We start from the raw sequence: 144,179 nt of genomic DNA, 5'->3' as shown, positions 1-144,179 counted from the left end.
TACACACACTTCCCTTACCTTTCCATACCAGCTTTTTGGAGTCACTGAGATAACCACAGAAAACCTTACCAAAAAGAAAAAAACTGTATGAACTAGAAATGACCAAAGGACAAGATGATCTGTAAAGTGGCTTTTATTTCCCCAAATTCTATGAATCTTGTCTGATGATAGCATTTTTTTTTAAGATGGTAAGATTTTTAACTTTTCATTTTTTTATGTTGGAGTATAGCTAATGAACAAAGTTGTGACGGTTTCAGGCCAACAGGGATGGGGACTCAGCCATACATAAAAGTGTATGCATCCATTCTTTCCCAAACTCCTTTGTCATCCAGGCTGCCACATAACACTGAGCAGAGTTCCCTGTGCTATACAGTAGGTCCTTGTTGGTTATCCATCGTAAATATAGCAGTGTGTACATGTCGATCCCAAACTCTAACTATTGATGATAGCGTTTTGACCATGTAAAAAAGTATTCCTAATTTTTAGTGGTACAAATTAATTAGGAAGTAGAGATGAAATGATATGAATTCTGGAGTTGCCTCAGACACTTTCAGTATTTTATTATACATACACACACACACACACACACACACACACACACACACACACACGTAAAATTCTAAGGCCTATAGGATTGTAAAGTTTGATGAGAATATGTGATCCCAAGATTCTATAACTCGTTTTTCCTTGCCATTTATTATGCACTTAAAAAAGAATGATGTCCCTGCCAAAGAAATGAGTGGATCACCTTTTAAAAATGCACAAGTCATTTCATAATATAGTCAATTCATCCAATTAGAAAAATAAAACATGGAGAAAAAGTAGGGAAAATAGCATCCCCGATTTCGTCTTCCTATCACGACTAATATTAGCTCTTACAGTTAGCCTTCTGGCGTTGTTTCCCCTGTTGTACATACAGGCTGGGTTTCCGCTTTATTTACTGATGATATTGTCAAGCGTGGACTGTGAACTGGGTCTTGCATTGTGGTCATGTCATTTTTCTAGGTGCTTTGAGTTTACCATCATCAATAAGCTCTCAAGAGGGAAATCAAAATGACAGCACTTTGCCCAAATGCAGTCATTCAATGGATTTGTCATTGGAGTGAATTTCTTTTTCTTGCTTGTGCATCTTATAATGCTAAGTGTATTTCTGGTAACACGGTAATACAAGTGTTGGGGAGAAGGAATAGGCAGAGGCTTAGAGAGGTAAACAGAGCCTGAAATGGGGATTATGTAAAGCATTGCTTCTGATATTCCTTGCATACCAATGCATCAGAAAGCCCTCTATTCCAAGAATTCACACTTCCAGGCAAACTGTTATCCTGATGACTCTAGGGTACCACATGGCCACACTGACTGTATTTTTTTTTTTTTAAGCATAAGCAATTTTTTTTTTAATTTTTATTTTTACTTTATTTTACTTTACAATACTGTATTGGTTTTGCCATACATTGACATGAATCCACCACGGGTGTACATGCGTTCCCAAACATGGAAGCAACCTAGATGTCCATCAGCAGATGAATGGATAAGAAAGCTGTGGTACATATACACAATGGAGTATTACTCAGCCATTAAAAAGAATGCATTTGACTGTATATTTTAAAGTCCATCTCAGGTCACTGCATTCTAGACCTGCTGAATCTTAATCCCTAGGAGTGGAACTTGGGAGTCTGCAATTTTGGCAGGATCCCAGGGAATCTGTAGTGGCCTGTCCAGCACCCATCTGACATAGCATTCGGTGACTAGTGGAAAGACCCTGAATCTCCCAGAAACAATTCTGTTTAATTGCAGCAATAATTAATAAACAATCGTGTACATGGGCTTCCCTGGCGGCTCAGATGGTAAAGAATCTCCCTGCAATGTAGGATACCCAGGTTTGATCCCCGGGTCGGGAAGATCCCCTGGAGAAGGAATGGCAACCCACGCCACTATTCTCGCCTGGAGAATTCCATGGACAGAGGAGTCTAGCTGAATACAGTCAATGGGGTCGCAAAGACATGACTGAGCAACTAACACACAGACAGTTACAATGAGATGGGAGTCTTAGCTTTGATATGCAGATCCTTGAAAATTACGCATTAGTATATAATAATTCATTTAACATGTTACTGTCATCAGATAAACATTTCCCAGTCGTGGTAAGCAGTTCTCTCTCTCTTAACCCCCCACCTTTCTCCCTCCCTCTCTCTTCCAGAATTCATCCCTCCTCTTTCTTCCTGTCTCTTCTTGTTTTGTGTCTGTCTGTGTACATATGTGTGTGCACAAATAAGGCCCAGATATTTATTTCAGATTTTTATGGGTTTCGCATGCAGCATAAGGTTCCAAAATTTACCGAAAACAGCAAAGACCAAAAATAATCCTGTTTCACCTACTAATGAGCTGTCATAGGATGGGGAGAGCATACTTGCGGCTGCTGCTGCTAAGTTGCGTCAGTCATGTCCGACTCTGTGCAACCCCATAGACAGCAGCCCAACAGGCTTCCCTGTCCCTGGGATTCTCCAGGCAAGAACACTGGAGTGGGCTGCCATTTCCTTCTCCAATGCATGAAAGTGAAAAGTCAAAGTGATGTCGCTCAGTCGTGTCCGACTCTTAGCGACCCCATGGACTGTAGCCTACCAGGCTCCTCCGTCCATGGGGTTCTCCAGGCAAGAGTACTGGAGTGGGGTGCCATTAAGATATCTTATGTACTCGTTTAGATTTCTGAGTTATCGCCATCTGCAAGCATCCTTGCTTCTGGAACTGACAACATGCTGATGCAGAGCCAGTGCAGACCTGGAGAGGGAGAAATAAAACAAGCTGGACTGAAACCCCAGCTCTGCCACTTACCACATGAGCCCGGGCGAGTGATACATCTTTTCTAAGATTTATCATCTTCTAAGTTGAGAAATCATCATCACTATACAGGATTTTGAGAGAATTTAATGAGACAACATATAAAAAGGACCCAAAATAGTAGATGCTCAAGAAATATTATTTCATCAATCACTGCTCACTTTCTTAACTCACATTTCCCTAGATTTAATTTAAGTTTACTTTTTTGTTTTTTTTTTTCTGGCAGGGGGGCGATTATCACATTTCCTCAGATTCTTTTTGTGGTGACATTGATTTGTATTACAATCAATACTACCTATCTAAGTTAAGTGAAATGTTTCAAGGTGAAGCAATATAATGATTTTTTTACATAAAATAAATATTTGGGGCATAGAAAGATTTTGGTTAAATCTAAGTGTTATAGTTACTGTGTTTTATTTGTTTCTGATATATGTTTGCTCTCTCATCTGCAAAATGGGCATAGTAGCCCTCCCCTATTCTAGTTCATAACTGCTGCTGCGACTAATGATCACGTGACGCAACAAAAATTCAACATCTTACAGTTCTGAAGGGCAGAAGTCCAAAATTCATCTCTGTGGGCTAAAATGAAGGTGTTGGCAGGCTGCTTTTCTTTCTTGCAGCTGTCGGGGGGATCCATACCTTGACGTGTTTCTTCAGCTGTGTCGAGCCTCTGTTGTGGCACTCCGGACCTTTGTTCCCTTCTTCTGAATCTTTTGTTCTGGCACAAGGACTCAGTAGTTGCTGCGCTCAGGCTTAGCTGCCCCATGGCATGTGGGATCTTACTTCCCCGACCAGGGATCACACCCACATCCCCTGCATTGCAGGGTGGATTCTTAACCCCTGGACCACGGGAAGTCCCCATATTCTGGTCGTTTCCAACTTTTAGAGGATGCCTGAAGCCCTGGGCTCGTGGCTCCCCCTCATCTTCAAAGGACCAAATCAGTTTTTCTCAATTGCATCACTATGACACTATTCTACTTCCCTTTTCTCTTCAGAGACCCTTAAGAGTACAGCAAGACCACCTGATAACCCAGAATAACCCCCCCACACACACATACACACACACTATTTCAAGGTCAGCTAACTGGCAACCGTAGTTCCATCTGCTACCCGATTCCCTCTTTGACATCTTCACAGGCTCTGAGGATTGTGACATGGACATCCTGGGGCTGGGACATTATTCCACCTCCCACAGCCACCTCATAGACTGATTTTGGACTTAGTAAGAATATGTAGGCAAAGCTCTTAGCATCATGGCTGGTACATAGTGTCCTGAAGACGGAGATGTTGATGTTGAAGATGATTTTTGAAAAAAAAATAATAAAAGCATTTCCTTCTTTTAAAAAGCAACTTTGCTAACTACTTTAGCTCAGGGTTCCCCAGCTCCCAGGGCATGGACTGGTACAGGTCCATGGCCTGTTAGGAACCGGGTCACACAGCAGGAAGTGAGCAGTGGTGAGTGCGCGAATGAAGCTTCATCTGTATTTCCATCTGCTCCCCATCACTCACACTCCTTACCACCCAAACTGGCCTCCTGTGAGATCATTTGGTGGCGTTAGATTCTCATAGGAGTGCACACCCTGTTGAGAACTGTGCAGGTGAGGGATCTAGGTTGTGAGCATCTTATGAGAATCAGCCTGAAACCATCCCCACACCCCCATCCATGGAAAAATAGGTCACTGGTACCCAAAAGGTTGGGGACCGCAGCCTTAGCTGGATTGTCTGGGTCTGTCTATCCTAGCACGAATTTCCCCAGTTCAGAGATTCATTGATTTGGTGAAGTGGTCCTTTTCTTCATGGACAATCCCCTGTGTAACACCAATGATGATGATGAAGGGGAAAAGGCCAGATAGAAACAAAGGAGAAATGGAGATAGATGGGGTTTGATGTGAGTTTCCTGTTGACTCAAAGTCTGGAGCTCACTGGGCTGCATGAGGCTAAATGATAATTCCCAAGAGGCCATATCAATATTTAACTTTCCAGTGTTCATTTTAATGTGGTTGAGATCTTATTCAGGGCTTCCTGGTGGCTCAGATGGTGAAGAATCTGCCTACAATGTGAGAGATACAGGCTCGATCCCTGGGTCAGGAAGATCACCTGGAGAAGGGCATGGCAACCCACTCCAGTATCCTTGCCTGGAGAATCCCATGGACAGAGGAGCCTGGTGGGCTGCAGTCTATGGGGTTGCAAAGAGTTGGACACGACTGAGTGATCAACACACTAACGAGATTTTATTCATTAAGACCTCAACTTTTTAAAGAAACCACTGAGAAGCAATTTCACTCAAAGATAAATTTTAACCAGTTAGGCTTTACATTTATGGCACAAAAGTCATTCCTAATGATGTACTTGTATGGGAGAGATTCATCGGGACAAGTGAAATATTGACATTATAGTTTTTATAGATTCATCCAGACAAGTTTCATGTATGTGAAGACATGTTAATAAATCAAACTGCCAAGAGGTCACATCAGTCAGCATTTTACCTCCTAACGATCACAATAGCAACATCATCAGTGTCTATGGCTTTCTGTCTTCTGCTTTGAGGAATAGGAAAAAAAAAATGTCCTGGGCATACACTCGGCTTATGAATTACTGCCAAGTGGTTCTTTTAGAAATAGGTTATTAAATATACTCGTTCCATTCATAATTTATCATAATACATGGTACACCATAATATATGGTCTTCATTTGCACTGAAGCTACTTTCTTCTTAGCTGGTGCATAGATGTCCTTAATGCCAAATTATAACAGAGTGTAGGTTGTTACAGAATAAGATTTTCCTATTAATTCGTCAGAAGCAAAAAAGGGGAGGTTGGAACGGGCTTTGTTAGTTTTCATCTGCCCGAGTATGAGCCCCGTCCATCTTCGACCCCTTAGGAGTGTGTGTCAGAGCTCCTTGCCCACTCTTGGTTCTAGTCCTCACCCATCACATCCTGTTTCATGACACAGGACCACAAGGAGCACGTGTGTGTGTGTGTTAGTCACTCAGTCATATCTGACTCTTCGCAAGCCCGTGGACTGTAGCCTGCCAGGCCCCTCTCTCCATGGAATTCACCAGGCAAGAATACTGGAGTGGGTTGCCATGCCCTCCTCCAGGGGATCTGCCCGACCCAGGGATCAAAGCAGGCAGATTCTTTAGCGTGTGAGCCGCAAAGTAGGTGGCTTTGCATAAGCATGCCCCGCTGTTGCAGGAAACCGCCGAGGGCCTTCAGGGCTGTCTGCTCTCCTCTTCTGCTCTGGCTGCTCTCTCTGAGAAGGGTGTGTGTTGGAGCACCTTGCCTTTGGCTTTTGTGTGCATTTACCCAGCGGGAGACATATGTGGAAGACTCGAGTCTAGGAGAAGTCAGGGTTTATTTTTGCCTCTCTCTGCTTCTTGGGGCATCTCCAGATCCTCCTTTAGCATCCTTTGCCATAGTCTCAGCTCCCCTATGCAGGGTCCCCCATGGCAGGTGGCCCCGGTTTCTGAACTCTTAAAACACCCCCTTTCCCATAGCCTTCAATTTCAAAGGTTGTGGTTGCTTTGAAGGCTTCCGGTTCTGGGTTCTTTCACCATCCCTTCTTTGGCTTCTCGACTCTTTTTAATCCCCTGAGTTAAATTCCTTATGTTTAGAAAGCCTAGAATGGGACTTCCCTGGTAGTCTGGTGGTTAAGACTCTTTGCTTCCAATGCAGGGGGAACTGATTCGATCCCTGGTCAGGAAACTAAGATCCCACATGCCGTGGCAGAGCCGGAAAGCAAACAAACAAAAAACACTTAGAATACTTTCTGCTTCCTGGGTTGCCTTAATAGCTCCCTCTGAGAAAGCACTTGCCCCTTGTATACAAAGGACTTCCCAGGTGGCTTAGTGGTAAAGAATCTGTCTGCCAGCACAGGAGACACAAGTTTGATCCCCGGCCTGGGAAGAGCCCCTGGAGAAGGAAATGGAAACCCACTCCAGTATTCTTACCTGGAAAATCTCGTGGACAGAGGAGCCTGGTGGCCTACAGTCCTTGGAGTCACAAAGAGTCGGACACAACCGAGTGACTAAGCACAAGACACAGCATACCATTATCACTGGCAGGAATATGCTCACATTTTTAAAATTTAATAGACCTTTATTTTGGATTAATTTTATACTTACAGCATTTGGATTTATACAAAAGATGAAATCTTAGTCACTCAGTCTTGCAATTAATGTCCTAGATGTTTAAAACATGTCTTCGTTCCAGAGGCATGTGTCCTTAAAAACAAAAGGTCCAGATTGCCAAACTCAGTTTGACAAACCCAGCCGGCATGTGGTCCGTGAGCACAGAGATCGGAGGCGGGTGCAGGCCCCAACATCTGCGCGTGTTTAGGAATTCACAGGAGAGATACCCCGACACAGGAGTTGTCAGGCCTGATTAATACTCCACTTTCACGGGGCGTGTGCGTTAACCCACAGGCATCACACTTGCTGCTGGGGTCCCCCACGAGGCTGCCATCAGCATCGGCTTCCCAGGAGCTCCCCCGCTGAGTGTGTCTCCTCTGTGTGTCATATGTTTGTTGTCATCTTTGCTAAAGGATTTTTTCAGCGTGAAATCATCTCTTTCAAGCATCCACTTGGGAAAGACAGAGAATGATTTCGCTGGAATGTCCACAGTGGGGGCCAGTTCATAACACACACGCTCAGTCTGTGGAGTAATGCATGGCGCAAAAGAGAGTAGCTTCTTCGTGAAGTGAGGTGGTTGGTAGGTTAAACCAGTCTCTAAGAGACATAAGCAGTAATATCATTTCTATGTAAGAATGGTTGGTCATGCAATGACAGCTGTGTTACACAATTCCGGTGGTTGCTAGGTAAAATGTGGCTTCCCAGGGGGCGCTCATGGTGAAGAACCAGTGCCAAGGCAAGAGAGAGATACAAGAGACTTGTGTTCGATCCCTGGGTCAGGGAGATCCCCTGGAGCAGGACATGGAAACCCACTCCAGTCTCTTGCCTGGAAAACCCCATGGACAGGGGAGCCTGGCGGGCTATAACCCACAAGGTCGAACAGAGTCAGACACGCCTCAAGTACTTAGCACGCATGCACATCCAATACTATAAAAAGCTAGACCATTTTTAAGCACATGGGGTAGACATCTAATTCCACCATGTGAAGGTAAGTGGGTATCTTAAGATACTCCGAAAATATGGAAAAAATGTACATCAATTACTAACCAGAGATTTCCGTTGGGAAATGGGTTTAGAAATAACTTTCACTTTCTACCCTGTAAATGTCTTTATTTTTGAGGATTTTATGATGAACATGTAATATTTGGATGATTCCCTGAAAAATATCTAACACCCTACCATAATATTTTCTACAAACAGTGTCATTCAGAAAATGTTCATTCTAGATAATGAAAGAAGTACCATTTCTGATGCCTTTCAAATCACCTGCTATATATATAAGGATATTCTGCCTGGATACTAATAACACACAAGATATGAAGAATACTTTCTCTTTAAGTGCTATGTTTCACAAAGAGTTGGACACAGCTGAGTGACTGAGGATACACACACACACACACACACACACACACACACACACACAGTGTTGTGTAGAGTGTGCTTCCTGCCTTCCAACCGACTTTAAATATCAGGCCGAGTGTCAAGAATTCACCGTACTGGGGAGGGGATTTTTTGTGAAGAATGCAGACATCGACCCGGAAAGCAGACGGTGATTGTAAAGAAGAGAAGCAGCCCTGTTCTTTGGATCTGGTTTGTTTTAACCAGGGCTACATAAACCAACTGCTTGTGACACGCTGTGTTCGTGTCCTGGTCCTAGAGCTGCTCAACAGTAGAAGTTTGTTCCCCAACAATTCTAGAGGCCAGAAGTCCAAAATCAAGGTGTTGGCAGGTTGGGTCCCTTTTGGAGGCTCTCTGAAGGAGAATCTGTCCTTTCTCTTAGCTTCTGGTGGTTGAAGTTCCTATGGCCCTCCAACCACCTCATCCTCTGTCATCCCCTTCTCCTCCTGCCTTCAGTCTTTCCCAGCATCAGGGTCTTTTCCAATGAGTCGGTTCTTCACATTAGGTGGCCAAAGTATTGGAGTTTCAGCTTCACCATCAGTCCTTCCACTGAATATTCAAGACTGATTTCCTTTAGGATTGACTTGTTGTATCTCCTTGCAGCTCAAGGGACTCTCAAGAGTCTTCTCCAGCACCATAGTTCAAAAGCATCAATTCTTTGGTGCTCAGCTTTCTTTATAGTCCAACTCTCACATCCATACATGACTACTAGAAAAACTATAGCTTAGACCAAACTGTGGACCTTTGTTGGTAAAGTAATGTCTCTGCTTTTTAATATGCTGTCTAGGTGGGTCTTTACTTTTCTTCCAAGGAGTCTCTTAATTTCATGGCTGCAGTCACCATCTGCAGTGATTTTGGAGCCCCTCAAAATAAAGTCTGTCACTGTTTCCATTGTTTCCCCATCTATTTGCCATGAAACGGATGGGTCATGGCAGAGTTCTGACTATACACACATACGCATACATATATATTTGTTTATATCCTTTCCATCTCTCCCTCTGTCATCATGTGATTCTTTTCATGTCTCCCAAATGACCTAGTGTCTTCACAGGGTCATTTTCTCAGGACACCAGTACTCCAGTCTGACTGGATTGGGGACCTACCCTACTCTAGTATGACCTAATGATAATGATAATATGATAATACATATTGACTAATGATAATACATCTGTAGTGATGCTGTTTCAAATAAATTCACATTCTGAGGTCCTGGGGATCAGGACTTCAAAATAAATCTTTTTGCTATTAACAGTTATAAGATATAGATTCCTAGATCTCAACTGGAAACAAAAATGAAAATAAACTAATGGGACTTAATTAAACTTAAAAGTTGCTGCACAACAAAGGAAACAACAGGATGGAAGAAGATATTTGCACAGCCTTTGGAATGAAAAGACAGCCTATGAAATGGGAGAACACGCTTGCTCATGATGCAAATGACATGGGATTGATTTCCAAAATATACAAATAACTTCTGTGTCTCAATATTAAATAAACCCATAACCCAATCCTAAAAATGGGCAGAATACCTAAATAGACAGTTTTCCAAAGAAAACACACAGATGGCCAATAGGCACATAGCAAGATGCTCAACATCACTAATTATTAGAGATATGCAAATCAAACTATGATGCGGTATCACCTCACACCATTCAGAATGGCCACCATCAAAAAAGTCTACAGGATTTGCATAGCAGTTCAGTGGTTAGGAGTTTGCCTTCCAATGAAAGCAGTGTGGGTTCAATCCCTGGTCAAGGATATGGGACCCCATGTGCCTCCAGGCCAAAAAGCCAAAACATGAAACAGAAACAATATTGGAGCAAATGCAATAAAGACTTTGACATTGGCCCATATCAAAACAATCTTTTTGGAAAAGTCTACAAAGAATAAATGCTGCAGAGAGTGTGGAGAAATGGGAACCCTTCTCCACGGTTGGTGGGAATGTAAATCAGCGTAGCCACTGTGGAGAACAGTATGAAAGTTCTTTAAAAAACTAAAAATAGACTTACCATAGGATACAGCAACCCCACCCCTGGGCATATATCTGGAAAGATGAAAACTCTAATTCAACAAGATACATGTACCCCAATGTTTGTAGCAGTACTGTCTATAATAGCCAAGACATGGAAGCACACTAAGTGTTCATCAGCAAATGAATGGATAAAGAAGAGATTATATATACACACACACACACACACACACATATAAACTGAATCACTTTGTGGTATGCTTGAAACACTGTAAATCAACTATACTTTTTTAAAAAAAAAGATATAGATGCAGATATCTGGATCCCAACTGCTCAATCCAATTATTTTGGGATAAGACCCAGACACAAACACTCCAAGGAATTACCATGTGACGCACAGCAAGTTGTGCTAGCCCTCTGCTGCAGACTAAGGGCCATTTGGATGGTATCCTAAAGATAACTGCTCCTTTGCTTAATGCAGACTCATTATATGAAACTCAGTTTACATTGACAGCATAGGTATTTTGTTAGTGACTCTTTTTTCCTTCTGCAAATAGCACTTTCTACTCCATTAAAGATTAAGAACTTTTTTGATTCAGAGAGTTCCCCAGTGCGTTTCAACTAGAACTTCATTCATCCAAGCTAAGAATTCAGAAGCCTCCTCAACGGAGGTCCTCCTTTCTAATAAGCATGGCCACGAGACAGGCCATCATTCCCTCAAGACAAAGAACTCCGTCTCCATGAAATGCCTGTGCTTTCCATAACCCTCTTTGGGTCCAGGAGGGTACCAGGGCAAGTGCCCATTTCCCCTTCTTGGAAGGTCTCTACTTATAGCTTCGGTCTGTTGGCGTGCACGTGAGGAATCAGCAGTGCCATTCACAGCAGATGGGTCTAGCTCAAACACATTCCTCTTCTCACAGGCATGGTCTGCTTGGCGTGAGGAACTGCATTCCCTTGTTCGCTAATCCTCAGTGATGCGAGACTCCCTCCTTCTCCCTCTCCCCACCCATTAACCCCCCTTAGTTCCAGGAACTCTCTGTGCGTCAGTTTTCCCAATCCCCTGACGTGATAGCCCTACTGCTGAGTCCTGATTTTTCAATCCCACTATAGAGACGAGGACACTGCCCAGTTCCTCTGTGAGGAATGTTGTGGGGTGTGAGGCTGCTGTCCACATGGAAGGCTAAACAGCAGTTCAAGGCAGAGCCCCAGTCCCTGACTAGAGGCTCTTTTGTGGGAATTGTCAAGCTTTTTTGCAGAAGCAAAATTTGCATCATTTTATCTGTATTTAACTTTTCTTTCTCCTCTTTGGGCACCTGGTTAGTCAATGACTAAAGCATACTTGTGTCCCTATTTCACATTCTTTTAAAAAGTTTATTAGAGAATTAAGTGATTAGTCCAGTGATTAGGACTCCATGCTCTTATTGCTGAGAGCCTGGGTTCAGTTTCTGGTCAAGGAACAAAACTTCCACAAGCCATATGACACAGCTAAATAAATAAATATGAAGGTTTTACATTTATTTTTTACTCATCATCCATAGAGCCCCATCCCCACACATGCTAATAACTCAAAGGCAGTAGAAGTGTTTTATTTTTTCCTTTTCAATTTCCTCCTAGTCCAAGTTGGCTAGGGAGTTGGCTGCCTTTCCTGGAGTGATTTGAGGGTCTGTCCATCTTGGGGTTCAGCCTTTCCCAAGGGTCTCTTTGTCAACAGCATCATTATCAGCATCACATCATGTTTATCAGCACTGTCACCATCATTACCATCACCATTGTCGTTATCAACATCGTCACCGCTATCATCTCCATCATGTTTATCGGCACCGTCACGGTCATTACCATCACCGTCGTCGTTATCAACATCATCGTCACCACTATCATCTCCGTCATGTTTATCAGCACCGTCACCATCATTACCATCACCATCGTTGGCACCGTCACGGTCATTACCATCACCATCGTCGTTATCAACATCGTCACCGCTATCATCTCCGTCATTATCAGCATCATCTTCCTCATCGCCATCACGCTCATCGCCATCATCACTGTCATCATCAACAGCAGCATCTGTGTGTGTCCAGCAGATGCAAGGGGGTTAAAAAAGCATGGAGATCACAAGTGACAGCCCGAACCTAGAACTGACATGTTGACCTCATCTCTCTATCGGGCCCTTCCACCAGGAAAAGTCAAGTTTGGAATTGATTTATGTGAAACCTTTAATGTCCAGAATGTGGAGGTGGATCCGATCTTCTCCCTTCGAGGTCTGGAAAGCCTCAGAAACTCACCTTTCCCTGGATCTGTCGGCCGGTCTGAAGGCATGAACCTCCAGTTAGGAGTCACAACAGTCTTGCACTCATTCATTCAAAAGCATTTGTTCAAGGCCCCACAGGCATTCCAGGTGCCCCGGATAAGTATGCATCTTGGACGAGGTTTGACTTTCAGGGAACCTACAATCTGAAGGAGGGAAGGCAGTCACTGCATAAACAGACACCGCTCGGAAATGTTACGTAATCTCAGCTGGAGGATATAAGCCGTGGCCGTGGATAGTGGGTGACAGAGTCCTCTTTTACTTAGAAAGGTCAGGGAATGTCTCCTGAGGAGGTGACCTGGATTCAGATAGGGGCGGAAAGTCACATGGAGACGTGGAAGGTGTCAGAGCAGCTGTAAGGGAAAAAACAAAGCTTTCTAAACGTTCATGTGGCTTTTCAAGCATCCCTCCAAGCCACTTTGCAACCTTGCAGAACTGTCTACCCTTCGTGTCCTGTGCTGTGCTTTGTGCCCATCAGTGCCTTGCATGAGCATCTGCAAGCCTTGCTTGCCTTGTTTTTCCTGTCCACCTGGAAAACTTCCTCATTGTCATGCAAGACTGGGCTCAAATGCAGCAACTTTTGTGATGTTTTCTCCTGCCTGAGGCAGAATTTCCGCTCACTCCTTTTCTTCCACTGTATCTTGAACGTTTGTGATCCCAGTGTTATATTTATGTGTTTCCATGGACATAAGAAGAGAGATAATTTGGGTCCAGCTGTCTGTCTTCTCTCCAGGCATCCTGCATTGAGACCTGCCCATTGTGGGGCTTAATGATCACTGAATGCGATTAGGTGTATTCCTGAGTAAAATAAAATGAGAAAAACAAAGCCACTGATGGTAATTGATGCCATTTACCGAACATCTACTTAGAACATTGTTCCGAAGTCTTAACAGGTGCAAGCTCATTCCGTGTGCACGATAATTGTATGAGTTAGAGACTGTTATTGTTTATGGAGAAAGACCCTGAGACAGAGGAAGGTTAGAGTCCTCTGTTCAGAGTCCCACGTTTGTAATAGTGACCATACACAAGCATAGTAACCAGTGTTTATTATGTTACCGCTAAGCATTTAATGTGGATTGTTTTCTTACAACCCTCTGGAGGAAGTAGTGTGGAGATACTCATTTCTTAGAGAAGGGAATCAGAATACAGAGATTAAATAACTTGCCCAAGAACACACGGCTAGTGCCTGGCAGAGATGGGCTTCAAATTCATGTGCACTTCCTTCTGGAAAACCTCATCTTCCCTGCCAGCCCTTGAATGCGACGTGCTGGCACCAGAGAAGGGGAAAGAAACAGCATCAACTTGTGACAAAGCTTGCTGCTCAAGGAAAACATTCACCAGAAGCCACCAAGGCTATGTGCTTGGACCCTCTTTGTGTGTTGGGTGCGGCTGAATCTGGCTTCTCTTGCTGAAGAATTCACTGCCTGGAACGCTGTGTTTACTTCGCTGTTGTCCTCCCATTAGATAAGGAATGAGCCTAGCCGGCCACAAAAGCAGAGTCACAGGGTGAGAACACAGCCCAGAGAAGGCGAGAGGGTTATTTATAGGCCAGAGTCCCAGGCTGAAAAGAAAGCGTGGGAGGAGCTTAATCATCTCTCGGGGAATCACAGAGAACAGAGGAAGGTGGTGATAAAGAGCTCGCCAAGGGTCAGGGTTGCATACCAATTACAGTGACTTCCAGACTCTTAACATGCACAGCCCTTAACAGGAGACCAAAGACATGTTCTGGCTTGGAAGGAAAAACAACTTCTGATGTCTTCTCCCTGAGCAGAGAGGCAGCCCGTCTGACACTGTTGTTGCAACGCAACTCTAATTTAAATTCCAGGTTCTGTGATAATGAGTCAGCATCCCCATCACTCTGGCTGGCATATCTTGATACAGGGAAAATGTCCAGTCTAGTCTGACTCTTTAAATAGCTGTCCATGCCGAGCTTCGCATGAAAGCTGGGAGGGCTTGGTGGTGTCCCCTCTTCTTGCAGGCCAGTGTGTGAAACCACAACAGTTACTGTTCAGTCAGTTCCCCAATTACCTCGTTTCATTAAATATATGACTTTCTGCTTCTCTAGAATTCTTTAGGTTGCAGTAGACAGAATTCTAACTAAACTCAACTTGAGCAAAAGTTGAGGGAAGTTTCCTTCCAGGGAAACAGGAAGGATTTACTCATGTTCTTGAAAGCAAAGAGTGGAAGGGCGGCACTGGCTTTTTGCCTCTGCCTCGACCTCAGGTGCCATATGCAGCCCCGCTTCCCCATTTCTCGCCACTGCTTGCAGCTTTGTTGGTTCTCTTCTCCAGGCTTTCCATTTATGTCCTGGAAACTCCAGACCCCACACCCACCCACTGTATGAATTTCCCGGAGGCGCTCTAACAGACTATCACAGACCCACGGCTAATGCAAGAGCAATTTATCCTCTCACAATTCCAGAAGCCAGAAGTCCGAAAGCAAGGTGTCTGTAGGGTTGGCTTGTGTGGGAGGCCCTGATGAAGAATTCCTTCCGTGCAGCTTTCCAAGCCACCAAAAGCTCAGCTCTCCTTGGCTTGTGTCCACCCACTCTGGTCTCTGCCTTTGGTGTCATGCGGCTTATTCTGTGTGCTTGGCCTCCAGTCTTCCTCTCTTTCCTCTTATCAGACCACTAGCTTTTGGATTGAGGGCTCAGAGTAAATGCAGGATGATTTTATTATAATCATATAATACATATTTGTAAGGACTTCCCTGGTGGCTCAGACAGTAAAGCGTCTGCCTACAATGCGGGAGACCCGGGTTCAATCCCTGGGTCGGGAAGATCCCCTGGAGAAGGCAATGGCAACCCACTCCAGTACTCTTGCCTGGAGAATCCCGTGGATGGAGGAGCCTGGTGGGCTACAGTCCCTGGGGTCACAAAGACTCGGACACGACTGAGCAACCAAACAGCAGCAACAACGTGCAAGTGAACACAGCTTGCACAGGGGTAGGGGAGGGAGGAGACAGGGGCCATAGCTGGTTGATGTGGTTAATACTCTCCTACAGAGGAAGCCAGGGACTACCCTTGGGTTAGTGAAATACAGCATCCCTTCCTTTGTGACTCAGCTGGTCGAGAATCCGCCTGCAATGCAGGAGACCTGGGTTCAATTCCTAGTTTGGGAAGATCCCCTGGAGAAGGGAAAGGCTACCCACACCAGTATTCTGGCCTGGAGAACTCCATGGACTATACAGTCCATGGGGTCACAAAGAGTCGGATACGACTAAGCAACATTCCCTTTCTTTTTCTAAGTGATGATTTTATACTATGTCTTCACAGTTCTTAGAGCAAAGGAAATAGCCTGCCCTCCTTGGAGTTCTTGGCTGTTTGTCTGGTTTTGGTGAGACTGGGTTTCTTGAAGGGCTGTACCCTTGATCACGTCTGTCGGGGGTCTCAGAAGTGAGTGATGATGGCGAATAAACTGTGAATCTTCTGAAGTTCTTACAAAGCCATCAACAGAACTGAACATCTTGCCTTCCACTCACTTTCGTTCTGCTCAGAGTGATGTCCTGTCCCTTGACAGTTAGGATGTCGGTGTTTAGACTGATTTTTCCAAGACCATATCTTATTTCCAGAGTAGCCACGGGGAAGCTGGTTTTCAAAGGAAAGTGAACGGAAATGGGTTTTGGATCCCGGTTAATAAGTTTTGTGATATTTTCCCTGAGGTTACTGAAAACTTCTCCAGGTAATTGTGAAATCATGTCAGGAGAAGAAGGATGCTAGAGCTCCCCTTCCCACCATTCTAATGTCAAGCCTGGGAGGGTAACTTTAAACTGATTCTTTTATTTACTCAGTAAACACCAAGGAACATGTACCATGTAAACCACCATAAAAGACCCTCCCCTACTACCACTCCTGCTAGGGACCAGCCTTGTCTTCTAAGAAATTACCTTCCGAGTGGGTAGTGAGAGAGAGAAAGAAGCATTACAAAAACAGTTTCAAAATCAATTATTTAATTGCAATTGGATTAAGTATGAAAGTGAGAAGTACAGAAAGCCAAGTCACTAGAGAGGCTTCCAAAACAGCTTTTTTTTTTTTCACCCCTGTAGCCCCATAATTTTAGACATAGTAGGTACTTGCCAACAAAAGTAATAATTTGAATGAATGAATGAATACGTGGAGGGTGTGTGCCCAATAAGAATTGTGCCCCGTAAGAATTCCTGGAGCCAAATTGCCAGTTATAAAAAGGGACACAATGAACGCTGGAGTGCATGTGTCTCTTTGAGTTATGGTTTTCTCAGGGTATATGCCCAGGAGGGGCATTGTTGTGCCATGTGGTAGGTTTAGGGTTTCCACGCTGGTGCTTGTAGTGAAGAACTCACCAGCCAATGCAGGAGACACAAGAGATATGAGTTCAGTCTCTGGGTTGGGAAGATCCCCTAGAGAAGGGCATGGCAACCCACTCCAGTATTTGTGTCTGGAGAATCCCATGGACAGAGGAGCCTGGCAGGCTACAGTCCATAGGACCACAAAGAGCTGGACATGACTGAAGTGACTTGGCACACACTCACATGTAGCTGATTCACAGCAGAAACTAACATAAGGTCGTAAAGCAGTTATGTTCCATTTAGAAGAACAGACACAAAGTCAAGACCTCTTTCCTTTTCCAGATGTTTCTGGAGTGAACTCATTTTGTTAGAACTTTAAGAAAACGTTCTGGCCTTTCCTTCTTACTCCGATGCTCCCTAAGTTCTTTCCAACTAGGGTGAAAACCAGCCTTGTCATGGTTTTCAGAACTCTGTGGTTTTCCAAGAAAGAAAAAAAAAAAGTTTTAAAAATGCAGAGCAATCTGCCTTATCGGTATCTCTTCCAATTAATGTAATCTTGTTTCTGTTATTTCCACCATATTTTTCAATCCAGCGAGCCTCATTACATTTGCAAGTACACTAAATTAGAGCCTCTATAGAAGGAGAGTGATGAGTATCAGCTAATTTAATTATGTTTCTACATTTTTGGCATTTAATGATGTCTGCCATTGTTGTGGGGATTCCTCCACGGGCTCCAGGTAGTATTAGCACTGATCCCATGTAAAGTTTATGTTATCAGATGAGACTTGACAGCTCATTGAGGTGCGTGTTCAGTAATTTTTGAATCTAATCAAAATTGATTTATGTGCAATCAAATTGCAGGAATAAAGAAACAGCTTCACATAATTTAGTTGCTGATTATAGTGTTGCCTGCCTTTGAAGTCACACCGATGTGTGTCTCTTAGTTTTGTATCAACAGTTCATCAAGATCTAACATTCTGTGTGGCGCTTTTTTTTTCTTCCTACTTCTTTTAAACATTCACATTGCATAGTGGTTGGGTCCTGAGCATCTGTTATAGATTAGATGGACCATTTGTGTCTCCTGAGTTTTGTGTCCTATTCAGCAAACCTTATCTGAGTGAAGTGTCTGGCACAGGAACCTTGTACTGAATGCCTAGATGGGTCCTCAGAGTTGGAGGGAAGGTCCCCAGGAAGGGAGCTGTGAGCGTTCAGGAGGTGGGCTGGTCCTGATGTTGGAGGGAGCTGAGGCATGCTTCTTCCTCCTTCCCTAAGGATGCTCAACCAGGTCTAAAATAAATACACAAACCCAGTGGGGATTAGAGGACAGAATTCTGTTTGTTTGACAGACACTTATTTATAGTTATTGTGTACCAGATACAATTTAAAAGACTTGGCAGAGACCCACTTCATTATTATAATAGCTTTAAAAACTATTACTCTTCCCCTTACCCCCATTTTAAAGATGAAGCAACTGAGGGGCTGAAAGCTGGACTGTTTTTCCTAGAGCTGCCCAACTGACACATGAAAGAACCAGGATGCTTTTTAAATTGTATATTTTTAACTGGAAGATCATTGCTTTACAGTATTGGTTTCATTTCTGGGTTGATCATTTCTGGGTTGCTCATTTCAATCCCAGGGTTGATCTCTTTCAGAATGGACTGGTTGAATCAACAAGAATTAGCCATAGGTGTACATATGTCCCTCCCTCTTGCACCTCCCTCCCACCTTCCACCTAGCTTGGTACATATATGCAATGGAATATTACTCAGCCATAAAGAGGAACACATTTAAATCCATTCTAATGAGGTGGATAAACATAGAGTCTATTATATAGAGTGAAGTAAGTCAGAAAGAGAAAAAAACAAATATTGTATTTTAACACATATAGTTGGAATCTAGAAAGATGGTAGTGATGAACCTATTTTCAGGGCAGCAACAGAGACACAGACAAAGAGAACAGACTTATGGACATGGGTGGGGTGGGGGTGGGGAGGAAGGAGAGAATGAGACGAGTGGGGAAGGCAGCATGGAAGCATATACACTCAGTTCAGTTCAGTTCAGCTCAGTTCAGTCGCTCAGTCGTGTCTGACTCTTTGCGACCCCATGAATCTCAGCACTCCAGGCCTCCCTGTCCATCACCAACTCCCGGAGTTCACTCAGACTCACGTCCATCGAGTTGGTGATGCCATCCAGCCGTCTCATCCTTGGTCGTCCCCTTCTCCTCCTGCCCCCAATCCCCCCCAGCATCAGGGTCTTTTCCAATGAGTCAACTCTTCTCATGAGGTGGCCAAAGTACTGGAGTTTCAGCTTTGGCATCACTCCTTCCAAAGAAATCCCAGGGTTGATCTCCTTTAGAATGGACTGGTTGGCTCTCCTTGCAGTCCAAGGGACTCTCGAGAGTCACTGCCGAATGTAAAATAGAGAGCCAGTGAGCCTTCGCTGCACGTTGCAGGACCTCACACCGGGCTCTGTAAGAACCAGGATTTAATCCAGGTGGTCTGGATCCAGAGTTTAGAATCCTGTACACCATGCCCTGTTGCTCTGCCCAAGCTGAAATTGGCTGTCACTCAACCCACTTTATCCTTAAAGTCATATGTAGACCTAGGAAGCGATTGAATAGTTTGGAGGGCCTTGACCCACCTCTTCCCACAGGGTAATGAGCTCCAACGAGAAGGAGTTTGAAGCTGGCCTCTACCAGGTGGAATCCTGGCTACTGTCCTAGGCACTACTTACCTGCCCTAGGTGAGCTTAGAAAAGAGAGGTCAGCATGAAAGCAGGTATTGTTTGGAGGTAGCAAGCGGGAGGAGGAGAAAGAGAGAAGAGTCCCTTCTGTCCCCATGAGGTAGACTGGATGGGGGGCAAGATTGGAGACAGGTTTTCCCAAACACTCATAACCCAGTGGAGAATTGGGGTAAGTCCCTAGTGTTTTGGTTATGGGAGAATGCACGGATGGATAAGAAGACAAGGCTCGTTAACCCCTAGACTGAGTGTGAGGAATCCATGCCATGTGATGGATAAACTAAATGTTCAGACAAATAAGCAACAGCTTCTGATATGAAGGCATGGTAGTGGGAAGGGTCGACCATCCCGTGAGGCTGGAGGGAGGGTGGGGACTGGGAGGAAGATGATGCTAGAGCCAAACTGAATGGATAGTTGTTGACATCTTGTTGTCATTTTAGGTATTTATTTTTTCAACATCATTTAGCATGTCAATGTATGGCAAAACCAATACAGTATTGTAAAGTAAAATAAAGTAAAAATAAAATTAAAAAAATAATAAACTGCAAAAAAAAAGGCGAAAGCGTCATAAACAAACATCACTGAGATACTACAACTTAGATTTTATCATCTTTGTTTTATCATATATCTATTCATCTACTCATGCCAGCATCTGTCCCCCTTATTTTAGTTTTCAAGCATTTCAGAGTGAGACATCAATACCTTAAACACTTAAAGATGCTGGCTTTTTTGAAGTGTACTTGTTTACGTTGAGTTACACAGATCTTGCACCTTGGAAAGAAAATTATGACAAACCTAGACAGCATATTAAAAAGCAGAGACATAACTTTGCCGACAAAGGTCCATAGAGTCAATGCCATGGTTTTTCTGGAAGTCAGGTACGGAGGTGGCAGCTGGACCGTAAAGAAGGCTGAGCAGCAAAGAGCTGAGGCTTTCAAATTGTGGTGCAGTCCCTTGGACTGCAAGGAGATCAAACCAGTCAATACTAGAGGAAATCAACCCTGATGTTCATTGGAAAGACTGCAACTGAAGCTGAAGCTACAGTGCCTCGGCTACCTGATGCAAAGAGCTGACTCACTGGAAAAGACCCTGATGCTGTGAAAGATTGAGGGCAGGAGAAGGGGACAACAGATGATGAGATGGTTGGATGGCATCACTGGCTCAATGGATATAACTCTGAGCAAACTCCAGGAGATAGTGGAGGTCAGAGGAGCCTGGTGTGCTACAGATAGAGCATGAGGTTGCAAAGAGTCAGATGTGACTTAGCAACTGAACAGATCTTAAGTTCACCCTTTGAGGAGGTTTGACAAATGAGTTCACTTGTATAAAATGAACTATGAAGCTATTAAACTGTCACCCCCAAAAGTTTAGCTGTGAGTTGTACGTATATTCGAAAAACAATTCACATATGAAACCTGTGATTATGTAAATTGTTTCAACTGTATGTTTGTGTATTGGAGAAGGAAATGGCAACCCATTCCAGGATTCTTGCCTGGAAAATCCCATGGACATAGAAGCCTGGCAGGCTACAGCCCATGGGGTCGCAAAGAGTGGGCCACAACTTAGTGAGTAAACAAGAGCGGCATGTGTGTGTGTGTATGCATATATACACATGTATGTATATACACATGTATATGCATGTATGCATGTGCTATAGATATATATATATGTCATTTTCACTGGATAAATAGTACAGGCAGTGTGCAGATGTCACAGAAATTCTAAGCATGCTACAAGGATCCCTGTATTTGGTAATTGCAAGCCTAGGGAAGAGGTAACCTTTTCCATTTATCACTGTCTTCAGAAAGAACATGAGCACACAGAAGGTGCAAGACTACACGGATGTAACGCCCAGGGTGAATGGAAAGAAACAGTGTTACTCATCTGACTGAGGATGTTGAACATTGTTTGCTCTGAGAGAACCAACAGCTGCAATTTTTCAGGCAGCCTTGCTTTACATTGTATTTTTCTGTTCATTACCGTCACAAATACTTAAATTGGGATTCGCTGTCTTAGTTTTACAAAAAAAAAAAAAAAGGTTATGCTTTCATCTTTTGACCCCAAAACAAGTAGAGGAACGTCAACATTAATTGGCAGGATGAATGAGAGTGGGGAGGGTGGGTGTCTGGCTGCAATATTCTTAGAAAGAGTGCTGAGAGAGATGCTTACAGCCCCTGAACTGGGGATGACAACTAGATTTTAATTAACAGCAGGTGAGTCTTGTGGTCAGCCATCTGACATTTCGGTGGATCACACAAAAGCTTTTCCATTTGAACCACATTTATTTCCAGCTTAATTAGCCCTTCTGAGATAGCCTGGCTATTAGCAACTGCCTCTCCATTTAAGATCCTTTTAACTAGACCTTTTATTTTTTCCTTATTTTTTATTCTTCTCATTTTGTACTGGCTTAATGTTATAAAGGGCCTGGGCTAACTCATTTTAATGACCTCTGCTACATAAATGCTAATTTTACATTTGGCCTTATTTCAGGAGATTTTTTTTTAAAGACCACTGCTTCCAGAAGGACAAAAAAATATGGGAAGATTAAACCCCTTACTGTCATCTGCCTGAAAAATCCTGTGGTTTCTTGTGACAGGAAGAGGGTTTTCAAATCCCTCCTTGGGCTAAGCTTCTGTGCTTGACGTCTCATTATTTAACTCAGCTGTTTCAGCCTCACCCTTCACCCAGTTAATTAAGTAACTCATTGAATGGATTATTCAGTTTTGATGACCCTGTCCGTGACGGAGAGAGACGGTGAGGGGTGGGGGGTGGTGCTCCTTCACTCTTGCCCTCTTGCGACTTTCTCTTGCCTCTTCTTTCTTGTCTTTCCATCCAAAGAAGGAGAAAAGGGCAGAAGAGGAAATTGTGTTGCAGGAAAAGAGGTGAGGATATTACCAGCTTAATCACCCTTTAGCTTCTGAAGCGGGTTTCTTATTCTGTGTTAATAGAGCTATACATGGGCGGTGAGGCTGATCACGGTGATGACCCGCTATTTGTTGTTCTTTAGTTGCTAAGTCGTGGCTGACTCTTTGTGAACCCATGGACTCTAGCCCACCGGGCTCCTCTGTCCATGGGATTTCCCAGGCAAGAATATTGGAGTGGGTTGCCATTTCCTTCTCCAGGAGCATCTTCTCGACCCAGGGATTGAACCCACATCCCCTCCATTGCAGGCATATTCTTTCCACTGAGCCTCCAGGGAAACCTCAATGATATGATATGTCTTGATGATAATCACAGCCTCACTATATTCAAGCTACTTTTAAGTACCTCTTTTTAAAAGATTTTAAAAATTAATTCATTTGTTTACTTATTTGACTGCATTAGGTCTTAGTTTAAACAATTTAGTGAGTCTAGAAATTCTTTTTACTTGTAGTGGTATCTTGCCTACCTCATCTTTTTCTTGACTGACTTTCTCAGGATTCTCAATAAAGAGGCAAATGAGGAAAGACTCCAGGCACCGATCTTTTCTGCTGGTGCAGATGGGTGACTTAGTGCATCAACCCAGGTGTTCTGGACTTTCTTGGTATGTGGATGTTACATATTGACAAGAATGTTAGGCCTTGGAAGACTTCTATAATCTACAGTAAACCTTGGTTTAAGGATAGAGTAAACAAACAAGTGGGCTTCCCTATTGGCCCAGTGGTAAAGAACCTGCCTGCCAATGCAAGAGATATGGGGTTCCATCTCTGGGTCGGGAAGATCCCCTGGAGAACGAAATGGCAACCCACTCTAGTGTTCTTGCCTGGGAAATCCCACAGACAGAGGAGCCTGGCAGGCTACAGTCCATGGGGTTGCAAAGAGTCGCCCCAACTTAGCGACTAAAACAACAAATGTCTTCGTTGCAGCTTGTGGGACATAGTTCCCCAACCAGAGATCAAATCTGGGCCCCTTGCACTGAGAGCATGGAGTCTTAGCCACCAGATGACCAGGGAAGTCCCTTAGTCTTTCTTTCATTATGTTATTTAATATTTGTAGCTGTCCATGGAGTGAAGCATGAGAAATGGCCCCACCTTACACACAGGAAAGCTAAGATTGAATTGAGTTAACATATTCTTGCCCGGAGAATCCCATGGACAGAGGAGCTGTAGGGCTACAGTCTGTGGGGTCACAAAGAGTCGGACATGACTGAAGCGACTTGGCACACAGTTTACTTCTATCTCATAGCTAGTAGGCATCCAAAATTTAATCTGAACCCAGAACTAGCTGATTCTCAACAATACACATGGTATCTAGGACATCTTGGTTATATATCCATGTATTTGAGATCGAGTTTATATTCCTAAACTTGATGGGTTGGGATTTATGTTGAAAATATCATGAGAAAGATGTCCAAATGGTAAGTTACCTAAAATTCTTGATTTATTAGTGATAGAGAAAGTTGACTTTCCTTTAGGGCAGTGGTCCCCAACCAGGGGCAGTTTTATTCTCCTAGAGGCATTTGGCCAAACAGCTCTTATATATAACCCTTTATGTGTGTACTTTAAATCCAGCGAAAGTTGTTTAAAAGTATCCTGTTGAATATATACGGATTTGGTGGGGAGGAGGGGGCTGTATTTGGACTTAACTAGTTGGTCGTCCACCTGGCTGGAAATAAATAAGAGAAGACATTTAACACAGATGAAAGTCAAAGAAGGGGGTAGTGGAGGGTGGGGGGTACATGCAGGATGAAAGAGAAAGAAACACTAACAGGAAGAGGCAGATAGAAATTTAGAGGCTCAAAGCCAGAGTAATTGAAACAGACTTTGGAAATTGTGGATCTGAGAAAAAATTAGAGGTTAAGGGGTGGGTAAATAGGAAGATAAGGAAAAGTAAAGAGACAAATAGAATAAAACCAAAATAGATGTGTGCATGAAAAAGGAGAGAGAGAGAAGTGGTAAGAGAAGAAAATGCATCCTTAATGCTTATTTAAGAATGGAGAAGGTAGAACCTTATTAGAAGGTGAAGTAGAAATAATTAAAAAAAATAACACCTCATTTCCCCAATAGTTCAATGGGTAAAGAAACCCCTGCAATGCAGGGGATGCAGGTTCAATTTCTGGGTCGGGAAGATCCCCTGGAGGAGGAAATGGCGACCCACTCCAGTATTCTTGGCTGAAAAATCCCAGGGACAGAGGAACCTGGTGGGCTGCAGTCCATGGGGTTGCAAAGAGTCGGACACAACTGACGTGACTTAGCACACACTCACATTGCATATTTGAATGTTGTAAGAGACTAGATCTCGAAAGTTTTCATCATGAGAATAACAATTTGTAACTATGGGAAATAATGATTGTTAACTCAACCTAGTGTAATAATTTCACATTATACACATCTATCATTATATTGCACACTGTCAATGTACAATGCTATACATTTACTCTATCTCAATAAAACTGGGAAGAGGGATGGGAGATCTGAAATCTGTGGAGAAAGAAAAGGACCTCACAACCAGGAGGGAGATCACATGTCTGTTTTTATCCAGTCTTGCTGTGATGATCTGCCTGTGGTTATAAGAACAGTGTTACGAGAGTGCCTTGCATATGAGTCAGAGGCTGCTGTCCACGGGTGCAAAGTCCATCTGGAGGGAGACAGAGACACGTGGCTCTCAACAACGTTGATGGATTTCAGTGGAACAGAAATGAGCTTTCCAAAGCGAGAAGGCAGTCTGGCGGGGTGTTTTGCTTGAGATACTCTTGTGATGATGCTGTGCCCATGTGATACCCAGAAAAAGCATGTCTTTTGCTAAGTGCCTGCCAGGCCACCCAGCCTGGAAATCAGTGATAAAGCTTAAGCGTCCCTCAGGGTCTGTGACCTCAGAGGGTTACTTAGTCTGACTTTATCGGTGGCACCTCTTCTTTGCCATTATTTTGCTTATTAGTGGAGCTGATTTTTTTTTTCTTAAACTCTGTTAACGTTATACAAGGGGAAGGGACCATTTGAGCTGTCAGACAGGAAGCTGATGAGTGTCTCCCCAAAGCATGCCCTTTTCTCTGAGTTTGTGGGGGATGGTTGAAATGGCTGTATCTGTCTTACAGATGAAGATGGTAAGCACCTCAGTGTCAATGTGGGTGCGTTAGCAGGGCAGGTCAAAGTTTAGAACTCAGTCTATGGAAGATCCGCTGGAGAAGGGATAGGCTACCCACTCCAGTATTCTTGGGCTTCCCTTATGGCTCAGCTGGTAAAGAATCCGCCCGCAATGCGGGAGACCTGGGTTCGATCCCTGGGTTGGGAAGATCCCCTGGAGAAGGAAAAGGCTACCCACTCCAGTATTCTGGCCTGGAGAACTTCATGGGGTTGCAAAGAGTCGGTCATGACTTAGCGATTTTCACTTTCACTTTCTATGGCTATTGACCAAGAAACAATCTTCCTCCATATGTAGGCAGAAAGGGCTCTTGAATTTCTAAATCCACAGACTTTTTTAGTCTGGAAGGCATGTGATCACTTGGTTTCAAGCCAGTGTCTGTAGCTGACCATGTGTATTAGCGGCTTTAAAATCCAGGCTCTGTATCAAACCCTTTGCATTCATTTCTCATAAACATAAACCGCACACATATAAATAATGTTCATTCTGGTATAGCAGTTATGCTAGTAATTGATGGAAGCTCAAAATGGTTAGAAAAGCTAATAAATGGCAGAACTGCCTTCTGTTCTGTGTTCATTCAAAACAATTCCCCCCTGTCAACTGTACTACTGTTTTAAGAAAATGATGAGTTCAACAGGAAAGCACACTCAGCTAAGAAGCTGAGATTTCCAGTTGTGGGGTAGAGCAGACCAGATCTGAATCCCAGAGCCTACATCCGTCAGATCTGAGACCTTGGGCAAGAAACCTAACCTCTCTCTGAGTTTATTTCCTTTAAAATGTGGCTAATCATTGTGTCTACTTCATGCGATTAAGTGAAGGGTTTTTTTTTTTTTTTTTTAAAGTAGTGTAGTATAGTACTGTCTATGTATGGGCTTCCCAGGTGATTCAGTGGTAAAGAATCTACCTCCCAGTGCAGGAGACAGAGGTTCAATCCCTGAGTCGGGAAGATCCCCTGGAGTAGGAAATGGCAACTCACTTCAGTATTCTTGCCTGGGAAACCCCTGGACAGAGGAGCCTGATGGGCTTCACAGTCCACAGGGGTCACAAAGAGCTGGCCATGACTGAGCGATTGACCACCAGCAGCATAGTATATGTATACACATTTATGTATAATATAATCTTATATTTATATGAATGTTTATCTCTAAGAATGATTTTTTAGAAGATGTTTGTCACCTTTGAGAAGCTGATGTTCTCCTGGAAAAGACGGGCACATATAAATAAAATGCACTGGAATTACACACCCAGTTGAAATCAACCCTGCAATACGAGTGCCAGGAAAGGGCATGGTGCCAGGAGAGAGGGAGCAGTCAGTTCTGTGTGGCACAGCCGAAGAGGAGATGAGATGAGCTTTGATAGGAACATAATTTGATGCGGAGGGAGGGTGCTTCCGAGGAAGGGAACATGGTGAGCCCAGATTTTGAAACATAAAATGCATTTATGGACAAGTAGATTCAGACAGAGCATAGGGTCCGGGACCAACATCATAGAATGTGAGTAAAGTAGATGGGATTAGTCAGAGCATGAGTCATGAAATGTATTAATTTTCATTTTTTTAAAATATATTGTACCCAACAAATTTTTTAATACACTTGGCAAATCAAACTTTCATCCATTTAGGTCCATATTTGATGCATCTCACCAACTTGATGGACGTGAGTTTGAGTGAACTCCAGAAATTGGTGATGGACAGGGAGGGCTGGCATGCTGCAATTCATGGAGCTGCAAAGAGTTGGACACGACTGAGCGACTGAACTGAACTGACACAGAAAAATAAGTAAATATAAATGGTACTAACCCTCTCATTAACCAACCAGAAATTGTATTGAGTTCTGTTATATTTGATCCTCTGAAACTCATAAGGTCATAAGATAAACAGGCAAACAAAAAATGGCCAGGGCCAACATCAAACTGTAAAGACTAAAACTCTAAAGTACTCTGAAGAAAACTGGCTGTGAATCCAGAACCGAATGAAATGAAGTCACAGAAGGAAGTTAAGCTGAGCGCGAAGGCAGGGACTAGAAGGACGTGGGAATACGTTCACATAGCTTCAGAACATGGCAACCCACTCCAGTATTCTCGCCTGGAGAATCCCATGGACAGAGGAGCCTGGAGGGCTATAGTCCATAGGGTCACAAAGAGTCAGACACAACTGAAGTGACTTAGCACATACACACACATCTCCAAGAACACAACAATCTGGGGCTGTTTAGCAGGAGAGCAAGACACTCTTAAGTTTATCAGCTTTTTAGAGGTGATATTGTACTGAGTTCCAGTGCCAAAGCCAGCCATCCACCTTTTAGGAAGTGGAGGGAGGGGAATACTTTCTACTGGAATTTCCCCCAGAATGATTAACATGACAGAGTTTCTATTATATTTAAAGACACTAGCCTTCGTGATTTGAAATTGTTGCGTTTATTTCTTACCTTGTTCCCAGGACACTATTGGATAATTGGTAATTAAATTTCTGTTACTCTCTCCCAATACAACGTCTATATCCGATAAATTGAATAGGCCTGCCAACACAAAAGAAAAAGTAATCAAAACTTTCAAAGGAGTCCTCTTCATTCCCTTTTTGTATCTAAAAACCAAATGACAGGTTCTGCAAGTAAACGTGGCAGATGGGAGAGAGGGTGAAGAGACAGAGAGAAGTGCAATTATCCTAAACTGTCTCTTTTAAGGTATTTCCCCCTGCACTTATGTAAGAATTGACATGAGAGTTTTGTAGAATGAGTAACTAATAAATTACAGGGCATGAAAAAGAACATATATATTCATTTTTTTCTGGGAAAAAAAAAAAAGCTTTTAAATGATTATTTCCTTGGTGACTTTTTCAATTTACTCTTGGGGATCAGAAGTTCATCATCTACATATTTAGATTTATATATTCATTACAACTTTAAAAACATTTTCTGGCACTTTAACGTCATCCCATATTGTCAGATTTAGGAGTAGTATACTGGAAGCTAAACCAAAAAAATGGTTAAATGCACGTTCTTCAGTTCAGTTCAGTTCAGTCGCTCAGTCGTGTCCGAGTCATGTACGACTCTTTGCGACCCCATGGACTGCAGCATGCCAGGCTTCCCTGTCCATTGCCATCTCCCAGACCCTGCTCAGACTCATGTCCATTGAGTCGGTGATGCCATCCAACCATCTCATCCGCTGCCGTCCCCTTCTCCTCCTGCTTTCAATCTTTCCCAGCATCAGGGTCTTCTCCAATGAGTCATGTTCTTGGATGAGGGAACAGGTGTATACGCAGATTGAGTAACTTTCCCATTACATTAGCTATATAATGTTTAGCCCTCCAATAGCAAAGATTCTGCATTCTGTTGTTTAGGTCATAACACTGATTCCCAAATATAGAAAGTTGACAGAAAAAAAAAAAAAGAGGCATCTATTGGAATGTATCTATTTCAACTCCATGCTGGCTTGGTTTGAGCAGAGGTGGGAGTATTGATTGCTTAAGGCTGTAGACAATCAAATTTGCATTTCTGAAACCAAGAGTTGGTTACTTAATTTTGGGGCAAGGGCTACTATCCATTTTCTGCCAGAAAGCAAAATGCCAGACCAAGGTCACAGGGATGGAAAATATTGCCACCCAAGAAACTGTGGTTGACAGGATGGCTATAGTCCAAATAAATGCTATAAATATCAATTTTCCAGGAGAGTTAGGGCACCACCTAGCAATCAACTAAGCTCAGCCAGTGTCTTAGAGCAGTGGAAGTTCATCTCTGAATACTCAACAAGTAGCATAAGAATGCTAATTTTTTTTTCAAATAGTTTGCACCAGCCCTATTGAACTTCAGCTGTATAATTGGCGTACATCTTGCTTTGACCATTGGATGTCTTTGTGAAATGTCTGATACCTAGGAGGAAATTAAATATTCAATTAAGTATTTCTGTTGAGTCATAGTAGTGTTAGGATCCTTACAAGACTGGTTTAGTGTCTGTTGAAGTAGAATATTTTTAAGTATCAATTACCTGGAGGCTTGTCCTTATAGGGATGCATGTTTTGCTGCCACCAGGGGTCCCTGTAATGGACTGGAATAACAGTTAATTCAGTTCCATTCAGTCGCTCAACCGTGTCCAGCTCTTTGTGACCCCATGGACTGCAGCACACCAGGCCTCCCTGTCCATCACCAACTCCCAGAGCTTTCTCAAACTCATGTCCATCAAGTGGTAATGCCATCCAGCCATCTCATCCTCTCTCGTCCCCTTCTGCTCCTGCTTTCAGTCTTTCCCAGCATCAGGGCCTTTTACAACGAGTCAGTTCTTCGCATGATGTAGCCAAAGGAATAACAGTGACCAGGAAGAATTCAGGCAGTGTGTAGAATCATCTTCTATCAAGAAGGAAGAATCTTAATTACAATAAAATAATTGTAGGGGAGGAAAACTTTTCCCATCTTTCCTTCTAGGATCTTTGGCTAGGCTAATAATTAAATTGACATAGTTAGCACATTATTGACCAGATGGTTTTGGCAGAAACTAACACCTATGGTGTTAGCATGTCTCCAGTCAATGGTATGTTAACAGGAGATAAATTTAATTCGTACATAGATAAAAATGTGACTGAAAGAAATGACCCAAGTAGGTAGTTTTATACCTTCTTAAACAAAGAAACAACAAATTTGTGACTAATTAATAAGACAAATAAGTTTGGACTTGTAGTAGTAAATTACTGAGGAAGTGCCAAGTTTCGTTCCTGTAGCCTTTTTTTGGTCCTGAATTCTCTATATCTGGTGACGAGCATCTCTAACTTGGTGGAGAGTGGGTACTTTTCCTGAGGGAGATTTATTTCCTGCTTTCAGGTGGACATAAGAAGGTCAGGGTGTCCTTTTTGGACTGACTATTTCTTAAATAACTTTAATTCAAAATAATCAGTACACCGGGGTGCTGTATTTTGGGGTGACACACTCTGTCTCCTTCAATCCTGCCATTGAAACTTCCAAAAAGTTTCATTATGTATCAACGGAATTCATAGGTTGCTCCATCTAATTGAGCCAATCTCGTATTCTTGAAAATAGGTCAGTGTAGTTAAAATTCATTTCAGGAGGCATTGATGCAGGTGGATGCCCGAATTTAGCCTATGTTGCTCAAGTAATCACGTGTTTAATAAGAAGCATTTCTATGGAAACAAAAGAAAGATAATGGTGAATAACTGGAGCGTGTTTAATTGTAGTTTTTGAGTGCTGAGGGCAGCCAGTGGGGATTTCTAGATGACAGGCTTGAAGTCATTTCAGAGGAGTGAGGGCAGGCGGCAGTCCCCTGAGAGATTTGCCTGGTTTGCCACCTGAATGTCTCTGGTGATATTTCTGAGTGGCCTGCACAGTAGCAAGCCCAAACATTATCTGTACGTAAGCTGTTGTGGTGACTTCTCTGAAGTTTATATCAAGTTGTCCAACTTTACCTTACAGGGTTTGGCGGGGAGGAGAGTTTTAGTTCTAAGTGATTTCAAATCAGAAAGGTGGGAGAAAATTGGAAACATTAGCTTGGAGGGTTGTAGCCAGATTTTGGAGGAAAGAGAAGACTTCAGGATCCAGTTAATTTACAAATAGAAAAGCACAACCACAGAGATAATTAGCAGCACTAGAATCTAATGTCTGTAAAGATATAATATTGAATCATAATCCCCCCACAATCATCACAATTTTTTTATCAATGATAACCTCAGTAAGATGAGTTTGTTTGCAAATTTAGTCGCTTTCAGTACGCTTGGCTTAGTTATTTACCTAGGTGCAGCAAGAATAACGGTTGATCAGATAAATTTTAAAATATACTTTGCCTGAACTTGCCATAAGGAATCTCAGATTAGACTCTTAAAAACCTCCTGAGGCTAGGGAACCAAGCCAACAGCTTTCCAGCAGATCTGCCCTAGGATTTTTGTGTACAATACCTTTACATTTGGGTTAATTGGTCCTCAGCATTTCCTGAGGTTCTTGAGTCAGCTAGGAAGTGACCTTTCTTACTCACCTGATAAGATTTTTTGGAATCCTATAAACAAGGTACAAAGCCATTTTTCCAAAGAGACTTTCTTGTTGCCGTAAAATCAAGCTTAGATCCTTAAAGCTGTCTGGTCACACCTGAGTCTGTGTATTGCTCTCAAATATGGCATCCTAGTCAAGTCTGTGGTAATGTAACCAGGGTTCCAATTGTGTCCTATTAGGAGGAGAACAGTGTATTTTTTTTTTTAAAGAAGACTTAATTTGAATTTTTTTTAAAAAATATCCAATTTTAAAGGTTTCTTTCCATTTACAGTTATTACAAAATGTTAGCTGTATTCCTCATATTGTACAGTACATCCTTGAGCTGATCTCATAGCTAATAGTTGTCCCTTCCTCTCTTCCACTCTATATAACCCCTCCCTCATCCCTCCACTGGTGATCACGTGTGTTCTCTACATCTGTGAATCGGCTTCTTTTTTGTTATGTTCACTAGTTTTTTTTTTTTTTTTTGATTCCACAAATAAACGACACCATCCCGTGTTTGGCTTTCTCAGTGTGACTCATTTCGATTAGCATAATGCTTGAGAACAGACTCTTACTGGGTTTATGCAAGTAGCTCTATTGCCGTGAAAAAAGCAACACTAAGAGCTTTTGAGTTCTAGGGGGATCAGGTAGGTTGAAAAAGATAAATACTTCATCTTTATTCTCAAAAATAAATTTTGCTAAATTGCTGATAGCCTAAGAAAAATGAAAAAAGATACATTTTTCTTACATCTGAAAAAGTAAGACATCAAAGACATAATAATGTTCCAAATAAAGAGTCATGAAAATTACAGTCACCTCATCAGTTAACATAATCCCATGCAATTAATTCTTGTTGATCTTCTGGACTGTTTTTTAGCAGTTACATAAAGCCATCAATTTGCTTTTTTTTTTTTTTTTCAATAGAGTTCTATAATCTTTTACCAAGTTCAGTGGTATGATCTGAAAGTTCCAAAAAGCATGTACTTGATAGAGTCCTTTCCTCAAAGCTCCTTGAAGATGAAGCCATTTTGTAAAAACATCAGAGTAAAACAGTAACTGTCCGTAAATGACAAGAGGCTTAAAGATGTCAGTTAGAGGTCTGATAAGAGTTTATTACAAGAAAACTTGATTAATTCTGTGATACACAACATTTCAATATCATAGCTATTATTTGGTGATGACATTTACTAGGATGACTGATCTCTAGTAATTTCATATAATTTCTGTACTTACATATACCCTTAGGAATGCAGTATTAAAAGCTTAATATTACTTTTTATTTCACAAAGCTTCCCATATAATTTAACATCAAATATGCCTCAGTTAGTTCAGTCACTCAGTTGTGTCTGACTCTTTGTGACCCCATGTACTGCAGCACGCCAGGCTTCCCTGTTCAATACAACTCCTGGAGTTTACTCAAACTCATGTCCATCAAGTGAGTGATGCCATCTAACCATCTCATTCTCTGTCATCCCCTTCTCCTCCTGCCTTCAATCTTTCCCAGCATCAATCAGGGTCTTTGTTAGTGAGTTAGTTCTTGTGGCCAATGTATTGACATTTCAGCTTCAGCATCAGTCCTTATAATGAATATTCAGGACTGATTTCATTTAGGATAGACTGGTTGGATCTCCTTGCAGTCCAAGGGACTCTCAAGAGTCTTTTCCAACACCACAGCTCAAAGGCATTGATTCTTTAGCGCTCAGATTTATTTATAGTCCAACTCTCACATCTATACATGACTACCTGAAAAACTATAGCTTTGAATAGATGGACCTTTGTTGGCAATGTAATGTCTCTGCTTTTTAATATGCACCTAGGTTGATCATAGCTTTTCTTCCAAGGAGCAAGTGTCTTTTAATTTCATGGCTGCAGTCACCATCTGCAGTGATTTTGGAGCCCCCCAAAATAAAGTCTCTCACTGTTTCCATTGTTTCCCCAGATGCCATGATCTTAGTTTTCTGAATGTTGAGTTTTAAGCCAAATTTTTCACTCTCCTCTTTCACTTTCATGAAGAGGCTCTTTAGTTCTTCTTCACTTTCTGCCATAAGGGTGGTATTATCTGCATATCTGAGGTTATTGATATTTCTCCCGGCAATCATGATTCCAGCTTGTGCTTCATCTAGCCTGGCATTTCTCATGATGTACTCTGCATATAAGTTAAATGAGCAGGGTGACAATATACAGCCTTGACGTTTTCCTTTCCCTATTTGGAACCAGTCTGTTGTTCCATGTCCAGTTCTAAATGTTGCTTCTTGACTTGCATACAGATATCTCAGGAGGCAGGTCAGGTGGTCTGGTATTCCCATCTCTTTTAGAATTTTCCATAGTTTGTTGTGATCCACACAGACAAAGGCTTTGGTGTAGTCAATAAAGCATAAGTAGATGGTTTTCTGGATCTCTCTTGCCTTTTTGATGATCCAATGGATGCTGGCAGTTTGATCTCTGGTTCCTCTGCCTTTTCTAAATCCAGCTTTAACATATAGAAGTTCATGGTTCATGTACTTCAATACATGAAGTGGTAGTTTGAGCATTCTTTGGCATTGCCTTTCTTTGGGATTGAAATTTTGAAAACTGACCTTCCAGTCCTGTGGCCACTGCTGAGTTTTCCAAATTTGCTGGCATATTGAGTGCAGCACTTTCACAGCATCATCTTTTAGGGTTTGAAAGAGCTCAACTGGAATTCCATCATATCTACTAGTTTTGTTCATAGTGATGCTTCCTAAAGCCCACTTGACTTTGTATTCCAGGATGTCTGGCTCTAGTGAGTGATCACACCATCGTGATTATCTGGGTCATGAAGATCTTTTTTCTATAGTTCTTCTGTGTATTCTTGCCACCTCTTCTTAATATCTTTTGCTTCGATTAGGTCCATACCATTTCTGTCCTTTATCAAGTCCATCTTTGCATGAAATGTTCCCTTGGTATCTCTAATTTTCTTGAGATTTCTAGTCTTTCCCATTTTATTGTTTTCCTCTATTTCTTTACATTGATCACTGAGGAAGGCTTTCTTATCTTTCATTGCTCTTCTTTGGAACTCTGCATTCAGATGGGCATATCTTTCCTTTTCTCCTTTGCCATTAGTGTCTCTTCTTTTCTGGGCTATTTGTAAGGCCTCCTCAGACAACCATTTTGCCTTCTTTCATTTCCTTTTCTTGGGGATGGTCTTGATCCCTGCCTCCTGTACAGTGTCACGAACCTCCATCCATGGATCTTCAGGCACTCTGTCTATCAGATCTAATCCCTTGAATCTATTTGTCACTTCCACAATATAATTGTAAGGGATTTGACTTAAGTCATACCTGAATGGTCTGGTGGTTTTCCCTTTCTTCAATTTAAGTCTGAATTTGTCAATAAGGAGTTCAGGATCTGAGCCACAGTCAGTTCCTGGTCTTGATTTTGCTGACTGTATAGAGCTTCTCCATCTTTGGCTGCAAAGAATATAATCAATCTGATTTCAGTATTGACCATCTGGTGATGTCCATGTGAAGAGTCTTCTCTTGTTTAATTGGAAGAGGGTGTTTGCTATGACCAGTGCATTTTCTTGGCAAAACTCTGTTAGCATTTGCCCTGCTTCATTTTGTACTCCAAGGCCACATTTGCCTGTTATTCCAGGTATCTCGATTTCCTACTTTTGCATTCCAGTCCCTTATGATGAAAAGGACATCTTTCTTGGGTGTTAATTCAAGGAGGTCTTGAAGGTCTTCATAGAACAGTTCAACTTCAGCTTCTTCAGCATTACTGGTCAGGGCATAGGCTTAGATTACTGTGATATTGAATGGTTTGCCTTGGAAACAATCCGAGATCATTTTGTCATTTTTGAGACTGCCTCCAAGTACTGTATTTCGGACTCTTGTTTATTATGATTGCTACTCTGTTTCTTCTAATGGATTTTTGCCCAATGGTCATCTGTGTTAAATTCACCCATTCCAGTCCATTTTAGTTCACTGATTCCTAAAATGTCGATGTTCACTCTTGCCATCTCCTGTTTGACCACTTTCAATTTACCCTGGTTAATGGACCTAACATTCCAGGTTCCTATGCAATATTGCTCTTCACAGCATCGGACTTTACTTCCATCACCAGTCACATCCACAACTGGGTGTTGTTTTTGCTTTGGCTCTGTCTCTTCATTCTTTCTGGAATTATTTCTCCACCAATCTCCAGTAGCACATTGGGAACCTCCCGACCTGGGGAGTTCCTCTTTCAGTGTCCTATCTTTTTGCCTTTTCATACTGTTCATGGGGTTCTCAAGGCAAGAATACTGAAGTGGTTTGCCAGTCCTTTCTCCAATGGACCATGCTTTGTCAGAACTCTCCACCATGACCTGCTCATCTTGGGTGGCCCTACTCGGCATGGCTCATAGTTTCATTGAGTTAGAAAGGCTGTGGCCCATGTGGTCAGATTGCTTTGTTTTCTGTGATTGTGGTTTTCAGTCTGTCTGCCCTCTGGTGGAGAAGGATAAGAGGCTTATGGAAGCTTCCTATGGGAGAGACTGACTAAGAGGGAAACTGGGTCTTGTTCTAATGGGTGGGGCCATGCTCAGTAAATCTTTAATCCAGTTTTCTGTTGATGGCTGGGGCTGTGTTTGACCTGAGGCCAAACTATGGTGGAGATAATGAAGATGATGGAGACCTCCTTCCAAAGGGTCCTGTGCAGGCACTTCCACACTCAGTGCCCCCAACCCTGAAGCAGGCCAACAGCGACCCGTGCCTCCACCGGAGACTCCTGGACAGTCACGGGCGAGTCTCGGTCAGTCTCTTGTGGGGTCGCGGCTCCTTTCTCCTGGGTTCTGGTGTGCACGAGGTCTTGTTTGTGCCCTCCAAGAGTCTGTTTCCCCAGTCCTGGGTGAGTTCTGGTGTAGGTCTCTGGGTTCTGGTGCACACAAGGCATGTCTGAACCCTCAGAGTGTCTCTGGCAGGTATGGGGTTTGACTCGAAACATGATTGCACCCCTCCTACCATCTTGCTGGGGCTTCTCCTTTGCCCTTGGATGTGGGTTATCTTTTTTTGGTGGGATCCAACATTCTCCTGTTTACGGTTGTTCAGCAGCAAGTTGTAGTTTTGGAGTTCTTGTAGGAGAAGATGAGTGCACATCCTTCTACTCTGCCAGCTAATATACCTAGTTAGTCTAACATTCCCCTGTTTATAAGGAGAGAAAACAAAAATTTTAAAGTTGTTCCAGGAAAATTCCAGAGTTACTTCCATAGCAAAGGATTAGAATCTGATTTGAGAAGCTTGCAAAAATATCAAGTTTTTAAAATTTTGATTGGATGGAATCAGAGATAATTATAAAACATAATTATCCATTTAGCAAGTTTAAGACAAGAAGACTTCAAAGGAAAATATGAAAAGTTACATAGTTCTGAGCAAAATTCAACTCTTAACATTGAAGTTTATTTAACTACTCAAAAGCCTGATCATAAAAATAACATGAAGCACAGGAAATTATTTTGGTAAGACACAGAGTCATTGCTGTCTAGGGAGAGTACTTTAAAAGAAAACAAACAGCAAAAAAACTCTCATAATATCTTATCAAGAGAAGACCAGTAATTTGAGAAAATTTCCTTTCAACAGAGAGAAAACCAAATTCTAATTTTTCACTAGTGTATTTTTTATATTAAAATTCATTCCTTCATCTTTAACTTAGTTACAGCTATCCCAATCTTAGTCAGCTTCACCACACAGAAAATTCATTTCCCAAGAGTCCTTTTTTCATAAGCCTACTATGACTTTCTTTTCTACATTCAGATTTTCCTCTTTCCCATTCTGAAATAACCAGCCTCCCTTTAGGGAAAATTTACTTTCTTTTCCCTCAACAAAAAAATGCATCTTTATTTCTCATAACCTCTCTTACTAAAAACATGCATTCTACTTTCCTTACATACAGAGATGTTTCCCTTATAATTTCTGGTAATTTTAATTACATATAATTATATTTTTAACCCTAAAAACCTTAACTTCTAAAGAAAAGAGTTGTGAACTATCTGTTGTACCAGCATCCTTTCAATTGTCCGGTTTACAAATATATTGAATAATTTTTAGAAACATATGCTTCCTCATAGTACACTTTTCAAAAGATGTAGCTCCAGACATGTTCTCTGACAGATCCAAGTATCTTTAGGTACTCAGTAATGAGAGACCCAAAGTGGATAACCATGTTTAATAATTAATGTTTCTGTATTTCACATCACTTGTAAATGATCTAGATACTCAATGAATTCCCATCATTTCACTTAACTTGGGAAAATTTTAAGGTTTTCAATTACCAACAGATTTCGGGAAACTATTTATATCGTGCACATATCATGAAGCATAATCATCACTGAGAAGTCCACCTGAAATCTCCTATCTTACTTACATCAATCTAAACTATTTCCTCCCAACAATCAGGTTTGGATGGCCCACAAATGTTTCATGAGACACTAGACAAAGCCAGCATCATCTCAAGCTATTTTTCTTGCTGATAAATTTTGTAACAGAGATACCATGGGCTTATAAGACTTTTTAGGAAACCTAGTTAGAATAAAAGTATTATACTTAATGCTGATAAAACTAGAGACATGCCTGCACTCATTAGTCCAACAGACTTAAACTAGCTTTTATTTACTTAATATTCTACACCATGCAAACTTGAAAAGCATTTGGGTTAGTTTCTGATATTTGTTGACGTTTAGAGTATTTACTTTGATAAACACCTATTTGTGTTTAAACCAGTTATATAGAGCTCTTTACACATTAATTTTGGCAGTGCTGTCTACAAGTAGAAACATATATATTATATTATTCATTTACAGACATATGTAAACACAGACACAGAGATCTTAAAGTTTTTGTTCTAAAAGTTTAGACAGGAGATGGCTATCATCTTGCAGAATTCACTAGCTTATAAATGAACAGTTCAATAAGTTAACTGATATCTGTAGAGAAAACACTTATAATTTGTATTTGTCCTTCACAAGTGATTTTATAGAAGCTGTGGGCAACAGAGTCTTTGTAACAACTTGTATTAAAAACAAAGCAAAACAAAATTCTTTTCCCTTTTATCTCTCTTCAGTCTTAGGTGAAGGTGGCTATAGTTTTAGATACTTCCTGGAGGGTTTCCATTGAAAAGACCTGAAAAGATTTGCAACTTCAAGGGACAGAGGGGGAAAAAAATGGCAAGTTTCCTTCTAGGCATTTTGGAGTATATTTGTATATTATCAAAAATCTGGAATAATTACTATTTAAATTCTCCCTTCTTAAGTGCAGGACAATTGTAATTTCGGTGTCCTGGTTTCTTTCTTTTTTTTTTTTTTTCCAATATCTGCAAATGTCTGAAGGTGAATAAGAAAGGATTTGAGCACTTTCTTGATGGTACAGTGGTTAAGACTCCATGCTTCCAAGGTAGGGGGTGTGGGTTCGATCCCTGGTTGGGGAAGTTTCACATACCAGGCGATGCAGCCAAGGGGAAAGAAAAAAAAAAAAAGAAAGATTTCAGCGGACTCTGAGTTGTTTTCAGAGTTATGCTTTTGTTGCAAATCAAGAATTGCTCATTTCTACTCTTTTCCTCTTGCATTCCTGTGAGCTCTCTTCAAAGAATCCTGTAGCTGCTTTCATTATAATGCTTGGCGTTAGACTAGCCCACTCAACCCCACTGTTTTGAATTCTGCCTTTCATATCAGGGAGGAAATTTTCTCTAAGGCAGAAATTAAAAGATTTCTATGTTCCAGAGCTTCGGGGTTTAGTGCAGTGGGCCTTTGAAAGGCCCGTATGACGCGTTCAACAAAGGTGTTCATGTGTTCCTTTCTCTGAGTGCACAATTTAACTTGAGACCAGTCTGCCGCAGAGGGGAACGCCTGTGCTGATGTTCCTATCAGCGCCCCAGAGCCAGCCTCCATCTGCGCCATTTCCTGGTCATTTGCTGGAGGGCCTGGGAGAATTTCTGGCCATCTATTTCTTCTGTGAGGGAGGCTGTGAACGGCTCTTAAGCTTTCTTTTTCCTCTCTTAAATTCACAGGATCCTCTAAAAGTGGAAGGAAAAGGGCTTTGTAATTGACAAGGTCTGCTGCTCTCCAGGGAATGTGCCTTCTTTGGGTGGGGCTCTATGATCCATCCATGACGGACGCTGTAGAGAAGGGCCTGGAGCTAGCAGAGCCCGGTGGAAAAGCCCAGTAATGGAGCCCCCTGTCCCTCCTGGGTGCGTCTGCCCAACCCACTCCCTGTGTTTCAGCATTTACATGATGACTTGTATAGCCTGGATTTGGAGATCTGGCTGGTGTGTCTTCTGCAAAATCTCATAAGGAAAGGGAAGTTGCAACAGGCAGCTGAGTGCACGCAGGCTTTCTCTAGTTGCGATGAGTGGGGGCTACTCTTCGTTGCAGGCGGGGGTTTCTCACTGCAGTGGCTTCCCTTGCCGCAGAGTGCAGGCTTTAGGGCGTTTGGGCTCAACAGTTGGCGGTGCATGGGCTTAGTTGCTCCGCAACATGTGGGGTCTTCCCAGACCAGGGATCAAAACCATACTCCCCTGCATTTACAGGTGGACACTTAACCCCTGGACCACCAGGGAAGTCCCCTCGTCTGATTTTAGATTGAGGACTGCTGGCCCAGGGAGGACCTGTGCATACAGCAGGCTACGCTTGTGTTCTCCTGGGTGATTTTTTCCCCATGTGACAATTGATAACATAGGTGGAGACCAGGGAAAACACTGACTGTCTCTGGGAGGAAAGTGATGGACACAAGAGTATTCATGACATTCCTGACCAGCGTCACTGCAACCCAGGAATCCGTTCACTCAGACATTCTCTCCACTAGTTTCAATTTAGAAAAAGGACAGGGCCTGTGCCATGCTTGCTTCCACTGGGCCCTGTAGGCAGAGATCCAGGAGACGGAGCTGGTCAGAATTCTTACCTTCTGCACAGACTTGTCGAGGGGCTCAGGGCTCTCAGATGCAGTGTCCTTAGAGGGAACAGGGTCTTGGCCGTGAGGAGCCCTGTCTTGATGCCCATACTGTAGGAGAGGAAAGCCTTTCCTTTCTTCCCTTCTCGGATCTTGAATATCCTAACAATTCTCCAGGAGATCTTCTCCAGGGGATCTTCCTGACCCAGAGATCGAACCCAGGTCTCCCACATTGCAGGCAGACTCTCTACCATTTGAGCCATTGAGAAAGCCCATCCTAATAATTAATTGACCCTTAAAACAGATTAATTGGAGAAAAAAATAGTTTCAGACCTATGGGTGCTCCTAGGGGCTTCCCTGGTGACTCAGATGGTAAAGAATCTGCCCGTAATGCAGGAGACTCAGGTTCGATCCCTGGGTTGGGAAGATCCCCTGGAGAAGGGCGTGGCAACCCACCCCAGTATTCTTGCCCGGAGCATCCCCATGGACAGAGGAGCCTGGCGAGCTACAGTCCATGGGGTCATGAAGAATCGGACATGATTGAGTGACCAATGTGGGTGCTCATAAATATGTGAGTTTCAAAGACCTTACCAAAGCAGGCAGCTTTCATAACTTTTAGGCAAAAAAGCACCACGTTTGTGAAGAACGGACAAGTTGAAGAAGTCTGGGCTTGGGGTGGTAAGTTCCTGAGGTCGTGAGGAGGTTTATTGACACAGCTTTCTTGACCCTGAATTCTGTGTCTCTGGTAACAAGGATGCTGTCTACCCTCCTGGTCCAGGGAGGGTGCCTTTTACATGGGAGACTTATTTCCTGCTTTCAGGGGACAAAGGAAGATCGCTGGCTGCTTCTTAAGGATCTTTTAATTCAAGTATTCAGTATGCTAAAGCGGCACGCTTTGGGGTGGCTGATTCTGCTCCTCTTCGGTATATAATGTGCAGGATAATAGGCAATGAATACAGATAAAGATAATGAAATTTTAAATTGCAACTCTAATAAGCATTTTTCACCCCTAACTAAGTGACAGCTCTTTACATATTTTTATCTCACTTAATGCTAACACTGGGGCTTCCCCAGTGACTCAGAAGTAAAGAAGCCGCCTGCCAATGCAGGAGACATAGGTTCGATCCCTGGAAGATTCTGGAAGATCTGCAGAAGGAAATGGCAACCCACTCCAGTGGGTTGGAGAATTCCATGGTCAGAGGAGTCCATGGGGTCTCAAAGAGTCGGACACAACTTAACAACCAAACAACAAAAATAAGAGAAAAACATGGTGGCTCCATAGAAGGAAATAAAAACTCCCCATGGGACATGCAGGTTCTAGCTCGGGCTCCTCTCTTAGTTGACCTTGAAGCGGAGGAGTTCTCTGAGTATCTTATCAGACCAGCGTAGTTCCTCCTGTCGCGCCCTCTAGGGGCCATTTTAAGGCAAAGCATAAAAGCAAGCATCAGTAACAACTCGGCAGCAGGAACCCAAAGGAGGCTATAGACGGGAAGATAATCGCCACAGCAGACACGCTATTCAAGCAGAAGACCGAGTGTCTTTTTGAAAGGGACCTGACCGGCTACCAAGCTGCTGGCTGACGGGAGGGGTGTAAACTCGCCTGTCTGCATCCTGACTTCCTCGTCTTCTGTACAGTTGCCTCACTGGAGTGCTCTAAACTTCAATTTGATGATTGCATCCTCAGATTCCTTAATGAAGGTGCCTATCAAAATATAAATAATTACCTGGTAATTTTGTATTTGCAAACTCTATGCTAGCTGTTTATGCTTCACAGCGGTTCAGATCGGAAGTTCGCTGCGTGCAAGCGTGCGTGCTAAGTCGCTTCAGTCGTGTCTGACTCTTTCGACCCCATGGACTGCAGCCCACCAGGCTCCTCTGTCCATTGGGTTCTCCAAGGAAGAATACTGGAGTGGGTTGCCATGCCCTTCTCCAGGAAATCTTCCTGACCCAGGGATCGAACCCACGTCTCCTGCATTGGCAGGTGGGTTCTTTAACACTAGTGCCACCTGGGAAACCCAGGGACCCTCTCTTTTCTAAGTCAGGGGATTCCAGAGCCCACAGAGTGGTTGATGTCCGCAGCACAGTTCTCCAGCCAAGGCATCCGGTTTCACCTTCAGTCACACTCAACACTGACCTCTGTCGTTTTCTCACGCTATTTATAACTACCAGGGAGGCTGACTTCTTGTTTTGGTGCTGGTGATGCAGACATCTGTTCTCATCAGAAGTTCATTCCTGGAACTTTCAAGTCCAGTGGCGATCCGTGAACAGCCCTGGGATTGCTGTAAACACTTCCTCCTCAGTAATCTATTGTGTTTTTTGGACAGCATCCACTTTAGTTCATGGAAGGCGCCCCCCACCAGCAGGTTACCTCTCTTCATCTTCCCCTAGCTCCTGTTTTGGCTGCATCCATTCATTATTCACAGAAGCCCAGCCCCAGAAGTGCAGGGGATCATGTGGGTTTAGTCACTCAGTCATGTCTAACTCCTGCGACCCCATGGACGGTAGCCCGCCAGGCTCCTCTGTCTGTGATATTTCCCAGGCAAGCATACTGGAGTGCGTTGCCATTTCCTTCTCCAGAGGATCTTCCTGATAGAGGGGTCGAACGGGGGTCTCCTGCATTGCAGGTGGATTCTGTACCACTGAACCACCAAGGAAGCCCCAGGGAAGCTGGGGATTATCCAGTGGGCCAAAAGTAAAAAGTGAACTCCACCAAAAAACCCTTTTGCTGGGATGCTTCTCTGACTGTACAGCTATAGAGAGGATGTGTTTGGATACTGGGTCTTGATATGAATGTAAAGGGAAGCAACAGAGCCGACAGAAGCCAGGTGACAAATCCTGGGGTTCCGGGGATGGTATTTTTCTTTTCGATCCTGTTTTTAAGCAGACTTGTTAAGAGTTTGCAGCTGACAGCTCCTCCAGAAGTATTATTCTTAAAAGCTGCACTGAAATTATTCACCTCATGTAAAAACAAGTGCGATTTACATCTAATATGGGTAATTACTTTTACAGTTAATTAAAAGCGCTCTCATTAAACTCCTGCTGTGATGCCAATGCATAACTGTTATTTGCAAACAGACCCTGGGTTTGAGCTCACCTCTGTGACATATTGCTCCTACCTGAGAGGGGGCTGCCTTCCACGGTATCAAATTTAATTGTGCTGAGCCAGCAGCCCTGTGTTGCCGAGCTTCTGCCAACTCGCTCTCCTCCCCTGATAACCGAGCTGGAAAAAGCATAGAATGAAGAGAACAAAGTAGTTTGTGGGGCTGAAGTTGTAATTCTCAAAGCAGTTGAGTTCCAAGATGAATTCCCTCCTATCTTTATTTGCATAAGAGCTAGGTTTGCAAATATTTCTGGGGTCTTTGCTGCTGCCCCCCAAAAGAAATCCTCCCCCCCTTAAAATTCCTCCAAATCTTTATGAATTTAGTACCATTGATTTCTGACCTAGCTACTGTCTTGGTTCAATGGATTTATGTTGAGATCTTAGTTTACATGCACTCCTGCCATTTGTATTATTTCAGGAGAAATAGCTCTTAAATTCTCAGTCTTCTTCAAGCTTAAATGGAAGTCTTAGTGCTTTCAGAATATTCTGTACCTCGAAACACAGAACCTTAATACATATTAATAAACGCCTCCTCAAATTATCACATTCCTGGCAAGTAATTAAGGCTTATTAATTAAAGCACATAGTCATTTGAGGCTTAAGGTTTGAGGGAGCAGAAAGATTGTGATATTTCAAGACGTTTACAGACCCAATGAATTTGATGTTCTGGTATAGTGCTTGGCGCTTTTGATATTTTTGTATGGTTATTTGCTGCCATCTGCTGGCCGTAGCTGACATTGCAAGGGGCTGAGTAAATTTGTGAATGGAGATGTTAAGTGGGTGCAAAATGTCAGTGTGAATGTTGTGTACTGCTCTTCTTGTGAACGTTGTGTACTGATCTTCATGTATTCCAGTGGCCTTGTCTGAGCCTTAGTCCTTGGAGTTGAGTAAATACAGACTGAGGAGTTTGACCGAAAGAAACACATGATATCTTACTTGCACCAACTCCGGTTGCAAGACACTCAATTTTTTTTCTTCCTTTTTTTTTAAAGTAGGGCAGAATCTTCTTTAAATAAGGCAATTAAATTTAGAACATTGATTTAAATATTTGGATTCCAGGACAGTATATGTTATTGAGACAAGTCTAAAATACATAGCTGGTAGACCAGATGGATTTCAACCCCTCTTATCTCAAATCATCAAAGCCAATTCCCCACCCTCTCTCTCTTTGATACTGGTTGTTCTTTTTTTTTGTCTCTTCTGCAAAATGGAAACATTGAGCCAGTGGTCCTTATCGCTTATAGTTATTTTCGAAGTCTGAGTCTTTGTGGAGGTCAAAACAATTAGACTCAGGTTGCAATAAATCACCAATAATGTTCTAAATGCTAGATGCTAAACTCATAACTGGTTGACTTCTTTTAAACTAGAAATAATTGTAATGTTCAGAACAGCAAGTGTCCAAGCTCTTGGGAAAATAATGCTATTTGGAAGGAAACCATTTATAATTAAAAGGGAATAGAATACACCATGCCCAAATTTGCTTCCTTGCCAGAAGGATTATTGCTGTTCAGTTGCTAAGTCATGTACAACTATTTGCGACCCTATGGACTGCAGCACACCAAGCTTCCCTGTTCTTCACTATCTCCCAGAGTTTGCTCAAATTCGTGTCCACTGAGTTGGTGATGCCATCCAACCATCTCATCCTCTGGTGCCCTCTTGTCCCCCTGCCTTCAATCTTTCCCAGCATCAGGGTCTTTTCCAGTGAGTCAGCTCTTCACATTAGGTGGCCAAAGTGTTGGAGGATTATTGGGGGCTGGTTATTTTTGAGAGACTGCAGATACTGGAGTATCTCTGAAAACAGTAGAAGCTGGCTTTTTGAGAGGGAGATTTGTATTTCGAAAGAAAAAGAAAAATCTCCATTTGTAAAGATATCTCCATCTCCATAGAGAGGGAGGACTCTAAGTCTCTAGAAACCCTTGCCTGGGAGAAGGCAAGAGCTCAGGTCTCCATCACAGCCACACCCTTGTTTACTGTGCTTCCCTGATAACCAGCATCCCAACCCTAAGACCTTTTTATCTTTGGCTGAAGACGGTCCTTCAGGGGGTGTATGGGCCATTTCTGGCAGTTACTTTTCCTGGGTCTCTCCCCCGTGTACAGGAGGCAAACAGGAAAAGAACCTTCTAGTAAATCCTCCACATGCAAACAAGCTCCATTCCCAGAGTGAGTTCATAAGTCCAATTTGTCTGGAAGTCCAAGTTAGCCTAGGTGCCCAGCTGACAGCCAGCTTTGTAGAACCATAATAATTTAGAGTGGTATATAGCTGTCATGTAAATGCTACGTTTAAAAAAATAATAATGAAGAAGACCATATAGGATCTTGAGAAGCACCATAGGCCAGTACAGCAGCTGGCATACAGGGGCTGGCGTGGAGTGAACAGGCCAGAAGGAGGGGGGAGGAGAGGGGCTGGGAGACGGTGGGGCTGAGGGACCGGCAGCAACACGGGACGGAGGGCGAGCTGTGGCTTCACTCGTGCTTTTTAATGTGGGTGGCGTGGCTTCTCGTTCCTTGCTGGGTTCCACTCCATCTACCCCTTGAAGAAAACAATTCGGTGAGGTCTGGGCAGGAGGTCTGTTTTCCTCCCCGTAGATGACACGGTAGCCGTGGGCTGCATTCTGGATGGGTGCGCAGCCTTCGTGCACCCTTCTAACCTTGAGGTCCTGAGCCGCAAACCCTAACAGTGCCCGCTCAAATACAGGAAAAGCCCGTGCCGTTTCCTGCACCCTGACCCTCTTCCAGGTCTGCAGTTCGTCCTCCTTCTTGCTGCTCTCAGTCATTTCTCTGGGCCTCCGATTCTTGGTGCTTGTTCGCAGTACCAGCCCCATCTCTGCTGCTTTTACAACTGCTTCTGGACATCCTGGGTGGGAAACAAAATCATATACTACTGTGCTCTATCCAGTACAAGGCACTAAGGTGCACAAAGACACACTGCTTGCGGACGATGCACGCACGTGACAGTGTACCCCGAACACGCGAACTACCTCACGTGACCAGTAATGAGCACACATGTTCCCTTCTGTTCGCTCGTCTATAGGGGAAGGCTCATCTGTAGGGGACTCACTGAGCTTCTTTTCCTCTTGTCATCTGTCTTTGTTACCGGGAGTTTCAGCCAAGATCCTAGGAAGGTAGGAGGAAAAATTATTGCCCCTCCTCCTCCCGTAAGGTTGATTCAGAATTTTAAATGCATTTTTGAATTCTGTTTTTGGAATATGATGATGTAATGCATTGCTTCTCGGTGTTCTAAACTGTCTGGCCATAGCATTTATTTTCTGTTTGAGAAGAAAGAACAAAACACTTGGCTTTCTTCCATTCGTAAGAGCAGTTGATCATAAGCCCTGTTTGGACTTGTCAGCTGAGTCTTTGGCTGTTTCCCCTGGCTCCCAAGAGATGACTTGAGCCACAGGTATTTCCCTTAAAAACTCTGGGACTTTGTATCCAAGTCCAGGAGAACAATGGTGTGTCAAAGATATACTAGCCTTACTTAACCCTTACGTGGGCTTCGCAGGTGGCTCACTGGCAAAGAAACCGCCTGCCAATGCGGGAAGTGTAAGAGATGTGGATTTGATCCCTGGGTCAGGATCCACTGGAGAAGGAAAGGGCAAACTGCTCCAGTGCTCTTGCCCGGAGAGTCCCATGGACAGAGGAGCCTGGCGGGGCTGCAGTCTGCGGGGTCTCTAAGAGAGTCAGTCACGGCCTAGCGACTAGACAACAACAGCTCTTACATAAGATACAAGGGCCCTGATCTTTTCTTTCCATTACCCTTCCAGTATTAGTAACTGAGGTCATCCATTTTTAGGACAGTTCCAGGGGCTGGACTCTGAAAACACAGGGTACCCTGGGCAGTAACAGCTCTTGAGAGTGAGCGTGATCCCCAGGATTGTTGCTGTTTAGACTCCTCTCCCCGTGGGATTCTCCAGGCAAGGATACTGGAGTGAGTGGCCATGCCCCTATCTTCCTGACCTAGGGATCGAACCCTCATCTCATGTCCCCTGCATTGGCAGGAGTATTTTACCACTAACGCCACCTGGGGCGCCCCCTACAGGCTCCTAGCTTCTAAGTCTCCCGAGGCCTCCAGAATCTCACCAGCCGGGGTGTCTCTCTCCACCTGCTTGCGGAGACCTTTGCCTTCCAGGCTCTTCGGAGCCCTGCATGACGCTGTTCCGCGATGCAGCACGATGGTGCTCCTGCACGGTGGACAGAAATAACCCTGACCTACAAAAATCGTCAGAAAGAACTGGCACGAGAAGCTCAGAAGAAAAGAAATCTCTCTCGGGAGACGAAACAGCTTCTGAAAAGAATATATACGCACACGCTTTGATGTCTGAAAGCCAGAGGAACTCAGAAGCCTCTGGAGAGAAAACTTTAAAAATAGAACCGCTTTTGAAGTTCTCAGGGACTCCACTCAGAACCGGGTCTCCCAAAGACGTTTGGTGAAGGCCACTGATGATAGCTAACAGGTCTTAATGGCCTGCCATCAGCTGAGACCATGGCCGATATGCCTCACAGCAAGGGATGCAACTGTTATTGTTATTATTACCTTTATTTTACAGGTGGAGAAACTGAGGCGCTGCTGGGGGAGCCCAGTGATATGGATCCAAGCTTCATGATTCCATAGCACATGTGGGTTTCCATCTACTTTGGCAGTTCTTCACTGTTCAGGGTTTCCCAGGTACCTCAAGAAGCATGGCTGACTCCTCTAGGGAAATTGATTGTAGGTGATGAGTCTAGGGCTACAGATTCACACTTAACACTTGAGCACTTGATCTGTTCCCCCAAGCGAAGCCATCCAACAAAGTACTTCCTCGACTCCTCCGGCTTGGAAAAGGTCAGGTCGAAGCCCATAGTCTGCAGACACCCACTCTCCACCGAGCGATGCAAACCATAATTTGTTCCTGCCAAAGTGACATTTTTCCAATTTGAGTCCAACATTGTTCAGAAGCAAGTGCATGTCCCCTGGGGGCGCCTCCCGTGTTGTTCTGCAGCAGATGACAAACCAACAGTATCATCTAAATAAAAATTCCAGCGTGGGCTTAAGTAAATTAATCCTGACAAGAATAAATTGAATAATCTTTGGGAAATGGCAAGAGCTTGGATCTTGCCAGATGGCTTTTATCTGTCCCTGGCGTGGGTCCTTGGTGGCAGATTAAAAAAAAAAGAAAAAAAAAACCTGCCTTGCGTTTATTGATTTTGTTCCTTAGTTGATTAACACCTGCCATTTCTGTGTGAGTAAATCAACATCGTATATGGATTCATCCTTGCAAACTCATCATATTTTCATTTGAGGAAGAAAGGAAACGCATGCTCCCCCTGGTCAGAATGGCATCAAACAGGCAGGGAACTGCGTTTGCCTGCCTGTTCTCTAGATGATATCTCCGAGGTTTAAACAATCTACACTTTCATCTCTCCCATACCAAAGTAATCTCTACTTTCTCTTCATGTTCCTTAGAGTAGGGTCCTAACCTCCAGTATCTAATGCCTGCTGATCTGAGTTGCAGCTGATGTCATAATAACAGAAATAAATGCAATACCCTTGAATCATCCTGAAACCATTCTTCCTCACCCCCCCATCCTTGGAAACATTGTCTTCCATGAAAGCTGTTCCTGGTGCAAAAATGGCTGGGGCCACTGCCTTAGAGGATGACTTCAAAGAGAATTTTCCGTGGGAAGCAGGGCACTCCTCTGCCTGCAAGGTCAGTCGGAGACCTCAGCTGTTAAATTAGGAGTCTGAGTGGGGAAAGCGTGGCTCCATGTCCTCTGACTGTGCTTCTCAGGTCGTCCGGGGTATCTCACTGTCTTAATCTGACTGGCGGTTAAACAGCTGAAATTTATTTGGCTGAAGGTCTGGAGGCTGAAGGTCTCAGAGCAGGGTGTCAGTATAGTCAGGTTCTGGTGGGTGCTCTCTTCCTGACAAGCAGATGACATCTTCTCGCTGTGTCCATGTGTGGCCTCTTCCCGGTTCATGAGTGCAGGGAGATACGAGAAGCTCTCTCACGTCCTCCCTCCGGTGCCTCTTCCTGTCGGTGTTCAGTCAGTAAGTCGTGTCTGACTCTTTGTGACCCCACGGACTGCAACAGGCCAGGCTTCCCTGTCCTTCACTATCTCCCGGAGTTTCCTCAAACTCATGTCCATTGAATCGGTGATGCCATCCAACCATCTCATCCTCTGCCACCCCCTTCTCCTCCTACTCTCAATCTTTCCCAGCCTCAGGGTCTTTTCCAGTGAGTCAGCTCTTCACATCCGGTGGCCAAAGTATTGAAGCTTGAGTGTCTTTTCTTATAAAGGCACTAATCCTATTAAATTGGGATTCCATCCTTACAACTTCATTGAACCTTAATTATATTTTTAGAGGCCCATCTCTAAAGTCAGCCAATATGGGGTTCAAGGGCTTCAAACTATGCATTCGGGAGATACAACCATTCTGTCCACAATACTTTTTAAAATGTGGGTTCTGATTCAGGATCTCTTTGTAAGTATATGTGTGTGTGTGTGTGTGTGTGTGTGTGTGTGTGTGTATATAATACAACGGATATAATGCAATATGCAATGTATATAATATAATGTGTATATTATATAATATAATGTATATAATACAATGGAATACTACTCAGCCATAAAAAGAAAAAGATAATGTCATTTGCAGCAATAAAGGACAGAAATGGTATGGACATAACAGAAGCAGAAGATATGAAGAAGAGGTAGTAAGAATACACAGAAGAACTGTACAAACAAGACCTTCATGACCCAGATAACTGCGATGGTGTGATCACTCACCTAGAGCCAGACATCCTGGAATGCGAAGTCAAGTGGGCCTTAGGAAGCATCACTACAAACAAAGCTAGTGGAGGTGATGGAATTCCAGCTGAGCTATTTCAAACCCTAAAAGATGATGCTGTGAAAGTGCTGCACTCAATATGCCAGCAACTTTGGAAAACTCAGCACTGGCCACAGGACTGGAAAAGGTCACTTTTCATTTCAATCCCAAAGAAAGGCAATGCCAAAGTATTCAAACTACTGCACAATTGCACTCATCTCACATGCTAGCAAAGTTATTCTCAAAATTCTCCAATCCGGGCATCAACCGTACGTGAAACACGAACTTCCAGATGTTCAAGCTAGATTTAGAAAAGGCAGAGGAACCAGAGATCAAATTGTCAGCATCCACTAGATCATCAAAAAAGCAAGAAAGTTCCAGAAAAACATCTCCTTCTGCTTTACTGACTATCCCAATTTCTTTGACTGTGTGAGTCACCAGAATTTTCCAGCATCACTGGAAAATTCTTCAAGAGACGGGACTAGCAGACCACCTGACCTACCTCCTGAGAAATCTGTATGCAGGTCAGGAAGGTCAGGAAGCAACAGTTAGAACTGGACATGGAACAACAGACTGGTTCCAAATTGGGAAAGGAGTACGTCAAGGCTATGTATTGTCACCCTGCTTATTTAACTTATATGAAGGGTACATTTCACATTTCATGTGAAATGCTGGACTGGATGAAGCACAAGCTGGAATCAAGATTGCTGGGAGAAATATCAATAACCTCAGATATGCAGATAACACCACCCTTACGGCAGAAAGTGAAGAACTTAAGAGCCTATTGATGAAAGTGAAACAGGAGAATGAAAAAGTTGGCTTACAGCTCAGCCTTAAAAAAACTAAGATCATGGCATCTGGTCCCATCACTTCATGGCAAATAGATGGGGGAAACAATGGAAACAGTGAGAGACTTTATTTGGGGGGGCTCCAAAATCACTGCAGATGGTGATTGCAGCCATGAAATTAAAAGACACATGCTCCTTGGAAGAAAAATTATGACCAACCTAAACAGTATATTAAAAAGCAGAGACATTACTTTGCCAACAAAGGTCCGTCTAGTCAAAGCTATGGTTTTTCCAGTAGTCATGTATGGATGTGAGAGTTGGACTATAAAGAAAGCTGAGCACCAAAGAATTGATGCTTTTGAACTGTGGTGTTGGAGAAGACTCTTGGGAGTCCCTTGGACTGCAAGGAGATTCAACCAGTCCATCCTAAAGGAAATCAGTCCTGAATATTCATTGGAAGGACTGATGCTCAAGCTGAAACTCCAATACTTTGGCCACCTGATTCGAAGAACTGACTCATTTGAAAAGACCCTGATGCTGGGAAAGATTGAAGGAGGGAGGAGAAGGGGACGACAGAGGGTGAGATGGTTGGGTGGCATCACTGAGTCAGTGGACATGAGTTTCAGAAAACTCCAGGAGTTGGTGAAGGAAATGGAAGCCTGGCGTGCTGCAGTCCTTGGGGTCTCAAAGAGTTGGACATGACTGAGTGACTGAACAACAACAAGAAAAACAATACAAATGAATGTGTGTGCCAAACAGAAGCAGACTCACAGATATAGAAAGCAAGCCAGGGATTACCAAAGGGAAGCAGGAAAGCAGAGGGACAGATTAGACACACGAGATTAAGAAGTACATGTATACAATACGTAGGCACCAAGGATATATTGTATAGCCCAGGGAAGTGCAGCCATCATCTTATTATAGTTTTTAATGGAGTACGATCTTGAAAAAAAAAGAATCACTGAATCACCATGTTGTGCATCTAAAACTAATATAATATTATACATCAACTATAGTTAAAAAAAAAAAACATGAAGTAATTCTAACCTTGTTTCGTTTGGGGAAATTTAGAGGCAGGTGTGAAAAACACCTCACACAGTTCCTGGCACCAAAGGGACATGCCTTCACTGCTCACAGGTTCTAGCCCACTTTGCTAGAAGCAAAACAGTCTGTTACAAAGAAAACAAAGTCTCTCCCTGAGACACTGTCTGCTCTGGTTGCACTCTTGATTCACGTGGACCTAGCGTTTGCTGTGCTGGAGCCATCACTACGGTGATAGCCTTGCACTTGCATCCACAGTGTCCTCGTGACACATCAGCAGAACATCCCAACCCAAGAGGGAGAGAGTAAACAGGGGTGTAGACGTCACTGGTATCCAGCAGAGGCGCTGTTGTTTGCAGATGCCTCCGCAGCCCTGCCCTGCCCGTAGTGTCCCTCCCGCGCCTCCCTTGCTAGCATCCTCAGGCCAGAAACCTTGGAATAGTCCTTGAGCCCATCTTCTCCTCGCCTCCCACAGCCAGTCTTTGAGGACGCCTGTTGATCTGTCCACACTCTGACCGTGACTCCCTGCCTCCCCTGCCCACCACTCCCCTTGCCATCACCATCATCTTCCACCTGAATTCCCGCACTTGTCTCTCCACTTGCATTTTTGGCCCCCAGCTGTCTCTTCTATTTAAACAGAAGTCAGCTAAAGGCTTCTCTGCTGCTCCAGTGGTTGGGAGTCTGCCTTGCACTGCAGGGGACACTGGTTCAATCCCTGGTCTTGGAAGGTCCCACATAATGCAGAGCACCTAAGCCCGTGAGCCACGACTGCTGAAGCCTGTGCATCTGGAGCTTTGGCTCTGCAACAAGGGAAGCCACCGCGGGGAGAAGGCCACACACAGCACCGAGGGAGCAGCCCCTTCTGGCCACAACCAGAGAAGAGCTTGCCTGCAGCGATGAAGACCCAGCATAGTCAACAATAAAAATAAATTAAAAGGCAGCTAATACCTGTTCTCTCTTCACAGCCTCTGAGTGGAAATGATGAGCTGTGGGCAAGGATGTGGAGAGACCGGAAACTTGCTCATTGCCTGTGGGAGAGTACAATGTTGCAGCCACTGGGGAGTACCATATGGCGGCTCCTCAAAGGCTTACGCCTGAAATTAGCTTGTAATTCAGCAGTTCAGCTTTTGGACGTGCACACAAAAGGACTGAAAGCAGGGACTTGAACAGATGTGTGTACACCCATGTTCATGCTATGCTATGCTAAATCACTTCAGTTGTGTCCGACTCTGTGCGACCCCATAGACGGCAGCCCACCAGGCTCCCCTGTCCCTGGGATTCTCCAGGCAAGAACACTGGAGTGGGTTGCCATTTCCTTCTCCAATGCATGAAAGTGAAAAGTGAAAGTGAAGTCGCTCAGTCTTGTCTGACTCTTCGCGACCCCATGGACTGCAGCCTACCAGGCTCCTCCATCTATAGGATTTTCCAGGCAAGAGTACTGGAGTGGGGTGCCATTGATAGCAGCACTATTAATGATAACCAGAATGTGAAAATGACCCAGTGACTACCCGGGGATGAGTGGATAGACAAAATGTGGTCTCTCCTTACAGTGGAATATAATCCAGCCTCAAAGAGGAAAGAAGTCCTGAGACATACTGCTGCATGGGTGAAGGCATGATGCTGAGCGAAATAAGACACTCGTGGGTCAGTCGCTCAGTCGTATCCAACTCTTTGCCACCCTACGGACTGTAGGCCGCCAGGCTCCTCTGTCCGTGGGATGCTCCAGGCAAGAATACTGGAGTGGGTGGCTGTGCCCTCCTCCAGGGGATCTTCCCAACCCAGGGATCAGACCATCTCCTCTATCTGCTGCATTGGCAGGTTGGGTGCTTACCACTAGCACCATCTGGGAAGCCCTCACGCTAAGAACAAAAGTAATTCTTGGTGGTTGCTCACTGATGTCACCTCCCACTATTTCCCTAACAGGCTTCCCTCCAGCCACAGAGACCTCCCACCGCTTGCTTGACCTTCTCCGCCCCATTGCCCCCTCAGGGCCTTTGCACCTGTTCTCTCCTCTTCTGAGATACTCTTTCCCGGATGGCCACACGCGTAGCTCATCTGCCAGCTCTCTTCAGATTTAAAGTCTTCCTCAGCATTTCCCACTCCCTACACGTTCAGTTCCTAAGTCGTGTCTGACTCTTTGTGGCCTCAAAGAGTAGCCCACCAGGCTCCTCTGTCCATGGGATTTTCCAGGCAAGAGTACTGGAGTGGGTTGCCATTTCCTCTTGCAGTGATCTTCCCGACTGAGGGATCGAGCTCTGTCCCCTTCTCCCTGCTTTACTTCTCTTCATGGAATGTTTCCTCTTCTAAACATCAAACATTATTGATGTTTCCTTTTTGTTTTCTGTCTTTTCCAGCAAAATGTGAGCAGCGCCAGGGCAGGGCCTTCCTGTGTTTTATATGTTAGGTCTCCCATACCTAGAGCAAGACTTGGCAAGAAAAAGGGGCTGAATGTATATCTTTTGAATGAGAAATTAATATCACAATTGCTTGTGTGCGTATGTGCCATTTTGTGAAACTTGGGAGTTCCTTGAGGGTTTTTTCTTTTCATCTTTACATTCCAAAGCAACAATAAAAATGCGTAAGAAGTAGGTATGTGGCAAATATGGATGAAGAGAAGGATGATATTTAGATGGATGGATGGATGGTGGATTGTGGATGGATGCATGACGGATGGATGAATGGATGGTGGATGGATGGATGGATGACAGATGATGGACCAGTTGGATGGATGGATGACTGGACAGAGGGATGGATGGATGCATGGATGGATGGATGGATGGAAGGAGGGCTAAAAACAGACAGTGATGACTTTGAGTTGAAGAAAGCTAGATTTGACAGTCCCAAATCTAGAATGGGCAAGAGACTTCCATTCCCAGTAAGGGCCATCTCTGCTGATATACGGAAAGGTGTCTGAGGTGGGCGCATCTTTTCATGAGCCATCCATTACTCTTTGCTGTGACTTCTGATCCGTAGCTTTGCCTTCACCCCACATCTGCACGCAATAAAGCTTAGCTATGGCATCCATATGTCTCTAATGCAAACAGCAGGGCATATACTTCTAAAAAGTGCTATAAAGGGCAATGGCTCGAGAAACAACCGTCAGGAGCATGAGCTTTTTATTATTTTAAAGGGCATTTCAACGACACTGCTGAACGTTTTCTGACCATAAGTCTGACTCCTGTCCTCTCTCTCTTTCTTTTCTCCTCCTCTCAGGATATCAAAGCAGACTGCAATACTTGTGTGGAAATAGAGGACAGAAAGGTAAGTCTATATTTTTCATCTTTTTGGTTTCAAACAAAACAAGATTTCTGTGATTTAAACCTAAGTGTTGAAGGTATGCCTTGCTGGAAGATGGCTTGCAAAGGTGATTCACATGCTGGTTTTAGACACATAAAGCCAATCGCGTTTTTAAAATGTCTGTTTTTTTTTTTTTTCCTTTGCAATCTCAGTTAGATCTGACAACTTCACTGAAGATTGCTTAGTGTAATTACATGTTAAAAAAATTGTGCTGATTTTTGTTTTAGTCATCTGCTTCTTTTCAGAAAAATAGCTCATTTATCCTTAACTCATGTCACATTTTAGTGGAATATTTTGGTTGATTATTATGTGTAATATGCCATATATGATATAGAATTATAGGGCATTGCATATATAACAGAAGAATGTATACTCTTAGGCTTTTTAGGGTGTGCCCCTGAAAATAAATATAACTGATTTATAGGTAAATATATATATATATCTGCTCTATACATTTTGGCTTGAAAAAGATCCTGTACTGATTCCTGCCACGACATAGTCACATGAGCAGTGACTTTCTACGGTATAAACTTATTCTCGTGATGTTTTGTGGTGGCGTACAGGAAAGGGAGGTCATTTGCTTTGTATCTTAAGATTTCCCCCCATTTATCTTCTTGTTACACTGTGTGGACCTGCTCAGGACAGGCGACCACTAGACAATTGTTCTTTCCTTTAATATTTTCGGTCCCCCTTTATTGACAAGAGTTCACAGAAGTTTCCGTGGAGGAGTGTGTCCAAGCAGACCAAATTTTACCTTTAATGCCTTGGATTAAAACAAACAAACAAAAGGTCAAATAACTGGATTGAGGGTCCATATCTCCTGGCTACTTTTGACACCGTTCTACAATTTTGAAGGATGTTTCTCTCTGCGGCTGTACCATTATTGTTAAAGGCAGTTATTATTTCAAGCAGAGGTTTTCAGCCCTGATTTTGTGCTAGCTCAGTCATCTGCTGATTAATAGGGCAGTGAGGACTTCTCAAAACAAAATTTGCTTTTAAATAGAAGGCAGGCGCCGTGCGTCATCTTAAGGAGGGTTAATCTCCATAGTTTGAAGGCAGAGATGACACCGTAGCTTAAATTTGAGCCTGATGGTCCGAGCTGAGTCCCAGTTGCGTCTTGTCTAGTTTGCAGGCAAAGGTGTTGCGATTCATATTGGCGTTTGCTACATGTTGACAAATCGGTGTGTCTGCTGTGTGCCTGTTGTGAGTTGGGCAAATGGAATTGAGGTGGAAGAGGTGTTCCCCGTTTTTTTTTTTTTTTTTTTAGATCTGTTCCCAGGGACTCTGCTCACTGCATGAGAGCGTGTTCCCTGCCTGCTTCCGAAGTTCAGGATCGCTTCCTTGGGATTTATTTATTTCGTTGTTTATTTCAACGGGGCTGGGTCTTCATTGCTGCGCCTGGGCTCTCTCTGGTTGTGGCCGGTGGGGGCGACCGTCCCGTGCGCTGCGGAGGGTTCTCACTGCAGGACCTTCTCTCGTTGTGGAGCAGGGGCTCTAGACTGCAGGCTCCGTAGCTGTGGGGCACGGGCTTCGTTGCTCGGAAGCACATGGAATCTTCTTGGACCAGGAATTGAACCTGTGTCCCTTGCGTTGGCGGGTGGATTCTTAAACCACTGGACCACCAGGGAAGTCCTTCCCTTGGATGTTCGTGGAATTCATAAACGTGTTTCTGTCTAGTTTTTTTGGTTTGTTTGTTTTGTTTTACTTTCTTTGCCAGTCGTGTTGGATTCCAGATTCCAGAAGGACTGATGCTGTTGAAACAACATCACCTCCGTCACCAGCAAGATAAATGAACAAGGAAGATATTCTCTGGGCAGTGTAAGCTGGTCGCACACTCCACTCTTCCACCCAGACCCCCTTTGGCTCGTGTTTCATGACGATAGTGGTCTCCCCCATCTATGGGTGCTCTCTAGTGATGACTGGTGGGGAGAAGTCAGAGGCGGTCATTCTGTACATAACTTCAGCTGTTTTACAGACTCAGCTGTTTTCAAAGAAGAGTAACAGACTCATACACACACATTTAAGTTTCTGTGCTTTGTCACGGACAGTTGGGTTGAGTCGGGCACTTCAAATGAAGCCTCGTGTCTGGAGGGCTCGCCTATTGTTTTCCAGCCCTGACTGCACGTGACTGACTGCTGCTGAAAGAGAGGGGTCCGGCTGCTGGGCATTCTAAAGCCAATAAAGAGGCAAGGTTGGTGGGAAGAAAGGTTTGCTTTATTTCGGAGCACGTCAGCTGGAGCAGTGGGGGGTGAGGGTGGACGCGTGCCCAGAGGCCAGCTCCTCCGAGTGGGCAGGAGCTTTTAAAGGGAAGTTCGGGGGTCCATATGCGGGGGAGATGGGGGAGATAAAGTCAGAGACAGCACAGTCGGCTCTGACAGTCCTCTTGAAGTGGGCCTGGCGGTGGTTGTGTCGCTTCCATTGTTTCAAGCCCACTTAGTCTTCAGTTCCAGCATCAGCTTGCTCCCACGTCCTGGAGGCTAGTTCTCAAAATTGCGGCAGCTCCCATCACGGCTACACTCTGTTCATCATGCAGTTAATGTTCTCCACCAGGTGTGGGTTTCAGTATCTGCAAAACAGCTCCCAGCTTATGCCTCAGTGTTATCTTCTGCCCTTGAGAAGGAACCAAAGGTCTTTGACTCCGCTTCAGGACTAAACTCGTACTGTTTGGTCCTGTTTGACTGTTTTCCATCGCTTCTGCCTTTTCTCACTTCTCTGATTAAACTTATCCTTTGACTGAAGTTGTTCTGCAGACAAAAAGTGGGTGGAGGACATGGGAGGGAGGGGCCATAATGCCCTGCTGTGTTTCGTGATGACACATGAATTCTCTGAACCTTTGACTGTATGCAACTGGTGGTGACTCCTAGCAACACACCCACTGCCGTGCCTGCTTCCACTTTTTGCCGTCTTACACGCTCATGGCATTTTATTCTCTTTGTTCAAGAGAAGGACTTTTCTTTTTTCTTCCTCTGAGTTCTGTTCTGATTATTTTTTTTTATTTTTTTAATGTTCGTGAGTCTCACATCAGGGCTGTCCTTTCTCTAGATGCCCTAATATGGTTGGAAGTGGGGTGAGATGCAGGATGTAATTCTGCCACTCAGGGTCCTGTCTCTCAGTGGGAAAGTCCTAATGAAATCTAGTTCCCCTGGAGGAGGGGTAGTGTCCCCAACCTCCAGAGAGAAGTGCCAGTCCCATCCCTCCGGCCAAAGATGGGGCATGAGGTCACGGAGGCAGACGGCCACCCCGGCGTCTAGGCTACTGTGTCTAGGATGCCGTTTGGGTACGCTGTCACCCCGACATGTAATTATGAAATTGCACCGTTGAAGTGATGACAGTCTCTCCTGTATGAGCGTGTGTGTGTGTGTGTGTGTGCATGCACATCCCCCTCTATCCATTCTGAGTGCTTCTGGCAAAATCAGTAATTTGATAAAGTGGAGTTGAAGTGACAGGAGATGACAGAGTGCCAAAATAATAAGTCAGCTGGCCTCTGAAGAGGCAGCCCCTTGGCCCCGGGTGGAGTTTTACGAAATGCTGAGAGCTCTGGAGGAGACCTAGCAGTGTTTTCCTTAAAGCTCGATTGCCTTTAGTTAAGAAAGCTTAACGTGATACCCACTGGGCTAGATGGCTTCCAGGAATTGCTTCCCTTTCTCTCGTTTCTCCTTTCTCTTTCACCTCCCTTCCTCCTTGGCTGCCTCTCCTCCCTATATTCTGTATACAGGGATGTATTTGTGTGGTTCCATCTGTGTTTTCATCTGACATATTGTTGAGGATCTTCTCGACAGAAGAATTTTAGAAAACAGAAGATCTCAAGCTTTCAGTAGGGTCTAGTAGGGTCCTGGGGGCTTTCCAGGTGGCTCAGGGGTAACGAATCTACCTGGTGATACAGGAGACGTGGGTTCGATTCCTGGGTCAGGAAGATCCCTTGGAGGAGAACATGGCAACCCACTCCAGTGTTCTTGCCTGGAGACTTCCAGGGACAGAGGAGACTGGCGGGCTGCAGTCCGTGGGGTCACAGAGAGTCAGGCATGACTGAGCAACTGAGCATGCACGCACACAATAGGGTCCCTCCCCATCGAGCTCCTCCAGTTTCAGGCCCCTTCCCACTCTCCTCCACTCAGTAGGGCCATTTCCCTTGAGATGAGTCATTTTCCCATCAAATCCTAGACCAGATAGAATGATGGGAGATAAACGGTGAGTTTGAAGAGGTGGAGAGAGCCCTCATCTTAATGAAGAGCCATAAAACCACTCTTCCTGGTCTGCACGGTCTGGTCTGAGTCTGTTGACAGAAGGAGAGAATATATATATATATATATTTTTTGCTCTCCATTTCTGTTTCTCTGTATCCTAGCTGCCTCTTTTCCATCGGCAGACGGTGAGCTAATTGTCTCTTGAGGAAGCCTGCCTGCTTGTTTATGGAGGGATTCATGGTGTGTACCGGAGTGTGATTTCATTTTCTGCTTCCCATTCACTTTCAAGCCCAGCCATGAGCAGCGCCCCTGACTCTGGGCCCCACACTTGGATGGTTTCCTGGATGTTTCCTAAAAATCACCCAGAGGATGTCACAGGCAGATCTGAAAGGCCAGTAGCTTTTTTTTTTTTTTTTTCCTCTAAGTGGGAAGCAGAACTCAAAAGGTCTCCTCCCACAGGTCAGGGCCACGGAGCTAATGCAGGTTTAGCCAAGGCAATGCCAGGTAACCCATTCCTCCGAGTGGCTGCCCAGCCTTGCAAAGCCTTCTGCGTTTGACTTTACATGACCTGTGTTGCTTGTGGGAAATGGAGGCATTTAAGTTCATTTTTATTTGTGGTGTAAAATCCATCTGAATTTCAATACTATTATGAGGACTGAGGTCCAGGTGATGAGAACAGAAGCTGATGGATCAGTCAGGAGGAGAAACTGTCAGGAGAAGATGAGAGCCCATTTGTCAAAGGCTATAAACACCGACAAGGCTTTCTCTCCTCACTTACCACCTGGCCTGGTGTGGCTAAACAGTTTCCCATCTGATAAAAATTGCATGGGAGAAGTTTGAGAGGTTTTCAAAGTTAAGGCGACTTTCAGATTGGGTCCAAGTGAAGCTGTGCTGGTGATGCTCTGGTGCCGTGGTGAGTGCTGGGAGTTTGGAACATTTCCTGTTTCAATACTTAACCTGGATCAGGCATCCTTAAGTACCGCCAGATACTGACAACAGCTAATGTACAAGGAACCATCATTATCCCCATTATACGAAGTGAAAACAAGGAAGCTCAGAGAGGTTGAAAGTTTTGCCCAAGATCACCCAAGTTACATCACAGGCTACGATGTAAATTCAGAGATTCTTATTTCTGAAGCTGTATTCCTAGCCCTGAAGCTGTATACTGCCTTGTGCCATGCTGTGCTAAGTCACTTCAGTTGTGTCTGCCTCTCTGACCCAATGGACTGTAGCCGCCATGCTCCTCTGTCCATGGGATTCTCCAGGCAAGAATCCTGGAGCGGGCTGCCATTCTCTTTTCCAGGGGATCTTCCCAACCCAGAGATCAAATCTACGTCTCTTATGTCTCCTGCATTGGCGAGTGAGTTCTTTACCATTAGCATCACTCAGGAAGCTCCATATACCACCTTACAGACATATTGCTGCTGCTGCTGCTAAGTCACTTCAGTCGTGTCCGACTCTGTGCAACCCCATAGACGGCCGCCCACCAGGCTCCCCCATCCCTGGGATTCTCCAGGCAAGAACACTGGAGTGGGTTGCTGTTTCCTTCTCCAACAAACACACTAAAGGGAATTAAATGTGTAAAATGCAAGAACAGCCCTTTCCAACTGATGCATTTGTACCTGGACTGGTATCTTCACCCATTTCCAGGTAAATAGCCTAATTTTCAATCTGGGGCATCCTTTCGATGCCCACATTTAGTTCTGAGTTATGGTGGAGATTTATCAAAGCCTTGTGAAGCCTGGCCTTCTGGAGTGCCCCTGGCACCTGGCTGTGGGAATACCAGGATTTCTTCTGGTCTTGCAGACAAGAGATAATGGCACCAAGATGTAGTTCCGGCTTCAGTTTCCAACAGACCTGGTGCGGTTCCTAGCTTTTGCTCTTCTCACAGCATCTGTGCAAGGGTTAAAAATTCTGTGCTCTGAGCCGGCGTTAACCGAGGACCCCCATTAAAACCATACATACTCTGGAGCTGGGACAATGAAAGTGTTAACTGCTCAGTCGTGTCTGATTCTTTGAGACCCATGGGCTATAGCCCACCAGGCTCCTCTGTCCATGGGATTCTCCAGGCAAGAATCTTGGAGTGGGCTGCCATTTCCTCCTCCAGGGGATCTTCCCAACCCAGGTCTCCTGCATTGCAGGCAGATTCTTTACCATCTCAACCAACAGGGAATCCCGAAGTTCTGGACTTTAGTCACAGTTCTCTCACGTAGCGACTCTGTGACCTGACCTTGAGAGCCTTTTGTACTTTAAATCAGCGTCCATTTTTTTCCATCTGTAAACTGGAGATAATAAAATCCACTTGGAATTTTGATTTGAGGCAGTGACAAGGTAATACTGCAAAGTCGTGTGTATAGTGCCGGGCACAGAGTGAGAACTCAGTCAACCGCACCTACTTTTCTCTTTTGTTTTTGCTAGGGTCCACACCCACAGACATTCTGTATCATTTATAATGAAATTTCTTTAAAACAGGGAGCCCCCTGGAAAGTGTTATGGGGGCTCAGAGAAATGGGCAGCCCATAGGACTTAGTCGACCTTGGGAATGTTTTACAAAAGAAGAGACGCTTGGCTAAAGTCAGGAAATAACAGTCACCTGTCTGCTGTGTCCAGGCAGGAATCACATGTTAGTGAAGTGAGACAGAGGTTAATTGTAGGGGAATATAGTAAATCCTCTCCATAAAAGCTTCAAGATCCATTCCATGAGTGAGTTCATAAGTCCGATTTATTTGTCAGTCCAACAAAGTTGGGCTTCCCTGATAGCTCAGTTGGTAAAGAACCCACCTGCAATGTAGGAGACCCCGGTTGGATTCCTGGGTCAGGAAGATCCCCTGGAGAAGGGATAGGCTACTCACTTCAGTATTCTTGGGCTTCCCTTGTGGCTCAGCTGGTAAAGAATCTGCCTGCAATGCCGGAGACCTGGGTTCCATCCCTAGGTTGGGAAGATCCCCTGGAGAAGGAAAAGGGTACCCACTCCAGTATTTTGGCCTGGAGAATTCCATGGACTGTACAGTCCATGGGGTCTCAAAGAGTTGGACACTGCTGAGCCACTTTCACTTCACTATTTCCAACGAAGTTAGCCTAAGTCCCCAAATAACATGATTGACTATATAGTACTGTACTGTTATAGGTTTATAATACTTTTCACAAAAATAATACATTAAAAAAACACAAAAAATAAGGAAACATTTTTAATCTTATAATATAGTATCTTGAAAAATACGGTAGTCTAGTACAACAGCTGGCACTCCAGGGCTGGAGTCGAGTGAACAGGCAAGAAAAGTTACTGCCTGGAGAAGGAGGCAGGTGGGAGATGGTAGAAGCGAAGGACCGTCAGCCACAGGAGATGGAGGGTGAGCTGCAGTTTCACTCACTCCTGACACTGATGAAACAGCTGTTTGCATCTTTGAAGTCTGCAACGTGAAGGCCCGTATGTAAGGGACTGACTGTATGAAGTGTCAGGAGGCCTTGAACTCAAGAGCAGGGCCCCCTGTGTGGGGCTGCTATTTGGGGAGGGCATATTCAGTGCTGCCGCTTTCTCAGCCAGTTTGGAAATCCGGATGTTAATATAAACATCCTACTGAGTTTTGTGCAAACTAGATAAAAACATATATTCAGAAAGGAGTCATGAGACTTGCAAGGCTTGAAATGGACAAGTTGAGCCTCGTGGATGAGGAAGAGGTCTGGTGTGTGTAATGCCGCCCCCCACCCCCGGGGGCAGTGTCTGATGAAGGCTCTCTTGGCAGAAGAAATAGCATAGATGAAGATACAGAGGTGGAGAAGAAGGCGACATGTGCAGGGGAGATCAGGGTCCAACATGCATGTCCAAGAGTGGCCAGAAGGGAGACTGGCACAGTGAGTAGGTGGAGCGTAATGGAGGGTGTTGGTTATTACACCGGTGGACCAGGGCTTTGCGTCCATCTCCCTGCCAGTGAAAGAGAGAGTAAGGGAGGGCATGACCTTGCTGAATGGGGCCAGAAGTATGTGGCACCAGGGAGGCAGTTGAAGACTTGGGTGGCTAACTCAGACAAAGAGGGAGCTATGAGGGAGAAAGGAGAGAGAGGGGACAGAACACAGAGATGGACCCACAGAGACTGGCCCCGGCTGAGTGCAGGCATGCAGGGAGATGAAGGCTTTGATTAGAACAAGCTGATATCAGCCAGGACCCTGAAAAAAAATGGGGCTGGGTGGTCTGCCAGGTGCCCTCCTTTAAAAGATATTTGGTAGCGACTTTGCTGGTGGTCCAGTAGTTAAGACTCGGAGCTTTTCCAATGAAGGGAGCATGGGTTCAATCCCTGGTTGGGGAACTAAGATCCCACATGCTGTGAGGTACAGCTGCCCCCTGCCCCCAAGAAACAAAAACAAACAAGAACCCATTAAAGATGTTTGATCAAGGAAGACCATGTTTCCTGAGGTCCAGCATCACCCAAATGTGACATTCAGATTTCAGATGAGGGCCGGTGGGGTCTGCAGACCCAATCACTTCGTGAAGGGGTGTCAGTTATTTCTCAGACCTTGGGTTTACATCAAGGAGACAGAGTTTGGAGTCTTGTTTGCTTTGTGTTTGTTTCTGTAACAAACACAAAGACCCAGCACATTTGTTATTCTACTTTTTTAACCAAGAGACCAGTAACCCTTGACAAACAGTTCTGTTGATACTGTCTAGCTATAATTTCGTGACATTGTTTTACTTTTGAATGAGGGTTACATTCTTTCTCTGACACAGAATCCTGTTGTGTCCTTTTATATCAGTAAACTATTTTTAAAAACAATCTACTTACAGTTTTTAAAAGTATTCTTTAATCTATTAAGGACACAATGATTGAGTTCCTTTAATGACAATCAGATGCAAATAGGAAAAGTGTGCGTATGGATTACAAATCAGGAGTTTAGAAAACCCACCATTTTCTAATCAAGGAAGAAGTTTGAGTTTGCATTTGGGATGTTTCAAACTCTATTTGCCTACAAGGCTGACCAGAAATGGGCAAGAATGGAATTGGGGGTCCAGGCTGGAGTGCAGACAGAAGGGCACGGGTCTGCACTATTAGAGCCACATAGGAGATGAAGAGAATGGTCTGGATTTGTGAGAGAGTTTATCAACCCTACCCACGTGTTTTGGTGATTCTGAACCACGGGTCATGGATGGTGTCACCCAGGAACATGTCAGAGTCTGCTCAGCTGAAGTCTCTATATACTACTGGCTGCCTTGAGGAGTAAGGGAGTTGATCAACATGGACAATAAATTAATCTCCTGGATTTCAGAGGCTTAGATGCCAGTGAGGTTGAAAATGAACACAGAAGAGTCACCAGGGTTGGTTTTCTTTTAGCATTGCTATCTCGCTGTGGGGGTGGGAGGGGATTAGTCCTCTGGGCTCTGACAAGCAGAACAAAGACAGAGGGAAAGCCATGCTCCTTACCCAGAGGAGCTTTCCCAGAATGAGAAGCAGTCATGGAAGAGTTTCTCATTAAAGACGGAAATGAGATCCTCAAGGCAGAGAGGAGCAAAGCCTGCTACAGTGAGCTCCATTTGGCGAGACTCACAGAATGTGTCTGGAGATTGGATTTCTTTTCTGCTCCAAACGTCCTTTGTTGAAGGCTGATGGCATGTATGCATTACACAGGAAGATACTCCAGGATGCCCCAAAGCTGTGGAAATGAACATTAAAGCATCCCCAGGGGTTGATAATTTGAGTTGCAATTGAAGAGGGACAAAAGGTAGAGACTCCTGGGTGGGGTGCAAAGATGGAGTTTTGTAGGAAGAAGCGTGGCAAGTCTTGAGAAGTGGATAGCGGTCTGTGGCTTGAGAGGGGGCTGGAAAGCAACCACGGGCCAGGCACTGGAAGCCTTAGACACATGGGGATGTTTGTCCTTTATCCGAGAATGATGTCTGTTGTATCTGGAAGGGGATCAGATGGTATGAAAGGATCAGATGCAGAGAGACACTGCCATGGCCCCGTGGGGTCTCCTTGCTCACAGCTTGTGCGTGACTGCTGAGACCTCTGCTGGTCAGCCCTGGCCGCACTGGTCTCTGGCCAAGGAGTAGGACTGTGTCCTCTGACACCAGCCAAGACTTGACCTCTGTGGCTTGACCTTTCTCTTGTGCCACCTCCTGCCTCTCATGCAGCATACTCAAGACTTGGAGTCTTCTTCAGATTATGAGCTGCTATTCCTCTTGGGCGAGGCTCTCTTTCCAAACGAGTTTGCACCCACTCACCAGCTGTGGTTGGTTTGGCCGAGCTTGGTGCTCACTCTTGTTCCCACCATCTCACGCCAAAGAATGGTTCCCTTCAGGGCAGGCATGCTAACAGGGGTCAGCCGTTCACAGACTCGGCTCCTGTGCTCAGCACGGATTTGTGGCCAAGATCTGGGTGAGACTTGGTGTCTCACCCGCTGCAAGCTGACCCTGCCTTGTTCTTGCTCTCGGCTGGAAGCAACAGTTGAGTTAGATATGGAGCCCGCCAGCATCGGTTTTACTTAAACTTGGGCTCCAGCCAAGAGAAGGGATGATAAACCTCCGTGTCTTTAGTTGTGTATTCAGAACCTCACAGAGGAGAGGATGGAAATGGACTTTGGAGAAGAGCCTTCTCCAAAAATGGTGGAGGGGGTGGCTGCCAAGAGATCGTTTGCATTTTCGTTCACTTGTACATAATTTACTTCAAAAGACGATGTTGTAGTGACTGCAAAAGTGTAACAGAGGAGTTTTCTAGGTGATAGAACTGCTTTGAATTCTGATTTTCTGGTGATTAAATGAATCTATGTATGTGTTAAAATCCAAATAGCTGCACACCAAAATATGCCATGCTCCAAATTTTGCTGCATGACAATTTGAAAATGGAGGAAAGCTGGGGAAAGTGGAGTGATAAATAAGAAGAGAATGGCACCATGGAGGGGATTTTTGCAGAAAGAGCAAGGCACATGTTGTTCTGTTAGTTTAATGCCATGATTTTGAGCACTTTGCATTTCAGATCTTCTATTGGAATCCTCAGATTTGAGGGCAGTGGTGGTTTCTATCATCTTTTATATGATGAACAGAATAGTGTCAAATGGAAATTATGATTGTACTATATAAAAGATTTCTGGTATTGCTTCTCGGCCTTTTGGCTAAGAGTTAATCATTCAGCCGTGTCCGACTCTTTGTGACCCCATGGTCTGTAGCCTGCCAGGCTCCTCTGTCCATGGGATCCTCCAGGCAAGAATACTAAAGTGAGTAGCCTTTCCCTTTTCCAGGGCATCTTCCTGACCCAGGGATCAAACCCGGGTCTCTTGAACTGCAGACAGATTCTTTACTGTCTGAGCCACCAGGAACTAAGATCAAGTGTAAAAGTTCGTGGTAAATGAACAAACTATAGCAGTAAAGAGATTGATCTTTTTCCTTTGTGAATTAAAAAAAATGATGTTGTAAGTACAAAAGAGCTTTGGAATCAAATAGATCCTGGTTCTGCTCTTTGCTAGTTGCGAGATTTCAGAAAAGTTATCACAGCTCTCTCATCCACAGCCACACCCTTGGGAAAATGGTGATAGGTCACGCACGCCATGTATGGATTATTATTGAGGACTCAATAATGAGAACAATATTAATATTAGTATAATAATGTTAATCAGGACATCTTCCGTGGCATAATAGAAAATCAAGTTGAACCAGATTAAAGAGAAAGCAAAGACAGTCATTGGGTCCTATGACAGTCAAATTGGGCTCTCTTCTGGTATTACTCGTCCTAGGGTCTAAACTTCTAATGAGATTACCACGGAAAGAAAGAGCTTTTTTTCCAATAGTGTCAGTACAGCCCCTGAGAAATGCTTGTTGGCTTCACACCAGTCTCTTAGCGTATTGGGGTAGAGCAGACTAGGGCTTCCCTGCTGGCTCAGATGATAAAGAATTTCCTTGCAATGTGGGAGATCTGGGTTCGATCCCTGGGTCGGGAAGATCCTCTGGAGAAGGGCATGGCAACCCACTCCAGTATTCTTGCCTGGAGAATCCCAGGGACAGATGAGCCTGGTGGGCTACAGTCCTTGGGGTCATACAGAGTCGGACATGCTTGAAGCAACTTAGCACGCACCAGCACCAACTCCCAGAGCTGTAGAGAACAGTCCTCTCCTTGTCCATCTCTCTCACCCTCAACCAGAAGTAGGATGGGCCGCCTCTGAATGACCTGCATGGACCAAGCGTAGAGTGAGGTTCCTAAAGGAAACCTAGACTTCTTCTTTCCCAGAAGAGAAGATGGATAATCATTGCAACTAGCACACACAGAGCAGTGACTGAATATGCCAGACACGGTTTTTTGTGTCTTCTATTAATATGATTGGGTCCTTATAAAGATCCTTTAGGATACTACCCCCATTTTACAGACAGGAAAACTGAGGGGAGGAGGAGGTGACTAATGCGCCAGAGATCACCTGGGGAGATGGTGTAGGATGGGATTCACATCCAGGTGGTCTGCCTTGGATTCTTAACCATGAGGCTATGCTGCTGCTTCTAGGGCTGCCGCACAGGAGAGAAAACAAAAAAATTAAAAAAAAAAAGCAGACTTTGAATGCCTGTCTCACACGTAAATGAAGCTCTGGTTATGAGAATTATTGTTGCGGAGCACTCAGTGGAACAGAAATAGCCCAGGCCAACGCCAACTGCATCAGAGCGCACGCCTGCATTTAATTCCCCCTAATAACTCATCCTGCGGTCTCCTCTCGAGGTCCTCAAGGGGTCTGCTATTCAGTGATCAGAACACTCGTGGTACCAGTCAGCGCCTTACCTCCCCACATGGCTGAGTTATTTTTGTCTGCAAGAGCTTCTCAACTCCAAGAGGGGCCTCTGTGCCTGCCTCTTAGATTTTATCTGCAGGTTAACTGATGCTTTCTCTTTTACTCAACTTTGAAAATGAGATGTTAGTTGTACTTTCCTCTTTCATATATTTCAGGAAAATTTGAAGGTGGTGGTGGAGGGGGGGAGACGTGTAAAAATGGGAAAAGCTTCTCAAATGGATGTGGTGAGGAGTTAAACCAGCCTCTGACGGGCTGGGAATCCGAATGACAGGGGATGGGCAGTGCTGGGCGTACCTCTCAGGAGCGTTCTGGGCTGAGAAGTAACACAGCGCTGTGAAAAGCTGGAGACGTGGATCAGGCTGTTTGTCTGATATATACTTTCTGGCTTTGGAAGTTTGTCTGAAGAATCGCAGGTTATAACGCAGGGGCTGAGAGCTTTCACGTGGGATTCTCAAAAGTCTGAGTTTGAACCCCAGTTTGGCCACTTCCTGCTTATCTAACCTCTCAGATGCTCAAGTTCTCAGCTCAACCAAGAGGATGTAAGAAACTGCTTTCTGGGGTGGTGGTGGAAATCAGTGAGTTGATATGCTTAGAGGACTTAGCATCCTGGCTGGGTGCAGAATTCAGTGAAAGCAAGTTGGCCTTCTTTTGCATTTTTTTTTAAATCGGGGTGTAGTTGGTTTACAGTGTGGTACAGCACAGTGGATCGGCTCTAAGTACACATATACCCTCTCTTTCTTAGGCCTCCCTCCCCGCCATCCCGCCTCTCTAGGTCATCACAGCAGGTTCCTACTAGCTCTCGATTTTAGCCGTGGTAGTGTAATATGAGGGCTTCTCAGGCGGCTTGGTGGTAAAGAACCCGCCTGATAATGCCGAACTCACAGGAGATGTAGGTTCTACCTCTGGGTCAGGGAGACCCCCCTGGAGAAGGACATGGCAGCCCACTCCAGTACTCTTGCCTGGAGAATCCCATGGACAGAGGAGCCCGGCAGGCTACAGTCCCTGGGGTCTCAGAGAGTCAGACACGACCGAGTGCACACCGGAACAGTAGGGGGTGTGTGTGTGTGTGTGTGTGTGTGTGTGTGTGTGTGTGTGTGTGTGAGTTCCAACCTCGCAGTCCACGCCGATGCCCGCATGCCCATTCTTCATGTCTGGGTCTCTCTTCCTGCTCTGCAGAAAGGCGCATCAGTACCGTTTTCCTAGATTCCACGTATATACATTAACATATGATGCTTGTTCTTCTGACTTAACTGTGTTCTGTGTGACAGTCTCTACGTGCCTCCGTGTCTCTGCAAATGGCGCAGTTTCACTCCTTTCTAGGGCTGAGCAATATCGCATTGTAGAGACATGCCATGTCTCACTGTTGTGTTCTTAGAATGCTTTCCTCCTGCTCTTCCTATAATCCGTGTCTCAGTCTCCTGTGTCTCTGGTAGGATCAGACAAGTTTCATCTGCTGCCGCTGCTGCTGCTGCTAAGTCGCTTCAGTTGTGTCCGACTCTGTGCGACCCCATAGATGGCAGCCCACCAGGCTCCCCCATCCCTGGGATTCTCCAGGCAAGAACACTGGAGTGGGTTGCCATTTCCTTCTCCAATGCATGAAAGTGGAAAGTGAAAGTGAAGTTGCTCAGTTGTGTCTGACTCTTTGTGACCCCATGGACTGCAGCCTACCAGGCTCCTCCACCCATGGGATTTTCCAAGCAAGAGTACTGGAGTGAGGTGCCATTGCCTTCTCCGAAGTTTCATCCAGGACCAGGTAAATAAATAGCCAAGCTAATGACAAAGCTGCATCTAGATACCAGCTCCCCAGTGGGTTTTCTCTATCCTGTAGGGACTTCTCAATCTGGGTGAAAGTGCTTAGAGAAGGGTTGGAAAGCACAGTGAAAGGTGCACCACCAACGATTGGAAGCTTATTTAATCTCTGGTGTCAACTCAGATGGATCGATAGTGGCTGCGTAGAATGCTGTTAATGAGGAGTCTAAGTTGTAGATTCTACCAGACAGAGTGCATGATTGATTAGTGATGCCTGCCAAAGGTGAAGGAGTGAGCGTTGCAGCATGTCACGTGTGCCGGGAGGAGATGGTGCTTGGTGGGGAATGTGGCAGCTGATGAATGAAACATACCCCATTGCTCTGTTTTTAAGCCCAAAGATGAAGAGAACATAGGAGCCTCATGCTCTTATGACTTTCACTACTTGCTCTTGTCTTTGAGCATGCGTGTCTCGCTTTTTATCTTATAGACTTGCAGTCCATGGAGGCTCAAACATTTTTATAGAGCGTACATGGCTTAAAAAAATTCAGCATATAAGAGCTTTCTTTTAAAAATAATTTTAAACTTCTTAGTTTATATTGGGCTTCCCTGGTGGCTCAGACAGTGAAGAATCTGCCTGCAATGTGGGAGACCCAGATTCGATCCCTGGGTCGGGAAGATTCCCTGGAGAAGGGAATGGCTACCCACTCTAGTATTCTTGCTTGGAGAGTCCCATGGATAGAGGAGCCTGGTGGGGTCCATGGGGTTGCACAGCGTGGGACATGACTGAAGCGACTTAGCATGCACACCTTTTATATTGGAGTATAGCCGATTAACTATGTTGTGATAGATTCAGGTGGATAGCAAGGGGACTCGGCCATGCATATACATGTATCCTGAATCCCCTAACTCCCCTCCCATCCAGACTGTCACATAATGTTGTGCAGAGTTCCATGTCCTGTGCGGTAGGTCCTTGTTGGTTATCCATTTTAAATACAGTAGGGTATACATGTCCATCCCAAACTTCCTAATTACCCCTTCCCCCATCTTTCCCCTTTGGTAATCATGCTACTGCTGCTAAGTCGCTTCAGTCGTGTCCGACTCTGTGTGACCCCATAGACAGCAGCCCACCAGGGTCCCCTGTCCCTGGGATTCTCCAGGCAAGAACACTGGAGTGGGTTGCCGTTTCCTTCTCCAATGCATGAAAGTGGAAAGTGAAAGTGAAGTCGCTCAGTCGTGTCCAACTTTGCGACCCCACGGACTGCAGCCTCCCAGGCTCCTCTGTCCATGGGATTTTCCAGGCAAGAGTGCTGGAGTGGGTTGCCATTGCCTTCTCCTTGGTAATCATAGCAGAAATTAATTTTTATAAGAGCTTTCTATCAGGCATGTGTAACCACACTTTTCTTGGCCCTTGAGAAACCTACTCTATTGAACATTTTGGTGGTAATGTACCTGACTTCACTCTTGGATGGGCAGTGTTACATTTTTGATCCCTTGATTTTACAAGTATGATTTAGCACTAATTACATTTGTCATCTCTTTGCAATTCTGTATTAATTGGGGCTGAATTGCTTACATTTTAATACCATTAATGAAAGCTATTATTATTTGTCATTTACTTAAAAGAAGCAAGTCTAGTCTTTGGTGTAATTTTTAGCAATACTCCTTCCTTTAAGCTCTGAATTAAAATGCATTTAGGAAACAATTAAGTGCAGAGCTGGTGTTCTAGGATAGTTCTGTCATGTCATCTTAAAAAAATGGCCATCGGCTTTTTTTGTGATGAGTGGAGTGAATGTTAGTTAATTTCTTTCTCTTCAGTTGGTTTGTTTTATCATCTCACTTTGTGATATGTGATTGGGCAACTTCATGCTTGAGATAGAAAGCACGCCCTGTCTCAACGTGATTTATATTGTCCCAGCGCTTTTGCACAGTTCAGCTGAAATTTTCTTCATGTTCATCAAGGTCAGAAAACCCGGGGATTATGCCATCCATCTCAGCCTCGAGAGGGCTGCAATAATTTTGGATGGTACTTGATGTAATAGCAACAGAATTCAAACACTGGGGCGGCTAAAACACGCACACACGTGTGTGGACACACACAGACACACACAGTCCAGTGCACGTTTTACGTGGAGTTCTTGTCAGTTACTAAAGCTTTTTGTGTGTGTGACCTGATTCTAGGTTTGCTGAGGTTGTTGTTCAGTCATTAAATCATGTCTGACTCTTTGAGACCCCGTGAACTGCAGCACGCCAGGCTTCCCTGTCCTTCACTTGGAATTTGTTGAAGTCATCATGAACGCATCATCGTTTACTGTAGCCGTTGCAAACTAAAAGCTATCGGAAGCTGCAGGTCGGCCAGAGGTTTTTCCTATGTTCTTTCTTTTTAAAAATGTAATGTATTTGTTTACTTTGGCTGAGCTGGGTTTCCATTGCTTCATGGGCTTTTTCCTAGTTGAGGCAAGCGGGGCCCGCTCTCCAGTTTGGGCGTGCAGGCTCAGTTGTTGAGGTGCTCTGGCTTAGTCGCCCTGCACCCTGTGGGATCTTCCAGGACCAGGGATCGAACCCATGTCTCCTGCATTTGCAGGTGGACTCTTTATCACTGAGCCAGGGAAGCCCCTCTATTTCCTTTGTAACCTAAAGGTTTTCTGGGTGGATTGGCTGACAGATCTTTGAGAGCAGAACAGGTCTCAAACTCAAGACGTTCTGGCTTTAGTTTAAGGAAGCAAATGTCCAAAGCAGATCCTTGTCATGAGCCAGGTTTGCAGATTCTAACTCAGCCAAAGAGACTGACAGCTCTTCTTAGTCACCTGATCCAGTGAAACCGCTCGTTTCCATGGTCCCCAGAGAATCAAGTCCACGGAGTCACTGAAAACTTCCAGTGCACCTTGGCATCCTCTTAAAATAGCACCCTAACTTGCAATAAGGGAAAGAATATAGCTTGCAGTTTGATCTATTTGGACTGAGTTTTTCTGTTGATCCAGTGTGTCAGCTCATAAACTGACAAATATTGAGGTTGCCCTGATGATTGGAGAGTTTTCATGGGGAAATGGTGAAAGCTGTGAGTGATCATTAAGGAACTAACAAAAATTCACACAAAGGAGGTTATAAGTGGAATCAAACACATGGTAAACGCGTGTCCTTGATAGCTGCATGGAAATGCACATGAAAGCCGCTGTGAAACACTCATTCCTATGTACTAGGTTCGTCACATAACATAGGATAATAATCTTACCTCTTCCCATATTGGGTTGCAGTGAAACTGACTCCCATATTCTTCACCAATTGTGCTATAGTTTGATGGAAATCATTTAAAAGTCACAGGACATAGACCTGTGGAGAAGCATGCAGATAATTATTCCTTAGGCTCAGTCTGACTCCTGTGAATTATGCCAACTCAGTAGAAATGAAAACCATCACCGTTCTTTTATTTGCGATGTCAGAAGATTGGTAACATCCTAAACGTCCGATCCTAAGGTGACGGCTTATTCTGTTGCATATAGAACAGAGTGGGCTGTTCTGTAGACATTAAAAAGGGTGAATATGCTTGTATCAGAGACCCCTGGAATAATAACAGATGTAAGGTAGTATGTGTTTCTGATTATGTATAAAGTTTGCATAAGCAAAAACAATTTGTTTTCATATTCATAGTTTATGATCTAATAATGAGAAAGGAAACCACTGTGATGGTTAACTTTGTGTGGCAGCTTGGCTAGCCATGAATGCCCAGATTAAAGATTATTCCTGGGTACTTCTAGAAGGTGTTTCCACATGAGATTAGCATTTGAGTCTGCACTCAGTAAATTATTGTTCGATCACTCCCTCCGGCATGAGTGCATATCACCCAGTCCACTGAGGGCCTGAGTAGGACCAAAGGCGGAGGAAGCAAAACTTTGGCTCTTTTTGCTGCCTTGCTGTTTGAGTTGGGACAGCTCATCTCTTCTTCTACTGCCCTTAGACTAGAATTTACATCATCAGCTTCTCTGTTTTTCAGATACATTGACAAATGGGAGAATTCCTGATCTTTTATGTGTCCGCGTGTGTCGTGTCTACCTATCTGTCTAAATTGTGTGTCTGTCTGTCTCTCTGTCTGTCTGTCTTTCTACCCATCCCTCTACCTGCCTACCTATCAACCTATCCTCTTCTTTTGTTCCATTTCTTGGAGTGCCATGACAAATGAAATCATAACGAAAGGACTGGAGAAGGTCCTTTAGAAGCCATGCAGGATGGAGCTTAGGAATGAGTTTGGCCATAACCCTTAACCTTTATGCATCTCTGATTCCGCTTCTGTAACAAAAATGATAATGAAAGTACCCACTCCTTCAGGTTGTTGTGGGCCTTCTGCATAATGTATCTCAATAGCCAGTCTGCAGTGCCTGGCCCATAGGAATCACTCAATGCGTAGTTGCTAACAGCAGTCACGTGACTGAAAGCTGTAACAGTGGGGATCATGGTAAACAGTCAACATTCCTGTTGAGAATTAGAATATCGCAGATTAAAAAGAGATAATCTCAAACCAAGACACAATAGTCTGTGATGAATGTTTCATCTGTGATGGTACCAGGGAGCCAACGCATCAGATGGGTTGCCAAGACAACCCCAAGGAGGTGTCTTCTTTTTTTTTGTTTTTCGCAAAATTAGGTAGCTTTTACAACACTGTATCTGGTAGCTGACTGAATCCACTGGGCCACCGTGCATCTGGTTGCAGATTCAAGCAGGGGGAAGTTTCCAGATGAATGTGCTTCGTGTTTGCTGAAATGGTACCCATCGGGGTTTGCAGCACCTTGAAAAATGGTAGATGGGAAAAAAAAGAGGGAGAAGCCTGCGGCAACGGGAGCTGGAGAAACAGTGACCAAGAGGTGAGAAGGGCAGTTACTGGGATCCCGAGGAAGGCTTGCAGGATGAGAAAGGTTTGGGGGACAAGGGAAACCCACTCCAGTATTCTTGCCTGGAGAGTTCCATGGACAGAGGAGCCTGGTGGGCTACAGTCCATGGGGTCACAAAGAGTCAGACACAACTGAAACAATTTAGCATGCACGCAACCACTTGCTGATAGTTAAAGCCCTGCTGTAACATTTGACTGGTCACCTGTATAAATTCAAATAAAGACACAGATGTTCCTCACATGTTTCTTTGCAGACTAGAAGTCTTTATTTTGTTACTGTAAGTTCAAAATGGACTTCTTGCCCCAAAAGGCTACCTACATGAAAAGATCCCCCCAAAAGTTTTTAATATCCAGCATAAATTAAGAGCTCCATATCCAAAACATCAGGGAGTTAGAATTAAATAAAAATTAAGCCCAGAAGCAGAATAATGACCCAGCGGTTCATTACAGCCTTACATTTTCAATCAAAGATAAAATCTCATTAAAAGTATATCTTTGATTAGGGAACACATTTGGACCGCTCCAAGTTGGATTGCTTTATCCATAGACATATGAGCCGTGAAATCTTTCTTCCCCTCTTTTCTAACTTTAAAGACAGGGAGCTATTTATCTTCTGACATCATTATAAAGGTTACTAATATTAGAGGAAGGCTGAGCAGAGACAGCAAAGCTTCTAAAATAGCTACCAGTGACTTTTACCTTGTAAACTTAAAGGGCCTGTTTTTATAGTCTGTTGAGATTTTAGGGAAGAATTTTTACATATTACTTGACTGATTCATCAGTAGGGAATGATACTGAGCCTCTAATCCAGCTCTATCCCAATAGAAAAAGAATGCAAAGCACACGTGTAATACCACATTCTCCAACAGTCCTAATAAAAAGGCAGAAAGGAGCAGATGGCGTTCATTTGAATAATATATTTTATTTAGCCTATGTGATAATTTCATTGTAAGATGTAATATCAGAATATTTATGAGATAGTTTATATCATCTATTCTGTTTCACACAGCACATCTCAATTCAAGAAAGTCTCCTTATGAATTGAGAGAGTAGCATTGCCATGTCTATACTACCATGTGTAAAACAGATAGTTAGTGGGAAGCTGCTGTATAACACGGGGAGCTCAGCCTGGTGCTCTGTGATGACCTGGAGGGGTGGGATAGGGGCGTGGGAGGCTCGAGAGAGAGGGAATATATATAAAAATATAATTACAGAGAAGGGGATGACAGAGGAAGACATGGTTGAATGTCATCACCATCACTGATTCAATGCACATGAGTTTAAGCAAACTCCAGGAGATGGTGAAGGACAGGGAATTCTGGCGTGCTGCAGTCCATAGGGTCGCAAAGAGCTGGACACGACTGAGTGACTGAACCAGAGCAATGACTAATACGCATTGTTGTATGGCAGAAACCAACACAGCATCGTAAAGAAAATTTTCTCCAATTGAAAAATAAGAGAAGAGAGATTTCCTAATACTAGGAAGAGAAAGTTAAATATTGTACACATTTTAAATTCTGGTTATATATTTAATTGTTCCCTGGCTTTTGTAAGAGTACATTTCAATATCTTGTTTGCAAACTTGATTTTCAGTGCTTACAATTAACTATATCCCTGATAGCTCAGTTGGTAAAGAATCCACCTGCACTGCAGGAGACGCCACTTGGATTCCTGGGTCGAGACGATCCTTTTGAGAAGGGATAGGCTACCCACTCCAGTATTCTTGGGTTTCCCTTGTGGCTCAGCTGGTAAAGAATCTGCCTGCAATGCGGGAATCCTGGGTTCGATCTCTGGGTTGGGAAAATCCCCTGGAGAAGGGAAAGGCTACCCACTCCAGTATTCTAGCCTGGAGAATTCCATGGACTGTATAGTCCATGGGGTCACAAAGAGTTAGACACGACTGAGCAACTTTCACTTTCAAAGAAAGAACATAGTCTCCTTCTCAGTCCCGAGTAAATCATGCAAGGCTTCTGTATGGGGCAACCCAGGAATCACCCGATCCTGTCATTTAAAACAAAGAGAAACCTGAGCGATTTTGTTGACACTCTCCAATAACAGAAAGCATTTAGATTTGGAGAAATGGTTGTATTCCAGATTTTCCTTCCATAATGTGCTTTGGGAAACACAAGATGCACAAGATGCATTGAACTGATATCGGACATCCTTGAAGCCCCATGTGTCTCAGAATAGAGGCTCTGACCAATTGGTTTTAAGAAGTGCTTTAAGCCCACTGACCAGGAATAGCTGGTGAGGCTCGTTGTGTAGTTCAGACAGGATGGTGGGTAGATCAGCTGTTTATACAGTGTTTTCAGGTGTGGTGACCATTCCACCCTTCCCAGATAAAGTCATTTTGTGTGGTGCACAGATTTGTCACTGGGTATACTTGAATCATGGAGTGAGAAGGTGATTTCCCTTTCAAGCCCATTTCAGTCTTTCAGATGTCAAAAGCAACATCTCTGTGCATCGCTAGGTTGTCTCCATCACCTCCCTAACACTTGCTAATTTTTTTTTGAATAGAGAGAGCTTTCAGCAGACAAAAATACTGAGCCAGAATTTAACAATTGAGGAACATTGCTGTCTTTTCAACCAATGTAGTCTGATCATCTCCATCTATTCCATTTTGGTATTCAGATAAAACAGAGTCTCAAATTTTATTGAAGCACACAAGAGTCAATTTAAAGAAAAATAATAACCTCGTCATTGCCAAGGTGACCCAGGGATAGGGTAAAAATGGTGAAGTTGATGCGTGAATGAACTGATGTTCAGGAAACAAGTGCTCATCTTGTCCTGAGGATGCAAAGTGAAGATTTGTCTTTGCTTGTTTCAGATATTACCATGTTGCTTAATTTCTTGCTCTCAGTTTCCCTGGCCAGTTTCCACAAGTGATGCTCCTTGGCCATGGAGGGACATACGGAGATAACACTTGAAATCCTTTGCTACCAATGAATGAAATATTTACAGTGGTACCCTCCCTTCTAGGAAGTAGCCTCTTTATCTTTTTTTTGCTAAGTTCAAATGGATTGAAAACAATGTCATGTATTTTGAATAGTTGCTTTGCTCAAAAATTTTAAATGCTTCAACTAAGCACTGCCAGGAGAAATATCAATAACCTCAGATATGCAGATGACACCACCCCTATGGCAGAAAGCAAAGAGGAACTAAAGAGCCTCTTGATGAAAGTGAAAGAGGAGAGTGAAAAAGCTGGCTAAAAACTCAACATTCAAAAAACTAAGATCATGGCGTCCGGTCCCATCACTTCACGGCAAATAGATGAGGAAACAATGGAAACAGTGACAGGTTTTATTTTCTTGGGCTGCAAAATCACTGCAGATGGTGACTGCAGCCATGAAGTTTAAAAAAAAAAAAATGCTTGCTCCTTGGAAGAAAAACTATGACAAACCTAGGCAGCATATTAAAAAGTAGAGACATTACTTTGTTGACCAAAGTCCATCTAGTCAAAGCTATGGTTTTTCCAGTAGTCATGTATGGATGTGAGAGTTGGACCATAAAGAAAACTGAGCACCGAAGAATTGGTTCTTTTGAACTGTGGTGTTGGAGAAGACTCTTGAGAGTCCCTTGGACTGCAAGGAGATCCAACCAGTCCACCCTAAAGGAAATCAGTCCTGAATATTCACTGGAAAGAATGATGCTGAAGCTGAAACTTCATTATTTGGTCACCTGATCCTAAGAACTGACTCATTGGAAAAGACCCTGATGCTGGGAAAGATTGAAGGCAGGAGGAGAAGGGGATGACAGAGGATGAGATGGTTGGATGGCATCACCGACTCGATGGACATGAGTTTGAGCAAGCTCCGGGAGTTGGTGATGGACAGGGAGGCCTGGCATGCTGCAGTCCAAGGGGTCGCAAAGCGTCGGACACGTCTGAGCGACTGAACTGAAATGCACTGAAGCATGGATTCATCCAAGTTCAAACTCATCATCCACACCACCTAAGGGGGGCCTGGTGTGTTCTTTGAACAAAATAAAAAGAAAATATGAAGTTTTTTTATATGCAAAGTCTTCCTGTCCTTTCTGGTTTCAAGTTCTCTTTGTTAACTCACGCTGGGGAGGCTAAATAAATTCCAGAACTTTCTTCATCATAAAAACCACAGTGCCAAGCTATTTATTTTCTTTCACATGTTTCAGAGCTTTACTCCATGCTCTCAGAGAGTTTAGGAAAGCAGTATTTTATGCTTTTTCTGCCTGACAAGCAAGGCAGGGTGATGAGTTTAGATTCCTGACAACGATGGAGTTCAACACAGTTTTGCTGCTTCATGGTGTGTGGTCTTGAGGAAGTTTTCTTGCCTCTTGGAACTGCAGTTTCCTCATCAGTGAAATGGATTCACAAGAGACCGAGGCTTGTGGTTGATAATTAAGGGAGATAGGATAGTACTTACAGTGGAGCTGGTCACTTATGCTCACTAAGTGGTAGAATTATAATTATTACTACCAGATCATTCATTTCTCTGGTTTTTCTTGACCTCTTGTGGCTTGAGTTCTGTTCTAAAATAGCATCATTTGACTTTTTCCCCCTTCTACATTTCCAGCTGAAATTGACCACTAACAGGCAGTAGAAGTGATGCTTGACAAGGATCACTGCTGTGGTTATGATTTAAATTTCTGTGATTCATCTTTGTAAGGCAAAAGATGGTAGGCAGCCACCTGACTTTGCGAACTAGTCATTTGATACGTTGCATGCATGCATGCCCAGTCACTTCAGTCGTGTCCAACTCTTTGCAACCCCATGGGTTGTTGCCCGCCAGACTCCTCTGTCCTTGGGATTCTCCAGGCAAGAATACTGGAGTGGATTGCCATTTCCTTCTCTAAGGGATCTTCCAGACCCAGGGATCAAACCCATGTATCCTGCATTGGCAGGCAGATTCTTCACCACTGAGCCACTGGGGAAGCCCTGGGTGTGTGTGTGTGTGTGTGTGTGTGTGTGTGTGTGTGTGTGTGTCTGTGTGTGTCTGTGTGTGTCTGTGTGTGTATGTGTGTGTGTATGTGTGTGTCTGTGTGTGTATGTGTGTGTCTGTGTGTGTGCAGGTAGGCAACCTGCACAGACCAAGTGGATCTCGTGGTCTAAGGGGACCACCAGCCCTCAGATCTGAGTGTCCCTGTCTCAGTACAGCAGTGTGGGGTGGAGGGGCTGATGCTGAGCAATGGCTAGCAGTTTTAGCTTCCTGGGAAGACACACCCGGATTCAAAGCCCCCTTCCATCAGCTAACAGCAAGTTGCTTCTCAGTGGGTTTTATAACATTGAACCCTACTTTCCCTTACATGAAACAGCCGCAAGACTGAAACGAGGTCACCTAGGGGCAAGCATCTGTCACTTGGTAGGTGCCTACTTACCTGTCCCCTTCTTTTCTGCTGGTCATATGCAGCCTTGTTACGATTTTGAGGGAGAGATTACCTACTCATTGTGGGCACTTCAAACTTGGGTGCGTTCATTTGTATGTTTAAGCACAGAGAAAAAGATTGAATATACTTATGGTTTTCTGGGCCATTAACATGTTTTTTATGGTCCAACTGTAAGATCTGCTTCTAAAACACACCTGCCTAGGCATATGTTTCTTGACTTAATCTCCTGCTTGTAACCTGTGGGCTGCTGGTGCAGAAGCTAGAATGGCCAGTAGGTGGCAGCACAGGACCAAGGAAAAGCTCCCGGGTGCCAGGGGCCACTGTTTTAATTAGCTGAAAGCAAGACAGGTAGGTTTCTATATAGTTTTTGATTTTGTAATTTTCCTGAGCAGCCACTGAGGGCAGATGTTGTAAGCCTTTTCCCGGTTTACATATCAGAAGAGAGGGAATATCAAGATGCAATCAATCGCTGGCCACAGCAAACCCCCTGAACTTAAGTCTTGCAAACATCATCAGCTTGTGCCGTCTTAGAAATTGCTGCGGCAGAAAGAGGCAGGAGGCTATCAATTACTTCGAGGGCTACAGTCCGCTCTGTCCTTGAAAAGCAAACCAGCTGACTCTGTGGGTGAGATCAGGGGGTGGCCATCGTGATGGGAGGTTGGCTTCTTTATCAACGTCCTAGAAGTTGGTCTGAAGCCCTAGAGGAAGAAATTAAAGATCGGCTTAAATTCGTACCTGATGGCTAAGCTCCCTGTAATGAATGACCATTAACTGGTCAGCAAAGTAATTGAAACATGGGTAGCCTGGAGGAACAGAAAACATTTTTAAGGCTGATTCTTTCCCCTAGTTGTTTCCTTTGTCCTTTGAGTGAGAAGAGCTTGATGTGAAGCAAGCTTGTATATTTTCAGCTCATCTTTTACGTTTTCTGTTCGTACTTCGGGTGATCTTTCAATGAACCTATGTGGCAGGTCGTGCTGGAACCATTTTACAGATGAGGAAAACTGAGTCTCAGAGACATCACGTCCCTTGCTTAAGGTGGGCGTGATGCTGAGAAAGTTTCAGGGGACATTCAGACCTCAATTCCTCGTCATTTTTTTTTCTTCCCTAGCCACCTTCATGAATAGAAAGGGCTTCTAAATAAATATGCGATGTCTCCTTTTGTATTCTGTTCAATTTCTTTATTCCTCCTTCCCTTCTTAATTGATAGAAAATGAAGACACGAGGTGCTATTGGCCATTTTACTGTCAGTGGTTAAGACCATTTTACTGGTCTTAGTTAAGTTTACTGGGAGAGGGAGAGTTCCAGATTTTTTTAAATTATACTTTTAATACAAGCTAAGCCCAAACACCAGTTGCTAATTACACAGAAATAATACATTCATTGTGGGACATTTTAAAAATATGTACAAAGATACAGGAAAGTAAACTGATCTCAGCACTCAGGAATAACAACGATATATTTGCTGTTTCTGCTGATGTTTTCGACCAAACCACCTATAATTTTAACAAACAGCATTGATAGAGTATTGTGTTTAAATTTCACCACGAAAGCATCTCCTATCTCAATATCTTTTCTCCTTAAAAATACCATTTTAGTGGCTTTGTATCCTCTCTCACTCTATGAATATTCCCTAATTTTCTTTGCTGCTGTTCCTCTGATATATATACTACGTTGATTCCCACTTGCAAGAAATAGGTTCTTTCTGGCCTCTGATAGAAGATGCCACATCTTTACGAAAATATTCCCTGAAGGTGTAATCACGTGACCTCCACTGGGCTGTATGTTTGGTGTGCACTGTTTCATTTATCCCCTGCAGCCACTGTGGCAGAGCCATGACTTCCTCAAGGATTAAATGGTAAGAACGTGAAGGGAAAATCGCCTTCGACACAATCAGGCAGGTTTCCACGCAGACCGGCCCCTCCAGGTGCTGGCTTCTTGTCACTCAGGGAGGCCTCAGCCAGACCAGGGAGTGGCAGGGGGCTGTGGACAGCAACCAGAAAGCTTCTTTCCAAATGGGAACGTTGCAGACCCTCCTGGGCTCATTCTGAGCCTTGGTCCCTCTCCTTTCACTCTGTGGATGCTTCGGGAAGCCCAGTGGGCTATCAGGATACGCATGGATGGCAGCCGGTCCAAGGACCAACATGCCAAGGCTTCCCTGGTCCTTGGGACGCAGCTTGTTTTTGCATAATTTAAGCACTACATGGTTTAGCCGTTTAAGTTCTGTGAAATTGGTGTTCTTCCATCCATGAAATTATATACATCTTGGGAAGACTTCCAGTTACTAAAGGGGTGAATACAGTCTTCAAAGCAGGGAGACAACAGTCGTTGATAGTGCTTACCCCCAAAGAGTGCCACTCCATGCCTGCCTGCCTGCCAACCCGAGCCACAAAGGCAGGCATTTGCTTTTTAAATTCTATGGAAACTGAACTGCCAAGTGTAAGCTTACCATCACGTAACCAGCTGCAGTTCATTCCCTTTTCCCAAATTCCCCTGCACCCACCTCTCCCTGCCCCACTTTCACCCCTCCAGAGACCCATGGAAATTGTGGGTCGTGCAGATTTCATGTTCTTTTTAAACCTTCTCCAGACTTGCTACTCACTTGTGTTTGGTACTTATGACAGTGATAATCTTCCAAGAAGTGCTTTTGATTCAGTGATGGCGTGAACGTGATTTGCACTCAATGTATGTATGTCCACTCAGATTCTTCTCATCATGATGTAATTTTAAAATATTCACTGTGTAAGCACAAATACGGTATGGCATCATAGGGAAGTGCTGCTAAACTCATTTTGCTGATTTCTGCAGTGTTAACGTATTAACATCAATATCTTGTTCCTCAAAGAATCAGACAGAGAAGAAAGACATTTCTGTGACTTGAGGCATTTATAGAAACCCAAATTAGAACTGATACCCTCTGAATTCCTGGCTCAAACTCAGGGGGAAATGGTTACCAAAGCAGAAGGGAGGAGTGGGGGCATAAGTGAGGAGATTGGGATTAACATGCGCACACTACTCTATATAGAATGGGTAATCAACAAGGATGCTCAGTCGTGTCTGACTCTATGCAACCCCATGGACTGTAGTCCCTCAGGTTCCTCTGTCCATGGAATTCTCCAGGCAAGAATGCTGGAGTGGGTAGCCATTCCCTTCTTCAGAAGATCTTCCCGACCCAGGGATGGAGCCCAGGGAACCCAGGGCTCCTGCATTGCAGGTGGATCCTTTACCTTCTGAGCCACTAGAGAAGCCCAATCAACAAGTACCTACTGTGTAGCACAGGGAACTCTAATCAGTATTTGTAATAAACAAGATGGGAAAATAATCTGAAAAAGAATATATGCGTGTGTGTGTGTGTGTAACTAAATCACATTGCTGTACATCTGAAACTAGCACAGCCTTGCAAATCAAATATACTCCAATATAAAAACAAACAACTAAATGCATTTAAGTCAGAGGATAATCTGTATTAGTCAGCATAGACTGGTTTGTGCTATAGTAACAAGCATATCCTGATGTCTCAGCGGCTTATCCCTTGGAAGTTTCATTCTTGCCACACAAAGCCTGCTGCAGATACTTCTGCCCTCAAGGGAAATGCCAGGATTCAGAGTGTGTCTATTTTCAGCCATAGGTATGTCTTATGGAATATATAAGACATATACTTATGTCTTCATCCCAGCTGTCTCAGTGGTAAAGAATCCATCTGCCAATGCAGGAGATACTGGTTTGATTCCTGGGTCGGGAAGATCCCCTGGAAGAGGAAATGGCAACCCACTCCAGTACTCTTGCCTGGAGAATCCCATGGACAGAGGAGCCTGGAGGGCTACAGTCCATGGGGTTCAAAGAGTCAGATACGGCTGAGTGACTGCGCACTAGCAGGAACGTCTTATATGGCTTTGCAGGGCTGTTGTGATAGGAGAAGAGAAGGCTTAGAGAGCCCATATCTCGCCTCTAAGTGTCAGCCCAGAGTTGTCACACGGCATTCCCACTTATTTTCTCTGGCCCAGAATGAACCACATGAGCCCAACCTGGCTGCAAGGGAACCTGGGAAATGTGTGCTCAGGCAGAACAGAATGAACTGGGCTTAGTGATCCCGTATCATTTATCTCTGGCACAGGGCAGAATGATCCTCCTGAGAATAAGCTTTAGAAGTAGAAGATATCACATGTTCACACAAATATTCTTTGTTAACATACTGCATGCCCTGTCCTGTGCATGCTTTATCTGCATTATTTCATTTAAACCCCACTGCAGTCATGGTTGGTGTGATTGTTTTCCCCAGGCAACTTCTTTTTTTTGTTTGTTTCAAAGTTTAAAACTTTTAATTTTGTATTGAGGTATAGCTGATTAACAGTGCTGTTGGGATGATTTCATGAGGACAGTGAAGGAACTCAGCCATACATATACATGGATCCATTCCCCCAAACCCATCTCCCATCCAGGCTGCCACATCACCTTGAGTGCCCCAGGTGGCTTCTGAAGCCCTAGCAGTGAGTACCCTAGGATTCAAACCCAGGTCTTACTGAGAAGCCAAGCCTGGAACATCATCCAGCCAGCCCATCTATCTGCAGACTCTTGATAGAGAACTGAACGACCCGATTCACCTGTAAGGCTGCCTGTATCTGGAATTGTTGTAGGAATTGCTCTTAGGACCTCTGGCTTGAATTCTTTTCCCATTTCCATACACATTTATGACTCCTATTCACTGATAAAATAGACTATGAAACGTAAGGAAGGCATTTTTCTTAAGTCTTACCCTCCACATTTATTATATATGAAAATTGGGATGGATTAGATGTGGGTAATGGATATTTTTTCACAAAAAGAAAAAAAGAAAGCTTTTTAAATTGTAACTTCCTCTATATGCATTTAAACACATTTTATTTAATTCATAAAATCATTTTTACTCTTACATAAGAGATGTTAATCAGAGAACTGTCCTTCCTACAATGTGCCTCAGCCTGTGTATGGCAGTGTCCACTCTACATGATATCACAGGGTTTCTGCAGCTGAGATCGTCCTGAATGTAGATACACTCTCTGGGGACAGTTGTCAGGAAAAGTCTCTGGAAGGACTTCAGTGACACGTCCATCATTCACGTTGCGTTTGGTTCCTCATTGCAACTCCCACAACGTGGAAATAAACAGAGAGCCCAGCTGTTTTATTTCTCTGTCTTCCCAAACTCATTGCCCACGCCTCCCGAGTGAGGGCTATAAACTTCATCTTGTGCAAAGTGATTAGTCTCTGAATGCAGCTTCTCTCTGTGCTGTGCTTGTGAGAGTGTGTGTGTGTGAGTGTGCATGCGTGTGTGTGTGTGTGTCAGTTGCGAATCAGCAGCTATGAGGTGTAAGAGTTGACTGGTCTCTAGAGCATACTGGCAAGCTGATAGAAAATTAGTTTTGGGTATTGATAATAAACAAGTTAATCTTCTTTAGGTAATCTTTCAAAAACAAAGCTTGCTTTATTTATTTATTAATAGCATTTTTTTCCCTGTAGGGAATTATCCATGACTAAAATAAAAAAAAAATAATAAAGTGCTTAGAAGATATTCTTAGATTTGAGCCTCTAGCTTACAAGGATTTTAATAAATGTTATATTACCCATGGCTTAAAACATGGGCTAATTCATCAGCAGTTTACTTTAAATAACATTACTGTTTAAGAAGAGATTTCATTTTGTCTTATTGGAATTTTGTGATGTGGAGAAATAACGAGCATTCACATGCTTTTCAGTGTACGTAGAGAGACAGCATCGCCCATCCAATATAGAAGGAAAATAATGTACACATCTGTTCATGGACATACATTGACGTGAACAGTTATCATACTTAACAACAACAAAAACTGGAGTGTTTTAAAATGCAGAGTGATAGTGCCTAAAACAGTTTAACATTAAAGAAAAGAAAACCAACCTATTTGTTTTAAAAAATGGTGTATAAGTGAAAGACAGACAAGACCTCAAAAATCGGCATTCCAAAATGATGGTCACTAGATGCTAAGATAAAATGCATCCTTATGAAGACAGGCCAGGCAGAAATTCACTGATTGGCCGGCTGTTCTGTTGGTTGGTTGGTTGGTGATGACCATAAATCTCCACTGTGAGCTAATTATAGTTTTAAAAGAAAGGGATTGAACCAAAAAAAAAACATTCCAACCCCAAGTTATTTCACGTCTGCTTTTCTTGACTTTAGAAGGCCCATGGGTCAAAATGGACTTCCCTGGTGTTTAATAAGAGTGCATACTCACACTGCAGGGAGCGCAGGTTGGATTCCTGGTCAAGGAGCTAAGATCCTGCCTGCCGCACTGTGCAGCCGAAAATGGAGCATGGGGCACAGAATGTACCGTCCTGAAGTCATCCTTTTCTTTCCGGTCACTTCACATTACTCAGTCCCACCCGCTTTGGACTCTGAAACACAATCTGTGGAACTGGCAAGGTTGGGTTTGCATCTTCGCCGAATGCGGCTAGTTAGGGATGATCGTGAAGCAAAACGGTTTCGAGCGTGTAGGGTGCAAACAGCACCAGCCCAGCCAGCGTCCGTTCTTGTTGTTATTCCTGTTACGTCGTGTTCCTTCTGACTGTTAACACGAAGATGTCACTTTGCCTTGATAGAGGCTGAGGGAAGTGAAGGGGACTGGGGAGTCTCCCGATCATGTCTTTTGTATCAAAAAGAGCCTGCTCGTAGCCACGTGGGAGCTGCATGTCAGTCACACCAGAAGATGATTTCCTGTCCCTGTAAAGTGATGCTTGCGGTTCCCAGAGCCGCTGTATCTCTTGGTCCTGGCGGGCGGGGGAGAGAGGAGATGGATTAAAGCCATCATGAATGGGGCTGGTTTAACATTTTTTTTAATTTTTGTGTTTATTTATATTTTTGATTGCCCTGAGTCTTCATTGCTGGGCAAGAACCTTCTCCAGTTGCGGAGCTCAGGCTTCCCACAGGCTGTATGGTACAACGGGCTTCAGTCGTTGGCGCTCTCAGGATCTACATCATGGGCTCTGTAGCGGAGGTGCACAAGCTTAGTTGCCCCGAGGCAGGTGGGATCTTCCTGGGATCAATACGGGGATCAAACTTGTGTCCCCTGTATTAGCAGTCAAATTCCTAACCCCTGGACCACCAAGGAAGTCCTGTGGCTGATTATTTATTTATTTTTAATGGAAGGAAAATTGCTTTGCCATATTGATTTGATTTCCACCATACGTCAACATGAATTTGCCATAGGTGTACATATGTCTCCGCCCTCTTGAACCTCCCTCCTCCCACCGCTCTACATTGCTGCAGAGCCCCAGTTTGAGTTCCCTGAGTCACCTGGCGACTTCCCTTTGGCGATCTATTGTAATCGGGCAGTGTATATGCTTCCGCGCTACTCTCTCCATTCATCCCATCTGCTCCCTGTGTCTGATCTTTAAAGAAAGGTTACTTGGCCATTACTGTGCCCTCCTCTCTCTTCCTATCCACCTTCCCTTGTCCTCACATCCAAACTTGTCACTTTCAAGACCTATTAATTACACTCCTTGGTATGTCTAGCATCCAAAGCCATTCTTTCTTTCTTAGCTTTCAACCAAGTTTGGGAAAACATTTTTTTTTTTTTTAAATAAATGCCGTGTAGCAAGCACCATTATATGCATTATACATAGCATTTCACATCATCTTTGTATCGACCCTGGGAAGTCACATTGTATGCCCCCGCTATCCAGGATGACCTAGATGCAGACGTGCGACGTGACCGAGGCAGGCGGCGTTATGCCCCCTCCTCACCAGTGTCCCTGTCCTCATTCCTGAAGCCGGTATTTTGTCTTCCATGGCAAAGAGGGCCATGCAGATGTGGTCACGCTGAGGACCTTGAGAAGGGGAGATGATGCCGTGGGCCCCGTGGCATCAGAAGCGTTCTTTAAAGAGCTGATAACCTTCTCCTGCTGTGCTCAGAAGGGAGCTGTAACACTGGGAAAATTGTCAGAGTGCTGTAGCTTTTCTGGCTTTGAGAGGGAGGGGGTATGAGCCAAGGAATACTGGCAGCCTCCCGAAGCTGGAAGAAAATTCTCCCCAACAGCCTCCAGAAAGAATGCAATCTGCCTGGAGGTGCTTGGATTTCAGTCCCATGAGAGTCATGGCCAATGGCCACTGTATGAAATTGTAAGATTGATATATTTGGAATTAGGGCTTCCCCGGTGGTTCAGCGGTCAAGAATCCGCCTGCAGTGCCGGGGTTGCAGGAGACGCAGGTTTGATCCCTGCGTGGGGAAGATCCCCTGGAGGAGGGCATGGCAACCCATTCCAGAACTCTTGCCTGGAGAATCCCCATGGCCAGAGGAGCCAGGTGGGCTACAGTCCATGGGGTCGCAAAGAGTCTGACATGTCTGAAGTGACTTAGCATGTGTGGATATTTGCAATTATTTTCAGCTACTGTTTTGGTGGTGACAACAGGAAAAATTAATGCAGTGACGTACCGTTCAGGTTACCCCATGACTCAGTAGGTATCTGAGCTATGCTTTGAGTTCAAGTCTTTTTCACATGATAGAGTTGATGTAATTTTCACTAAACTTCCCCCATGGTTCAGTCCTCTTTTCTTCTTCACCTTCTTATCCTTGAAACCATTCCTATCTGATAACTCTCCCTCGACTTCCTCACATTTCAACCCATTGTACTCATCACTGGTACATTATTCTTCCTAAAACATTGCAATTCTTGACGACTTTCAATGACCCCAGTCGCTCAGTCTTGTCTGACTTTTTGTGATCCCATGGACTGTAGCCCTCCAGGCTCCTTTGTCCATGGAATTCTCCAGGCAAGAATATTGGAGTGGATTGCCATTCCCTTCTCCAGAGGATCTTCCTGACCCAGGGATCAACCCCGGGTCTCCTGAGTTGCAGGGATTCTTTACCATTTGAGCTACAGGGAGGACCTTTCCATGACCCCTGGGCCTCATAAAGGAAGCAGTCAGGGACTTACCTGAGAGTCCAGTGGTTAAGACTCTGCCTTCCAGTGCAGAGGGTGTCAGTTGGATCCCTGATTGCGGAGCTCAGATCCCACATGCCTCAGGGCCAAAAAACATAAAATAGCCACAATATCATAACAAATTAAATAAAAACTTTAAAAATGGCCCACATCAAAAAAAATTTTTTTTCTTTAGAACAAAAGGAAGCCACATGGTTTGACCTTCTGTATTTCTCTCCAGAATTATCTCTTACTGGATTCACCCATCCTCTAGCAAACCTGGAAAATGATTTCTCATCCATTCCCACCATATGATCCACCTCTGAACCCCTCCTTTTTTTTCTTAGTGATTCTTCTCTCTGAAATGTGTGTTTCCTGACAGCTAGTTGAAATGCCACCTTTCCTTGGAGTCAGAGTAATGTCTCACTTCTCTGATCCATTCAAAATCACCTCCAGCATCAACACAGTCAGCATTATCGTGGTAGGCATAATTATCAAGATTATCATCATAACCGTCACCATCCACCAATTATTTAGTGATGACAATGTGCCCAGACATGATGCTTAAGTCCTTTATGTGGATTATCTCACTTACTGCTCACCCATGTGCAGAGGACACCAACAGTTCTCTCGTTTTATAGAAGAGAAAACTGAGCCAACTTTAAAGGTTACCTTATGACAAACTTAACTTCCTATTGTAATGTGAACTTGTGTCAACTGCTGAGATCCTGAAATATTTGAAACAAATGTCTACCATAATTTGACTCCTGGACTCAAAGAAGAATTTAATCTTTTATATAAGATCACAATACACCTACCATCTGTTGAGTTTTTTGTTGTTGTTGCCCCTATTAAATAATCCCCTTTTTGGCTGCTGTTATAATGCTGATATTCTGTCCCTTGTACAAGTCTCCGATGTCTGTTAAATGAGAGCAGAGGCTGGGACGTGAATCAATTTTCTATCCTATTTATCTTGACAAAAAATTTAAGAGATTATCCACCATTTGGAGTTGGCACGGTGTAATTATGTAGATTATATGCACAATTCTCATCCAAATTCCATTACAGAGAGAAGAAGAGAGATCTAACCTCTCTCATCACATGAAAAATTTATTTTGGACATAAATGGGAAATGTTATCAAAGAATACCTGTTCCAGGGCAATTCCAAAATATTTTTTGTCACGTCACATCCCGAAGTTGTTTCCATAGGCATTTTGTTCATCAGGAGCGTCTTTACTAAGCAAGATGCATCAACTCACAGGCTTATCCTGTTCCTTCCCTCTTCTCTACTGTGTTAGCTTTATGTTAATAATTGCTGCTGTTTTCCCATATAGTAGCAACAGGGCCACCAGGAGTCACAGAGTGAATAATACCCTCCCAGTAGCTACACTGGTAGCAGTTATAAAAATGAAGTTCCAGGGTTTCCTCTCATTGGACCACTTTAGGGTGTGGTCTGCATCAGTCACTGGGATTGTACGCACTAATTGGACAGAGTCGATCTCTGTCTCTGCCTCTGGAACCCTGGGTACTGCGAGGCAGAATGGGACGGAAGGCAGTCCTCGCAAGCAAGAATGAGGAGCTGTTACCACAAGTTGGGCTGCCTAGATCAAAGCACAGGTGTCACTATCAATTCAGTTCATTTCAGTCGCTCAGTCGTATCTGACCCTTTGCGACCCCATGAATCGCAGCCCGCCAGGCCTCCCTGTCCTTCACCAACTCCTGGAGTTCACTCAGACTCACGTCCATTGAATCCGTGATGCCATCCAGCCATCTCATCTTCTGTCATCCCCTTCTCCTCCTGCCCCCAATCCCTCCCAGCATCAGAGTCTTTTCCAATGAGTCAACTCTTTGCATGAGGTGGCCAAAGTACTGGAGTTTCAGCTTCAGCATCATTCCTTCCAAAGAACACCCAGGACTGATCTCCTTTAGAATGGACTGGTTGGATCTCCTTGCAGTCCAAAGGACTCTCAAGAGTCTTCTCCAACACCACAGTTCAAAAGCATCAGTTCTTTGGCGCTCAGCCTTCTTCACAGTCCAACTCTCACATCCATACATGACTACTATATTTGGTGAAGAGAAAGATAACAAAATGACATCGAAGCATTCTGAAAGATGTGTCGGAAGATTTGGTAGTAAATCAGGCAGGCTGTGTGTGTGTGGGGGGGAAGATGCTGTAACTTTCAGATGACTGATATTTTGGAAAACGCTTGTCTCTGTGGATTTTAATGTGTTTTATTAAAAAGAAAAAAATTGAGCGGCATAACTGAATGTGTTTGGAAACTGTTGAATTAAATAAGTTTCCTTACTGTAAGATTGCTTAGACCCCTTAAGAAATCAACACACATATTATGAAACTCCAAGAATGGGATATGGAATGATAGGCACTGTATACTTTTCTTGGAAACTTCTCTCTCTCTCTCTCTCTCTCTCTCTCTATGTATGGTGGAGATTACCCTCCCAAAAGGTTGTCACTGTGTCCAGATTATAGCAGGTACTCAATAAATACTCATCACGTGCTTTGGGAACTGTGATTCGGTAATTGTGAGTCTCCTCTCTACATCTTGTAGCAAAGATAAATGACGTGTCTCTGATGTCTTTGTTGTAGCGCCCAATTATATTTGTTTCTTCGTTGTCCCTGCTTGAAATCTAATGGTGTTTCTGGGTGAACATCTCCACGTGCCCATGGAGTTATGGGAGGAGATTGGTTACGTGGAAATGGCAACCAGTAGGCTATTTTTTAGATGATTATATTGCCTAGGCTTTTCAAGAGATGTCCAGACACACTCTGATCTGATTTCTGACTCTGTGTGCATATAAACTGACGAAGACGTTTACCTTGCTTGAGGCAATTGTTGTATCTAGAAAACTGAGAAAATTGAATTAAATTATAGGGCGAATACACTGGGGAACTCATTATTAAATAAAATTCTATTTTACCTATTTTTGTAGCGAGGGGAATTATTTTGTAAAGTGAATACTATCCTCTCGTTCTCATGATAGATCATTTAAAGGTGAGACACACAGTATCAGTAGGTACTGCTATTATAGACACATGATGATCAATTTAATTAAACAATCGATAGTTATAGTCTGAATTTTTATCTCTGAAATATCTTTGACTTTATCTTAGAGATTTTCTTTGGGAAGAGAAAGAAGTTTTAGGATGGCACTGCCTTTGTATTATACAATAAGTATTGTTTTATATTGAAACTGCGATTCACTTTCTTCCTAGTTAAAAAATGCTTTTTCATCCTCTCTGAAATAAATATGATCTTTGAAATTAGATTTGATGTAAATCCAAACGTAATGAGATTCAGTTTTTCATTGTAGCCGAATTAGATGGAGAACTTCAAATATTTATTTGAGGCTTAATTTGAGTAATTTAGGAAAACACTGAGCTTCCTCATTCATGAATGATAATTACTTCTCTTCATCAAATATTGTACTATATTCCCTTCTGCTCTCAGTGCAGTCGTGTTCAGATATGAACACTTTTATATCTCCAAGGGTTCTTTTTTTCATGTAACTTCCTTGGGTTGCTTAACTTATAAAACCTTTAGAAATAGAGTTTGCGGTGCCTGTGTTTTGGAGTGTTTAGTTTTATAAGGAATAAGAGGTGAGAAGTGGAATAGCATTTACATTGATTTTCTTTAAGGCTGTGCTCTACTGAGAAATAGTATTTTGTCTTACTAAAGCACATGTTTAAGAAATGGAGATTGCTGTCTTGCAAAACTCCCAAAATAAACGCCAGCAGCTTAAAATGCCTGTAGCCTCTAGTTGATTATAATTCTATACTAAATCAAAAGTGACTGCTTTTAAAAACTTCCATAAAGAAAAGCTTAGGCATTTCACACTGTGGCTTGGCCCATGCAAGATTCTTCATTCCTTCCCTTTTAGAGTTTCCTCCAGGTAATGAAAACATATATATGTGCGTTCCATGAGGATGTTTAGGGGTTGACTAGAGTCATCAGGCTTCTACGCTGGTGCTGATAACATTGTAGTCACTACAGAAGTGGCTGCAATAACAGAAGATCTTAGTTTTGCCACGTTTGTGTCTTTGCCCACCAACTTCATTAATGACTCCTGACTTTGCTTATTGGACTTGCCAGAGAACTTCATAGTAAGCATTCTACTGATCAGGAATCTTTTGAGTGCAAGGGACAGACACCCACTCAAAGTAGTTTAGGCGTCAAAGGAAATATATTGGTTCATATGAAAAGTATCAGGATGGTACTGACTTCAAGAACAGATGAATCCAGAATCTCAGCTTCACTAGAATCTCAGAATCTAGTGTTTCGTGACTTGAATTTGTGTTTCCTTGTGTAGCCACCAGACTCATTCACAATGGAGTCAGTGGCTTACCCCTGAACCAGTTGCTGTGATGGATGATTAGAATGTATTCAAGCACCAAACCAAGGTTATTTTCTCACTTGGGAGCTAAAGAAAGGGGTGACCCATCTAAAATGGAGTTTGGGGTGATCCTTTATGCCACAGACAGCATTGTAAGCAGCAGACAGGGAATAGATACCAGGCAAACCACCACAATAGATGTCTTTTAGAGCACCCAACCTGGAAGGTGTCCCTATAGACTGACTTTCAGCCTTTTCCAGGGGTGCTAGACTGATCCCAGATACTAGTAAATCAATTCTAATCAAGTGTGCAAGCTAAAGTGCTAGTTGCTCAGTCATGTCTAACACTCTGTAGCCCGCCAGACTTCTCTGACCATGGGATTCTCCAGGCAAGAAGATTGGAAGGGATTGCCATTCCTTTCTCCAGAATCAAGTGTAAGATGCAACCCAAAGGCTAAAATTTGCTTTCTGTTTAGGAACCAACCAGAGTCCATTGGTCCATGGTCCATATTCAATGACTGTGTCCTGATGGATCATGTTTCTCAGGAATGGCATTTGCTAGAATCATCTCTTCTCACACAGAACACTGAGTGTGAATTTGGAGTGATTTCAGCTCTTCAAAGATTATAAAATATGCGTTTCGTTACTTGTATATTAGGAGCTGCAAGCCAGAAATCCACTTACATTTCTTCCAACTCCCTTAAAATTTTATTTTCCCTCTTGCTCCAATTTGACAATTGGCTCATGTAAATATTATTAGGTAAAAAAAAAAAAAAAAAAACCCACAGTATTAGGACCTAAACAAAGTTCGTGGGGGTAAACCGTGTGTGCATCTAAGCCAGTCCATCTTCTCTGAGATTTACGAGAACATGGGAAAACCTGCATTCATCCTTAAGTGCAACTTTTTTTTTCTTTTTTTGAGACTAGAATGAATGTTTCAGCTACATAAACTTGAGATGCTTAAGTAAGACTGTTCCTCTGAAGTCCTCTTGTGGCAGCCATAACCCAAATTAATTCAGTCAGCATCGCTCCCCTGGCTGGCCCCTGGCTTTCCCCATGTGCTCATACCATGCGCTCTGTCTTTTGTCTCTTCAAATTTTTGTTTGCTTTTCTGAAGTCATCATCATCAATTAATATTTGCCAAGGACCCGTAGGGTCTAACCTGCCACGTCTCCATCTGTTATTCACCAGTGAAGACGTGGTGGGCCCACCCCTTTTGGGTTTGAATCACATTATTATAAGCTATTTTCAGCATCCTTCACCTGCCGTCTTCCAAACATTCTCAAATCCCACACCTCGGTTCTGCCCTGTTGCTCTCCTCTGGAATTTCACTTTCCCAGCATTACACAGTGGTGAGAAATGTATATCCCATACTCCAGTATTGAACTCCACGTCTGCTACATTCTAGTTTATATGACCCCAGGGGACTTCGGGGACCTTTCTGACATATTCTCCCCCTTCCTCCATAAAAGAGGCATCCTGAATATGACTATATAGTATGGAAATTCTAGGGCATGGGAAGGATAGTTGTGAAAATTAAATGAGGTTAAAGGTTGAGAGAGTTGGACCGTAAAGAAGGCTGAGCACTGAAGAACTGATGATTTTGAACTGTGGTACTGGAGAGGACTCTTGAGAGTCCCTTGGACTGCAAGGAGATCAAACCAGTCAATCCTAAAGGAAGTCAACCCTGAATATTCATCGGAAGGACTGATGCTGAAGAGCCGGCACATTGGAAAAGACCCTGATGCTGGGAAAGATTAGGGGCAGGAGGAGAAGGGGACGACAGAGGATGAGATGGTTGGATGGCATCACCGACTCAATGGACATGAGTTTGAGCAAACTCCATGAGTTGGTGATGGACAGGGAAGCCTGGCATGCTGCAGTCCACGGGATCACAAAGAATTAGGCACAGCTGAGCAACTGAACTGACTGACTTTTTGAAATATAGTTGATATACAATGTTTTGTACATTTCTGCTGTATAGCAAAGTAATTCTTATTATGAGGCTTCCCAGGTGGTGCTCAGTTCCGTTCACTTTCGTTGCTACCCCATGGATCGCAGCACGCCAGGCCTCCCTGTCCATCACCATCTCCCGGAGTTCACTCAGACTCACGTCCATCGAGTCCGTGATGCCATCCAGCCATCTCATCCTCGGTCGTCCCCTTCTTCTCCTGCCCCCAATCCCTCCCAGCATCAGAGTCTTTTCCAATGAGTCAACTCTTTGCATGAGGTGGCCAAAGTACTGGAGCTTCAGCTTCAGCATCATTCCTTCCAAAGAAATCCCAGGGTTGATCTCCTTCAGAATGGACTGGTTGGATCTTCCTGCAGTCCAAGGGACTCTCAAGAGTCTTTTCCAACACCACAGTTCAAAAGCATCAATTCTTCGGTGCTCAGCCATCTTCACAGTCCAACTCTCACATCCATACATGACCACGGGAAAAACCGTAGCCTTGACTAGACGGACCTTAGTCAGCAAAGTAATGTCTCTGCTTTTGAATGTGCTATCTAGGTTGGTCATAACTTTTCTTCCAAGGAGTAAGTGTCTTTTAATTTCATGGCTGCGGTTACCATCTGCAGTGATTTTGGAGCCCCCCAAAATAAAGTCTGACACTGTTTCCACTGTTTCCCCATCTATTTGCCATGAAGTGATGGGACCGGATGCCATGATCTTCGTTTTCTGAATGTTGAGCTTTAAGCCAACTTTTTCACTCTCCTCTTTCACTTTCATCAAGAGGCTTTTTAGTTCCTCTTCACTTTCTGCCATAAGGGTGTTGTCATCTGCATATCTGAGGTTATTGATATTTCTCCCGGCAATCTTGATTCCAGCTTGTATTTCTTCCAGTCCAGCGTTTCTCATGATGTACTCTGCATATAAGTTAAATAAGCAGGGTGAGAATATACAGCCTTGACGTCCTCCTTTTCCTATTTGGAACCAGTCTGTTGTTCCATGTCCAGTTCTAACTGTTGCTTCCTGACCTGCATACAGGTTTCTCAAGAGGCAGGTCAGGTGGTCTGGTATTCCCATCTCTTTCAGAATTTTCCACAGTATATTGTGATCCACACAGTCAAAGGCTTTGGCATAGTCATTAAAGCAGAAATAGATGTTTTTCTTGAACTCTCTTGCTTTTTCAATTATCCAGTGGATGTTGGCAATTTGATCTCTGGTTCCTCTGCCTTTTCTAAAACCAGCTTGAACATCAGGGAGTTCACGGTTCACATATTGCTGAAGCCTGGCTTGGAGAATTTTGAGCATTATTTACTAGCATGTGAGATGGGAGCAATTGTGTGGTAATTTGAGCATTCTTTTGCATTGCCTTTCTTTGGAATTGGAATGAAAACTGATCTTTTCCAGTCCTGTGGCCACTGCTGAGTTTTCCAAATGTGCTGGCATATTGAGTGCTGCACTTTCAGAGCATCATCTTTCAGGATTTGAAATAGTTCCACTGGAATTCCATCACCTCCACTAGCTATGTTCATAGTGATGCTTTCTAAGGCCCACTTGACTTCACACATTCCAAGATATCTGGCTCTAGATTAGTGATCACATCATCATGATTATCTGGGTTGTGAAGATTTTTTTTTACAGTTTTTCTGTGTATTCTTGCCACCTCTTCTTAATATCTTCTGCTTCTGTTAGGTCCATACCATTTCTGTCCTTTATCAAGCCCATCTTTGCATGAAATATTCCCTTGGTATCTCTAATTTTCTTGAAGAGATCTCTAGTCTTTCCCATTCTGTTGTTTTCCTCTATTTCTTTGCATTGATCGCTGAAGAAGGCTTTTTTATCTCTTCTTGCTATTCTTTGAAACTCTTGCTAGTGGTAAAGAACCTGCCTGCCAATGCAAGAGACACAGCTTTGATGCCTGGGTCGGGAAGATCCTCTCGAGAAAGAAATGGCAACCCACTCCAGTAGTCTTGCCTGGAAAATTCCATGGGCAGTGAAATCTGGCAGGCTATACAATGCATGGGTTCACAAAAGAGCTAGACAGAGCTGAGCATATATATACATGTATATGTATATATTTGTTTACGAGCATATGTATATATATACACACACATATATATTTTTAATATTATTTTTCATTATGATTTTTAAAAGGATTTTTAAAAGTTTTTTTTTTAATTTATTTATTTTAATTTTGGCCACATCCTGAAGCAGGTGGGATCTAGTTCCCTGACCAGAGATTGAGCCCTCACCCACTTCATTGGAAGGCAGAGTCTTAACCACTGCACTTCCAGGGAAGTCCCCTTCATTATGATTTATCACAGAATATTGAATATAGTTCCCTGCGCTATACAGTAGGACCTTAGTTTTTTAGTCAGTCTATATATATAATAGTTTGCATACGCTAATTTCAAACTCCCAGTCTATCCCTCCCCAACCCCCTTCCTCTTCTTTCAAACTTGCTGTGCGGCACAGCAACTAAAATAAGACTCTCAGTAATGACCATGGTATGTAAGTATTTTTCTCTATGTGAAGAGTCAAGACAGTGCTGCTCGTCTTTGCAGGAGAAGCCTGGTTTTAAAAAGCCAAGCCATTTGGCAGTATTAACCGAGTTGATTTCAGCACATTACATAATGTGCCGATAGCCCGTACATGCTGACTGGTCAGGCACTTGGGTAATAAACACCAAGCAAGCGATATGTCATAACAGACAAATGGGCTCTTTACACTTAAAATGGGAAAAAGTGTTTTGATTGGCAAGGAGACTTATCTGTCAATCAGCCCCTGCCCCACTCTAATTATGGACATGGCGCTGAGTTGATGTCAGGGAGATAAAAGGAGCCATCAGACGTGGCCCCTGCTCTGAAGGCGTTTACGACCATGTTGGGAAAACGAGGCATAAAGAGATGAACGCATGGTAGAGGAAGACCCATCGTGGTTGTGTATAAGTGCCGAATGAGGGGCCCAGGCTCTCAGTATAGTTATTCTGCTACTATCCCTCAATTTGGGCTCAAAGGTGATGTGGAATTGGTGGACAGGTACAAATCATTCGGAGTTATTGAGTCAAAACATAATTTTCCCTGGGTCCCTGGAGTGAGCTAGCTATCATAAATATTTTCTGGGTATCCTTTCTTGTCTTATGATTGGCAACAGAAGCTTAAGACCTCTCTGTCATCATCTGATTTTCTCTCTTCCCCACTCTGGCAGTCCCTCATAAACCAAACAGGCACCTGAAACTTGAGAGATGTTCTCCCGAGGTGACTTGTTTTGTTAGCAAAGCCAGAGTTGGGGACTTACTCAGTTTTTTCATTGTGGTTGGGATGTTGGAAGAGCCCCACGTCCACCACCCCTCTCTTTCCCAAGCCTTTCTCTCAAGAAATGAACCCAAGGCTCCCTGGAATGAGAAGCAAGTACACCCATCAAGCGCGTATTAAAAAGTGACCATAAATGATTTCCTGAAGTTATTCACCTGCTAAGACAACACCTTGAAACTCAGACTTTCAGTACTTTACATATACCATATTTTCTACACAGCGCATTCACAAGTGATTAAAGTCATAGTTAAAGACTTCCTTAGTGGTCTTGGTGGTCCAGTGAAGTCTTCAAGTAAGTCCTTAGCTAAGACTCCATGTTTCCAATGCAGGGGGTGCAGGTTCGATCCCTGGTCAAGGAAGATCCTGCCTGCTACTTGGTGTGGCCAAAAAAAAAAAAAAAAAATACAAACAAGAATAACAGCGAAAGCAAAAAGAAAATTTCTCACGTGACACACACACAAAAATTAGAGGCAATGAGAATTTATGATCCATGGATGAGTGCAATGAGGACTTAAAGACATACTTTTAATGCTCTAAATATCTTCTTTGCTACTTTTACTAGTCATGTCCTTGGACTCCTTAAGTCTTGTTGTAGGTTGGGTGCTGTAAACATGTATCAGGTTTTCCTTCCTGTTTAGGGCTGAATAACTCTCCATCATATGGGAGGTATCATGTTTTGTTTATCTGTTTATCTATAGATGGACACTTAGGTTGCTTCCACCTTTCGAATATTGTGAATAATCGTGCTATGAACACAGATGGGCAAGTATATATTATTCTTTTTAAAAGAAAACTGCTCTTTAAATTTTGTAGAGATATTTTATTGGCCAAAATTTGTTTGGTTGGGTTTTTCCATAATATGGTACAAAAACCCAAACAAACTTTTGGCCAACTCAATATAATTGCTGCATAATATTATGTAAATTTAAGGTATACAGCATGTTGATTTGATATGTCTGTATACTGCCAAGTCATGACCATTGTAGCATCAGTTAACACCTTCATCCTGGGACATAATTACCATTTCCTTTGTGTAGTGAGAACATTTACTCTCTTAGCAATTTTCACTGGGATAATACGATGCTATTCACTCTCATTACCTTGTGCATTAGATCCCTAGAACTGTGAGTCTTATAAGTGGAAGTTTGTACCCTCTGACTGGTATCTTCCCATTTCCCCCACCAACCTAGCTTCTAGTAACTACCACTCTACTCTGTCTCTCCCAGGTCAGCTTGGTGAGCTTTCCTGTTTTTCCATATAAGTGATATCCTACAGTCTTTTTCTCTGACTTTCTCCACTTAGCATAATGCTCTCAAGGTTCATCCAAGCTGTTATAGAACAGCAGGCTTTCCTTCTTTCTCGTGGGTGAAAAGCCTTCCATTCTATCCGTGTCCACACCGCAACCTCTTGACCCATTCATCTGTTGGTGGACACGATCGTTTCCATATCTTGGCTCTTGTGAATGACACTTCGGCCATTGTGCAGATTTCTCTTTGAAATTAAGGCAGATGCTGTCTTTAATCCCATTTTCTAGATAAGAAGACTCAGCTCCAGCAGATCAGGGGACAGGACTGGTAACCAAGCTCGGATCTGTCCAGCCCGGAGTCCACACTCTTGACTGCCTCTGTGACTGTCACATTCCTGCTTTGACAGCGATGGTGGGGTATCCTGAACAAGGCGCTGTCATGCCCGAGGCTGTGGGGAGTGACAGCTCTTTCATGGAAAAGTCGCTCTGGCTTCTCCCTTCAGCAAAGGGAATTACCAAGGCTCCGTTGCCTTCTTTTGATTTGAACCCTCTCTGTCCGTGCCTCTTTCTCCTCTGACTTCTGTCCATTGCTCTATGCCTGCCTCCTTGTTGAATTCCTTCGAGCTGAGGAAGTCTGTCATGCCCGGCACTGCCCTTAACTCTTCTAAATCCTTGATCCACATAAACGTCCTACTAACCAGATGGGTTAATGTTATTAAGATGTTATTAATGCCATCCTGGGTCGTGTGTGAGATGATGAAGTTGTACATGTGCGCATGCTAAGTTGCTTCAGTCGGTCTGACTCTGTGCGACCATATGAACTGTAGCCCTCCAGGCTCCTCTGTCCATGGGAGTCTCCAGGCAAGGACACTGAAGTGGGTCACCACGCCTTCCTCCAGGGGATCTTCCCGACCCAGGAATTGAACCTGCATCTCTCCTATCTCCTGCATTGGCAAGTGGGTTCTTTACCACTGAGCTACCTGGGAAGCCCAACGCAGTTGCACAGAAGCTAGAGATCTGCCTAGGTTCACACAGTGGCGGAGTTGAACCCAGAGTCTGTGCTCCACACCACGATCTGCGCTGCCTCCCGGACCGAGACAGGGTTCAGACCCACCTGTAGACGCTGCATTGCTCCAGCCAAGCCTGGACCGGCCTAGCTGAGGCAGCGCTGTCATCCTGAGTCTGCTCTCGCCATCTCCACCCACTTACTCTAGCTGGGCTCAGGTCTTCGCTGTTCACAGCATGCCAAGTAGCAACCCCGGAGGCCATTGCACCTGCTTCGGTATTCTACAGCCCTCTTGGGTCTGGAAGCTGTTGGAGGCAGAAACTGCAGACCATTTGTCTAATAATATGGCTGCTCTTTCCTCCACCTAGCTAGAGCCAAGGCAGGGGGTGGAGGAGGAGAAAGAAAGAGAGGGGAGGGAGAGGGAGAGAGAGGCTGCCTACTGTCTCTGTATTTATCCCGAATCCATATATTATTTTGGAACATTCAGTATTGCAGAAATATGCGAAGGGATAAATCACTCCTTTTACCATCTGGTCTCTGAGAACCCTCCCAAGAACTGTAGCTTCATTTAATTTTGTTGTGTTCCTTTCTCAACCTTTTTGTGCTTTCCATCATCTTTTCTTGGCTGCATTTTTGGGGTTTGTTTTGCCTTCAGTTGCTTGCTCCTTTAGCTGTTTCTGCATTTTACTTTCTGAAAAAGAAATACCAGCTCTCGCTCATCAGCGTTCTGCCAGATTCTTTATTTGGCATGACGCTGCCTCGTGCCTATTTTCTTTACCTTCATCTGGAGCCCTGGAGTGATGTGTGGGTATTTTTCAATGCCCCAGCCAGATGCACCAACCAGCCTGATGGTCGGTAATGAGGAAGCAGTAACACCCCTTAGTCTTTGAATTCCTTGGCAGCGCCTTCACTGCAAATGTTTCCATGAGATGAGCATGGTGGACCAAGCCCAGGCATCGCTACATGGTTCCAAAGTCCTTTTAAGTGAACAAATGGGTTGGCACTCATCTAATGGGAATACAAGTCCAGTGAGGTTACTTAGCATGTACTGGTTTCTCACTGTCTGAGTGGGAGATTACAGATAAGCAAAGGAAGAAGGCCACAATGATATATTTAGAGAATAGATGTGAGTTGGACAACAGTATGCACTCATATTTAGCTTCTTATAGACACAGATGTTTAAATATAGAAATATCTATAGAGATGCCTGTATGCACGGAATGTGTGTGCTTTGCTCAGCCATGTTCGACTGTTTGTGACCCCTTGGACTGTAGCCTGCCAGGCTCCTCTGTCCATAGGATTTTCCAGGCAAGAATACTGGAGCGGGTTGCCATTTCCCCCTCCAGGGGATCTTCCTGACCCAGGGATGGAACTCATGTCTCCTGCATTGGCAGACAGATTCTTTACTACTGAACCACCTGGGGAGTATGCACGGAATAGTATACGCACATCTTTCTGCTCTGTCAGCTCAGAGAAGCTAGAAGCAATGATACCCCAGCAGCATGAGCACACTTGGCACCCAGATCTTGGTTTCTAATTCCATTCTCTTTTAAAAGTGACAAGGAATGACTGCTTTTAGGACTGGGGCATGAAATATACAGGATGAGCCTAGTACTGAGCACCTCAGAGTTCAAGAAAATAAAGAAATGCTCAAAACAACATCAAAACAAGCACCATGGTGGAATATGCCTTGTAAATGAGAAATGGAAGACTTCTTAATATGAGTTAGATGAATAGTCACTGCCTGCCACTCTTCGCTCATTGAAAACTTGGGCTCTTGCAACTAATGGCTAACTCAAATACTCTCTCTTGTGAAGAGCTCTGGGCTACATCTCTTTCTGTCTCTCCTGTGAGCAGGTGAGACCTGAATTCCATTCCTTGGGTTCACAACCACAGTAACTTCCTTGGGCTCTCACAGCCCAGTTTTGAAGTTCAGGGCAACTTGAAACAAGGAGAGTGAAGAATAAATCACATTTCCAAGGAGAAAAATCAAGTCGTTGCAACTCAATTATTAATGCGCAGAACTGTTATGTAATGTAGCAGCCCAATTAACAGGTGTCTCTTGGGGAATAATCAAGGCTTAATTTGGCATGATAATTAGTAACCTCCCCTCCCAGCTTTGGCTGGGGGCCCCTGCAGGACAGCCTGATGGCTGGTAATGAGGCAGTATCACTTACTTTGCAGCCGTGTTAATTGTGTCTTTCTGTGCATGGGGACAAGACAGATTTACCTGTTTCTAGATGCTGAGATGTGCCACTGGTCTGATAGAGCTGTGCTCATTTTCTGGTCTTGCCAACCCTGGCCTTGCTGAAGGGCAGCATTCTTAGGCTTTTGAGATTTCTTTAATTGGCAGAGTGGTTGTAATGGCAACACTTCAGTCTGGTTTTTTTTTTTTTTTTTAATAGACTGGGTGGCAGAATTCCAGTTTTACAAGACATATGGCCAGGGTTGACATATTCAAAATAGGAAATTGTCCTGTTTTGTGTGTCTGTAATAATGGGTGACCACAGTCACCATGTCATAGCTGTCTATCCCCTCTGTGTGTCCCAGGGCATACCTGTTTGTTACAATAAAATACTAGATGTGAGTATAGTCACAGAGAGCAAAAACATGGACAATTACAAGAGTGTTTTATTTTTACCAGAAAAAGAAACAAACAAAAAGCAGAGAAAGCACAGAGAAAAAGAGAAATAAAACTACCACAAATCACCCATCAACTGAGAGATATTAACATTCTGCTATGATATCTTTTCAGTTTTACACACACATACACAGGTCTATATAATTATAACTATTGATCTAGGTATGATTTCTTTGCAAAATTGGATTTGTAATGTGCATATTATTCTGTTAACATGTTTGCTCTTGTTATGTGTGTTCGCCAGCCTCTTTTGTCCATGGAATTCTCCAGTCGAGAATCCTGGAGTGGCTTGCCATTTCCTACTCCAGGGGATCTTCCCGACCCAGGGATCAAACCCACATCTCTAATGTCTCCTGCACTGGCAGGTGAATTCTTTACCACAGATTTTGAACAGGGTCCACCGTGAGTTTTCTTAAGCTGTCTTTTTCTGAAGTTTGGGAGCCACTGATCTTTGCTGTAAGAGTTAAGCTCATATAATATGCATTCTCCCCCTTTTTTCCCCTAAAATCCTTTATGAAGAACCATTTTCCTTGAATTCTACTTGGGAAAATTTTTGAGCATCTAGATAGCTTTCCTGTTTTTGTTTTGTCCAATTTTGTTTCACTGTTATAGACGTCACAACAGTGAACATCCTTACATATGCATCTTTGCTATATCTTGTCCCTGGGTTTCCTTGGTGGCTCAATAGTAAAGAATCTGCTTGCCAATGCAGGAGACACAGGTTCAATCCCTGGTTGGGAAGATCCCCTGAAGAAGGAAATGGCAACCCAGTCCAGTATTCTTGCCTGGGAAATCCCATGGACAGAGGAGCTTGGTGGGTTTGCAGTCCATGGGGTTGCAAGGAGTTGCACGTGACTGAGCGGCTAAGCACGCACACATGCACTCACACAGCTCACCCATAGAAGAGGTCAAAGGGTATGGCTATTTGAAGGTTTTGGACTGACTTTGGGGAACTTCTCTTTCCTGAAGGTCTGTGCATCTACAATCCCACAGGTACATCTGAGTTCCCTCCTCCCATTGCTGCTCTGAAGTACATTTTTTTAAAATTCCAGGTTCTGCAACTTTAGTGGTGAGGCAGGAAGCCAATAGAGAAAGTTTATTAAATTCTTATATATGATTTCAATTTGTATCAGCCTTTGCCTTCCCCAAGCTCGAGGCAACACTTGGAGAACGTCAAGCTTGTAACTCTTAGCTGTGCTGATCTGAGAGAGGGGAGGTAGACAAGATGGGTAAAGAGTGCTGGACAGAAGGAACGTGCTACCCCACAAAGTAAAGTCTAGAAACAGAAGCAGTTTGGGTGGTTGAGGATCATTTGAGGCACTTTCTGAAAAGCCTAGGTTCAGAAGGAAAGCTCTTTTTGTATCCTCTTCTTGATTCCTTCTTATATGGGTAGAAGAGAAGATCACAGTGAATTTACATGTGTGTGTTTAATTTTTTGGCATGCCACAGCAATGTGTTCAGTTCAGTTCAGTCATTCAGTCATGTCCGGCTCTTTGCAACCCCATGGACTGCAGCACACCAGGCTTCTCTGTCCATCACCATTTCCTGAAGCTTGCTCAAATGCATTTCCATCGAGTCGGTGATGCCATCTGACCAACTCATCCTCTGTTGTCCCCTTCTCCTCCTGCCCTCAATCTTCCCCAGCATCAGGGTCTTTTCAAATGAGTCAGTTCTTCGCATCAGGTGGCCAAAGTATTGGAGTTACAGCTTCAGCATTAGTCCTTCCAATGAATATTCAGGACTGATTTCTTTTCGGATTTACTGTTTTGATCTCCTTGCAGTCCACGGGACTCTGAAGAGTCTTCTACATTGCTACAGTTCAAAAGCATCAATTCTTCAGTGCTCAGCTTTCTTTGTGGTCCAACTCTCACAACCACACATAACTATTGGAAAAACCATAGCTTTTACTAGATGGACCTTTGTTGTCAAAGTAATGTCTCTGCTTTTTAATATGCTGTCTAGGTTTGTCATAGCTTTTCTTCTAAGGAGCAAGCATCTTTTAATTTCATGGCTGCAGTCACCATCTGCAGTGATTTTGAAGCCCAAGAAAATGAAGTCTGACCCTGTTTCCATTGTTTCCCCATCTACTTGCCATGAAGTGATGGGACCAGATGCCATGATAGTTTTCTGAATGTTGAGTTTTAAGCCAGCTTTTTCACTCTTCTCTTTCACTTTTATCAAGGGGCTCTGTAAGTTCATCTTTGCTTTCTGCCCTAAGAATAATGTGTGTATGTTTAAATATTTTTGACAGTATGCAGGATCTTAATTCCCTGACCAGGAATCGAACTTGTGCCTCCTGCAGTGGAAGCGCAAAGTCTTAACCCCTGGACCACCAGAGAAGTCCCTTTTCCCTTTTTGTGTGTTTGTTAGCTGGTTGGGCTTCCCTGGTGGCACAGAGGGTAAAGTGTCTGCCTGCAATGTGGGAGACCTGGGTTTGATCCCTGAGTTGGAAAGATCCCCTGGAGAAGGCAATGGCAACCCACTCCAGTCTTCTTGCTTGGAAAATTCCATGGACAGAGGAGCCTGCTAGGCTTTACAGTCCATGGGATCGCAGAGTTGCACATGACTGAGCAACTTCACTTGCTGCCCATAGGCACCTGGCAGAGTAGGTAAGTTGAAACAGCAGACCAGCCCTGCCTTCTCTCACCAAGCCCTCCTCTTCTGTTGAGTCTGCCCTATAGAGCCCCCTTCTCAATGAAGCGTAGTAGTTGTCTGAGCTGCAGACACCCTGAGGTTGATCAGAAACAGACCTACACGTGAACAAGCAAAAACCACTGTCTTCCCAGCTATCTTGAGACCGTCATCTATTTTCTTACTTTCCTCTTTTTATTTATTTGTTACTGGTCAGTTGCTAAGTCATATGTGACTCTTTGTGACCCCAAGCACCCAGGCTTCCTCGCCCTTCACTGTCTCCCACAGTTTGCTCAAACTCATGTCCATTGAGTCAGTGATGCCATCCAACCTTCTCATCTCCTGTCACCTGCTTCTCCTTCCTTCAGTCTTTCCCAGCATCAGGGTCTTTTCAGGTGAGTCGGCTCTTTGCATCAGGTGGCCAAAGTATTGGAGCTTCAACTTCAGCATCAGTCCTTCCAAGGAATATTCAAGACTGATTTCTTTTAGGATGGACTGGTTGGATCTCCTTGAAGTCCAAGTGACTATCAAGTCTTCTCCAGCACCACAGTTTGAAAGCATCATCTCTTTGGCATTCAGCCTTCTTTATGGTCCGATGTTGCTTTCTAAAAATGACTTATTTATTTTTTGGCTGTGTTGGGTCATTGTTACTGTGAGAGCTTTTCTCTAGCTGTGGCAAGCAGTGGCTACTCTCTAGTTGCGGTGTCCAGGCTTCTCATTGGGAGGGCTTCTCCTGTTGCGGAGTACGTGCAGGCCTTCATGGTGGCAGATCCCAGGGTCCAGAGCACAGTCTCAACAGTCCGTCACATGGGCGAGGCTGTTCATGGACGGTGGGATCTTCCTGGACCAGGGTTCAAATCTGTGTCTCCCACATTGGCAGGCAGATTCTTTACGACTGAGCCTCCTGTCTCTTATGAATGAACTTCTAAAATGAACTTCTTGTGGCTCATTTTTGGAAAAACCTTCCTTTCTCCAACCACTACCCAGCGAGAGCCTGTTAAGATCTTTCCGCCATGTTCCTCCTGCCCCTACCTTGGACAATTCCACACCAAAATCCACCCCTACCCCCAAACGATTTAAGATGCTCTTAATTGCTTTACTGGAGGGAAATAGAACACCTTTTAAGCCAACAGCTGAGCGATTTGCTATGACAATTCTGCCACTGTGCATTCACTTAATTTCCAATTAATCAAACATTCAATAAATCATTAGGATAATTACACCTGCTCCCATCCTCTGGCCCCAGCACATTAACTCAGCTCAGGCACCCCCTGGACTGGCTGCGGGGAAGGTGTTCATTTGTCTGCCCTGGCTGGGTGCACAACCTGGCTCCCTGTGAGCCTTGAGAAATGACGGGTAAGAAATTGTAATTATTTCAGGCACCACAAGTTTGCTCGGATTCCTTCTTCTTTGCTTCTCACTCCAGTGCTTCCTCAACAACTTAAGCCAACATCAGAGAATCCTAGTAGCAGTGGCTGGTTAATTTCAGCAAGTTTTTTTTTTTAATCATTTTTATTTCCCGACTGTGCCTCTTTTCTAATTACACCATCTCCCCAGGTGAGCGATAATTCCCTCATCACCATATATCTCAAGCACAGATTATTAAAATAATATAGCTTATGTCATATAAATGTAACAGAAAGTATCTTAAAGATGCTTTATTGAAAGCTGGTAAATTGGTTCAACAGATGAATGTTTTAAGGCCTGTTTTTAAAAGGTTGCACAAGTATAAACCCACTGAATTACTGCTGCAGTTTCACACGAGCGGATGCAATTATTTTAAGCATCTAACTGTGCACAAGACAGATCTGAAAGAGAAGGAGCTAAATTCTCTGAGATTAATTAAAGGGTTTCATTTTGCTCTTGATTTAAAAATAAATTTCAAGCATGCATCACTTGTTATTCTCTTGAAGAATTTGCATTACAGGGTGTTTTTTTATATATGTGTATATGTATATATAAAATATCAAAAATGTTAAGCTTCATGAGTTCTTCATACAATATAGCCAGCAGCTCATAAAAAAGAAGGGTTGACCTATTGTTGCCACAGCTTATTCTCCTGCATATTTCTTTATACTTTTCCATTTGTGAAAGGTATTAATCTTAAAACTCATTTCCAAGGTAAGATGGTGCATTTACATGCATTTCCCGTAAGATTGCTCTTGATCCGATCTATGCCCATTGATTTAATTTCTTCTCCCTCTCAGAGCCAGTGGTGCTGAAGGGTTTATGGTAATTACAGTGTTGTGGGTTTCAGTGGAACAGCCGGCTCCCTGGTACCTTGAGTGTTGGTTTTGATTCTTATGAAGCTCACTCAGCCCCAGAGACCCTGAGGGGAGCATCTCCAAGGCTGGGGGCACAAGGTGGATGGGGAAGGATGCTGGCTGGTACACAGCCGGTAGGCACGGGGAGGCTGGAGAGAGGATGGCCTGAGGCTACTGGCCAGATGGATCACCGCTCTAAGGGGCCCCTTTAAGGTGAATCACTTGGCAGTTTTGAGAGTTGGCAGACGGTTCAGCCACCTGTGCTCATAGTGAAATGAGATACGGGAACTTAGGGGTCTGAAATATGCCTCTCACCCTTTGAGGGATGGTCTGGTGGTGCAGGAGGCGATATGCCTAGTAAGATTGGGGGCGGAGTGGGCAGGCAACCATAGCCCACATGGCCTGGGTTTTGAGTTTTGCTGACCAGGGTTCAAGTACTCCAAACCAAAATGCTCATCGATAACAGCACTGGCCAATAGAACATGATGCATATGTTATGTTAGTTTTTCTAGTAGCCTCGTTCTCAAAGAAAAAAAAACAAATCAAAGAAACAGGCGAAAATCCATTAAACACAATGCTGTATGTCCCTGTAGTTTATTATATGTGAGGTATTATGTCAGCATGTCATCAATATAAATATGAAAGAGACAGCTTATGTTCCTTTCTGCATTTAATTCTTTTAACTCCCATCGTGAATTTCAAACTTCCGGCACCTCTCCATCTGGACCAGCCATGTCCCAAGTGTCTGGGAGTCACCCACCTCCTGTGGCTACCATATCGGATGGTGCTACTCCGGGTTGGGGCTTCCCAGGTGGCTCAGTGGGTAAAGAACCTGCCTGCAGTGCAGGAGATGCAGGAGACGCGGTTCGAGCCCTGGGTCGGGTAGACCCTCTGGAGGAGGGCATGGCAACCCACTCTGGTATTCTAGCCTGGGGAATCCCATGGACAGAGGAGTGTGGTGGGCTATATCCATAGGGTCACAAGTCGACAGGACTGAAGTGACTTAGAATGCATGCACTCTAGCTTATATATAAGTAGAAGATTCCCAGCTGCAAGTGAAGGAATCTAGCTTCAAACAAGCTTCAGCAAGAAGAGACTGTTTCAACATAACTGGATTTAGAAACCCAAAAGTTGCCTTCAAGAGAGATCTCAACCTAGCTCAGCACCCAAGCCTCAGTCCAGTGCCTTCCATGGCGAGATGACATACTTCAGTCATTCATTCTTGAATTCATTTATTCAGAAAACTTTGAAGCCTTGCCATAGGGTAGGCACTCTAACAGGCACTGCAGTCAAAACATTGGTATGACTAAAAATACACCCATGTCTCTGCACCTCTGCGTCCCACTTCCTTGGTCCAGACATCATTTTGCAGGTGGACTATGCGGTATCTTCCCCTCCAGTGTCCAACTCATCTTCTGCCCAGACCCAGGGTTATCTTTCCCTTTCTCACTTGCAACTATCGACTTAAAAAATACAGTCACAACCTGAAAGTGCCGCATTGTTTTATTTGGTGGGAATTTTTAGGACTTCAAGCCTGAGAGACAACGTCTCAAGTAGCCCTGAGAAACTGCTCTGAGAAGGCAGGGGAAGGAGTCAGGTGATAAAAAAAAGTTTGCAACAAAGGGGCCAGGTAGTCTGAACATCAAAGATGATTGTTAACAAAGGAAAACTGGATAGCTCAAGTTAAGGAATTTAGTTTTCTATGTATGGGAAGATGCAAGCATCTGGGCTCACTGAAATCATCCCTTTCATATGTATCTCAGCTATCTGGGGCCAGCTCCTGGGTTTTCACCTTCCCTGTCCACAGCAAGCCAGCACGCTTGATCGCTATTAAATCACAGGTATTCTTTTCCTTCCTGAATTCCCATAGGGCTCACCAACTCACACCAGAGGGCTGCATTTGCTGATGACTGTGACATCCTTGCTTACCGATACGGAAATAAATACTCCATTTCACACAGCTCTGATCACATCACTCCCCAGTTTTTCAGGAGTAACCCCCCTCCGCCATTGCTTATGGAGTTGAACCATGAAGGCTAGTAAGAATCTTCATGACCTTGCCCCTGCTAACCCCCTCTTTCTCTCACCAAACTCCTTTAAACCCTAAACTCCAGACCGGGATTTCTCACCTTCAGCAGTATCAGCGTTTAGTGTCTAGTCATTCTCTGTAGTGTCCTGTGCACAGCCGAGCAGCATTGCAACCTCCACCCACTAGAGGCCAACGGCACCCCTCCCTGGCTGTGATAACCCCAAACATCCGCAGACATTGCACGTGTTCCTTAGTGAGCAAAGCCCTGCCCTCATTGAGAACAACAGCTCCAAAAAAATAAACAAATAAATAGAAATGTCAGTTTCTCAAACATACATTGTTCTCCCTCATTTTCAGGCTTCTGTACCTTTCATTTCAGTTTTCTGATCCACCTTCTTACTCCTAGCTGGTAACCTCTGCTCACCTTTCGTAGCTGAGCCCTAACAACACCTTCTATGACGCTTTCCTGACTTCTCCCCAGGTAGAAGGTATATGGCAAGGTACTCATGTTCCGATAAGGGAGAGAGGAGATTCATCTTAGAGTGGTGCAGAGATAGGTTTATGGACTTAGAGACAGACTGCATGTGGGGAATTTGATGAGAAATGGACTATTTCTGGCCATATCAGTAAACAAAGGGTGCCAAGTCATCAGGGATTGCAGCCACCACTGAAGGTGAGGGGGTGAGCCCTGAGGGAATTCAGGAAGGAAAGAATACTTTCTTTCTGGCAGTGATCAGACTGTGGCCACTCCCCATGGTGAACCCCGAGGAAACTCAGGATGTGAAAACACAGGATACTGGCCCCAGACAGCTGAGGTGGAGATCAAAGGAATGGTTTCAGTGAGCCCAGACTCTTCCATCTTCCTGTACACAGAAAAGCGCTAAGTTAAGGAACTTGAGATATCTGATTTTCTTTTAATTAACAATAATCTTTTGATGTTTAGACTCCCTGCCCTTTGTTGCAAAACCTTTGTATAATCTGGCACCTCCCTCGCCGCCTCAGAGCAGTTCTCTCAAGATTACTTGAAATGCTGTCTTCTGGCCTTGCAGTCCTAGAAATTCCCACCAAAGAAAACATAACTCTCAACTTTTAGATTGTGTATATATATTTTAAGTCGACCATGCATAGGAAGAGGCCACCTTCCTGGTGGTTCAGCTGAGTCCCTCATGTACAGCCTTGAAGCAAGGATTCATATAAAACTTGTGTATTGGAGAGGAAATCCTTGCAGTGATGGTGGAGGGAGGAATGGTGAAGTGACAAGGGCAAGCGGGGGCAATAGGCAGTTTGTTTCATCAAGCCGCTGACCATTGTGTATAGCTGGAGCTTAATCCCAGTATAGGAACACATGGAACTTGTGTATGCACACACTGTAGATTTATCCTACCTAAGGTATTTATACCTCAACTCTATTAGTCATTGGTTGAAGGGTAAGGCTTCTCCAGCATTCCTTGTGGGCAAAGGAGTTGTAGCATCCAGCCAAAGAAATTCGGACTTTGGACATGAACACCTGAATTGTCAGGCCATCAAGCCCTGACACTGTGACACTGAAGGGATCTGCTTGAGGCATATCCCCCCATGTCTGCCCCACACAGTGACTCCAAGGTTAGGAGTCTACGTAACTGTGAGATGGGCAGTGCGTGCCATTTTTAACACAGAGGAGCTCATCAGGAGAGCTGACCTCTTTCTTAGAATAACAAGTGTTACCTCCTTGGGAGGATGCCTTTGAGACTCTGGTGGTAACTGAACTAAGGTCTCTAGAAGGCAGCGGAGAATGAGGACGCCAAGAGTGGAGACTGACTGCAGCTGAAGAATCTAGTTGTGGAGGCATCTTTGTGGAGCTGGTCATTGATGTTGAGTCGCTAAGTTGCGTCTGACTCTCTTGCAACAGCATGGATTGTAGCCCACTGGGCTCCTCCATCCATGGGATTTCCCAGGCAAGAATACTGGAATGGGTGGCTGTTTCCTTCTCCAGGGGATCTTCCTGATCCAGGGAATGAACCCACATCTCCTGCATTGACAGGTGGATTCTTTACCACTGAGCCACCAGGAGACAGCTGTTGTCCAACTCCTTGCAACCCCATGGACTGCAGCACACCAGGCTTCTCTCTCCATCAGCATTTCCTGAAGCTTGCTCAAACTCATGTCCATTAAGTCGGTGATGCCATCCAACTACCTCATCCTCTTTCATCCCCTTCTTCTCCTGCCCTCGATCTTTCCCAACATCACAATCTTTTCCAGTGAGTTGGCTCTTCGCATCAGGTGGCCAGAGCATTGGAACTTCAGCTTCAGCATCAGTCCTTCCAAAGAACATTCAGGACTAATTTCCTTTATGATTGACTGATTGAATTTCCTTGCAATCCAAGGGACTCTTAAGAGTCTTCTCCAACACCACAGTTCAAAAGCAACAATTCTTTAGCGCTCCACTTTCTTTATGGTCCAACTCTCACATCCCTTCATGACCACTGGAAAAACCATAGATTTTACTAGATGGACCTTTGTTGGGAAAGTGATGTCACTGCTTTTTAATATGCTGTCTAGGTTGGTCATGACTTTTCTTCCAAGGAGCAAGCATCTTGTAATTTCATGGCTGCAGTCACCATTTGCAGTGATTTTGGAGCCCAAGAAAATAGTCTGTCACTGTTTCCATTTTTTCCCAACTATTTGCTATGAAGTGATGGGACCAGATGCCATGATCTTTGTTTTCTGAATGTTGATTTCCTTTGGGATGGACCGATAAAGATGGAAGAGGTAGCATGTATGGGGGAGGGGATAACTGGAGAAGGTTCTGTAACTGGGATTAGCTTTGCCCCTACCCTGAAGTCTGTGTGGCAGTGGGGAGTGATGGATGCAGAGATGCCTGCCACTTGGGACCAAGCCACAACGATTGCAAATAAAAAGTTTCACAGACACTCCTCAGAATGAATTAAAGGGGCTAAACCTTATCACTCACATACACACACACACACACACACACACACACACACACACGGAACAGGGAACCTTTCCCTGAGGCAATGCAGGAGAAAGTTTTCATCTTTTTAAAACCCTGCTCTCCTGAATTATCTTCAAAAGTGCTTTAGAGTGTGGGACTGGGGTGAGGAGGAACAGATGAGGCTAGTGATTTTGAACTAGCTACAGCTTTATCTTGGTGCGTTATAAATATGTGATGCTACTTAACGTAGCAAGCCATCAGGTTAATAAACAAATGATTGCCAAATTTGTAATTGGCAAGGAAGGAGGTTATAATCTGTAAGGAGCTTTGTGTCCTAACCAATTTATTCTCTAACAGGACTTCATTGCCTCTGTCGCTGAAAACTCCCAAGGAGTCTTAAGAGCTAAAAACCCAGATTGGCTGAGCTTGGTTTCTCTAGCCTCTTTCCTCTTTTTTTTTTTTTTTTTTTTGGCTTCATCTCCCACCCAGATAAGACACTTGGAAAACCCATTTCTTTAAAATACTGCTGCTCACCTGGGCTAGTAATGCCTGGCTTGTTCTTTCTGGGTGGCTTTTATCCTGAGAGCTGGAAAGAAGTGAATTCCACGGCGGAATTCATTTTAAATCCTTGTAGGCTATGCAGAATCAGGAAATAAAATAGTGTGTTTCATAGGAACATTAACTAATACCATCCAATTTTCTTAGCAAAATATGAAGGTGCCTTGGGATTAAGGTTCAGTCTGCTATCTGTCTCCTTGGTCCAGCGGCTAATGCAAGTTCTCTTATGGTTCAGCTGGTAAAGAATCCACCACAATGAGGAAGACATGGGTTCAATCCCTGGGTTGCGAAGATTCCCTGGAGAAGGGAAAGACCTGCACTCCAGTATTCTGGCCTGGAGAATTCTGTGGGTTCACAAAGAGTCAGACACGACTGAGCGGCTTTCACTTCACTTCACCATGCACAGTTGGCCAGAGTTCCAGGCTCCGACTCTAGGGTCTGCCATTCACCCCCCCCCCCCGCCAAGTCTTCATGAATGGAATCTCTGCAGTTGGGCAAGCTCACCCTGCTCATCTGTACTGATACATGGTCATCCTGGTGAAAAGATGCGTGTGTGTGTGCCCTTTTTTTAAAAATTATTTTTTGGAGTTAGATTGTGACGTAAGTCACTTCAGTTGTATCTGACTTTTTGTGACCCCATGGACTGTAGCCCACCAAGCTCCTCTGTCCATGGGATTCTTCAGGCAAGAATGCTGGAGTGGGTTGCAGTGCCTCCAGGGGATCTTCCTGAGCCAGAGATCAAATCCACATCTCTTGTCTCCTGCCTTGGCAGGCAGATTCTTTACCACTAGCACCACCTGGGAAGCCCAACTGTCCTGAAGCAAATCCCACCGAAAAGAGCGACCATTGGCAGTCTTCTTCATTTCTGAAATGGGGATTTTAATACTCTTCCTCATAACATTGTTGTTAGAAATGATGCAAGAAATTTCTTTTGCACTTCTTTCCCCTTGCCTAGACTGCTTACCCAGGCAAGCTGCTCTTCACTTTTATAAATCCACCTCAGATACCATCTTCTTGGTATTCCTGATACCTAACAACTCCCCGAATTTCCACCTCAGTTCCCTCTTCTTTCCCATACCTACGCATATACATGCAACTAGGAGATGAGAAGAACCATCGCAGGGTAATTTTTTTTTTCTATTTTGTTTTATTTTCTTTTACTGCATTTCTCTTATTTAGTGGGTGACTCTGCCTTCACATGCCCATTTCTGCAGCTAAAATCTGATTGCTTGCTTACCTGCCTGCCCAGAACTTCCTCTTCTATCTTCTTGAAATAGAACCCATCCTGGAAAGGTCTGACTCATTCAGAAAGGACTGACTCTCCCTCCAACTCCTGGTAACTTGGGCTCTTCCAATCAGCATTTTCCTTTCCTCTGGGCATGGTGATTGGCTCACCAATGGACAAGTGACCAGCTCTATCCAATGAGATTTGTCCCTGGAAAGGAACTCATTTTCCTGAGGTTACCAAATGAACAGGATGGTGGCCTGAGATATCCGATGACCATGTTGTAGTACATCGGTGTCATAGACTGCATGTTTGCACCCCTGGAAAATTTTTATGTTGGAAACCTAAGCCCCAAAGTAATGGTATTTGGAGATGGGACTTTGGGGAGTTAATTAGGTCATGAAGACAGAACAGTCATAAGTGGGATTAATGCCCTTATCAGAAGAGAAAGGACCACCCCCGCCCAGCCTCTGTCTCTGTTTCTCTTAGTCTTCTTGCTATCACATGAGGAAACACTGGGAAGGTGCCTGTGTGTGCTCAGTCGTTCAGTTGTGTCCTACTCTTTGCAATCCTGTGAACTGCAGCCCACCTACCAGTCTCTTCTTTGTCCATGGGCTTTCCTAAGCAAGAATACTGGACTGGGCTGCCATATTTTGTCAGGGGGGTCTTCCTGACCCAGGGATTGAATCTGCTTCTCCCAGGTCTCCTACACTGGCAGGCATATTCTTTACTGCTGAGCCACCTGAGAAGAAAAACGGTGAGAAGGTAGCCACATGCAAATCAAGAAGTGGGCTTTTGTGGGGGCATCATTTCTGCTGGTACCATGATCTTGGATTTCTTATTCTTCAGAACTGTGAAAAATAATTTTGTTCTTTAATCCACTGAGTCTACAGTATTCTGTCAGAGCAACCTGATTGGACTGAGACACTAGGGCAGGCCAAGCTGAGCACAAAACAAACTGTTAAAAGGATGTTCGTTTCAGAAATTATTTGGGTGTTGGCACCTGCATCTAACTGAGCCTGGAGCCTTAAACTTCTGTTTTGTAATAAATCAACCCCCCTTTGATGTCGTGTGTATATGTTAGTTCTAGACTGTGTACCGTCCAATGGAGTCTCGTCTACAAGAGCATGAGAAATTTGAGAGCATGTATCTGCTTGACACGTTTGATACTCATTATGTCAAATTCAAAAATACCCAACTCAGAGGTTCACAGGCAGAGATTTAACAACCCCAAATCATGCATAGTCAACCAGATGGATTAAGATAGCCTGTGAGCCTGAGACGTGGAAGTCATTTTTTTTCCCCCCAGAAATATAGTGATTTTTATATGTCACATTCCGGATTGACTCTCCCTGTCAGCTCCGCAAGCGTCTTTGGAACTGACAAGCGATAAACCAGTTGAAAGCCCCAGTCACGAGGTTTGGTTATTGATGATGCTGCTGGGCCAGGGATGCACCATTAGTCTGTTCTGTGGGCGCTGTGAGTCTGAACATGGACCCAAAGGAAAGACTGGGTTCTTCAGGCATTCCCTCAGTTGACCCAGAGGGAGAGTGGCTCCTGCCAGAGGAGTCCTGGAGATGAATGCATGAGAATGTCTGTCTTTGTTTCCTTTCAAAGCCAATGATTAGTTTTCATCCAGTTGGTGGATGTTTTCTGTGGAAAACCTGACCGCTGAGTTCCATAACAAGATGTCTCAATCCTTCACTTTCATTGTCTCATCGGAACAAAGTTACTGTACCAAATTATAATGGCAGCTAATATTTATTTATCTGTCCTTTCCAGGTAGGTTGGAACTATTCCAGGTGCAGGTATGAAGTGGTGAATCCTCCATCCTTGTTTTTATTTCAGTGTGTGCTGTGCTAAGTTGCTTCAATCCTGTCCGACTCTTTGTGACCCAGTGGACTGTAGCCCGCCAAACTTCTCTGTCCATGGGATTCTCCAGGCAAGAATATTGGAGTGGGTTGCCATGCCCTGCTCCAGAGGGCCTTCCTGAGCCTTAAGTATCCTGCATTGGCAGGCAGGTTCTTTACCACTAGCGCCACCTTGGAAGCCCCATTCATTTCAGTGGGAAATATCAGTGATAAAGAAGTAAACACATATGCAAACAAGATAATTATGGGTTTTGATAAATTACATAAAGGAATCTGTATAGGGATGCAATAGAGTAATTGATGGTGTGATAGTTGGTGGTGGTCGGAGAGGCCCGTCTTTAGAACAACTTGTTCCAAAATGAAGCCGTCTCAGAAGAGGTAACACTTGAGTGGAGGCTTAAGGGTGCAGGAGGGGCAACAAAGGATAAGTCAAGAAAGGATGAGCCAGGGTAGGTGAACAGCAAGGGCAAAGCCCTTGAAGCTGGAAAGAGGTTGGCAAAGTGAAGAAACAAGGGTGAGAGCAGTACTGCTGGCAGGTGGCAAGTGAGAAGGAGAGATGCTTCGGCTACGGCAAGAGACAGGAGGCACTCTGTTTGTGTAGGACCTATATAAGTGGTAGGAAACTTGGGTTTCCTTCATGAGTATGTTTCCCTATTCGCTGATGGAGTAGGTGCTCCTGAAGGATGGAGCTTATTGCTGGGTAGCAAAACTATGATTGAGTAGTTCTCTTTGCAGGATCCGTCTACTTCACCCTGACAGACTGCCACCAAGATGTTTTTTGTTGTTGAGTTGCTGAGTCTCGTCTGACTCTTTGTAATCCTATGGACTGCAGCACACCAGGCTTCCCTGTCCTCTACTAGCTCCAGCAGTTTGCTCAAATTCATGTCCCTTGACTCGGTGATGCTATCTAGCCATCTCATCACCCCCTTCTCCTTCCTTCAATCTTTTCTAGCATCAGGGTCTTTTCCAATGAGTCAGCTCTTCACATTAGGTGGTCAAAGTACTGGAGCTTCAACTTCAGCATCAGTCCTTCCATTGAATATTCAGGGTTGATTTCCTTTAAGATTAACTGGTTTGACCTCTTTGCTATCCAAGGAACTCTCAAGAATCTTCTCCAACACCACAGTTCAAAAGCATCAATTTTCTGGCACTCAGCCTTCTTTATGGTCCAACTCTCACATCCGTACATGACTACTGGAAAAACCATAGCTTTGACTATCCAGACCTTTGTCAGCAAAGGTTTGTCAGAGCTTTTCTTCCGAGGAGCAAATATCTTTTAATTTCATGGCTGCAGTCACCATCGCAGTGATTTTTGGAGCCCAGGAAAATTAAACTGTCACTGCTTTCACCCCCATCATGATGTTAGCTGGTTTCTAAGCCATAGATGGATCCCAGAGAAGATGGGGCAGTGGCCATTTGACATAAGTATCGTGAGGGTTACAAAGACGTCACAAATGTAGATCTCGTAACTCAGGGTCAGGCAGAGCCAGTGCAGGATACAGAACAGAATGTGTCCTCTGCTGGATGCTTTGTCTCCTCTTCACATAATGTTAAAAATTTAACTGTGGTAAAATATACATACTGTGATGTATACCATTCCAACCTTTTTAAAGTCTACAGTTCAGTAGTAGGAAATATATTCACATGGTTGTGTAACCAGTCTCCAGAACTTTCTCATCTTGCAAAACTGAAAATGTATGCTCATTATAGAGCAAGTGCCCATTTCCTGCCCCCCAGCCCCTGACAACCACCATTTCTACCTCTGTCTCCACGAGTTAGACAAGTCTAGGGACCTCATGTAAGTGGATTCATACAGGTTGTTTGCCTTTTGTGACTGGCTTGTTTCACATAGCGTAATATCCTTAAGGTCCATCCTGTTGTAGCTTGGCTCACAATTTCCTTCCTTTTTAAGGGCTGGATAATATTCAATTGTATGTATAGCCCACATTCTGTTTATTCATTCATCCATGGATGGACACTTGAGTTGCTTCAGTAGTGTCTGACTCTTGGGACCCTATGGACTGTAGCCTGCTGGGTTCCTCTATCTGTGGGATTCACCATGCAAGAATACTGGAGTGGCTTGCCGTTTCCTACTCCAAAGAACCTTCCCGGCCCAAGGATCAGACCTATGTCTTTTACATCTCCTGCATTGGCGGGCAGGTTCTTTACCACTAGTGGCACCTGGGAAAAGCCCAATATTCCACTGTATGTATAGTCTACATTTTGGTTATTCATTCATCCATGAGTGGACCCTTGAGTTGCCTTGACTTTTTGTATACTGTGAATAAGGCAGCTTAGACTATGGGTATACAAATACCTCTTTGGGGCTTTGCTTTCAATTTTTGTGAGCTTCTTCCGCAAAGTGGTAACGCTGGATTATATGCTAACTCTTGTTTCTACTTTTGAGGAACCACTATATTACTTTCCACGGTGGCTGCAACATTTCACATCTGCCAACTGTGCACAAAGGTTCTCATTTCTCCGCATCCTGGCAAACCCTGGTTATTTTCTTTTCTGGTTTTGTTTTGCTTTGTTTATAATAGTTTTCCTAACAGGAATGAGGTGTTCAGGTCATGTCTTCTTGGCTACCTCCTTGGGAGGTGTGCCATCTGTAGAATAACTGGCCATCTTTCATCTTCTCACTCCCATCCACAACTTCCTGGAGAAAGCTGCACAAACCATTGAGAGAATCCTTACCTTGAGGGTAAACAGAATGGCACTTTACCCAGAGGAACCGTGTCATGGGTTCAGTACCATGTTTGTTTGGTGTTTATGAGAATCCGCAGATTTCTCCAGAATAATTGAGGGGAGTTCTTGAGTTTCCCTCTTGTGAACTTGAACGTCTCCAGGCCATACCCATTTAAACATGGCTAAAATGCCGTTCCTCTCTGAGTGTCATGCAGCCCATAATTAAATGATTTGTAGGAGCAGTCTGAATGGAGGGCTCTGTTCATCAATACTGCATGAATTATGTAGGCATATCTTCATTTTTACGTTATTTATCTCAGCGGCCAGATGGGTCTGTTGGCTGTAATATTCATCAGTAAGAAACCCAAATGCAGCTTCGGCACACCGACATCTGTGCCTGGTCTGACCACCCGGGGGCTGGAGTGCATGTTTGTGGGGACGAGGGAACCCTCTGCTTCTAGGCAATTCAGAGGTGCTCCAGGTCCTGGAGGTTGACCTTGGATTAGTCACCCCTAAGTAGCTCCCATCAGAGCTAAGAAGGAAGGCTCTGAGAGATGCATAGACATCTGGGAGGGATTGGCAGTGTCCTCAAAGTGGCGAGGTTGACACCGATACCATTTTCACAATCTGTTCATCTTGGTTTTTAATGCTAGTGTAAAACTTACAATAGTAACAATAGCTAATATTTAAGAGGGCAGTATAATACAGTGAATGCCATAATACAAGAGTTTATATCCCCCCACAAGTTTTTATATCCCCCCCCCGAGATTTGTACATTGAAACCTAATCACCAATCTGATTAGGTTGTTTTTCAGTCCCTAAGTTGTGTCCGACTCTTTGAAACCCCATGGACTGCAGCACTCCAGGCTCCCCTGTCCTTCACTGTCTCCTGGAGTTTGCTCAAAGTCATGTCTGTTGAGTCAGTGATGCTGTCTAAACATCTCACCCTCTGCCACCCCCTCTGCCCTCAGTCTTTCCTAGCACCAGGGTCTTTTCCAATGTGTTGGCTCTTCACAACAGGTGGCCAAAGCACTGGAGCCCTAGCTTCAGTGCCAGTCCTAATGTGGTTAGGAGGTGGGCCCATTGGAAGGTGATCAGCTCATGAGGGTGGAGCCCTCATGAAGGGGATTAGTGCTCTTATTAAAAAGACCAAAGAGAGCTCACCAGAGCTGCCTGGTAAGTAAGGTACAAGGAGAAGATGAGTGTCTGCCTATCCTCACCAGACAGTGGATTTGCTGGTGCCTTGATCTTGGATTTCCCTGCCTCTGAAACTATGATAAATAAATGTTACTTCTAAACCACCCAGTTTCTGATATCTTTGTTATAGCAGCCCCAATAGAGAGTGGATAAAAGTGGGGCTTCAATCCTGGTTCCCCCCACTAAGTACTCTGTGGCTTCAGATAAGAATTTTCTCATATTTCTCACCTGGACAATGACATACTACAGGCACATGCTGTACAAAGTCTTTGTGAGGATTACTTGAAACTATGTAGGTCATAAAATGCAGCACTATGCAACCATGGATGAAAAAGAGAACAATTTAGACGGTGCGGCTATGGAGTGATCCCAGAGGTCTCCTCTTGACAAAAATACAAAGGGCAAGATGCTATATAGCAGGGTTTCCCTGGAGGCTCAGATGATAAAGAATCTACCTGCAATGTGGGAGACCCAAGTTCAATCCCTAAGTCAGGAAGATCCGCTGGAGAAGGGAATGGCTACCCACTCCAGTGTTCTTGGGGTTTCCCTGGTGACTCAGACAGTAAAGAATCTGCCTGCAATGCAGGAGGTCTACTCTTAATGAAAACTCGAAGTGCAAAATGCTAGATTGAGTATGTTCCTATTCGAGTAGGAAAAATAAATACAATTACAGATAGAGTGTGTTTGCATATACATAGCGTTTCTGGCAGGTTCCACACCCAAAATTAACTGGTTTCCTCCGGGGAAGGTAACTGACAGGGGATGTTTCACTTACTATTTTATATTGTGCTCTTTATGTTTGATTTTATTATGTGCGTATGTGAATATTTTTAAAGGCATAGTCTCATTTTTAGAACAAAGAATGACATAGAGAAGTAAATATTTGTCCTAAGTGAAGATATTTTTTAAAAAATAGAAGAGAAACCTTTTTAGTAGCTGGTAATGAGTTTTTCTGACTATGTTCTTTAGGTCTAGGGCTTCCCTGGTGGTTCTACCTGTAATGCTGGAGACATGGGTTTGATGCCTGGGTTGGGAAGAGCCCCTAGAGAAGGAAATGGCAACCCACAGTGGTATTCTTGTCTGGGAAATCCCATGGACAGAGGAACCCGACTGGCTATGGTCGTTGGGGTTGCAAAGAGTCGGGCAAGGCTTAGCAACTAAACCACCATGACCACCTTTGGGTCTTAACCTGAGGGATCTGGGTGTCCTGCCCGAGGGTTCCCACCACTTTCCCAACTTCACTCCATGGCTGAGCAGAGAATACCAAGCAGGCATAAACCAAGGGGGAAAAAAGGAGAGCCAGGAAGATTGGCCCTTGGCTGAAGGCATGCATGGTGCCCAGTTAGCAATAGGGGAGAAGTGGGTATTTTCCTCAACGTCAACATGTAAGAGTTCTGCTGAGTCATCAGATCTCAAACTCCACATCTAGGGCATATTTGTCTTACTTCTGTAAAGGAATCCAAAACTAAGAGTCTATCATTTTAATGTATTTTATGGGGCTCTGTATTCTCCTCAAGCATCGGGCTGTTCACAGTTTGCCTTTTTTTTTTTTTTTCCAGCTGTGTTCTTCATTTGATTTATCAGAGATGATCCTTGATAATTCAGTTTGATATTGTTCCCTGTAGCTGATGATAAACACTTGAGAGGAACCAGGAAATCTATTTTTGTATTAAATAATAACACTGGCCCTTTCATTATCCTTTCAGAATTGCAAATCAACCTTGCTCTCTTCGACTAAGAGAGAGGATCTGAGATTTGTTCAGTTTGACTCCTGTATCATTATGCTGTTCGATGTTAAATAGAATGGGACTTTGTTTGGCAGAGCCAGGAGGGGGCAGTATATTCCCTTTTTACTGTCATTAAAACAATCCAATTTCCTGCATAGAAAGAGCTCACCTCTTTTCTCTAGACCTTGACTGGTTTTTTTCCCCCATCGAGGGAAATTTTTGAGCTTCACTGTGACTCCAGTTTTATATAATAGTCCCATTAGGTTTTAATTAAGAGTCCTTGCAAATTGCTTCCTGTTAATGGACAAAAGCAAATCTTGCACCTGCAGAAGAGAACTTTCCCCCCACTTTGTGCTAAGTTGCTTCAGTCGTGTCTGTCTGTTTCTGATCCTAAGGACTATAACCCGCCAGGGTCCTCTGTCCACGGAATTCTCCAGGCAAGAATACTGGAGTGGGTTGCCATGCCCACCTCCAGGAGATCTTCCCAACCCAGGGATCAAACCCACGTCTCCCGCATCTCCGGCACTGACCGGCAGATTCTTTAGCACTAGCGCCACCCCGGAAGCCAGGCTTTGTAAATGAGATGAAATCCGACCTGTCCTCAGTCCTGTGTAGGCGATGGTTAACATGGCGCCAGGTGAACGGCAATCAGTACAATGCTTTGGCGTGTTCAGGTCTCGGTAAAAAACGAGAGGAAAGAAGAATGCCTTTAAAGTAAACAGCTACCGTCCTTGTAATCTTCCACTGCTTCAGCCAACGTAGTGCATTCAGCCACGCGTGGCCGCCCAAAGACCAAGTTAGCAAGGAATGTTGGAACTGAAACCCTCTGTGTGCAAACACACTCTTCTTTTTCCGTGGCTCCTTTCTCCTTCCACTTCTGTCTTTGAATACCATCAGCTTATGTAATTGCTATGTTCCTTACCCGGGTACCTAATATATCTGGCTAGTGTTTAGGAACGCTGAGTGTTCTCTGTGGGATGACTTGGGGGTGGTTTGGGAATTATTATTGGCTGCGCTATAAGCATCTGGGGAGGGAAACAGAAGACACCGCCAGGACCCAGCTCACAGCTCTTGATGACACCGCCAGTGTGCTGCCCAGCCGGGGAGCGAGGCAGTGCGGACCCAGAGGAGTGACTGCACACACGGAAAACTCCTTGTGACTCTCACATATCTGGCTATATGGACGTAGGGCTTTAAACGCACCCTCACAAATCACAGTTTCACAGAAGGAAGAGGCCACTCTCATTTCTTGCCTCTTCCCCCCCTTGCCCCCCAACAACCTCCAACTGGGCATCTCTAAAGGATATTTTCTTAAGGATCCAAGTTCTCATTAGTCTTCATTTTCCAGTTGTTGCTTTTTTTTTTTTTTTTCATTTTCTCCCTGCTTCCACCTACACCAGATGAAGCACAAGGCAAAAATTAGATTATACACAAATTGTACACTGATTTATTAGCCTGAGCCAGGACTTTAATGAGAGGAGAGGAGACAGTATAAACAGCTCTTGGGAGATCTGTGTGAGTGGAGTTCAGCAGCTATGCGGAGTTTCAGTGTGAATTGGGTCTGGGGTACCTAGCTCTTCCTTCCTAGAGGTGAGCCTGAGGCATGGGCCCACTTACAGATGCCCAGCCACTTAGCACAAAGTCTAACACACATAAGCACCTCCTTGAAGTACCATATTGATTTCAGTAGGACCCAGCCGACTTCTGCCTTGAAAGCCGATTAAGTCTTTCATGTTTCCTTTGCATGTTACTTCATTTCTCTGTTCCTCATCTTATATCATTTGAGCAAGGTAATTCCTAGAATATTTTTGTTCAGTCTCTAAGCTGCGTCCAATTCTTTGTGACCCCATGGACTGCAGTGCACCAGGCCTCCCTGGCCCTCACTCTTTCCTGGAGTTTGCCCAAGTTCATGCCCACTGGGTCGATGATGTCATCCAACCATCTCATCCTCTGCCTTCCCCTTCCCCATCTGCCTTCCACCTTTCCCAGCATCAGGGTCTTCTTAGAATATAGGATTTCATTATTTCACTTTGAAATCATATAGCCTCTTTTGGAATCTGAGCTATAGCTCTTATGCACTTAGAGAGAGAAGAAAATTCTCTCAAGTCCCTTTACCTTCCCCATCTGGAAAATGGGGAGATCGTACTAGTTCAGCCTTCATGGGTTTGTCCTGATGCTTCTGTGAAATAATGCAGTTGGGTGCTTAGCATAGGGTCAGCTGCATTGTAAAGATGTGACAGTCTGACACTGTCTGTTTATTCTTTCTTTTCACCTCTTGTTCCCTAACTTTTTCATTCTGCTTTCTGGCAAATTTCTTCAAGCAGCACCACTTCTAACAGTCACATCTGAAGTGGAGCTTCTACAAGACGACTCTAGTGTCGTATTTTTGCCTATAAGCAATTTTCAGCTTGGGGAAATATAGGGTTGCAGTTTACTCATCAAATAACTGAAAACATAACTTTAGCAAATTTCTCTCTTGTGTAAACAGTTAAGAACGTCTCTCTCTCCTTATAGAGGAGGCGAGTTTCCTTGAGCCCAACTGTATTTTGAATGTTTCATAACCTTGAAAATTGTTCATCTCTATGAAGTAATCCCTTTTATTACATAATATAAAGGGAAGATAAAGTTGTTAATTCTCGATGCATCTGAAGTGGTGACATGCAGCAAACAGCTCATTATCTTCCACACAAAGCGCAATTACTCAGTATAGGCAAACCTTCTTTCCGAAGCTGCCTTATATTTGAGCTTCCCCATGCTGGCTAATGCCGGATATTGATTCTGAATAATTCAAATAGCAATAAAATTGGGTTTTCATGACAGTCAATCAGAGGCATTTTATATTTAATGCTCAATGGAAAAAGTACAGTGTCTTCTTACCTTCTGAATTTCAAAGCCATTAAAGTAATTGTACGTCATTAAGCTAAATTTCTCTGCATAATCGGGATAGTTAATCTAATTCATGTTCCATTCAAAACAGTGAAGAAGAACTGATGAATTTTTAGTTAATGCTGTACATGTATACATGGACATGTCTGTGTATCTGTCTACTTGTATCTATGTGTCTATGTATGTACACACACACTTAGTCAAAGTAGTGTTTTTCTTATCAGCATTCATTTCTTTTAACACAGTCAACAAAGCATATGGGGATGTCTTTAAATAATTCATTTGATCCTGTTTTTCAGATATTCTCATGGCCTCAGATATGAGATATGCAATGGAAATATTCCATAGTAAACTAAGAAGCTTCGTTTTTTAAATATGATTATTCTCATCTCTTCTTTCTCAGCCACCATTGCACAGTACATAATTAAATATTTCAGAGAGAGAGAAGTAAGGAGGGAGGTAAGGGGTCTCCAAGCCCTAGAGATTCTGACTTGATTTATCTAAGATTGGGGTCTGAGCATCAGGGTTTTTTTTTTTGGTGTTCTTGTTTTCAGTTCAGCTCAGGCGTGTCTGACTCTTTGCGACCCCATGGACTGCAGCACACCAAGCTTTCCTGTCCATCACCAACTCCCTAAGCTTGCTCGAACTCATGTCCTTTGAGTCGGTGATGCCATCCAACCATCTCATCCTCTGTCATCCCCTTCTCCTCCTGCCCCTTCAGTCTTTCCCAGCATCAGGGTCTTTTCCAATGAGTCAGTTCTTTGCATCAGGTGGCCAAAGTATTGGAGCTTCAGCTTCAGCGTCAGTCCTTCCAATGAATATGCAGGACTGATTTCCTTCAGGATTGACTGTTTTGATCTTATGATTTTTTTTTTTTCCTTAAAGCTTCCCCATTGATTCTAATATTCAGTCTGGAGTAACAAGCGTGGCTAGTCTAATTCATTCACTCACTCTTTCACTCATTTATCCAAAAATTGCTTATCAAGTGCCTGCCTTGTTTTAGTCCTGCAGGCATTCTAGTGGCTGACAAGATGAGCATGGTGGTCTCCTGAAACCTTCAAACAAATCTTCTAGAAAATCTAAAAATGCTGATCAGTTCTTCAGTTACTCTGGTGTCTAACTCTTTCTGACCCCATGGACTGTGGCACACCAGGCTTCCCTGCTGATAATAGACCAAATTAACAAAGACAAGAGTCTATGTATAGCTGCCTGGACAGCCTAATATCTCTGCCTCTAGGAATGTTATCAAAACCCTACAGTGTGATTTGTTACTGAAGGGTTTCTGACTGGCTACAGAGTTTGCTCATTCTATTCTAAGTTAAGACCTGTAAACCTTAATATGATTAGCCTTCTGTATCCGTGGATTTGGGGCTTCCTCTTCGGTAGCTCAGCTGGTAAAGAATCCTCCTGCAATGCAGGAGACTCCACTTCTATTCCTGGGTTGGGAAGATCCCATGTAGAAAGGGTAGGCTACCCGCTCCAGTATTCTTGGGTTTCCCTGGTGGCTCAGACGGTGAAGAATCCACCTGCAATGTGGGAGACCTGGGTTTGATCCCTGACTGGGAAAGATCTCCTGGGGACATGGCAACGCACTCCAGTATTCTGGCCTGGAAAATCCTCATGGACAGAAGAGCCTAGCAGGTGACTGTCCATGGGGTCGCAAAGAATTGGGCATGTCTGAGTGCCTGATCACAGAGCACAGATCTATGGATTTCACTTCCATGGATTCAACCAAATACAAATGGGAAATATTTGAAGAAAAATTCCAGAAATTTCAAAAAAATAAAATTTGAATTTGTTGCATGCCAGCAACCCTTTACATAGCATTTGCTTTGTGCTTACAATTATTTACATAGTTTATCATTGTATTTGATATTATAAGTAACCTAGAGATGGTTTAAAGGGCTTCTGTGGTGGCTCAGATGGTAAAGAATCTGCCTGCAATGTGGGAGACCCAGGTTGGATCTCTGTGTCAAGAAGATCCCCTGGAGACTGAAATGTCAACCAACTCCGGTATTCTTGCCTGGAGAATTCCATGGATAGAGAGAGCTGGTGAGCTGCAGTCCATGGGACCGCAAAGAGTTGGACACGACTGAGCTGCTAACACACGGAGAGATGATTTAAAGCAAACAGGAGGCTGCACTTAGGTTCTATGCAGATACTGTGCCATTTCACGTAACAGACTTGAGCATCCCCAGATTGTGGTATCTCTGAAGATCTTGGAGGGAAACCCCAGCAGAAACCGAGGAATGAATTCACGATCACAGATTTGTTTGTTTGAAGGTAGGAATTGGTGTGAAAGCAAGATTCTGCCTATTCACACTTTGGGCTGAAGTTATGTCCTGTGTTAACTTCCATCCAGGGAAGTTCTTTCCATCTCTGGGAAGAAGTGGTCCTTCTCATGGTTAAGTGCTGATGCCTGTAGGGCAAACGAGCTGTGGGAAAAAGCTGTTTAGAAGAGAGAATGGCCTCATGAGGTGTCTTCCTAAAACGTGCATGGAATGCCTCACTTTAAGAAGAGAGAATAGCTTATCAGAACCTCAGGTCTTAATGTGCTGACAGGTGTTTCAGCTTCTTCAGCATGTTCTTCCAGGAAATAATTTGGAGGGTTTGGAAGTAACCATGGAGATAATCTTGATGCTCTTCAGATATGCCTGGGCTGTATGTTAAAAAGATAATTTCCCACCTTGGCAATCCCTCCTTGCTTTGATTTGAGTATTTGTTTTCCTGAAAGAAGCCTAGAGTAATTATAACTCTTCATCTATCTGCAGAGGAGGAGGGAATCAGAACAAAGTCTGAGAAGATGTGAAGGATTTATAGACGTAGAATTGTTCACCAGTGCAGTCACTGGAGATGGGGGAAGAGTGGGTTGGGAGTATTCATTTGTTTTCCCTTGTGTTCACTGTGGGCCATGAGATATATCATACAGCAAGCAATAAGCATGCGGCATCCGTCTATTCAGTCCTGAAAAGGGGGTTTGGACATAATGATGCCGTGGCTCTTCCCTGGCGGCTCCTATGGTAAAGAATCCACCTGCAGTGCAGGAGACTGGATCCACCCCCTGGGTCGGGAAGATCCCCTGGAGATGGAAATGGCAACCCACTCCAGTATTCTTGCCTGGAGAATCCCACGGACAGAAGAGCATGGTGGCCTACAGTTCATGGGGTCACAAAAGTGTTGGACACCACCGAGTGACTAAGGTGCACATGTGTGCACGTGTGCGCTCACACACACACGCGCGCACGATGATGTCATTGGTTACCAAGGAAACTGGTCATTTTGTGGCAAATTTTCACTAATGAGTAATAAGGACTTTTATATGAGATGCCAGTCTCCTGGAGCCCCATACTATTTTCAGAATCATCATTAGAGACACTGAGACCAGATTGACTTTTAAATGGATTATGGAATTCTAGAGATGAAAGACACTTTAGTCATTTATTGGATGTTTCTCATAGCTGGCTGACTATCAGAAACATGATTGAACTTTGTCAAGATGCCCAGTCCCTAGTCTGTTTTCCTGAATCAGAGTCTCTAAGTATAAGGTCTAGAGATCAATTTGGAGGGCTTCCCAGGTGGTGCTAGTGGTAAAGAACCTGCCTGCTAAGGCATGAGACATAAGAGCCATGGGTTCAATCCCTGGGTTGGGCAGATCCCCTGGAGGAGGGCATGGCAACCCGCTCCAGTATTCTTGCCTGGAGAATCCCCATGGATGGGGGGCCTGGCAGGCTACAGTCCATAGCGTTGCAAAAAAGTGGCCACGACTAAAGTGACTTAGCACACACACATAATTCGTGATTGTAGACCACAGTGGTTAAAAGCCTGAGCTCTTTTAGGACAGTGAAAATACTCTGTATGATACTATAGTGATGGGTACACGTTTTTATACATGTGTCCAAACCCATCAAATCTGTAACACCTAGCATGAATCCTAATGAAAACTGTAGGCTTTGGGGGGTACTATGTTCAGCATAGGTACATCAGTTGTAACAAATGTACCCATCAACTGGAGGATGTTCATAGTGGGGGAGGTTATGTATGGGGGGGGGCAGTGGTGAAGTAGGAAATTTCTGTATATTCCTCTGAATTTTACTATGAATCTAAAACTACTCCCCAAGTCTTTAAAAAAAACAAAACAAAACAAAACAACCCCTCCCTCCAACAAATGAGCAAACCCTAAACTCACGAATCTGACAGAGCTGGTTTCTAATCCCATTGTGATGACTTGCTGGTAGGCAGAAGAGGAGGGCCTCCCTGCAGAGCTGATGATGGTCAGAATGCATTCTGATTGGCGGGTGCATGCTGTCCAGGGGGGTGGTGGTTAAATAGTGTGGATAGTACCCTTGTCTGTGCAAAGGGTCACAGTAAAAGCAGAATCCCTCCGAGAGTTTGGGGACTCGAGGCTCAGCCCTGGTATCATTAGGGGTGTAGCACACGGATGTGCTTCTTTTTGCCATGGATGGCTTAAAGCATTTCCACACAGTCTGCCTGAATGTGAAGCTCCAGTCTTCTCACCAGCTTGCACAGACCTCTGCCTGAATTACACAGAGTTCAACAGCTTTATTTATAATCTTTTTTTTTTTTTTTTGCTTTGGATCCTGGCCCACATCTGTGAGCTTGGCAGTTGTGTGAAGTCTGACCCGTCCGTTCAACTTTCATTGAATGTCTGTAAATGCCCTTTGTTGAACACTGAGCACTGAAGGGTTTGTATAGATGTATTTGTTTTGTTCAAAAAGAAAATAATATCCTCAGGGCTGAGTTTTGAATTCACAAGATTGCTAATCATTGATCATAACAGCTCAAATTTGCAGAATCCTTGACACAGATTATCTCATTTAATCCTCTCAATAAAGCTGGGGGTGAAAGTATTAATATCCCCACATTAGGAAAGAGAGCCTCAGTGCAGGAAGTTAAGTAAGTTATTTAAATTGCCCCAGAGTGTAAGTGGACCAACTGGGATTTGGGTCCATGTCAATCAGAAGATTGCTTTCTTAATGGCTCTCCTAAAATACCTGGGATAATGTCTCTCTTACCCAGATGTTCTTACTTCTGGGGTAACTCTTCATCTCTCTCTACAAGTATATTCTTGGCAAAGGAGGTTTCTACATGTAGCACTAAACATCCGATTCCCTACCTTCCCTTCCCTTCCTTTTCTCCCCAGCAGGGATCACATAAATTTCACTTAAAAATGTGGAAAGGGTGTCCTACAAAATCTAGATCTATAAAATGAAACAGGTGCAACATAAAAAAGAGTAATTTTCCAAAAGTTTTTGATGCCTTGTAAATGTTATGAAAAAAGTGTCTTAAAAATAAAATTGGTGATATATTGCTATATGTGATCAATAAAGCACATGGTCTCCAATTTTATGGGACAAGATGAATATGGTTTAGTGAATAGAGTGTGGGCTTGCTTGGAAGTTAAATAAACTGGAGTTCTAATCCCAACTCAGCCATTCATCAATGGGGTGGTCTAGAGGAGTTCCTTAAACTCTGAACATGGTTATTCAATCCTGTCAATTAGGGAAATTGTATCTAATGTTCAAAGGCCTGTTTTTAGGATTGGAAAGTTTTAGATAGATAACCTTGTATGTACTTGGCAGAGAGTAAGCCTTCAGAAATTAGTTATTACTCACCAGAATTTATTCAGAACTCTCTGAGTAGTAGGCACTGTTTGCTGTTAACTATGTCTTACCCCCCATTGCTAGGCTCTTGATTAGGGTGAAAGAGGAGAGTGAAAAAGCTGGCTTAAAATTCAACATTCAAAAAACTAAGATCATGCCATCTGGTCCCATCATTTCATGGCAAAAAGATGGGGACGAAGAAGAAACAGTGACAGACTTTATTTTTCTTGGGCTCCAAAATCACTGCAGATGGTGACTACAGCCATGAATTTAAAAGATATGTGCTCTTTGGAAGAAAAGCTATGACAAACCTAGATAGTGTATCAAAAAGCAGAGACATCACTTTGCCAACAAAAGTCCATATAGTCAAATCTATAGTTTTTCCAGTAGTCATGTACAGATGTGAGAGTTGGACTGTAAAGAAGGCTGAGTGCTGAAGAATTAATACTTTCAAACTGTGGTGTTGGAGAAGACTCTTGAGAGTCCCTTGGACATTAAGAAGATCAAACCAGTCAGTCCTAAAGGAAATCAACCCTGAGTAGTCACTGTAAGGACTGATGCTAAAGCTGAAGCTCCAGTACTTTAGCCACTTGATGCAAAGAGTCAACTCACTAGAAAAGACCCTGATGCTGGGGAAGATTGAGGACAGGAGGAGAAGTGGGTAAAAGAGGATGAGCTGGTTGGATGCCATCACTGACTCAATGGACGTGAGTTTGAACAGACTCTGGGAGATAGTGAAGGACAGGGAAGCCTTGTGTGCTGCAGTCCATAGGGTTGCAAATAGTTGCACATGACTTAACAACTGAATAACAACAGCCACCCCTTTGGAGTTGCATTTTCCCCAGACACTCAAGGCTGGATATGAGAAATTCCAATAAAGGAGAAACTATGAGAAACTCCCCACTCCAAGAGACATGGGGTTGGGGCGGGAGGCTGGAGAGCCAAAGTTGGGGTCCTCTCCCACTGTGCTGAACAGAAATCTGAGGAGATGTATTCTACAACCGGACCATTAGTTTCATAATTCAGAGGCCCTCCTCTGGTGACCACTTGAAATAAGCAGATGGTTGAACAGTGAAAGGGTTTTGTTTTTTTGCTTTTGCTTTTGGAATAATCACATGTTATTTCCCTCGTTGATCTGCTCAGTTAGATTAATTTGTTTATTGAAAAGGGTTGGGGACACATCAACATGATTATCCAAATATTTTCTGACCCATCTAAGATTTCCCTCTTGCTGTTTTTAATTCTTTTAGCCATGAACTGGGGGCATATACAAGTACAGCTCACTCCTATGCTGTTAACACAGAAAAGAGCAGTTTAGAAGGAGAGGTTGTTATTTATATTAGGTCTCTGTTTTACTCTGCCTTCTCAGACCATGTGTGAAATGATTTATTCATACACTGGATTCGAAATGTGAGTACATTGGGAAGGGAGGAGGGGATCGAGCAAGTGAGCGACCTGGAGTCTGAAGCAGTGGATACAGAGCCTGAGTGTAGATAGATTGAACAGGGAGGAGTGCTGTGATTGACTGGTGATGTCTTGTCTTAGCTGCTGCTTGGAGGAGTAACAACTCTTAAATCCTGCCCCTGCCACATATCCCTGACCTGGAGACTTTCTGAAAGTGGTGAATCTCCTTTAGACAGAGTTCAGTGTGTCAGACACGTAGTAGGCACTGGGGAATCAGCAGTATATAAGACACATGTGGCCTTCCCTTCATGAAGTTTTGCAATAAAGGAAGCGAGAGAGGCAAAGCTATATTGGAGTTGGTGATGGACAGGGAAGCCTGGCATGCTGCAGTCCGTGGGGTCGCAAAGAGTCGGACACAACTGAGCGACTCAGCAACAGCAGCAGCAAATATTAAGGAGATGTAATCTGTCCGTTTGACTGTTTTGACTGCATCAAGTCTCAGCTGTGGCGCACAGGATCTTCGCTGCATCATGCAGGATCTTTCATCCCACAGGGTCTCTAGTTGCAGTGCCCAGGCTCCAGAGCATGCAGACTCACTAGTTGCAGGGCACATGGGCTTAGTTGCTTTGCGGCAGGTGGGATCTTAGTTCCCCAACCAGGAATGGAACCCATGTCCCCTGCATTGCAAGGTAGATTCTTAACCACTGGACCACCAGGGAGATCCCAGTATAATTTGTATAGGTAAGGAATTACAACATTTTTGCATCTGCTCACATATTTCCTTCAAAAGTCCAGTTGCGATTTGCCCTGCCCTTATTCATTATTACTTCTTCTTAGAAGTCTAAAAATTAACCAGGTTGATCTGTTGTTTAAATTACCAGGCAAAAACGGGAAGAAGAAATCTTGGGCATATGTGCAAGCATGTATCACTGTATTGAACAAAAATGCAGATATTTGAAAGTGGGAAGAATAATCATGCTTTTTTTTTGTCCTCTCCCGCTGTCTAGAAAGCTATCATCTGGTGGTCTCTCGACTTTCTAGTGGTCATTCCTACTGAGCTCCTGTTTCAAACTGAGCTCTGTTGCTGAGATGCACTATCTCACCTGAGGCTTATTTGATGTGAGGGCTGAGCAAAGAAATTTAGTTCAGAAGAGTGAAGAATGTTAAGCAGATTCTAGATGGGCTGGTTTCTTTCCCCCAAATGTTCTGAAGCCTTCTGTTGGTTTTGTGTCCAGGTACACAACTGAAGTGTGGAATAAAAGAACTCATTTACTAAACAGAGACTTATCAAAGGTGTTTATATTTTAGTTAGTAACCCCTTTCATTTAGGATATTGTAGACCTCTTTTGAGGATGAGATGGGTGGATACCATCACAGCTTCAATGGACATGAACTTGGGCCAACTTTGGGAGATGGTGAGGGACCAGGAAGCCCTGCAGTCCATGGGGTTGCAAAGAGTCAGATGCAACTTGGCAACTGAACAACAACAGCAAAAGACTTAAAAAAAAAAAAAATGCTTGAACTGTATTTTTTAATGATGGCAGAAGCTATGAGGCCTTCAAAATATTTATTAGATAGGCTAATGAGTGAACATTCCTTAGCAGAGTGCCTGGCACAGAGCTGAGTATTAAATAAATGCCAGCTGTTGCCCGTATATATGATAATGTGTCTCCGCAATGGAAAACAACAACAGAAAAAGAGGTTGGAGTTCTAGTTCTGGCCAAGATGGAAAAACAGGTACCAGATTTACTCTGTCAGCTTAAATGGCTGTATAAAGGACAAAATATATGTAATGCTGGTTTGCATGACAGTATATGTCTTAGTCCATTTGTGCTGGTATAAGAAATGTATACCACAGACTAGGTGGCTTATAAACAAACTGAAATGTATTTATCACAGTTGGAGAGGTTGAGGAATCCTAGATTAAGACTGGCGGATTTAGTGTCTGGTGAGAGTCCTTTCATGGTTCACAGAGGCCTACCCTTTCCTTGTGTTCAGACACAGGAGAAGAGGTCAGGGAGCTCTTTGAGGCCTCTTATAATAGAGCAGGAGGAAGCCCATTCTGAGGGACTTCACCCTCATGACAATCACCTTCCAAAGGCACCACCTCCAAATACCATCACAACAGGAATTGAATCTCAACAACTGAATGGGGGGAGAGGATATTCAGTTCATGGCGCTGTATTCCCAGCAATGACAGACAGTGACCTTGCAGAGCTGGGAACAGTTGCCCTAGCTCACTGGCTTAAGAGAGTTTCCATGCGGAGATAGGGAGAACCCAGGGAAGGCTGGTGGACTGTCTGCACTGAGGGGTCAGAGCTGTTTGTCCAACCAACATTTGTAGATAACTCCACCCCCAAACAGCACAAAATGCACTCTGCTTAGAGCCCACAGGCCATATATCAAGATAAACCATGTCCTGAACATAAAGATAACAGGAAAATCTCCTAATGCTTGGAAACTAAACTGTAAAACTCTAGGTAATCCATAGGTTAAAGAAGCCTCGAGATAATTTTTTAAAAAGAAAAAAAAATACATTATGCTTAATGAAAATAAACATATAGTATGTTAAAACTTGTGAGACAGCTAAAGCAGCTATGGGAGGGAAATGAATAGTAGTAAATGCTTTCAAAAAAACAAGGAGTGGGGAGTCTAAAAATCAATAAATAAGCTCCCACTTCAAGAAAACAGAGAAAGAAAAACTATATACACCCCCACCTCCCCAAGCACAAATGGAACAGGAAATAAGATGGGAGCATAAGTCATGGATTTGAAAATAGAAAAACAATGGAGAAAAGCTGGTTCTTTAAAAAAAAAATTTTTTTTTAATTGCAAACTTCTAGCAAGAGTAACAGAGGGGAAAAAGAAAAAAGAAAGAAAGAGGGCAGTAATTACCAACATCAGGAATGAAATGGGATATGGCTATTGACCCAGCAGACATTAAAATGGATAATAAAAGAATACCGTAAACAACTCTACACACATACTCTTGACACCTCAGATAAAGTAGACCAATTTCTTGCAAAGTACAAACTATCACAATTCACCCAATAGGAAAGAAATGCTTTGAATAACCCTATAACTGCTAAGAAAATTGAATTCGTAATTTTAAGACTTTCCCACAAGGTTCAGATGGTTTCACTGGAGGATTCTACCAATGTTTAAAGAACAATTAGCACCAATTCTACACAATATCTTCCAGAAAACAGAATGGAACATATCCAAATTTATTTTTTGAAATCTTTCTGCCCTGACACCAAAACAAAAAACTGTATAAGTAAAATGAAAAGAGAAAAATCACTGCAGATTGATAGTCCTCATAAATATGGATGTAACGCACTTGACAAACATTTGTAAATAGTACTCCGCAATATATAAAACCAGTATGCCCTTTATAGGAATGCCACACTGATTCAGTATTCAAAATTCAAACAGCGTAATCCATCATACTGATAGGCTAAAGAGCGACACTCTTGTGATCACATCAGTTGATGCCAAAAAAAAGCATTTGAAAAACTTGGAGACCCCTCAGAACTCTCAGAAAACTAACAGTAGGGGACAGTTTCCTTAACATGATAAAGAGTATGTGCAGAAAACATCTAGCTAATTTTGTGTATAAAGGTGAAAGACTGGATTATTTTTTTTCCCTGAGATGGGGAAGAAGACACCTCTGTTATTCAAGCTGTTATGGGAGTTTCAGCTAGCCACAAAAGGGTAAGAGACGGGAATAAAAGGCATGCAGGTTATACATGAAGAAAGAAGACCATCCCTGTTAACAGATGATGTAATTGTCTGTGTAGAAAATCCCAAGGAATCTACCAAGAAACACCACTTTGTGGTCAGCAAAATCACAGAATACAAGACTAAAACAAACAAATGAAGAAAGTTAGATGTATGTATAACAAGATGCATACAGAACTTGTACGCTGAAAACTTCCAAATGCTGATGAGAAAGAGAAAAGATCTAGATAAGTGAAGAAACCTACTGTATTCATGGATTGAAAGACTCAGCATGATAAAGATGCTGGTTCTCCCCGAATTGATATAGAGGTTTAATGCAGTTCCTATCAAAACCCCAGCAAGACTTTTTTATAGATGTAGACAAGGTTATGCTAAAATATATATGGATAGGCAGAAAAAATAGAATTGCCAGAACAATTTTGAAAATGAAGAATAAGGTGAGAGAAATCAGTCCACCCAGTTTCAAGACTTATGTTGTTTCAGTAACCTTAACAGTGTGGTGTATTCTAAGGGACACACACAGAGAAGAATCAAACAGAGTAGATAACAGATAAATAACTTTACATATGAATGACCTGTGATCTTTGGCAATGGTCTAAAAGCAAATCAGTGGGGGAAAGGATAGTCTTTTCAACTAAGGGTGCTAGAACTGTTGGATATCCAAACATACATAGGTCAAAAAGAGAAAAAACAAAACAAAAAAAGAAATCTTGATCTACACCTCACACATCTCTTAAAAATTAACTCGAAATGGATCATCGATTAGATGTTAAATACAAAACCATAAAACTTTTAGACAATAACATAGGAGAAAATCTTTAGAATTGAGCTCGGTGATATGATAGCAAAAGGACTATCCAGAAAATTAAAACAAATAAATAAATAAACTGGACTTAATTAAAATTAAACACTTTTGTTCTGTGATTAAGATATTGGGAAGGCAAGCTACAATATTTGCAAAATAGAAATCTGATAAATCTAGTCTTGAAAATATATTTTGAAAGCTCTCAAAAGCTACAGATAAAATACATCCAGTTAGAAAATGGACAAGACTTGAAGAGACACTTTACCGAAGAGGATATGTAGATGTGAGATGTTCAGCATCATTAACCATTAAGGAAAAATTGAGAACATGATGAGCTATCACACATACATATTAGAAAATGCAAAATAGAAATAAGGACAATACCAAGTGCTGACAAGAATCCAGAGAAACTGGATCTTTTGTATATTGCTGATGGGAGTATAAGATGACACAACCCTTCTGGAAAATAGTTTGGTAGTTTTTCAAAGAAAATATACAGTTACCTTATGAACCAGCAATCACACTTCTAGTGAACTTACTCAGAGCAATGAAAACTTAAATCCAAAACCAAACGAAAACAACAATAATGAAAAGAAACCAACCTGCACACAATTTTCATAGCAATTTTGTTGATTAAAAATTAGTGGTTTCCAGGAGTTAAGGGTTTGTGGAAGAAAAGGAAATGGCTGTGACTTAAAGGAGTAGCAAGAGGGAATCTTGATCATGGTAGTGGTTATTCAGATCTACATATGTGGTTAAATGGTATAAACTACACAGACACATCAATGTCAATGTCTGGTTATGCTATTATGTATGTTATACTGTAAGATGTAGCCAACGAATCACCAATATTACTGACTAGATGAAGAGGGTAGAGAATTTTCTGTACTATCTTTGCAACTATCTGTCTTTCTATTTCAAAACAAAAGATTATAAAGGTATCACTTCAAATGTACCCTAAAGCATCCACTGCTAAGTCGCTTCAGTCGTGTCCAACTCTGTGCGACCCCATAGACAGCAGCCCACCAGGCTCTCCCGTCCCTGGGATTCTCCAGGCAAGAACACTGGAGTGGGTTGCCATTTCCTTCTCCAATGCATGAAAGTGAAAAGTGAAAGTGAAGTCACTCAGTCGTGTCCAACTCTTGGTGACCCCATGGACTGTAGCCTACCAGGCTCCTCCGTCCATGGGATTTTCCAGGCAAGAGTACTGGAGTGGGGTGCCATTGCCTTCTCCAAATCATCCACTAATAGGACAGAATACAGTTCAAGCTAACAAGCTTTACAGTTAAAGCTAAAAGGAGATAAGATGAAATCACATAGGTAATCCGAAAGTAGACAAAATGAGGGAAAAGGGAACAAGCAACAGATGAAACAGATAGATTATAGATTTAAATCTAAATATATCAATAATCATATTAAATACATGATCTAAATATGCCCAGTTAAGAGACAGAGATTGTCAGAATGTATAAAAAGAACAAGACCCATTTAGTATATATATATATATATATAAAAAGACCCATTTATAGGCTCTCTACAAGAAACATACTTTAAACATAAAGACACAACTTAACAATAAAAAATGAAAAGAGATAAGCCATGATTACATTGCTCTAAAGAGAACTGGAGTAGCTTTCTTGATCTCAAGATGCTAGATAAAAGAAAAAGAGAATACTACTAGGGAATAAAAAAGTTGTTACATACTGAAAAATGGTCGATTAACCAAGAGAGCATGACAGTCTTAAATGTTTATACACCTCACAATAGAACTTTAAAATAAATAAAACTAAAATAAGTGAAAAAGCAAAGAGAAATGGCTAGAGATTGCAGTACTACTGTCTCAATAACTGATAGAATAAATAGCCACAAAATCTCATTAAATATATGGAAGATTTGAACAACACTATAAATCCACTTGTTCTGGTTAGCAACTATAAAACTGTTGACCTCCAAAGCAAAAGAGACACTATTTTAGTAGACTGGATATTGAAAACCAAAACAAACAGGCTAAAGGAAACAAAGCAAAAAGTGAACAAATTTAAAAGAGTTAAAGAAATCATAGACTATGGTCTTTGATCACAACAGAGTCAAACTGGAAATAACTGACAGAAAGATAACAGGACAACTCCAAATATTTGGTAACTAATCAGCTCACTTATAAATAATTCATGGATTAAGGAGGCATTTAAGAGAAGCCGAAAGAGAAATTGACCTGAATGAAAACGAACACACAGCAGATAAAATTTTGTGTACTGTCTCTAAAAAGTATTTAGGGAGAATTTATACCATTAAACATCCATGTTAGAATTTTTAAAAGTTTCAAATAATCACTTCATTGATGACTGCAGGGAAATACAAGAAATTAAACTGAAGTTAAGTAGAAGGAAGTGAAATGCAAATGACCTAGAGGGTCTAAAACATATTTTAAAAAAGGGGGAAAAAAGTTTGATGGGGGTAATGATACAACATGTTTTCCAGATTCCATACAGATATTAGACAGGGGTGCCATAGTTGTCCTCTTAAACGTTAACCCTTATCAGTTTCATTGAGCTCACACTTTGGGCTTACCATGATGTCAAATGTGCGCAGGGTAGAAAAAAGAAGCATTGGCGAATATATTCCAGATGTCATGCGTGCTCACCAGACTAGAAGTGCCTGTGAGTTTTTATTAAACACAATAACTCAAACGTTGATGTCTAGCCTGTGGGGATTCCGTCTCCTGGCCGTCTTCTCGGAGTATTTGGCAGACTCCAGCAGGTGTGCCGTGTGTGTGCAAACTCAAATCTCGTTCCATCCCGCGGAGCTCTACTATTCTGCAGACATCCCCTCTTCGCAGCTTTCTGAGACATTAGTCAGCTCACCAGTGTTCTCTTGAGGTGCCAAGTAAGGAAACTGTTAAATGACCTTACCTGGCAGCACTGTCACCTGGAATGTAAGAAGCACGGTTGTTGGGATGTTCGCAGAATCCCTCCTAAAAGTGGTACTTTCAACATTTTCTGTGGCTGCTTTCTTTAAAAATCTCAGACGTTGTATGTTATAAGAAAACCAAACAAAAAACCTTGCAGTGCCATGCTTCCCTCAAGTATGCATCACCCCCTTGTGTATAAATAGAAGCACATCTTCTGTTTTGAGAATCTTTGTTTTATTTATATTTTATTTATTTTTGGCTGTGCTGGGTCTTCATTGCTTCAAGTGGGCTTTCTCTAGTTGCGGTGAGCAAGGGCTACTCTCTGGCTATGTTGCTTGTGCTTCTCATGGTGGGGGGCTTCTCTTGTTGTGGAGTAGGGGCCCTAGACACACAGGCTTTAGCAGTTGTGATGCACAAGCTTAGTTGCCCCGAGGCATGTGGAATCTTCCTGGACCAGGGATCGAACCCATGTCCCCTGCTCTGGCAGGCAGATTCTTAACCACTGGACCACGAGGGAATCCCAGAACACATTTCCTGGGCACTGTCTATCTCATGGATACAAGCTCCTGCAAATAGATTCCTGGAGTCGTCAACCCACATGCCCAGATGCATTCTGAATCACGATTTATTCTCCGTACCGACCCACCGTCCAAAGCCATTTTCCCCACATAAAACTTTTCGTACGCAATCCATACCTTGTAGCTTCAAAATTGTAAAACTAGTGGAAAACATAGCACTGTGTCAGTCTCAGCATCGTGGGGGTTAGGCTGTGTTTGCTAACTCCCTCCTCTTTTAAAAGACACATTCAACATTAGAGGTGTGGCTTGATGGATTTTTCATGAGAAACAGCACTCTTATTTATTGTGCTGTTTTACTGATACTTTTTTTGTATTAACTGAGGTTGTATATTTAATTTGAATCGGGTAAGAAAATCCCTCTGACATTACTTTTGGTGTGATTTACTAGCATCTCAATTAGACAATAAATGTACGTTTGACTGAATGCCATTATAGATTCAGTGCTATGCTGTGTGTGTTGGGTTGGCCAAAAATTTGGTTTGGGTTTTTCCATAAGATGTTAGGAAAATCACAAAGGAACTTTCGGCCAATTTGATAGATACCAGAGACAGACAAACCTGGTCTTCCTTACTCCTTCTCTTCTTTCTTTTTCCTCCTCTACACCAGATAGATAGATAGACAGACATATATACGACATGCACACCTAATATCAGTTCAGCTCAGTTCAGTCGCTCAGTCGTGTCCGACTCTTTGTGACCCCATGAATCACACCACGCCAGACCTCCCCGTCCATCACCAACCCCCGGAGTTCACCCAAACTCATGTCCATCGAGTCGGTGATGCCACCCAGCCATCTCATCCTCTGTCGTCCCCTTCTCCTCCTGCCCCCAATCCCTCCCAGCATCAGAGTCTTTTCCAATGAATCAACTCTTCGCATGAGGTGGCCAAAGTATTGGAGTTTCAGCCTCAGCATCAGTCCTTCCGATGAACACCCAGAACTGATCTCCTTTAGGATGGACTGATTGGACCTCCTTGCAGTCCAAGGGACTTGCAAGAATCTTCTCAAGCACCACAGTTCAAAAGCATCAATTCTTCGGCACTCAGCTTTCTTCACAGTCCAACTCTCACATCCATACACGACCAATGGGAAAACTGTAGCCTTGACTAGACAGACCTTTGTTGGCAAAGTAACGTCTCTGCTTTTTAATGGCCTATCTGGGTCAATTATAACTTTTCTTCCAAGGAGTAAGTGTCTTTTAATTTCATGGCTGCAGTCACCATCTGCAGTGATTTTGAAGCCCAAAAAATAAAGTCTGACACTGTTTCCACTGTTTCCCCATCCATTTCCCATGAAGTGATGGGACCAGATGCCATGATCTTCGTTTTCTGAATGTTGAACTTTAAGCCAACTTTTTCACTCTCCTCTTTCACTTTCATTAAGAGGCTTTTTAGTTCCTCTTCACTTTCTGCCATAACAGTGGTGTCATCTGCATATCTGAGTTTATTGATATTTCTCCCAGCAATCTTGATTCCAGCTTGTGCTTCTTCCAGCCCAGTGTTTCTCATGAGGTACTCTGCAAAGAAGTTAAATAAGCAGGGTGACAATATACAGCCATGATGTCCTCCTTTTCCTATTTGGAACCAGTCTGTTGTTCCATGTCTAGTTCTAACTGTTGCTTCCTGACCTGCATATAGGTTTCTCAAGAGGCAGGTCAGGTGGTCTGGTATTCCCATCTCTTTCAGAATTTTCCACAGTTTATTGTGATCCACACAGTCAAAGGCTTTGGCATAGTCAATAAAGCAGAAATAGATGTTTTTCTTGAACTCTCTTGCTTTTTCGATAATCCAGTGGATGTTGGCAATTTGATCTCTGGTTTTTCTGCCTTTTCTAAAACCAGCTTGAACATCTGGAAGTCCATGGTTCATGTATTGCTGAAGCCTGACTTGGAGAATTTTGAGCATTACTTTACTAGCATGTGAGATGAGTGCAATTGTGCAGTATTTTGAGCATTCTTTGGCATTGCCGTTCTTTGGGATTGGAATGAAAACTGATCTTTTCCAGTCCTGTGGCCACTGCTGAGTTTTCCAAATGTGCTGGCATATTGAGTGCAGCACTTTCAGAGCATCATCTTTCAGGATTTGAAATAGCTCCACTGGAATTCCATCACCTCACTAGCTTTGTTCGTAGTGATGCTTTCTAAGGCCCACTTGACTTCACATTTCAGGATGTCTGGCTCTAGGTGAGTGATCACACCATTGTGAGATTATCTGGTTTGTGAAGATCTTTTTTGTACATTTCTTCTGTGTATTCTTGCCACCTCTTCTTCATATCTTCTACTTCTGTTAGGTCCATACCATTTCTGTCCTTTATGGAGTCCATCTTTGCTATCTCCTCACATACATACATATACATATACATATACATATACATATACATATACATATACATATACATATACATATACATATACATATACATATATATATATATGTTGTTATTCAGTCCCTAGATCACGCCCAACTCTTTGCAACCCCATGGACTGCAGCACCGCAGGCTTCCCTGTCCTTTGCTATCTCCTGGAGTTTACTCAAAGTCATGTCTATTGAATCAGTGATGCCATCCCACCATCTCATCCTCTGCCACCTCCTTCTCCACCTGCCCTCAATCTTTCCCAGCATCAGGGTCTTTTCCAATGAGACAGCTCTTCACATCAGGTGGCCAAAATACTGGGGCTTTAGTTTCAGCATCAGTCCTTCCAAAGAACATTCAGGGTTGATTTCCTATGGATATACACGCCTTATTTGGAGTGTGGAGCATTTGAGTTTGGTTTTGATGTATTAAGAATTCTCAGAGGTTATAATTGCTCATCTTAGTTTCTATCCTTCATTCAATAAGATTTTGTTGAGTACCTACAAGATGTCAAGAATTCCACAGTAAGACTGCAAAGGTCCCTAACCTGGTCTAAGGAAGAACACAGACCTTGGGTAATAATTATGGGTGAGATACACACTTTTGAAAGGGAAGTTTTCTTCTTTTTATCATGGGAATATGACATGAGGAAGTAATCTGGGTATCTGTGAAAAGTCCAACCTGTCTGTCCACAGTTGACACTGAAGCTCAATATTTAGTGAGAAACTGCTGGTGGTGGGAGTAGGGGGCATATAGTGTTCAGAAGGACAGATTGTGGCCTCAGACAGATCTGGATATGAGTCCCGGGTCTGCTGTGGTTTACAGGCAAGGTCTTGTTTGCATAA

This window comes from Capricornis sumatraensis, chromosome 3 (assembly GCF_032405125.1).
Source record: "Capricornis sumatraensis isolate serow.1 chromosome 3, serow.2, whole genome shotgun sequence".
NCBI classification, from domain to species: domain Eukaryota; kingdom Metazoa; phylum Chordata; class Mammalia; order Artiodactyla; family Bovidae; genus Capricornis; species Capricornis sumatraensis.
The sequence above is the reverse complement of the archived record's forward strand: the minus strand, read 5'-3'. Positions refer to the sequence as shown.